The sequence below is a fragment of the Euprymna scolopes genome, chromosome 13, assembly GCF_053919585.1.
Source record: "Euprymna scolopes isolate OS-2025 chromosome 13, ASM5391958v1, whole genome shotgun sequence".
Taxonomy (NCBI): domain Eukaryota; kingdom Metazoa; phylum Mollusca; class Cephalopoda; order Sepiida; family Sepiolidae; genus Euprymna; species Euprymna scolopes.
The window spans coordinates 120,492,409-120,636,587 of NC_136494.1; the positions used below are offsets into that span (position 1 = coordinate 120,492,409).

The window sequence follows — 144,179 nt, forward strand, 5'->3', positions numbered from 1 at the left end:
ATGTAAACAAATTCTTGATCAACCGTCCCCCCTAAGTAATCCAATTTACAAAATTTCCGCTACTTATGATTACTATGCTATAATCCCATTGACTAATGTATACCCATTAACCCTTATCCTCGAATAGCCTCTACACCTTGATAAGTAGTGATTCCCTGGTAAAAAAAAAAAAAGAAAAGCTCATAAGTAGAAGAATTACCCCCCCCCCCGATTTATATCCATGAGGATTATAATGACTGCTCTTTTCACCTCTCTACATAAGAACTATACTGGATTTATACATGGTCTTTACAATGTAAAGTTATTTTTGACAAGCGACACACAAAAGACAATATCTGCCAGTTCCGTTTCTGAATTTTTGAGATGAGGATTAGTTATTCATATTATCTGGATTCTTCGGACTACTGTTCTCATCTTGAGTGTTATTTTCACAACGTTTCAGTCAATATAACCTCCAGATCGTTTGAAAATCTATCCAAATTCCCGAGTTCAACAGAAAAAAACCCAAGTTTGATAAGATACACCGGAAGAAGGTCGGAGGTAAGATCGACTAAAAAAAAAAATGAAAACTGTAGTCTGAAGAATTCAAATAATATGAATATCTGCTAAATGTGTGATTTCTTTGATCCGAATGTCTTCACAAAAAATAGAAATATCCTGAAGAAGTAATGGAAAGGAATTTTTCCAGTTGGATGTTTTTTTTTGTTTTTGTTATGTGATTTTTTGTTTGTTTAAAAAGATGTCACTCCAGTTACTTTACGGATTTGTTCAAAAGACAACCAGAAAACCAAAGACCAAGGAGCCTGAAAGAATAAATGAAAAATTCAAAATCAAGAAAATTGGAACATGTTTTAGAAATAAATAATACATGAATTTATGACGATTTTTAATCATTTCAGACTTAAGAATATTTACTTATAATATTTAATAATAAAAAAATAATCACTGCAGAAAAAAACATGGAAAAGGTCACGTTAACACTTTTATCCATATCAAAAATTCTAGTATAAATTTTGGGAGCTTTAAACCTAAGCTTATATAACAGCTCTGTTCAGTCTTGTCAGGCTATAAATAGCCATTGAAAGGTGTCTGCATGTGAAATTATTGTGGCAAGAGTTGCACAATCTTCAACTACACCTTTCCTGAGTTGGCATGGTTTTAATTCCAGTTGCAAGTACATATAAATTCAGGATGACTGGAAACAATGCTAAAATAAGTGGAGAGCACATTTATATATACACTCCATGCTAGAATTATATGCAAATCGATATTTTTGTTCTAACTGAAATAGTTTTGTATGAAAATTTGTGAAACTTCACACGTTATACGGCAACACTAACGCATGCGCAGATATAAAATTTTAAGCTGATCTGCGCAATAGTGAGCAAACGGCAGCCATTTTGATGATTTGCAGTTTTTTTTCAGCGTGCCAACTTTATATGCAAGATGGAACGTAAAGGTTCTTTAAGTCAAGCTGAGAAGTCTAAAATTGTTCAAAGGCTCCATAAAATTAGAAATTGCCAAAGAATTACACTGTGATCATTGTACAATCAAAAAATATTGTACTAACCCTCAACTTTGCAACAAACGTTTTGATAAAGGGAAAATTCGTAAGAAATCATATCTGTCACGTCGAACAATGAGCAAGATCAAGAGAGAAGTTCGCTGTAACCCACTTGAAACTAGCAAACAAGTTTTTGAAAAAGCTGGCGTTCCTGATGTGCCCAAATCAACTCATTGCCATATCCTGAGGACGATTGCAAAATTTGGAAAGCCAGAGGTCTGCCCTCAACTGAAGGATATCCACAAGAAAAAGAGGATGGAGTGGGCAAGAGATCACATGAAGGTGAATTTTCAAGCTGTTTTGTTCACTGATGAGTGTCTTGATGGATCCGATGGGTGTAGAGGAAGATGGTAACATAATGAGGGTCTATGTCCCCAAAGGATTAGGTGTCAACAAGGAAGTGGTGGTGTGATGTTTTGGTCTGCAATCCTTGACAATGAGTTGGTAGGACCATTCAGAGTCGCAGATGGAGTTAAAATTATCGCCAAATTCTACATTGACTTAAGGAACACTTGGAACCCTGGCGCAAGAAGAATAATTTGGCATTCCGGAAAAAGATGGTATTCGTGCGTGATAATGCACAGTCTCATTCTGCAAGGATAGCCACTGAATATTTGGAGAGAGTTTTTGCTAAACATGGGAAAATAATGCAATGGCCAGCCTGTTCTCCAGATTTAAATCCCATCGAAAATCTGTGGAGCATCTTGAAACAAAATATTTACTCTGGAGGAAGGCAGTACAACTCCAAGGATGACTTCTGAAATGCTATTCTGACTGCTGCTAAAGACATTTCATCAGATGAAATCGAAAGTTTGATATCTTCAATGAACCAAAGGCTTTTGCTCTTGTCAATAAAAATGGCAATTATATAAGATAGTGATTGTACTATGAAACAATATTGAAGTTGTTTGTTCTTTATTATTGTTGTTCTCAATTTACAAATTCCTAGAATAATCAATGTTTCGATGATTTTTTAGCACTTCACTATATTTTAGCATTAGTTTGCATATAAAGTTGGCATGCTGAAAAAAAATGCAAATCACCAAAATGGCTGCCAATTGTTTATTGCTGTGTAGATTAGCTTAAAATTTTAGATATGCGCTTGTGTTAGTGTTGCTATATAACGTGCTTAATTTCACAAATTTTCATTGAAAACTATTGGAGTTAGAACAAAAATATTGATTTGCATATAATTCTGGCATGTGGTGTATATATATATATATGAAAATGTATAAAAGAAAGAATACAAAAAGGGAAAAGGGGAATAGAAAAGGAAGGAGGAGGAGGAGGTATAGCCAATGAGAAGGTGCCACATTAGTTTTAAATGCATATAAGTACGCACATACACACATATAAAAGAAAAATTAAACAGTAAATAAACATAAACTGTCCAATATTTTGAATTCCAACAATATTATTTATTCCAAGAGAGAACAAGAATTCAATATATATATATATATATATATATATATATATATATATATATATAAGGGAGTAGTTACCAACAATGTGTATTTTTTAACATTATTTTATTATTCCGTGTCTCGGTTTTTCATTGAGAATTATGTTTGGATCATTGTAATAATGTTTTTAAGTCATTGAAATCGTTTACGTACGTTTCAGACGGTCTGATGCGTCCTCGTCAGAAATTATTTTCAAATGTGTAAAAATGGCGATTTTCGTAGTTAGTTTGAAGTTTTTCCAAGGGGTGGAGGCTTGTAAGTGTTTATTATACATTGGTATGCTGAATTTCAAATACTAGGCACAGCAATGGATACCAAAATGGCACCGACATATGCCACCCTTACACTCGCTTTCCTAGAAGAGACCCTTTATGAAAGGATAGAGCAAAAGTACGGGCACAATATAAAAACACTCTTCATAAAATCTTGGAAAAGATACCTAGACGACTGCTTTATCCTCTGGAGAACCTCATGGGGGGATATCAAAGAACTCCACACTTTACTACAAAATCTACACCCAAAAATAAACTTCACACTAGAACAAAGCCCCACAGAACTACCTTTCCTAGACATCCTGGTAACAATAAAAAACAACAACATAATCACAGACATCTACCACAAACCCACCGACACTCAACAATACCTCCACTTCAAAAGCCACCATCCTAAAAACTGTCAAAAATCAATACCCTACTCCCTAGCACGTAGAGTCTGCACCATAGTAACAGACAGACACCTCCGTTCAACTAGACTGAATGAACTACAAATAACACTGCGGAAAAGAGGATACCCACTACCACTAATACAGAAAGGTATTGAACTGGCTGAAAAAATTCCAATAGACCAACTAAGAACCTCAAAAGAACACAACAAAGAACAAATTCTAGCATACGTCTCTACACACAACACAAACAACCCAGAACTATTCACACAGATAACAAAAAACCTTATCCTCCTCAATCAGAACGACAAACTAAACAACATACTTAAAACAACAAAAACAATAAAAAGCAAACACCAACCCCAAAACTTAAAACACATCCTAACTTCCTCAAAACTCGTCCCACATACTACAAAAGGAGTTACAAAATGCAACAAACCGCGATGTGGAGTATGTGACATAATAATAGAAGGTAACACATACACATTCAAAAACCCAGCACAAACATTCAAAATAAAAAAGGATCTAAATTGCACCTCCAGAAATGTAGTATATGCACTAAGATGCACAACATGCAACAAATCCTACACAGGCGCCACCAAAAATTTCAGCAATAGAGTGGCCTTACATAAGAGCAACATCAAAATTGCAGATAACAGACACCTCTATGTTTCAAAACACGTACACACATGCAGTGGAAACAGCTTCAAAATAATGCCAATCTTCCAAACAGACAATTATTTTTATTTACTTACACAGGAAAAAAACTTCATCACCAAATTCACTCCTGAACTGAACAGAACCTAATACCATCACACAAAAACATGAAATGCAAGGTACACTCGCATGCACACCCATACACATACACATACACACACCCACACATAAATCAGAACCGACACATTAAAACACACACACGTGCGCGCATACAGCCACACACAGACACAACACCCCTATCTCTAATACAACACACTGAACAATACCAACCCTACTTAACCTCGAAACCAACAACACTAGGAGACACTTAGAACCATAGTATAATATCTGTTCCAACACCTCGCTCCCTCCTCAGTCAGGGGAGGAGAACCCCCTCATGACTGAAACGACTATCTTACCTTCTATCATCCCCGTCCCATACCTACACCCCCCCAATGCCCCCCCCTCTGGGGAACAAAATCTTCCCCACACTAGGAACCGATCCTGGGTCTGGCCATACCCACATGGGGAGACAAATAAATAGAAACATTAAAAAATCCCCTATTTTAAATACACCCCTCTTTCTAAACAAACATAATATAAGACTAAAACGAAAAATCACAATACTAAAATCCAAGAATCCAAAAAATAAATATCAAAATAGAATGAAAGCACCCCTACCCTTACTTCAGAAGAGCCAGTCCCCCCTCCCCACACATACACATTAGTAAGGACCTCGGACCACAGCCGCCTTCCTAAGAAAGCAAATAACCCCAAAATACTATAAAACAATGTACACATTCCCAAACCAATAAAAGCAAACACACATACACACACACATACACACACACATACACACACCCTACCCCACCCTAAAGGAAAAGAAAAACACATTAGCAGAAAGAGATAGTGACTGACTACAGCGAGGTCAAAATCTCCCTGGACAAACCAAATAAAAAAGCAATAAAAAAGCAATAAAAATTCAGCATACCAATGTATAATAAACACTTACAAGCCTCCACCCCTTGGAAAAACTTCAAACTAACTACGAAAATCGCCATTTTTACACATTTGAAAATAATTTCTGACGAGGACGCATCAGACCGTCTGAAACATACGTAAACGATTTCAATGACTTAAAAACATTATTACAATGATCCAAACATAATTCTCAATGAAAAATCAAGACACGGAATAATAAAATAATGTTAAAAAATACACATTGTTGGTGACTACTCCCTTATTTAAATATACATCTTTCTTTCGTTGGAATTTATTAACCTATTTTATATAAATATATTTATATATATATATATATATATATATATATATATATATATATAAGAACAAAGAATCAATAAAACATGTTAAAAACACTTTAACAAGAGTTAAAACATTTTCAAAAAGGGGACACAAACTAAGTGGATTTTCCTTATTTTATATATATATATATATATATATATAGTACAATCACATTGACACATCGATTCTCACAAGATCACTGAAATTAAGCAATGGTGAACCTAGCCAGTACTAAATGGGTGACTATTAGGGAATGCTAGCTGCTGTATGTTCTCTCTGCTAACCTTTATATATATATATATATATATATATATATATATATATATATATATATATATATATATATCATTCAAACACAGTAGTGTTTAAATTTATGGTTAAGTGTTAGTTTTACTCATTTAGAGCTGCTTTAAAGCTTCACCACTCACTCATTTTGAAACGAAATTTCAAACAATTTTCACAATTCATAGGTCACCTTCTCAGCTATATTTTGAAATAAAAATTTTCAATTTTCATTCATTAAAGCAAAAGTTATAATAAATTTACTGGTGTTCAAAAGTCTTCAAAATAAGTAAGGAATGTGAAAGATGGTTTCTTCTGATTGGCTGTTAGTTACCATAGCAACATTTTCAACATCAAAAACTTCATAAATCATAGCGTGAATGTCCATTGCATGCCATCTTATTTGGTTTATATATAGAGAGAGTAAACAAAAGTGATGCTCTTTGCCATACTAGAGCTGATAATATTTTGCTTACGATGTTGCCCATTAATTCTGTTTCTCTCTTTTTTTTGTCTCTTTTTTTCTGTTTATTTACTTAATTACGTCTTTTATTTGATTTTTTTTTTAAATTGAGTCAATTTAAGAAGTTGGTAATAATTTTTTTATGGATTGTTGATAATGTGTATGATATTGAACAAAAAAAGAAAATAATATTTCAAAGCAAAGCCTAGAAAAATCATGGATTACATAGAAAAATGCGATTAGACTTAGAAAAGTAAAAGGACTAGTTGTTAAAACTGGAAAAGAAAAAGACAAGATATTCTAGTAAAAAATAAAATAAATTTATAACTTAAAATATTGCAGCATTACGAATTAAAAAACAATTCAATCTAAATATATATATAAATTCTTAATAGAGAAAAGTGTGAACAAATGAACTGATGAATGATTTGAGGGCAATTTTACCCCTATAATGCCCCCGGAAAATCAGTTCTGGCAAAAAATTTACTTTCACTATGACTAATGTTTGTGTGAAATTTTTAAAGAATGGTTAGTAAGAAAAGTGTGAACGGACAAACGGGAGTGAATTACTAGGTTCAATCCCTCCTTTGTTGGGGGGACCAACTAGTTTATTGTATTTGGTTGTGTTTTCCCCCTTATTTCCCCATAACTTTGAGTTTAATATGATTTTCCTTACAGAGTCGTGATGGTAACGAAAAGATATATTACCACAATCAACACCACATGTATGCACACCATTAAATCTTTGTGCATCAGGACATTGTACTTACAAGCTAGCAACACCATAATCAAGCTCAATAAAGAAATTATAATGAGAATGAAAATACATACCATTCTGGCCCAAGTTGGAAAAAATCCTTTGTATAAAGACATAGCTCCTTCAGCATTCACAGTTTTTACTAAGCAATCTAAAGAAGAAGTGTAGAGGAGACCCCTAAAAAGATATCAAAATAAAAAGGATGAATGTTGTTTCTGAATTTTTAGGTGAGTATTCATTATTCTTATTAGTTGGATTCTTCGGACTACTGTTCTCATCTTGAGTGTTATTTTCATAATGTTTTGAACGATGTAACCTCCAACCTTCTTCAGGTGTATCTTGTTGAACTCAGAAACATTTTGTTCAAACTCAGGAATCTACATGGAACCCTTTATTTAATCATGACCGACAAGATACACCATAAGGATATTGGAGATTACATGAGCCGAAACATTATGAAAATGACACTCAAAATGATAACAGTCGTCTGAAGAATCTAAACATTACAAGAAAAGGTGAGTGTTGCATTATTGTTGGTAGAAATAGAGAAAAGAAAGTTTGCTATTGTCTTATTTTGTTTGGTGATATTGTCTTCTGGACATTAAATATTGTCAATTTCTATTATCATTATCATCATAAAATCTGTTTTGCATGTTGACTTGTGCATTGGCTGGCTTTTAGAAATTGACTTTCAAACCAAACTCACCAGATTTTATCACTTCATTCCATGCCTTTTTCTCTAAAAACTCTTTTCTAGATTAACTAACCTCAGGACTCTGATCCATTCTTGTAATGTGATCAAACTAACCAGGTTTCCTATTCTGCACACATCTACCTATACTGTGTAGATTTAATCTTCCTCTGAGGTCATCAGATCTAAGTCTGCCTTTAACATTCACTCTACACAAGCTTCAACAAAGTAACAAAACTTCTGAACAACCTCAATAGCTTTGCCATCCAAATATCTCGATCTTGTTTTACAACATATTGACCACCCAAATATTATTTTTGTCTTTCACTGAATGATATTGTCTTCTGGACATTTGACAATATTGTTATGTAATTGCTGTGGCCGGTTGTTCAAAATGCTTTTACCTAATCTATATAACTATATAATAGCTTGTCTGAGCTCTAATCTCTGGTCCCCCCCCTCACCAATCTTTCACGATAAACACCCATCTAGCTGAAACCACTATCGTTAATTTTCCCCTAAATTAAAATGTAGATTCCATGAACAGAGCTTCTTTCTTAGAAGTGCACGCCTGTGGAACTCTCTTCCGTTTGCCTATTTCCCACCTGACTACAACTTGGATTTCGTCAAGTCCAACATAAACAAATCCCTGATGAACCGCCCCCTTAAGTAAGACACCTTATCAAATCTCTAATAGTAATGATTACTACGATAATATCCCATTGATTACTGTACACGCAATAACCCTTATCCCCGCGTGGCTTCCGGGCCTTGATAAGTGGTGACCTCCATGTAAAAAAAAAAAATATGTTTGCATGTACTTTTGTCGCTGGCACAAAATATATACACACAATGACAGCGAAGTAAAAATCACAACACAGTTGATCTATAAAAATATTGTTTTTATTTCACTTTGACAATAAGCTTTTCTGTGACAAATTGTTATTCTTTGATGTTTACTGGAAGGTGCGGAGCAGGGGTTAGACAGTTGGCTGGCAGTTAAGACACTAGCTGCAGCCTTCTTTCTCTGATTTCTTGTGTTTGTGACGACTTTATTTATAATCACATTCTTTCTATTAGAATCTAATATTTCATTTGTCTATTGTTTCAACCAGTGACCGATATCTGCTGAAATATTTCTGGGTCAAATTATGCATTCTCTTAAGCAAAAAGTGGAAATACCGAATTCTTAACATTTGAATTCATTTGCGTGTGTGCAAGCCACTGAATGCTTTTCTTCCTGGCATTGCCTGCCGATATCTAACAATATTACCAATATCTAACAATATTACCAATATCTAACAATATTGGCAATATCTAACAATATTGGCAATATCACTGAATGAATTTTCTATCCCCTTTAATACATATCAATGATGTTTGTATATATTTATGTATATATATGTTTGTATATATTTCAAGATGCCAAATATTCATACTTCCCGTTCTTCCAAGGTTGATTCATGATTCTCGTTTTTACAACATCAGCAGGAGTACTCAACGTGGCAGCAACAACTCCAGACAGTACACTAAAATAAGAGAATTAAAAATCGAAAGGAAAAATAGTTATACACATTAAGTAATACTGTAAAGGCTATATTTTTGGAACAAACTGCCAAGTAAGACTAAGAATAGCAATTGCATAAAACATTTTAAGATGGAATTAAATGTATTCAAAAATAATGGTAAAAAAAAGGTATTAATATTAAATATTGAGCAAAAAATTCCACTAGAATGTGTTGGAGGTGGTACCCCCTTCTGATGATGGACTATTCTCATCAATTCCATTTGAGACATTTGATCTCGACCCTCCCCAATCAACTCCAGAACAACAATGGTCCGTTTGAAACAGGAAAATCACCGTTCCCTAATGATCAATCCTACACAAAAGAAATATTAACAGTTTTTATGAAGAAAAAGCTTAGGAAGGAGTTATTGGGGTGGTACACTTACAGATTTCGATGATGGATTATTCCTGATGTTATTTCCGGTAAGCAGGTTCTGCTTTCCAGTGAATCTGGACCCAAGACTCAGAGCGAGAGAGTTGTAACATTACTTGTCCTTCACTCAACTAACATACTTGTCTGTATTTCTGTTAATAGATTATTCATTTCACTGTTTCCGAATTTCCTTGTTATTCCTTTCAACATTTATACCACAATAAGATGTAAGACAGCTAATCAAGAATAGCAGGAATAAAAAGTTTAGTCAGGGTTAACCTGTTTGGCTCAAGGTTAGAATTACTGAGCTGTGGAAATTGCTAGAAAATGATGGGACATCATATGGCTGAGAGAGAGAGGGAGTGAGAGAGGTTATTCAGTTCCTTAGAAGTAAAAGTGTGAACATGTGGTTTTAAAAATACAATGAGAAAATATGATTAAACAGTGATTAACAATCTTTCTCTGTCTCTCTTCCGCCCAATTGGTTAGTTATTTTGTCTTTCAACAGTACTTTTTTAGAGGTGTGAAGAACTTATTTACAAGGGAATTGCCTCAGTTTGGAAAGATCACAAAAATGGCAAGTACAAGAATAAACAGCCAAGAGGTGTAATTATGAACTGTTATGTACAACACAAGGTTGAACTGTAAAATGAAAAGAGAATTTTTGGAAAATAGAAATTTTCAACATAATTTGATCTGTGTATTTATAATGTATAAATGCTGTGAGTGCTTTGAGAATTTAAAAACAATTCAAAGATTGAAATTGAGAAGTGAGTGAAAAATGAAAAGGCCCTAAAAAATGTAATGAAAAACTACAGTATATTTCGGCATATTAGGCGACATTCAGATAAGACAAGGTACAAAATTGGAGCAAATATCGGTTGTGTAAGACGACTGCTAAATCACAAAACCATATTTGTTTAGCCTAGGCTAGAGATTGCAACACCCGGAATTTTATGAAATATTGGTTTTTAAAGATGATTTTTTAACTTTAAGGGTCGTCTTATATGCTGAAATATCCAATATTAGTCCAATATTAGTATTTACAAAATTAAATTTTGTTTGTTTTTAGTTTAAACTCAGGTTGGAGAATTAATATATAAATAATAGAATTTTTTAAATGTAATTCCACTAGGAATAAATGTTATGAATTCCTTGAAAAAGAAAAACTCAATTTACCTTGATAAAAAATGCGTAATTACATTGTCTTCTAATGATGTGTGCTTCATAATCATGTGCTTGGCGGTGTCATATGTGGCCAGATCTACACAAAAATAAATGAAACCATGGTATCATTAGATGAAGTGTTGTATCCATGTAGGTTTTGTGTGTAAACAATTATACATGGCATTAGTCTTTTGAAGAAAAAAAATGAAACAACCCACTGCCTTATATGTTATTTAATCAGAATTCATTATTGAGATGAGTATCATTTATTAATTTTATTTATTGCGGACTATTATCCTTATCTTTTTTGTTTTACAACGTGTCTGCTAACTATTCCTTCAGGATCTGCGGCACAGTGGATAGAGACGTTGAATCTCTATGGTTCCAGGTGAGAATTGTCTGAAGATAATGGTTTCAATCCTATCCAAAGCTGGCCAGAGGCTTATTTGGCCAAAACGTGGTGAGATGACAACAACTATGGATGGCAGTAATTGCTGAAGATGCAGTTAGGAGATCTGGAGTTCCTATCCCGTCACGGTTACCACCTGATGAAGGCTAGAGGAATAGTTGGCCGAAACGTTGTGAAAAAAAAAAGAAAAAAAGATGAGGATAATAATCCGCAACAAATAAAATTAACCCACTGCCTTGTTTATTAGTCTGTATCTAATAGTTTGAATTATTATAAGTATATATATAAGTATATATATTTTAAAATTACAGACACATTAGTAATATATACAATTATAAGAAAGGTCTGAGTAAACAAAATTAAAATTCTCAGCAAATTTTCACTTTTCAAAAAGATTGAAAATCTTGGAATTTATATCTAATTAAAAACAACATATAATATAGGTTTTTACATCTTTAAATGTTTAAGAATTATTGCACTACTTACTAATAATGACTAAACCCTAGATTTAACTATTAGGTTGAGAAAAAAGTTTTTGTGGAATTTTAATTTTGATTTCAAATGATATATTTTTAAATAAGTTTTTTGTTATAATACTATACTGTTTTTGGTAAGCGTGTATTTTGTGGAAATTACCAGCAGCTGCTGATGCAATTATCAGTGTTAAGTTTTGAGCAGTTAGAACAGTTAAATGAGTATAATATTTTTATTGGGATAATTATACCACCTTTAAGCAGTTAGCATAAACTCTTGTCAACAAGCAAAACTCTGAGACATGATATGTTTTACAGGTTCATTGTCCATCAACAAGAGATAAAACGAAGATACTAAAAAATGTGAAGGATAGAAAAACTATGTCATGCAGCTGTTGTGTGTGTGCACAATTTTCTTATTTCAACTCAAGCTAGGCTGAAAAGCTGCTGAAACAGCTTGCAATATCAACAAAGCGTTTGGCCCAGGACCCACTACTGAATGCGGAACACAATGGTGGTTTAAGAAATTCTGTGGCAGTGATGAGAGTCTTGGAGATGATGAGCATAGTGGTTGACCATCGGGTGTTGAAAATAGTCAATTAAGAGCCTAGGTCGAAGCCAATCCATGCACAACTGTTCAAGAACTTGCTTCTGAATTAGATGTAACGTATATAACGATTTCCAACCACTTCAGAAAGATTAGAAAGACAAAAAATTTGATAAATAGGTGCCTCACAACTTCCTTTTTTTACGCAACAAGAATGACCTGTTTCTTGACTGGATTGCAACTTGTAATGAAAAATGGATTCTTTATGACAATCGGCGACACTCAGTTCAGTGGTTAGATGCCGATGAAACTCTACAACACTTCCCAAAGCCAGAGTTGTGCATCAAAAGAAGATCATGCTGACTGGTGGTCTGCAACTGGTCTCATCAATAACAGTTTTTTGAATGCAGGCAATACCATTACAGTGGAAAAGTACTATCAACAAATGGATGAAATGCATCAGAAACTTCGATAACAACCCCCACCATTAGTCAACAGAAAAGACTCAATTCTCCTCCACGACACTGCCCGACTGCACATTGCTAAACTGATCCTGCAGAAGTTGAACGAAGTGGGCTACGAAACTCTGCCTCACCCGCCATACTCTCCAGACCTCTCATTTACCAACTACCACTTTTCCAAGCATCTCAGCAACTTTTTGCATAGGAAATGCTTCAAAAACACCTTCAGCAACTTCATCGCCGCTAGAATGCAAGATTTTTATGTTACTGGCATAAATGCACTTGTTTTGCGTTGGAAAAAGTGTATTGATTCTGATGGTGCTTATTACAATCAAATCTTGGTTTGAGCCGAGATATGTCTATCTGAATTTAAAAGTTAAAAACTGCAAGAACTTTCTTGTCGACCTGATACTTTACTAGAGAGAAGAATGAGAGGTAAGTTAATTTCTAACTTCAGAAGAAAGCTTCTTTTATGTCTCCTCACATTAGTAATTTATTGTATATTACATTGGTCTTTACATCTTTAGACGTTTAAGAATGATTAATTAGCATCATATCGAAGATTCTAGTGTTGGCATTGAATTTAACTTGCAAATCCTATCTAAAAAATAGCACGGTCTGTATTCTACATAGGTATCAGATATTTTATTAAAAAGTAAAAATGAAAGTATTACCTCCCATATTTACTAAGGCTGCTCGTTGTACATTCGGCACCCACCCGCTCCACAATCCTCGGAAACCTCCTTCTACTGCTATTTTCCGGAATGCATGGGAGGTGCTCTTCATTCTACAAGAAAAATGTGATAATCCTTCTTTAACCAAAAAATAAATAATAGATTCTTCAAATATAAAACTTTTTTTTTAATATTATATATCATACAACCCTTAATTCAATAACCCTTATCCCCGAGTGGCTTCCGGGCCTTGATAAGTGGTGACCTCCATGTAAAAAAAAAAAAAACTTTTTTGATACACCTGTTTGAGTGAGTGATTCCAGACTGAATTTTGGAAGGAACAGCCAACAAGACACAATAAAAATTTACCACAAACTTGTGAAGAGTCACACTGACTTCTCAACAGAACACAGAAAAACAACTCAACAAGTTGACCTGCAACACATCAGCTTGTCATCCATAGCAAATGGTTTGAGACCCTCACAATTACTACTTACACACCTACTCCTTGTTCCCCCCTCTCGAATGTACTAAAATACAGAAATTTAAATGTAAATAAACAATCTTGCTGCTCAACTCCAACACCTTCCCTCCTCCTAAATCTTGTATCTACCACAGTAGCCCCTTATGCTTCATGTTTCTGTGGCAATATGCCTTGTTTGAGGTGAATAAAAATTAAAAAAAAAAAAACAAAAGCAAAGAGAAAGGACATTTCATCACTGGACTCTTTATTTCGTTTAATATCAGTCGTTAATACAACAGTTTGTATTCAAATCGATTGCTATTGAGATGAGTGGAGTGATTAGCTCTGCATTTATAGGACTTCTTCAGCAGACTTGGTCTATCAATGATGCATCAGATCAGGGACCATCGTAAAATAACTTGGCTTTACTTGCCTTTCCATTACCATCATTCAGTGAAATGTCTTGAGCCTGCTCTCCTTGACAATCCAGCAGAACACTTCCTGATACTTCCATATTGATTTTGAAAATTGACATTTTATTAATAAACTATCATGTTGTTGAATAAATATTGTGTTGTTTTCTTCATAAAAATGATGAATGAAAAATTCTTTTTCATTCCACAAAAGGCTGACTCATGGCGTTAATGCCAGTAGCAAAATGGAGAAAAAAAAATAAAATAAAATAAAATAAACACTTTTCTTTGAAAAAGATATTTTACACTGAAATTCTCATAAAATACAAATTTTATAACATTATTTGGTTTTCTAAAATTTTCAAATTGATCTTACAAAATAATGTTTTTAAAGATGTGATGGAGTACTGCTGCCATATCTGGACAGAAGCTGCTAAAAACGGCCTATCCTGCCTTGACAGAGTACAAAATAGGCTTCGTAGCCTAATGGCGGATGCCCTTTTCTCTTCCCTGCAATCTCTCTCCCACAGAAGGTACGTTGCAAGCCTGTCGTTTTATTATTTCCATGGGAAGTGCTCGTCTGAGCTCCAATCTCTGGTCCACCCTCGCCAATCTTTCACGAAAAAACCCGTCTAGCTGAAACCACTCTCAGTAATTTTCTCCACTCTTTATCTGTGCCTAAATCAAAACATAAATTCCATGAACAAAGCTTCTTTCTTAGAAGTGCACGACTGTGGAACTCTCTTCCGTTTGCCTGTTTACCACCTGACTACAACTTGGATGTCTTCAAGTTCAACATAAAATTCCAGATGAACCTCCCTCTTAAGTAAGACACTTTATCAGATCTCCATTACTAACGATTACTACGATATTGCCCCATTGATTACTGTACACGCAATAACCCTTATCCCCGAGTGGCCTCCGGGCCTTGATAAGTGGTGATTTCCTTGTAGAAAAAAAAAAAAATGTGATTAAACTTTTTCTATTTAAAATTCATACCAAACAAGCCAACATACAAATTGACTCAAGACTAACAACAATCGTCAATAACACTGGACGCATCCTTCTTTGTCTCCAAGAGGGGCTGACTCGTCAGGGTTAATACCACCAGCAAAGTGAAGAGAAAAAAAGTTTTTTGAAAAAGATAGCTTACACCGAAAGTCTCAGAAAACAAAAAAAAATATTTTAATCATTTTTTTTTTTTGTTTTTACTCACGTTCACCACTAACAGAGTATATCACCACTCGGACATAAGGGGCTACTATTTGGGACCATCCCTAGAAAAGATTAACAAGATGTTGGTTTATGCTACATTTAAACTTCTGCATATAAGTACTGTCAGGGAAACAGGGAATTCCAAAGTCTAGCTGCTCGAAGAAAGAAACTATTAAAGTAGAAAGCTTTCTGGCAGTTAGGAACCTCAACAGTGAAGGGGTGTGATTTTGTTGCAAAGTGGGTTTGTCGGGGATGTGTATGACATGAGGGCACAAGTGCAACAAGTTCATTGGAACACATTTCATTGAAATACTTGTAAAACAGGCACAGAGATGCAACATTGAGGCGATCGGACATTTAATAAAATATTTTATAATATTTATTCCATTAGAAATATTTATCTAAATTGCAAAATAGATTTGTTGCACAATTTTAAACTGATTATGACCTTTTTTAAGTAAAAAGAAAATCTTAGAATGATTTGTAACAAGAAATATACAAAGACAGAAAAAACAAATGGTGAACCTTGGAGGTTTTCCAGCCAGACGACGTTTTCCATCCATTTGCATTTGTACTTTAACGAGGTCTGTCGGACTTGCAAGGAATTGGCTGACCATACCGGAAATCATTCCACAGCAGCTTGCTTTCCTGAGAAAATGCCAAAAATAAAACTATAAGACACAACAAGGAAACAGTTCTGTACTTTGGGGTAATTGCACCAAGTCCGGGGTAATTGCGCCAACTAGCTAAAAGTGCTCTTTTGGCAACCATGCATATAAAGTGCACTTTTTTCTATTGGCGCAATCACCCCGCGATTTGGTGCAATTACCCCGGATTTGGCATAATTATCCCAAAGAATAGTTTATATCATTCACTTAGAAGCAGATCATTTTCATTTTTAAAGTCAACTAGCAGAGAGACCCAACGTTACCCGGGATTGAATGAGGATCAAGAAATGTTTCTCCATCTCATATTTTATTGCCATCAAAATTGATGAAATCGCCCATTTTTTCAATCAAATCTGTTGATTGTTTGCTTTAGTTAGGAACTCACTGCTGTGCACCAAAAGGAAGTTCACATGCCTCCCTACAGTGATTTAGTCCACAATGCATACTAATCTACATTGCACTGTAGAGAACCTACTGTTGATTTTATGGAATAATTTTTTTAAGTTAACTTTTCTCTCACATTTAATTATAAATACAAAAACAATTTTTATAAAAAAATGTTTCTCTAAAACCGCCCCCCCCCAATCATTCTTCCAAATTGTATCCCTTAAAAAAGAAACCTTCTAATTAAAATAGTCAGAAGATGAAAGAGGAAGGGAGGTTAGCAAGAAACCATATACAATTCATTGCATTACTCAGGTCATGAATGCTGGAGTGCATCTATACTTGATATAGGTCATTTCATAAAATTCATATCAGTAGTACAAACATGCAAAAAAAAAAAACCCCCAAAAAACAAAAAAACCATCAGGATTATATTACAACAATTAAAATATATCCTCATTTCATTGAAGTACAGCAGTCTTGGATATCCAATATAACTTTTTTAATGAGAGGTGAGGAGGATTTATACCCCCCCTCCATCTTCATTGAGAAAGGTATTAGAGAAGTTACTGAGCTGATATAAGCTACTCCTTTTCTTTCTTAGTTTTGACTAACCTGGATGCCCGGCGGTGTGTGTTAAGCAAAAAAAAAAAAAAAAAAAGTTGTAGTAGGTAGACAGGCAGGCTCGAACCCGTGATGTGAAGGCGGAAAAGAAAGTGTGTGTAAGGGTGTTGGTTGAGCAAAAAAGAAAATAAAGGAAAATTGCGAGCAGAAAGAAAAAAGTGGTAGTAGGCACGCAGGCTCAAACCCATACCACGAAGGAGGAAAAGAAAGTGAAAAAAAAAAACATGACGCGTTAGCTGTTGCGCCCATCACCAAACTGAAAGTGATGTAGGTTTAATTAAGGCTAGACAATCGAAAAGAGGAGATGATTTTGAAAATATCGGTGAAAAAAGTGACCCCTCCCTGTAGAAAAGTGCCCAGTTGAGGTTGAAGGAATTAATGTTTTTCGCCAATTTTTCGATATTTATCATCCGAAGGGTTGATCTTCAAAATGATACTAATCTCGTGAAAATTCGTCGCCTCTGTCGAAAGTTTTAGGCAGACATACAAACATACACACACACTAACAGACAGGTGAGATTTATATAATAGACTAGCGGGGCTACCCGGCGTTGCTCAGGGCCGTATAAACAATGAGAAAATTGAATTTGGTTTTGTAATATATTTGTTATTCTTATGAGAGAGGACTTTTGTATGTTTATGTATCATTTGCTATTTCGAGCAAAAGAATATTTTACCTACATAAGACGGGTATTACACATATGAAATAATTGTATCTTACCTAGGGTAGGTCATTTACAGCATGTATATGAAAGGACAGGTAATATACAACACATTTATCTCATCAAATCCCAAGCGATGCCAGGTATTTTTATAATATATATTCTCGCCTATTTCATTCAATCCCGGGCAACGCTGGGTGTTTTGCTAGTATATATCTCAATCAATCTTATGAAATCCTGGGTGACGCAAGGTATTCTGCTAGTATATATTTCAATCAATCTAATTCAATCACAGGCAACGCCAAGTATTCTGCTAGTATATATTTGCATCTATCTCATTACACCCCAGGCGACCGTGTATTCTGCTTGCGTACATTTGCATGTATCTCATTAAATCCAGGGTGACTCTGGGTAATCTGTAATTATATATGTAGATGTATCTCGTTAAATCCCATAATTCTTGGATTGTTACAAATTTCAACAATTTAACCCACATTATCGCTCACCTATCTAAAATAATAACTTTGAGACATTGTCTTGGCTGGTTTTTCATTACAAACACATCATCCAAATAACTCACATTTCATCATTTTTTTTATAATTTTTGGATATGTTACTAATTTCAACAACCATGTCACATGATTTAACTTACATTATCGCCCCGACTCTTACTAAAATAAAAACTTTGATACATAGGCTATCACTTTTCATGAGTAAATCCATATTATTGCCCCCTTCTATCACTAACATAATAACTTTTAGACATTGTATGACTGGTTATTTCATTACAAACCAACCAAAGAAGTAACTCACATTATATTATTTTTCATTATTCTTGGATATGTTACTAATTTCGACAATTATTTTTAATGAAGTAACCAAAATAATCGCAACCTCTTACTAAAATGATAATTTCCATACATTGTCTGGTCTGTCTACTTCATTACGAATACACCAATCATATAACTCACATTTCATCATTTTTCATAATTTTTGGATATGTTGCTAATTTCAAACGTCATTTTTTCTGAATTCAATCACATAATCCCCCTCCTCTTACTAAAATAATACCTTTGAAACATTTCTGGGCTGTTTATTTTATTTGAAATACATCAATAAAATACCTCACATTTCATCATTTTTGTATAATTCTTGGATATGTTATGAATTTCGACAATCAAATTTAATGAGTGCGCACATCTAATCCCCCAATTCTTACTAAAATCATAAATTTGCTATATTGACTGGGCTCTGTTTATTTCATTATAAACACACCAATCAAATAACTAAAACTTCATATTTCATAATTCTTGGATATGTTACTAATTTCGACAATAATTTTTCATGAGTTAGTCCACATTATCGCCACCTCCTATCACTAAAATAATAACTTTCAGACATTGTATGGCTGTTTTTTTCATTACAAACACACCTATCAAGTTACTCACATTTGACCATTTTTCATAATTCTTGGATATGTTACTAATTTCGAGAATTATGTTTAATGAAGTAACCCAAATAATCGCCTCCCCTCTTTAACCGACACGATCCCCTTCCTCTTACAAAAATAACAACTTTGATACATCTTCTAGCCTGTCTATTTCATTACGAACACACCAATCAAATAACTCACATTTAATCATTTTTCATAATTCTTGGATATGTTACTAATTTCGACAATCATTGTTTATGATTTAACCCACATAATCGACCCACTCTTACTAAAATACTAACTTTGAGACAATATCTGGTCTGTTTATTTCATTATAAACAGATCAATCAAATAACTTACATTTAATAACTTTTCATAATTCTTGGATATGTTACTAATTTCGACAATTGTTTTTCATGATTTAACCTACATAATCCCCTCTCCTCTTGCTAAAATAATAACTTTAAGACATTGTCTCTGGTTATTTCATGATAAACACACCAATCAAATAACTCACATTTTGTTTTTCATAATTCTTGAATATGTTACTAATTTCAGCAACCATTTTCCATGATTTAACACACATAATCGCCCCTCTCTTACTAAAATAACAACCATGCAACATTGTCTAGAGTGTCTATTTCATTACAAACATACACATCAAATAACTAACGTTTCATCATTTTTCATAATTCTTGGATATGTTACTAATTTCGACAATCACGTTTCATGAGCTAACCCACATAATCCCCTTCCTCTTACTAAAATAATACACTTGAGACATTGTCTGGGCTATAATTTCATTACAAACACACCAATCACATGACTCACATTTCATACTTTTTCACTTTTCTTGGATATGTTACTAATTTCTACAATCATTTTTAATGATGTAACCCACATAATCGCCCCCCTCTTACTAAAATATTAACTTTAAGACTATATCTGGGCTGTTCATTTCATTATAAACACATCAATCCAATAACTTACGTTTAATCACTTTTCATAATTCTTGGATATGTTACTAATTTCGACAATCACGTTTCATGAGCTAACCCACATAATCCCCTTCCTCTTACTAAAATAATACACTTGAGACATTGTCTGGGCTATAATTTCATTACAAACACACCAATCACATAACTCACATTTCATACTTTTTCACTTTTCTTGGATATGTTACTAATTTCTACAATCATTTTTAATGATGTAACCCACATAATCGACCCCCTCTTACTAAAATATTAACTTTAAGACTATATCTGGGCTGTTCATTTCATTATAAACACATCAATCCAATAACTTACGTTTAATCACTTTTCATAATTCTTGGATATGTTACTAATTTCGACAATCGTTTTTTATAATTCAACCCACATAATATCCTTTCCTTTTGCTAAAATAATTACTTTGTGACATTGTCTGGCATGTTATTTCATTACAAACACACCAACAAATGACTCGCATTTCATCATTTTTCATAATTCTTGGATATGTTACTAATTTGGACAATAATTTTTCATGATTTTATGACATAATCGCACCATCTTCCTATATGGGGTATTCTATTAGCACAAATATCCACCTATCTGATCCGATCCCAGGTATTCTCCTAGTAAATATCCAATCCCAGGCAACGTCAGGTATTTTGCTAGTACATATATCCACCTTTCTTATAGAATCCCTGGCAACGCTGGGTATTATGCTAGTACAAATATCCAGCTATGAAGCCATATCCAAGAGCACTCACTGGCAGAATATTACATTGATTGCATATTAATTTAATGTTATTCGACAATGAGGCTACATCCAAGGGAGGTCACTTGTATATTATAACAATGATTGTATATTAATCTTATGGTATTCAAAAATGAAACTACATCCAAGGGAGGCCACTTGCGTAATGTAATGGTAGTCGACAATGAAGTTACATCAAAGGGAGGTAACTCGCATGTTATAACAATGATTGTATATTAATCTAATGAAATTCGATAATGAAGCTACATCAAAGGGAGGTCACTCGCATGTTATAACAATGATTGTATATTAATCCAATGGTATTCGACAATGAAGCTACATCCAAGGGAGGTCACTCGCATATTATAACAATGATTGTATATTATTTTAAAGGTATTCGACAATGAAGCTACATCCAAGGGAGGTAACTTGCATATTATAACAATGATTGTATATCAATCTAATGGTATTCGACAATAAAGCTACATCCAAGGGAGGTCACTCGCATATTATGACAATGATTGTATATTAATCTAATGGAATTGGACGATGAAGCTACATCCAATGGAGGTCACCAACATATTATAGCAAAGAGATGATATATTAATCTAATGGAATTCGACAATGTAGCTACACTCAAGGGAGGTCACTTGCATAGTATAACAATGATTGTATATTATTCTAATGGAATTCGACAATGTACCTACACTCAAGGGAGGTCACTTACATAGTATAATAATGATTGTATATTAATCTAATGGAATTCCACAAGGAAGCTACACTCCAGGGAGGTCACTTGCATATAATAACAATGATTGTATATTAATTTAATGGAATTCGACAATGAAGTTACATCCGAGGGAGGTCACTTGCATATAATAACAATGATTATATATTAATCTAATGGTATTCGACAATCAAGCTACATCCAAGGGAGGTCATTTGCATATTATAACAATGATAGCATATTAATCTAAATGAATTCGACAATGAAGCTACACTCAAGGGAGGTCACTTGCATATTATAACAATGATTGTATATTAATCTAATGGAATTCGACAATGAAGCTACACTCAAGGGAGGTCACTTGCATATTATAATAATGATTGTATATTAATCTAATGGAATCTGATAATGAAGCTACATCCAAGGGAGGTCACTTGCATATTATAACATATATACTGCGCAAGCACCTTCTTAATTTTTCAAATCGGACATATACTGTACAAGCACCTTCAAAAATGTCAAATCGGACCTATAATGCACAAGCACCTTCAAATTTTCACATCGGACCTATACTGCACAAGTACCGTCTAAATTTTTCAAATCTGACCTATACTGCACAAGCACCTTCAAAATTGTCAAATGGAACCTATACTGGACAAGCACCTTCAAAATTGTCAAATCGGCCTATAATGCACAAGCACCTTCAAAATTGTCGAATCGGACCTATACTTCACCTATATCATACAATCCCAGGCGACACTTGGTATTCTGCTCGTACACATCCACCTATGTCATACGATCCCGGGCTGACCTGCTAGTGCATATACACCTACTTTATCCAATCCTGTGCTATGCCGGGTATTTTGCTAGTACAGATATCCACCTATGTAATCCATCCCGGGCAACACTGAGCATTTGGCTAGTATATATATCAACCAATTTTTTCCAATCCCAGGCGTCGCCGAGTGTTCTGCTAGGAAAAAATTCCATTAATTTTATCCAATCCCAGGCAATTCCAGGTAATCAGCTAGTATATATATCGTGCTAGTGTTATGTCATACAAATCTGGGTGAAGCTGGGTATTTTGCTGGTACATATACACCAATTTTATCCAATACGCATCTTTTTTTTTTTTACTTGGTCTTTTGGCTAAGATCAAAGTGTAGTATCTGTTCTTAGAATTAAAGCGGTTTCATCTTAGGAAACATTTAATGTATTTCCACCTACATCGGCTAATTATATCAACCAATTTTTTCCAATCCCAGGTGACGCCGAGTGGTCTGCTAGGAAAAATTCCATGAATTTTATCTAATCCCAGGCTGTGATGTTTGGAATATGACATCTTGTCTTAATTTAATATACGAAAAATATACAATAGGTATCTTTTTTTTTACTTGGTCGTTTGGCTAAGATCAAAGTGTAGTATCTGTTCTTACAATTAAAGTGGTTTCATCTTTCGCCCCCCCCCCCTCTCCCACTAAGAAAATAAGCTGTAGAGAAAAAAAAAAACGTTACTCGAAAATAAGGAAGATTTATGCCTGGGATGTCACCAAATCCATTCATTCTCATTTCGTATTATATTAAAATGTGTAAGTAAACTGATTAACTCATATTATGCCTCCCACCTTCCTGCCTCCCACCTTCCTCCCTGTAAATAGAATCAGGTCATAGTGTAACTAATATAAAAAAGAAAATGGCCGTTTGTTTTTGTTTTGTGAAAACAGAAATTGTACGTCTCATGATAAATATTTTTAAGCGTAATTTTTTTTTTATTTACTTATTTTTGCTTACTGTTTTTGGTTTAAGTCTCGGATTTTACTATTTTTAACCTGCTAATAACTTTGGTAACGTTTTCATAACATATAAGTTCATAGTTTAATTTGTATATTGTTGCCTTTTTTTAACCGATAAAAAACAATATATGCAATGTTTTTATATACAGACTGCCATTACAGCTTGCTGACGTCAAGATTACGTGACATGACTCAGCGGTTTTTGAATACAAGTTGACTCAAAAAAAAAAAGGGCCACGTGTACACTTTATGTGGTAGAGTTGTGGCCCTTTTTTTGGGGGCACTTATAAATCGAATTAAAAATACGTAATGTTCAACGTTAAAATATCACATTCCCCCCCCCCCTGCAGAAAATCGGTAAGCTGCCCCACTTCTAGTGGTCCATTTCGGCCCAAATTTCGATATTTGTCGTCCGGAGGGTGGAGCTTTAATATGATACCAAGTTTGTTAATTTTTGTTAAGTCTATCGAAAGTTTTTAGCAGACACACAAACACACATACATACATTTTCGCTTTTACATATATATAGATTACGTTTTTCTTCTTTCCTTTTTCACTTCTTTTATGGCAGTCTAGCGTAATTTTTTTATATCAAGATGTGATTTAAATGAATGCTAAAAAGCAAATGGCTTGAATAGCTTAACCTCTTTCTTTTTCTGCTTCATTGGGATTCATTCTTTGTCAGGCCGATGTGAACTGATAAACTTCTACAGAAAAAGACCATGAATTAGTCAACAAGTTAGAGTTCTTCTGGGTGACATCTGCAAGATGCCTTAACTCTCAGCATTAAAAACGTCCATCCTAAGCGACTAGAATGTCCCATGCTAAAATTCCTTTAAGCCTACTGCTATATAGCCAATGAACTCAGCCACCCAGAAGATAAACACACATACACATACTATTGAAGTCAGATAAAAAAAAAACACATGTGCAGTACAATGAAGAAGCTCCCTTTTAGAGGAGTTGGGGCTTCTGCATTAATAAACCTTAAACCTTATTTGTGTCTGACTGTGTAGAGAGGTGAGAAATAAATATCTTAATATTGAAAAAAAGTATGATGGCTTCAGTAACTGTTGTTAATCAGGTATGATTCAAACCAAGAGTGACAGTTGTTTATAATATTCAACCAAGTCACAACGAAAGGTCAAATCCAAAAGAACTCGTCATCAAGGCCTACAAAAACTAAACCGCATTCATGTTATGTATGAATGTCTTTCTCTCTTCCTTTCACTCTCTCTTTCAGTGATAAAAAGAGAGAATTAAATTATATTGTTTTAGACTGTCAAAGCATGGATCTTGTACCTGAGAAACCCGTGCCAGTTTGCATCCTCCACGATGAACGTGGGTCTACAATAACTGATTTAAATATGCTCCTCCAGTGTTTTATAAAATAATTATATTTTTATAAAAATGCCTTTGTGTGCTGTCTTGTACAAGCGTTAAATTTCAGCATGCGGTCCCTGCCATTTAATGCTGATGATGGAAATACTGCCTGTAACAACACAAAGAAGACTCAAGAAGAGACCCATACCAGCTACCATACCATAGTTGATGCCATATTGACCCATAGATGTTTCTATCATCCATGTGCTTATCGTGATATTGTTTATTACCCCGGGAGCTGATTGCCAGTCCCAGGATGTTTCTCTACCAAGTAACTCTCCCCGGGTAAACAGTGGCACTACAATGTGACCATAGTGGTTAATTATGATGTGTGAACACATCTTCATTGATGATGAGGGCTCAGGGCAACAAAAATAAAAAAAATCATGAACAAATGTTTGAATTCGAAATTCTCTTACCAAATTGGAAATGTTCCATCGGGATTCTTCAGAAAAAGATTTTCTCTTAAGATCTCATAAACACTCATCCGACATCCAGTGTACACTGTTGAGGCAAAAGAAAGAAAGAAAATTAAGAAAAACTAATATTGGGTCAAATGTAGATATAGCACCCCTATTATGATGGGAGCTGAAATTAATATGCTCAACTGTTTTTTTCTTCTTTTTTTACTAATTTGGCAAAAGTCAAGATTGTCTGCTTCTTTTTGACTTCTGGTTTCTGGTTTTTGCTGTGCATTTAACTGGTTAAATAAAGATAGTCAAGTGGACAAGAAAGTCATTCTTAACATAGAGAAAAGGGGGGGCATTTATGTTATCTTAGAGGAATGCTAATCATTAATCAGAAGGGACCATATCTTACTTGTCACTGTCAATCTATCTGTGGAGCAGAAACTGGAAGTGAAAAAAGCAGACAATTATATCTGTGCAAGTCTAAAACAAAAAAAGAAAAGAAAAAAGATACCGAAATATGATCTACTACCCATCATAGAAGAAACATGTCATTCCAAAAATCATGTAAATTGTTCAAGTACTTTTTTTTAACTAAGAAAATAAAATCAAATTCTATGAGGAAGTGAGAAGGTTATGGCTTGATCTGCCATATTTGATAAATAAATGTGTTACCTCCCCTTTAACAACCTCTCCATAAATAAGAGATCAAAATCAACCTTGTAGCGACTATGATATACTATTAATTACTAAAAAAATTTTTTAAAATGATTTTCTAAATAAGAAACACCTATTTCATCAAGAAAACATGACTTTTTTAGAATATAACATTTGAACGCAAATCATAAAGAGTTTTCTGCATTTGTAATTTGATTGGATTTATACCTAATCATCTTTTATGACATAGCAGTATACTTATGCAAATGAAACTGTCAACCGAAAACCAGAATTATCGCAACATATTTGTGGAAATAAATTCCATTTGTTTACTTCATCATATATAAATAAAAGTGTATAAATAAAAGTGTATAGAGGGTGTGTCTGATGTTTGAGAATATCACTTAGTTTACCAATTCTTTCCTATACATTAACTTACATTTTTTTACAGACTATCAATCATGGTGGATAAAAAACTAACACAGGAAATGAAAAGACATGCTGTTACAGTTGCAATAATGACAAAACATAACCATTTGCAAATTACACAATTCCTTTGTTTTAAAAGTTTGCAAAGAGTTAGAAGATAATTCTCCTGTTTCTAAACATAAAATGCACTAGCAATGCTCTGACAGCATTAAAACACACAAGTTTATTCAACAAGTTCAGAATATCATTGACAACAACCTCCAGAAATCAATGAGGTCAATCGCAAAAAAGATCCTGGTGTCTCTGAAGCTAAAATTCAAACGCCTGTCCATGAGAATCTTCAATACAAGTCCAATGTGATGTAGAAAGGCCAGTTTATGTCAGAGACCACCAAAGAAAATTGTTTAGCGAGATTTAAGAAACTTTTAAACAAATTGAAACATCCTACTGAATAAGACATACTTTATTTTATTTCCAGATGGAAAAAACCTTTACCAACTTGGTCTCCAAGCTCTCCAGACCTTAATCCATTGGATTATTACATATAGGGCATTGTTGAGAGAGAGATGTTACTAGACATCCTCACAACACCAAAGATTCTCTGAAAGCATCCATAGTCAAAGTAATGGACAACATCAACGAGAACCATCTTATACGTGCTTGCCAAAGGCTTAGGTCTTGAATAAAAACTGTCATTGAAGCAGAGGGAGATTTCATTGAATGAAATTATTAAATAAGAATGTCACTTATGTGCCAGTGTTGTTTTATTAAATTACAAATGTGTTAGTAATTGTCTGTATTTTTGAGATGAGGTGTTTTCATTTATTGAGATTGTCGGACTGACTTACTCATCTTGGTTGTTATAGTCACAACGTTTCGGCCGTTTTGCCCTCTGGCCTTCATCAGATGTTTTGTATCAAATGTTTTGTATCGAATGATACTTCTGATGAAGGCCGAAGGACAAAACGGCCAAAACTTTGTGACTATAACAACCAAGATGAGGAAGTCAGTCTGACAATCTTAATAAATATACAGAAGTGTTGTTGCTTGTATTTTTATTATCCTTAAAAATGCAATAAATGTTCTCAAACACTAACGCATCCTGTATATAAAAGTGTAAATATAAAAGTGTAAAAATAAAAGTGTAAATATTGCTTAACTCCTATGATATGTCCACATAAAACAATCATTACTTACCAATATGTCGAATCAAGGCTGGTGTTACACCTTGCCAAAGCTTTGGAATCCCTTCCTCTTTGACTGGAAAAAAAAAATGAAAGATATCTCATGTATAAAATAATTTCGATTTTTACATAAAAATAACCAATACTTAACAATGTTAGCATTGGTTCACTACATCAGAACTACATTTTTAGCACAATCTGAAAATTGCACAAGTCGCAAATGTACTTTCTTATATATCTACATATCTATAAAAGTGAGAATGTGTGTGCATGAGGACATTTCTCAACCTATATACTCAACGAATATTTGATCTCCAGACTTGAAATTTGAAACATGCGGCAAACTTTTTAATCAGTTTTCATCCAGAAAAATGGGCTGCTAAGGAGTAAAATTTGAAAAATTGGTACACAGGGGTCATCGACTTATCTGTTTGCAAATTGTTTCATGAATGCGCATGCATCATAGTGAAACATGACAGCTTCTTTATATTAAGAATAAGATTGTTTGAAAACACTTGTCGTCTCACGCTGGCCTAATGGTTATCATACATAACTCACTATCCTTAGGTTTCGATCTTAGCTTGAGTATTTTTGTTTTTTTACTTTACAAGAAGTGAACTATTTAGAAAAAAAAAACAATACTTGCATGCACATGGCTCAGTTTCTGTATGAATTAAAATATAATATTTATGCATATTTTCGACTGGGCAGCTTGCTAGTATATATTGAAATTGATAAGCTCTTAGAAGCATCATTAAAATTAAAAATTAAAAACTTTGAATAAATAAACTGTTTTGGAAACATGTTAAGATGCAAATATTTTTTTTTTTTAATTTTGGATAACATCGTATCCTTTATATTATTTAATTATTGGAATTCTTTTTGAGACGAGTGATTTGTATATTTTTTATTTATTTATTTGCGGACTATTATCCTCATCTTTGTAGTTGTTGTTTCATGATGTTTCAGCTAACTATTCCCCTGGCCTTCGTCAGGTTTTTAATCGCAACGAGATAGGAATGTTAAATCTTTAACTGTATCTTCATAGTTGTTGTCGTTCCAGCACGTTTTGGTCAACTAATCCTCTGGCTGGCTTTGGGTAGGATTGAAACCGCTATCTTCAGACAAGGTTCACCTGGAACTGTAGAGATTCAATGTCTATCCACTGTGCCAGCATTGTGTGAAGATAGCGGTTTTAATCCTACCCAAAGCCGACCAGAGGATTAATTGGTAAAAAATGTGGTGAGATGACAATAACTATGGAAGGCAGTAATTATTGAAGATACAGTTAAAGATTCAGCATTCCTATCCCGTTACTGTTAACAACCTCATGAAGGCCAGAGGAATAGTTGGCCAAAACAAATGAAAGATGAGGATAATAGCCTGCAAATAAATAAAAAATGAAATAGTTTTTTGGGGGTTTTTTTTCCTCATGAGCAAAATGTCTGTCTTTTTGTTTTTGTATCAAGGTTATGCGAAGTAATGATGCACATGGTTCTGTTGGAACTATCCATGAATCAATATGCAGTAATTCTTCATTTTACGGATCCTGATGAAATAACATTCTTATTTAGCTACCAAGGGCAGCTAGTTATATATTGAAACAAGCAATCCGTTGCTCGATTGTAAGATCCACTTTAATATGATATTTTAATTAAAAAAAAATTGCGACAACAGGGGCAGTGGTGAGGGAGATTGGGGTGTTGCCTGGTCGTTAAAAAAAAAAGAAAAAAAAAACAGACCTGGGTGCCATCAGCCAGAAACAAAATCAAAAACAAAATTTTGTAAGCAGAAAAAAAACCCAACAAAAATGGTGCATGCTAGGCGCGAACTTGCATACTTTAATTTAGTAAGCAAACACATTATCGATGCAATTTGAGCATTTTAAAACGAAAGAACATAACAATCATTTGCACATGCATGGTTTGCAAACTGCATTGAAAGCAAAGTTTTTATGTGACCGCCCTTCAAACAAAATGACATTTCTACACGAAATAATTGACAATGTTTTCCAATTTTTCAATATTATGTGTCTGAGAGATCACTCTTTCTAATAATGCTGCGTTCGTGCTTGTACGATGCGGATGACAAAAGTTTTTAGCGGATATCCAAACACACCGACAACTGAGATTTATAAAACAGATAAAAGTAATAAAAAATTTGGCTATATAGTTGTTGTTGCAGTCTAAAAAATAATGTAATCCACAATCAGTAGACGTTTTCTTGCACACTTCTCTCTCTTCTCCAGTAAGCAAGGGGTACCCAGCGTTGCCCGGGTGTTTGGAGGTGTGTGTGGAAACTGCGGGGGTGGGGGTGGGGTTAAAAAAATGTTTTGGTAGGTAAGTATGAGGATCAAACCCGAACCCTTGAGGCAAAGTTGTAAATTAAAGTGTGAAAAAAAAAACGTGCGACGTTAACAATTGCCCCACCGTGAGATGCTAACGGAAACATGTTTGAATTTATTTAATTACTTGGATTTGGCAGGTGCCCGTTTTAATGAGTTAATGGGGTCAAGTTTGACTGCGGGATAGTATTTCATTTACTGCTGAACGCTTTTTTTTTTTTTTTTTTTTTCCCCCCCAAGATGTTATAGGAAAAAGACTAAGCCACATGCGGCGAGCGACAAATGTTGAATATTTATCTTCCTGAAATCGAGCAAATTAAATAGACAGGCGAGCTTCGTTGTTAACTCTGAGATATTACGATTTATATGTGATATAAAAAGTTTTAAAAAGTTGTTAGGCGAGCGACCGCTTCTCTGAAAAAAGCCTTTTGTAGACATACAGAAAAAGCGAACACACATGCAAACATACATACATTTTCGCTTTATATTTATAGATTGCTGCCTCAAAAATCCTCGCAATATGTTGATTTCCTTTCAACACAAATGCATTCCTCGATCTCCCATTGACATAATTTGGCTTTCTATAACCTTTGCTATCACATGTTACTATCACATGTATGCAAATTACATATACTTCAATGACTTGGCACCTTGAGATTTCATTCATAGACAACTATATTTGTTTCCACAGCAATTTGTATTTTTTTCCGATTTGTTTGTTTTAAAATTAGTCTGCATCTGTTACAACGCTTGGCTTAAACCGATAATTGCCGGTCTCGCCTAATCCATGCTTGACGGGAATTCCTGAGAATCCGGGTCAAATTAAGCAAGAGTACCCAAAACACTACTTTTTCAACCAAGTAGAATATTAAAACAAAAAAATTTCAACTTGTTACAAGCATGCAAAACATATTAATCTTTTTTAATATAAACTAAAACATGAAGTAAAATATAATCTTAAAAAATGAGATACAAATTAAAAAAGCATTTCTTGCAAGGCATGAAAATGGTTAAACAAAATGGTTTTATAAACTTTAAAAACAAAGGTACAAGCTTTAATTTGAAATTTATTAACTTTCAAAGTTTACTTTTATAAATTTTACAAAGTAAAATATAAAACTTTAACTTTGTTGCACTTTTTAAAAAATTATATATCTATATCATTAATTGCTAAATAATAGATAAATTTATTTATGAAAATGCTCAATAAAATGTGCATCAAATAAACCCAAGGGAATTTTTATAAATTAATTTTTTTATATTTTACTTTGTAAAGTTTATAAAGATGTACTTTAAAAATAAAGTTACAATATTTAAATTTGAAATTTATTAATTTTCAAAGTTTATAAAAAAAGACATTTTTTTAACCATTTTCATGCCTTGCAAGAAATGCTTTTCTGACTTGTACATGGATTAAATGGGCATGTCCTAAAAATCTTTTTTTTTTGTTATTTTAACTCATTCCACAACTTGGAAGTAATAACAAATTAAAAGACACCTGCCAATTCCAATAGCAGTTTTGATCATTCCTCTGTATGGCTGTTGGGTTGTAGCTGCTGCTTTGGATGCTGCTTGTTCGCCTTGAATTTGGAGTCGAGTTTTGGTCAAGTCCAAGGGATAGGTAACTGAAAAAAAGCATAAAAAATAAAATTAACCAAGATTGCTTATTACCTCACTCAGATTGTTCGCGAACCCACCCGTGTGCCCGATACACTCGGTCAATATGCAAGCCTCCAAGACCTTTTTCTCTCAACTTCCCCTGAGCTATGTTCATGTTCCGTTCATTCTCCTCTAGGATCCTCTGACCACTCTGTCGTATCAGTTAAGATAAAAACAAAATGTAATAAGTCCCCAGATGTACCCCTCCACCGTACTGTATACCGATACTCTATGGCTGACTGGGATAGCTTCCATACATTCATATCTGATTTACCTCTGCATTCCATGTTTAAAAAGGAAGTGTCCTCTATAGTATCAGATCTGACCGAATGGTTAATTGTAGGCATAGACCAATTCATACCATCTAAAAAATTCCAACAAAAACCTAACAGCCAGCCATGGTTCTCCCCAGAATGTGCTGCTGCCATTGCACACAGAAATCACTTTTTCCATAGCTACCAACGTAATAGATGCACTAGGACTAAAGCTGCTTTCAGGACTGCCAGCAACCACTGTAAAAGAGTAATAAAAAATGCAAGAGAGCTATATGCCCAGTCTGTTAAATCCAAGGTAGCTGATCAGTGGCTTGGTTCCTACCAGTTTTGGCAAATAACAAATAGGATCCTGAACAGAAGTGTGCGCTCCATCCCAACCATTATCAATGGACCAGAGGTCATCTCGTCAGCATCAGACAAGGCCAAACTATTTGCAAAGAACTTTGCAGCTAATTCTACCCTATGCGACGGAGGCTATCAACTCTCCATATTTCCTCCTATAACACAGAACAAGCTAGGTAACATACAAATATCCCTGCATGAGGTCGCCAAGCTAATCAAGAACCTTGATTCCAGTAAAGCAACTGGCCCTGATGGCATCCCAATTATAGTGTTAAAAAAGCTTCAATCAGAACTTGCTCCCATACTTACGAAACTGTTTAAAAGCTGCCTTAAGGAGAAGTGCTTTCCGACTCCCTGGAAGACCTCATCAGTTTTCCCTGTATTTAAGAATTCAGGTGATAAGTCATCTCCCTCTCAGTACAGACCAATAAGTCTCCTGTGTGTTATGAGTAAGTTGCTGGAATCCATATTAAATAGAGAAATAGTCAACCACCTCAGCAGAAATAACCTTCTAAGTGACACACAATATGGTTTCCGCTCTGCAAGATCTACCGCAGATGTGCTGACGGTTATATCTCATAGGATTAGTGAATCTCTTGACAAAGGCTTCCTTTCTAGGGCAATTGCTCTCGACATATCAAAGGCCTTCGACAAGGTATGACATAAGGGTCTACTTCACAAGATTTCCAGCTACGGTATAACTGGAAATGTTTTCTCAATCATTAAATCATTTCTCTCCGATAGGCTCATAAGAGTAGTGGTCGATGGACAAAAATCAGACGCCTGCAGTATTAATGCTGGAGTCCCTCAGGGGTCAGTCCTGGGTCCAACTCGCTTCCTGATCTACATCAATGACCTCCCTAAACACATACTTAAATCATTCGTTGACATCTATGCTGATGACACGACCATCTACGGCAACACGTCAAAGGCTGTAAATGACAAAGTTCTCTCTGATTCTCTCTCCTCTGATCTCGAACGCGTGGTTCAGTGGGGGAAGACGTGGCTGGTTACCTTTAATGCATCTAAAACCAAACTCCTATCCTTACATCATCAACGCTCTGATACCTATCTGGCATCAATTGGGATGGATGGGTTTCGTCTGGGAGAGGCCCCGTGTTTTGACAAGCTTCTGGGTTTGACCTTTACTCCTGATCTGAAATGGAACACATACATCAAGTCTGTTACCAAGGTCGCTGGAAAGATAGTGGGATCCTTCTACCGCTTCAGAAGATATCTCACTACTGATGCAATTCTCTATCTATATAAAAGCCAAGTACATCCAAGGATGGAATACTGCTGCCATATCTGGGCAGGAGCTGCTAAAAATAGCCTATATTGCCTTGACAGAGTACAAAATAGACTTCGTGGCTTAGTGGTGGATGCGCTTTTCTATTCCCTGCAACCTCTCTCCCACAGAAGAGACGTTGCGAGCCTATCCTTGTTTTATCGTTATTTCCATGGCAGGTGCTCGTCTGAGCTCCAATCTCTGGTCCCCCCTTGCCAATCTTTCACGAAAAACACCCGTCTAGCTGAATCCACTGTGAAAAATTTCCCTCACTCTTTATCTGTGCCTAAATCAAAACGTGGATTCCATGAACAAAGCTTCTTTCTTAGAACTGCACGCCTGTGGAACTCTGTTCCGTCTGCCTGCTTCCCACCGGACTACAATTTGGATGTGTTCAAGTCCAACGTTAACAAATTCCTAATGAACCGCCTCCTTAAGTAAACACTTCATCAAATCTCCACACTAACGTAATGTACTTGCAATAACCCTTATCCCTGAGTGGCTTCCGGGCCTTAATAAGTGGTGACCACTGTGTACAAAAATTTTAAAAAAGGATTATAGAGTAGAAACCCGGGATATTGCATTGATCCATTTCGGGGTTGGTGAAATCGCCGTATGGCAGAGCCTAAGCAAAATTTTATACAGTCCATATTAAAAATTAGTAACAATCTAGCATATCTTAAAACTACAGCAAAACTCCGGGATATCACATAAAAAATTAGTAACAAAATACAGTAGAGTATATAATACACATGTATATAATCAAATATATAACCAAATACCATTATAAGTAACAACGTAAGGCGGGGCAAATACCATAACCAGGGCCCGTAAAAACATTGTATTCCACATTGTAACCTGAAAAAAACGTATATGGGGCTACTGTATTCCGGGGTTCTACTGTATTAAAAAGTAGAGAAAGTAACCAACATCTCTGAAATGTCAAAGGGGAGATTGTTGGATTAATGGATACTATCAACGCCTATAGAATTGGAGATGTCATGTGGAAGTTTTTGTTTTATTTCACTTCAATCAAAATTCTCCAGAAACCAAGGGAACCACTTTCTGGATGTTAACACTTGAATCTCTATATGAGATACATAGATATTCGAATATGCCATAAAATTCTCTTTACCTGTCAAACATTGAGTTAGTGATTAAGAATATTAATTTGATTTATTATTAATGGATTCAATAAAGTGATTAAGAATATTAATTTGATTTATTATTAATAGATTCAATAAAGTGATTAAGAATATTAATTTGATTTATTATTAATGGATTCAATAAAGTTATTAAGAATATTAATTCTCATCTGCCCAATTGACCATTATAGTATATCTTTCTTGTGTTTTCTTGGTTTTACCAGATTCCAGGACCAGAATTCACCTGCTCCATGTTACGTATATCCAATTATATCCAATAGATAGTTTACCTCCAAGACGACTACCTTTGTTTGTTTTGAATGTTAAACAAAATTCCATTTTCTTTTTTTTTTACTCCTAAACTCTACCCAAAACTCTATATCCTGGTATGTAATTATACTGTATTCTGTAAGTTAAAATCCTCTCTCCTGAAAACTAACCAATTGCTCTCCTTCCCAAGCTGCCATTAAATCTAATTCATTGCATGTACCTTACGTTGGTTGGTTGTTTTTGTTTTATAGCATATCAACCCTTTTCAGGTTATTTAATGCCAAATTCAGTGAATTTGAAGAAATTTTTTTTAATATATTTGCTTTTTTTCAAGTCGGTTTCTATTTAACCCATAGTTGGCACCCTAATAGGTACTACTACTCCGGGTCAGAGTGAACCTGGGAGCAATGGCAATTAAAGGGTGGCTCCACACTCCCTAAAGCCCGCAAGCTGGGGCCACACCATCGGATATAATTTAAGGTCATATACAGGGCCACATACCTTAGGAGAGGGGTTAGCTCTCAACCCTTAACCTTAGCAGAGTGACGTTTTAGAAATCGATTAAGACTTAACATCTATAGATTTCTACTGCTAAAGCATGCATTCGAGTATATACTTACTCTTTATCTAAGCTATAAAATAGATACTTACTAGCCATAGTCGTGTACTTAGATTTAAAGTGATCAATATTAAATAGCAACTCTTTATATCTCTTTCCCTTTGATAGGAGATTTTATTACAATAATTAATACAAAAAACTGAACCGATACTCTTTGTTATGCAAAATACAAATTTCCGGATTTAAAACGAAAGGTGAAGTTATCTTCCTTCATTAGAAGTCAAATTTGTTCAAGATCAAAGTGTAGTATCTGTTCTTCAGATGCTGCACTTCCATTTCTTGTTCTCTTTCGGTAGAGGATCAGTCCTTCACGACTGAGACAATTTTTTATTTTTGTACCTTTTTCTCCACATTAAAAAACGACCCTGGCGTCTAACTCTGTCCCGTGAGGAGGCATAGTAAATAGGTACAATTTCCATATAATCATATCTACAGAAAACATGGCATATATCTATCTATACTTAATTATGATTAAAGAATACGCCATAGCTTATACTTTATTTTCTAGTCATACCTGTACTGAATTGTACTTCAAATCATAAATATGTCGTTACTTGTATCTATATCGAATATACATCTTATCCTCCTGTCGTCTTAAATATTCAAAGTTTGACCACCAAATTTTATTTTAATTCCTAATATCAATTTAATCATACTTTAACATGTTATCCTATTCCTAAACTAACATATGAACAATATCTTAACCATATATAAACTCTTCTTTCTCAAACCAACCCGTTTCAAATTTAGTTACTTCCACTGCATGAATTTTTACTTATCTCCTCTTCCAGTAACAATGAAATGGAAAGCATAGTAATGTCCTTTTTAATCACTTTGAGGAGTGTAACTTTTCAGTAGATATATAACCTCTACTAACTAACCCATTAACATTAACTACCCATGCGGAGGGTTGCAGAAATACCTGGTTTAGGACCCAGGTGTGGGGCAAACCCTCTCAGTGCTGATGGACCCATAGATTTTCCCAGGTCATCCATCTAGGAGAAGGAAAACTCTGAAGCTAAACCTAGGGGAGGGAGGCCTCTTCAGTCCTGGATGACAACCTTCCTAGAGCTGGTGACTCAAACAAATTACCAGTTTTCAAACCTAAACTGCTTAAGGAGTAGATAGGCTCTGTCTATCGCCTGGCTTTCATACTCCTTTGCTTATTAGCCAGGCACAGAGGTGCTATCACATGGACCCAACAGAAACACCCAGTGGTCGACCTTGTTTCCTGACTAGGGCAATGAACGCTGTTTTTCCCCCCTCCCGCTACATCTCATCCTCCTAAACTGGGCACTGTGGGGTTGTTGAAGTGCCAGTGCAATTGGATTAGGTTAACTTTTGTCTAATGGGTTGATAGTACTGGATTGACAGTTCCTGGCTGCTGTTTCCGACTGATAGTACAGAAGCCCTAACTCTTTGGGAGTGCTTAGAGCAGCTGCTCCATCAACAGGTGTATAATATTCGGGTGATTGTAGTACCATGTTGCACATGGAAAGGGACCCTGAACTTATCTCCGGTGGGCTTTCCCTGAGGCCACAATCTTGTAAATGAAGAGTCGGCTAACGGTCTACTTGTGCTGCATGTCTGGTATTCTTCACAACTACTTGTGCAGCACCTCTCACCCTAACTAAAACTTTTAAATGAAATAAAATGACAGTTAAAGCAATAATTATGATTAAACAAAACAAAACAAAACCAACTCGCTTTCTCTCTTAAGGCTTGCATTTACAAATGTCTTTATGTGCTTCAGACTTAACATGCAACATAACATAAGCTACTTATATTTTCTCTACCGCTCTCCCTCGATCCAGGACTGTACGTTAATACACAAAGTCTCTGATTGCATAAATGCAGCACTCTCCCTCGATACTAGCGCACAAATACATGTATTTGGTGACTTCAGTGTCCACCACAGTAATTGGCTTGAATTCTCTACTCACACAGATGCAGCTGGTAACACAACACATAGCTTCTCCATATCTCATTCCCTATTACAGACGGTTACATTTCCGACATGTTTCCCAGACCAGCAAGATCAACATGCCTCACTTCTAGATTTTTTTCTGACCAGTTCCTGATGATTGTGTAAGAATACCCACAGCCCACTTTGGAATGCTGATCACACTGTGATAATGGTAGAAATCCCCCTAAATTCTCAACCCAAAACTGAAGAGCCATTGCTCAAAACAACGAGGTATTATAAAAAGGCTGACTGGGAAACCATCAGGGATTTCATCAGAGATGCCTCATGGGGAAATATTTTTTCTCTTCCTGCTGAACAGTGCACAAATAGGACCACTAAATGGTTCAAAATGGTAATTGAAGCACGTTCCCACATGGAAATTCCATAGTAAACCCCACTCTCCCCAATGGTTTACTTTTACTTGTGCAGCTGCCATTGCTCAAAGGCAGCATGCATACCACATATTTAACCGACATAAGTCCAGTTCAAACAGATAGAAGTTTATAGAAGCTAGAAGTAATTGTAAGAGACAAATAGCGACAGCTAAGAGAGAATATACTGAAATCACCAGAAATGCATTGAAGCACAGAAATTAGGAAACCATAATTTTTGGAAAATCTACAACAGTGTAGTAAATAATGGGCAATCAAAAATTCCCCCACTATTAAACAATCATGAGGTTGTTTGCACGGCAACTGAGAAGGCTAACATGCTTACCAGTCAGTTTGCCTCAAACTCAACATTGGACCCAGCAAACCACTCCCTTCGTGACTTTCTTGTGCAGACAGATGCCAAACTAGATAATCTGAAAATCACCCCTGCTCAGGTGCATGGTATCATAAAAAACCTAAACACCACAAAAGCATGTAGACCCTGTCAAGACACTTGTAGTCTGTCTAAACTGTACGAACGAACTGACTAAACCAAGATGGCCGACTCCTATTTATATCACCACAAGCAAGGGAGGTAACCATGTAACTGAAGCAAGGGAGGTAACCAATGTCTACATTAACATTGCTGCTGTCCTCAAGTGAATAATTTATTTCTGATTTAACAAGTCCCTTAGAAGCTCAGACGAAGCTCCTGCCTTGGTCAAACAATCAGAGACCTGATCACAACCCTTGATCCATTCTATCTGTATCTCTCCTCTACTCTTCATTTCCTTCAGCCTTGCTACATCTATTCTCAATCGTCGATCGCTTACCAGATTGTTGGAATTCAATGTCTCCACAAGTGATGCATTATCTGTCTTGCAGAGAACGTCTGGCAATTTAGATAACTGAAATACCTCTTGTATCATAACCGCAGTCAAAACACCAGCATCAGCTCCCTCATTCAGAGCAAGAGTCTCTGAGGCCAATGGGCTTTTTGTCACTCTGTCCAATTTCTTTGACGCCCAACACATGGGGGCCATTTTGTCAGTACTTCCTCCAATAAAGACAACAAAACCACCCTGTGAAGATCCATCTTCCAGACTGGCATAAGAGGCATCAGTATAACACAAAATGTGTAAATCTGAGGGCTTTCCCAATTTTGGAAATGTTATAGAACCCTTCTTGGATTTCAATTTTGACAAGGCTTTATTCGCCTCAAATAAGGCTTTTACTTTGGGATGCTTTCCAGTGTTGCTCATTTTACACACATCAAAAGCTATATCAGGGCGTGTTTGAGTTGAAACCCACATCATCTGACCTGCAAGTCTCTTCAACTCATGCTTTTCTTCTTCATTCAGTTCATCATTTTTCCTCAGTATCCTCCCTTTGCTTATTTCTATTGGAGATATGGAAGATACATATAGATCTTGTTCTACAGTGATCCCATTTTCCTGTTGATTAACATTCAGTCCAACATATTTGAATGTTCCACTTTCATGAGATCCCACCTTAAATTTTTCTTTCAATGTTGCAATCACATCCCTTTCAAACTGTGTTTCCACAGAAAACAAAATCATCCACGTGCATAGCAAGAATTCCAGTCAAATTTCCTTTAATATCATGCCACAAAAACAATGCATTATCATAAGCACTTGCTACTCCTTTTAATTCAATCAAAGCCTGAGTAACTCTCTTGTACCATGCCCGTGGAGCATCATTCAATCCATAGATGCATCATCTTTTTAATTTCCACACTTGAGATTTAGGACAAACATCAGATGGTGGCCTCAGGTACACATCTCTCTCTAAAATACCACCTTGCAAAAAGGCTGAGGTAAAATCTATGGTCTGCAGCATCCAATTCTTTATTGATGCGGTTAGCATGACCATTCGCATAGCTTCACGGCTTCATGTTGGGGAGTCCGTTTTCAGATTACTATTTTCTTCATAGCCTCGTGCTACAAGGCGAGCTTTCATTGTTTTCTGATTATCCTTGAATTTTTCAGTAATCACCCATCTTGTGGATATTGTTTTTTGACCTGTGTATGGCACACATTCAAATACTTCATAGGTGTTCATGTTTTTTATTTCTTTATGCTTGGCATCCATTACAGCTTTCGACTGCTCTTGTTCAGCGGTGAGCAGGACTACATTTTCCTGTTCAGTATATTGGGGCACTTCTCTCCAATGATCAATATGATTCCAGTTGATACAAACTTGATCCTCGTTTTCATCCTCAGGTTCTATATTGATCCAATGACTATATTTGCCAGTTGATTTAGGCTGTACTGACATAACCTTTCCTTTCTTCCACTCCCCACTTCCATTTATTTTATAAGTTATGGTCTTATTTCGGCCAGGTTTTTCAGTCTTATCTCTTAAACTGGTAGAACTATCAACAACTTCTTCTCTGTCTATATCTTCACTTTCTACCACTTGATTCTGCAACTCCTCCTCCTCAACTGTAAGGTATTCATTCTTCCCTTCTGTAGTGTTTCCCAGCATTTCAGCTTTTTTTGTTCTTTTTTCGTTGTTTTTATTCACTTTCATCAATTGGCACGGATGCATCCTATAAAATGCTCCGCCATGTCTGATTAAGACAAACTGGCCTTCTCTGCCTAACACTTTTGCTGGACCACGCCATCCTTTAAAACCCTGCCTCCGATAATAGATTTGGTCTCCGGTAGCATAATCTTCATCAGCATAAGTTCTGACATTAGACCTGAGAGCTCTCCTAATTCTCTCACTGGACTCAGCTTCCAAAAAGTTTCTCCTTGCACTATGGAGAGCATTTAAATTTTTTCTCACCATGTCACTTGTAGTAGAGGACTCCATAGCAGGTAACTGGTCTGTCAGAATTGAGGGTGTATTTACATTGAAACCGAATACAAGTTCATTTGGACTGTGTCCAGAGTAATTGAGGAGGGCATTTTTTGCACAAATAGCCCATGCCAAGGCAATTTCAGGTTCACACTTCTCATCGTCAATTGTTTTTTTCATTGCCTCAGCAACTATCAAATTATGACGTTCTACAGTACCGTTGCTGAATGGACTTTCTGCGGCAGTAGTACAGGTCTCTATGTTGAGTTTTTCATTCATCTGTCTATAGTGTTTGTTGTTGAATTCACCCCCATTATCACTCAGAAAACGAACAGGAGATCCGAAATAGGTAATCCACATCATAAAGATGTTTTTGATGATCTCCTCCTTCTTCTTTGTTTTGATCAATGTTGCCGCTGAATACCTGGTAGCGGCATCAATGAGATGTAGTATCCACACCTCATTGTGGATGAACTCTTTCAAATCCATGCAAACTGTGTGATTAAATCTATTGCCAAGAGGCAATCCCACAACCGGTCGCAGTGGAGCTTTTTTAAATCTAAGGCAAATTTGACAGTTTTCACAAACCTCCTCAATCGCCTTTATAAATTCCTTGTCATTGAATTTGACACTTTTTTTAACCAAGGAAACAAGTTTTTCCTTCGAGGCATGAGCAAACTGTCGATGAAGTTTTTCTGCTTTTTTTATTTTTTCTGTGAAAGAACACTGACCAAAATTCTGAACATGTAATACAATGTTCTTAGTACCACTATGATCCAACAACTTATTTGTTAAGGGGAGACAATAGTGCCCTGAAGTTGTGGTCTTTAGTTCAATACATTTATCAAAAATCCAGCACATATCTTTCCGGAAATCTAGCACTATTCCTGCTGTCTTCATTGATTTGTGACTTAATAGAAGAGGCAAGTCGTTTTTCACAATATCTGCTTCGATATAAACTCTTATACCTCCGAGTGTAACCGGAAATTTAGCAACTTTAATTGCTGTGACAGCCACTCCATCACCAAAACAAAAACTCCGGTCTGAGTTCGTATACTTCACTAGTTGCAGGTCACTTTCATTTAAAGTATCTAAATAAACATCAAGCCACACTTCGCCAGCCAGTGTGCGAGTACAAGCAGAATCCAAGACTGCAATTCCAAATGTTTCCTTTACAATATTTGAAATTTTTTCATTTGTACTGTTCAAATAAATATTTTCTTGAATGAACAACGTAATGTGTATTTGTTCTGTCGCTTCCGTAAACCTGGGCGTATTTCTAGGACACTCTCTAATTAGATGGTTCGGAGACTGACATTTGTAACACAACAACACGTTTCCACTTCGGTCACATGGATTAGATTGTCCTCGACGAAAACGCCTTTTGTTGTTACCCGGTTTAGAATAATTATAGTTGACGATTTCGGGCTCTGATTTCACTGCCGGTACATTTTCATCACGATAAATGTCACCAAATACTTTCTTTATGCTTGGCATCCATTACAGCTTTCGACTGCTCTTGTTCAGCGGTGAGCAGGACTACATTTTCCTGTTCAGTATATTGGGGCACTTCTCTCCAATGATCAATATGATTCCAGTTGATACAAACTTGATCCTCGTTTTCATCCTCAGGTTCTATATTGATCCAATGACTATATTTGCCAGTTGATTTAGGCTGTACTGACATAACCTTTCCTTTCTTCCACTCCCCACTTCCATTTATTTTATAAGTTATGGTCTTATTTCGGCCAGGTTTTTCAGTCTTATCTCTTAAACTGGTAGAACTATCAACAACTTCTTCTCTGTCTATATCTTCACTTTCTACCACTTGATTCTGCAACTCCTCCTCCTCAACTGTAAGGTATTCATTCTTCCCTTCTGTAGTGTTTCCCAGCATTTCAGCTTTTTTTGTTCTTTTTTCGTTGTTTTTATTCACTTTCATCAATTGGCACGGATGCATCCTATAAAACTCTGCTACCATTTGTCAAGACACTTGTAGCCTGTCTAAACTGTACGAACGAACTGACTAAACCAAGATGGCCGACTCCTATTTATATCACCACAAGCAAGGGAGGTAACCATGTAACTGAAGCAAGGGAGGTAACCAATGTCTACATTAACAGACCCGATCTCATCCCGGCTGTGCTATTAAAAAATGCTCTGCCGAGGTTGCTCCAGTTCTCTCCAAACTTCACAGCAAATCCCTTAAAGAATCTTCTTTCCTGACTGCTGGAAAACTGCTTCTGTGGTATCAGTTTTCAAGAATTCTAGCAAAAGAACTGACCCATTTAATTATCATCCTAATAGCCTCCTCCCGCTTTTCGCCAAAATATTTGAGTCCATAATTAACCAAGCTCTAGTCCATCACCTTACAGCTACTTATCGACCAACAATATGGATTTAGGCAAACCAATTCCACAGCAGACATCCTAATTGTAATCTCTGAATGTATATACAAGTCACTGGTAGGGTAGAGCAGTAATCCTAGATATATCTAAGGCTTTTGACAGGATATGGCATGATGGTCTCCTCAGGAAAATCAGATCATATGGCATCACTGGAAGAATACTTAACATAATTAAATCCTTCTTAAATAAGAAAAAAATCCAGGTTGTCCTCGACATTTGTACAGCTAAACAATGTGATATAAATGTGGGAGTACCTCAGGGGTCTATCCTTGGACCTTTATTATTCCTGATATTCATAGATGCCTCCCTGATAAAATTGTTTCTGAGATGGGTATATTTGCTGATGTTACCATGCCCATGCCCTATAACAGGCACGAGGGGAAAACAATGAACACATATCTAAAGAAATGGCAGAAACACGAGAAGACCTCCAATCTGTAGTGGAATGAGGACAAAAATGGATGGTCGCATTCAATGTTTCCTTCAATAATTACAAGAAACCTTCTCTATCACCAATAGGAATGGCCAAAGACATGTTACCTGAAAGTACTTCTTTTAACAGCCTAATGTTCACAGGGAACATGAGTTGGAACATTGAGAGCATTGCCAAGGCTGCTGGGAAGAAGGTGGGCTCTCTCTACTGTGCTAGAAAGTTACTTATGCCTGAAAGTTTCCTGTGTCTCTATAAGGTCACCATTCGCCCATGTACAGAGTATTGTCACATTTGGGCTGGTGCATCCACTACTAGTCTCTCACTCCTGGACAGGGTTTAAAAGAGTCGTCAACCTAATAGGTCCTGAACTGTCATCTAAGCTTCAGCCTTAGTCCCATCGACGAGATATTGCATCCCTCTGCCTGTTCTACAAGTATTTTAATGGTGAATGCTCTGATGAACTACAAGCACTTGTACCCCCTAAACGTAAATACCTCTGACAAACCCGACAAGCAGCAAAATCTCACCCCATCACAATTGAGATCCCTAGATGTAAGAGAGCCTTCTACTCCAGTAGTTTCTTCCCCAGAACCGCTAGACTTTGGAATTCCCTTCCGGGTTCCTACTTCCCCAACTGTACTGACATGCAGAAGTTCAAGTGTAATGTGAACCGATATCTTGCTACCCAACTCCCCACATAGTAACCCTGTAGCTTATGTCCCTGATAGTAGCCCTCTGCATAAAAGTGGCAATGTGCCTTGTTTGGCGTGAAAATGTAAAAAAAAAAAAAAAAAAAAAAAAAAATGAATGACGAAACTTGTAAATAACCATAAATATATATATATAAAATAATCGGAAAGGGCAAAGTTCAGATGAAATTTAAAAAAAAAAAAAGAAGTCCAAACTGCTTAAAACAAGTTACAAAATTCGTGAAATTTGGCCTAAAACCGTCGAGTGGTTCTGAAATGGGTGATCGATTTACTATAACGTTGCATTAGAAATTGAGCACCCCCTACAAATATTAAAAAATTGATTTTTTTATTTTTATAATCTGGTAGACTAGCGTCTAATCGGTAATAATCCGATGAAAAAATTGAAAAGAAAGACGAATATATATATATATATATATATATATATATATATATATATATATATATATATATAAAGGGGGGTATGGACCAGGAACCGGTTTTTCTTTTTCTTTCTTTTTGTTTTTTGTAAATTATTTATTACTTTTCGTAATTTTTTCTAGTGTTATTTTGGTATTATTATACAAACACCGTGACAGCGAATTAGTAAAATCTTTTACGTCGTATTCTGTTACGTTTCGGTGTGCTGAACACGAATCTGAAAACTGGGTTAGGGTTAGGGTTAGGGTTAGGGTACATTTTTTTCTACTAATTCGCTGTCACGGTATTTGTATAAATTTACCGTTATTTTTCCTATCACGTGGAGATTTTATTTGTTTTTGTAAATTGTTTGCAAATCATTGATCCCAGATAGAATAAAATAAAGTTTTGAAAGTTTGTAAAAAACAAAACAAAAATGTGCACGTTGCAAAAACAATTCCACGTGACTGATTAAACACTAGAGAGCAATACTCCCACTCAAAAAATAAATAAATAAATAAAAAAATAATTCAAAAAGCAACAATTTACAACATCAATAACAAAATGCAATGCAATAATGTAAGTACATTAGTATTTTTTTTCTGCTTCGGGAACCCCGGTTTCACAAAAGTGTGGTTAACTTTCAGTTGTTATCGTCGGATTTGAGGCATAAAAAACACACCCATTAAAAAAAAGTGAATAAAATTATATTAAAAAAAAAAACAAAAAAAAAAACATTCTACTGACCTGACTCAGCCACAACAGCCGCAGTTGATGACAATAAATATTTAAACAAAAACGTATTTCGTTTCTTGCTAGCGTCGCTGCTGGCTCCATAGTTCGACATGCTAAACACGAGTGATCGTTTTTTGCTGAACAGGGCGAATTGCGATAAGAAATAAACAGAGACAAGTGGGGGGGGGGGGGGCAGAGGGAAATAAGTTTACACGCATGGATTACAAGTAGAGTTTATAACTTTAAGTGAAAATGACACAAAAAAGAAAGCAGCACACACACACACACACACACACACACACACACACGCACACACAAGTAATAATTATATAATATATAAATAATTATTAATTACTTCATGTATCCACAAAAAAATGTTATAAGGAGATATATTTTAGGTACCAATTTTCAGTATTTACTTTAATTGTGTTCAGTACTTGAGTACCTAGGTAGTAAGTTATGGAAATACATGGCAATTAAGCTACATATAATTTTCCGCGTTTCATACACATAGGGAATTGTTTCCTGATTTCCCCTGATTGCACCAGGGGATCAGCACACTCTTCAGCACATCCACGTACACTTTGGTGTTGACTTTCAAAGTGACTTTGAAGATGTGGGGTGGCATGATGTGACCCTCACTTGAAACAACACCAAAAGACCATAACCGTGGCCAGAAACCATCACCCTGGGCACGTCCCTCTAATCTGTGGCAATCCAGCGATGCATTTTGAGAGTGCTAGCAAAAGTCTTGTTGCCATAACATGGATCATAGAGAGAGCATGAGTTGTACAGTGGCGCATCTCTGATCTCACTCGTTGAACATTGTGTCACTTTCAGACATAATAGAAGGCTCCTATCGCTCTTGGGATTTGTACACAACTGGCCAACTAGTAGATGGTCTGCAACAAAAAAAGAAAACCGGTTTTCATCAAACGAAAATGAAATCATGTCGTCCTTTCTAGGGCCACAATTTTATCGTTTCACCTTTTATATATATATATATATATATATATATATATATATATATATATATAGAAATGCTTACAGCACCTGGTATTCCCAAGCGGTCACCCATCTAAGTACTGACCAGGCTCTACGTTGCTTAACTTCGGTGATCGGACGAGAACCGGTGTTTTCAACGTGATATGGCCGTCCGAAAGGATGAAACACTAGTGTCTGTAGGTATTTAATTATTATAGTAAAAAAATAATTATGACAGCCCCTTTAAGAAATTCGTTTCTTATCGTTGAGCACTTTCTGTTGAATTAAAAGTCGGTCAATTTAGCTCTTATGCGTAGATCATCGTATAATGATTTGATCACTGTCTGCCTGACGTAATGAACATTTAAATTAAAATGTTTAAAATTCAACGCTATTTCACACGGTTAATAGTAGCCGAATGGATACGGCCTCCGCTAATCGAGCCAGAGATGTCTCGTGTCGCGGGGTTCGAATCGTTCGACTGGTAGTAATCGTGACACCCTGCACTGAAGAATCCCGAAAGGATGAAACACTAGTGTCTGTAGGTATTTAATTATTATAGTAAAAAAATAATTATATATATATATATATATACTTGTTTATTGTTATATAAACATGCTCACATCCCGCTGCTACAAACAGCCACTTGTTTCAATCAAACAACAGATATCATCAGGCAGCGACTTGACTATTCAAAAGTTCAATGAATAACCTATAATAATATATAACAATAAACAAGTATTATCAGCTCTTTTTATTGAGCACTATCTAACAACCTCGTTGAATTCATTAGTCCATTACTTTTGAATATAAAAAAACCCCGAGTATATATATATATATATATATATATATATATATATACAATTCTAGGTTAATATTGTTCAAAGGTGAAAACATCCAATGAGTTTAACAAGGTTTATTTTACACAAAAGTGCTCATTACCAAATTAGAGAAAGATATACTTATTTTTACATAAAGATTGCTACACAGTCATGAATATGTTTCAGTCAACTAATTGTAAATAACGAGAGACTAGTTGAGTGAAACATTCATGACATGACTATACGTAAAAAATGAATAAAAAGTATAACTAAATATATGTATTATTTGGATTCATCGGACTACTGTTTTCATCTTGGGTGTGATTTTCATAATGTTTTGGCCGATGTAACCACCGACCTTCTTCAGGTGTATCTTGTCGAACTCAAGAATGTTTCTGTTTAGAAAAATACAATTGCGAATTACTTAGGACCTCTATCCCATTATGACTGATGAAACAAGAGCATGCTACCCCTGTGAAATAAATAAAGGGGTCTGTTCAAAATTTCGTCCAAATTCCTGAGTTTGACAAGATATGCCTGAAGAAGATTGGAAGTTACATTGACCGAAACATTGTGACAATGACACTCAAGATGACAACAGTAGTTTAATGAATCCAAATAATGCAAATAACTAATCCTCATATATATATATCTATAAAAGTGAACGTGTGTGTGTGTGTGTCTGTGTGTCTGTGTACATTTCCCTATGCAATAACTGTCAATTTTCAGTCTACAGACTCGAAATTTGATATACAGGGTACTGAGATTTGGGAAAATATTTGTAATCCGTTTTCGGCCAGAAATTTGGCTGTTAAGGGGTCAAAGTTCGACAATTTGACCTTTGAGAACCAAACTCCTCCGCCAATTTTGGGTATAAACAATTGAAATTTTAGATATGGGTTCCTTGGACATGGATCTAACTTAATAACTTGATTTGCACCCAAAACAATAAATGTTAAGGGGTCATAACAGGGGTCAAAATTAAAAAAAAAAAAATTTGACCTCTGCGATCTCTACCAAATTACTCAGACAATTTCTGGTCTAAACATTTGAAATTTTATATAAAGGGTATTCAGAGATAGGGCAAGCTTTTTAATCGGTTTGGGTCGAAAATTTGAGTTATCAATATATAAATGTATGTATGTATGTTTGCATGTCTGCTTAAAACTTTCAGAGGTGACGGACTTTCACAAGATCAGTATCGTTTGAAGCTCGACCCTTCAGACGAAAAATACCTAAAAATTGGCTAAAAACATTAATTTCTTCATCATCAACTGGGCACTTTTCTACAGAGAGGGGTCGCTTTTTTCGCGGATATTTTCAAAAGTCATCCCCTCTTTTCGTCTAGCCTTAATTAAAACCTATGTCACTCCCAGTTTGACGGTGGTCGTAACAGCAAAGACGTCACGTTTTTTTCCCGTTCTTTCACTCCTTCACTGCCTTCCTACTACCACATTTTTTTTTTTTTTTTTGCTCAACATACACCCCCAAACACCCGGGCAACGCCGGGCTGAAATGCTAGTATATATATATATATATATATATATATATATATATATATATATATATATATATATATATATATATATATATATATATCCGGCCAGATAATATCATAGTAAACAGAAATATACTAACTGATCTCTCAAGGAGAGAATGCTTGTATAGTATCATAACAAATGAATACTACTCTCCCGTCATCATAACATCCAGGATATCACGAAACCAGCTATTTGTTGTCTTGCTCATCAAGGTGGTGTGAAACATATCTCTGGTCTGATCTGCGAAGAGACCCGTGACGTTCTGAAAGTTTTCCTTGAAAATGTCATCCGTGACACCATTACCTACATTAAGCATGTCAAGAGGAAGACTAACCGCCATAGATGTCGTCTACACTCTGAAGAGACAATGAAGAACCCTTTACAGATTCAGAGGTTAAACACATGCACACAGCTACATTTTAACTAAACGGCCCTTTTCAGGGCCACCAACATTTTCCCAAAAGTATTTCTCCAAACTACAATTATTATGCATTTTGTTTCTATTTTCATAAATGTGCAAACTAATTTTTTGTTGTTGTTGCTTTTACCAAATAAAACCAAATATTTGGTTTTCTATTATTAGTCCATATAATCAAGTGATGTTCATATTTATTGTTTATTTTCTTTTTATATTTAATTCAGATTAGAAATTTTCAGCATTTTTGATAAAAACCAACAAAACAAAATAAGGCCGAAAAAATGAATAAACATGCACCAAATAAATGTTATCAAAGGCAGGATAAGATACCCATCTACTTAGCTTGATGAGTTCTTTGCGTTTTAACTTTTCTTAAAGCGTTTTGTGTTTTAACTTGAAAACAAAAGGTAGAGTCAAGTATGTTGAGTTAGAACAAAGCAAGTCAAATGTCACTCTACTTCAGTCAAATGTTACCAATCATGCGAAAATGTAATGTTCTACCAGTATTTTGTTTAATTTTCAATTTTTGAGCGATTATTTATTCTTGCCATTAAGAATGATGATAAAATAGTGAATGAAATGTATTTCTGGTTTTGGGATTAAAAAATATTTCTGCATTTATATATTAAACAATGATGCAAAATAATTAACTAAAATAGTCTGGTATGGGCTATGAAGTTGAAAAGGTTTATTGTCAATTGCTCTCAAATGCAACACATAAATAAAATCTGGATGTGTTTCTCGTGTAAATCTAAATAGAATTGAAGAGATTTGCTGTCACTTGGTCTTGTGTTTAAAGCATAGTGCAATTAATTGAAGACTTTAGATACTACTGGATTAAGAGAAATACAAGGCGAATTTTCGGTTTAGTTTGTGAGATTCGTAAATAAATGTTGTTATATAAAACTGCTGCCTACTTTGTCGATGATTAATTTGCTTGAAAAAAAAAAAAAAAAAAAAAGTAACATTTCTTTCTATTTTCTTGGCTGAAACAAATCCACTCTGGTATTTCATCAATATTTCAATCATCATATGCAAAGACGGTGATGAATAAGAGAAACTAGATTATGAAAATCAATATCTTCTCATTAAATATTTAATTTTTTTCAAATCACATTACTTTTCAATTGAGTATGAATTGAACAAGAATAATCTTCTCTCCTGATGAACTATAATGTTCACTTTCCAGTTTTATTATATTAATTCCACAAGAGTTCTTCCCTTTATTCAACAATTTTTTAAAAAATGTAATAGTTTTCATTGTCATTTTTGCTTTGTAATAATAAAGATTTAAATGGGTTGAGAGGGTCCTAATTACCACAATAACAGAAAGCGTATAAAGTGTACATACGGTCTGTTAGAATAACAATAAGAAATGAACTAAACAAAATGCTAACTATAGCATTTTGTTTAGTTCATTTCTTATTGTTATTCTTCTTCATTTTTTAAATAGTGTTTTTGAGGCCTAGTAATATCTGCGCGCGTCTTTTCTAGTCTCACACAAAAACACGCGTTCACATCTCAAGCAATATTACTTGTCATATACATACGCGCGCATGTCCACACACGTACATATATTCACGTTCGCGTATATGCACCCACATTCACATGTATACACACACACACACACGCTAACGTACGCACATGTACTCACATACGCGCACACATGGGCAACGTCATTTCCCCTTTCAAAGGAAATCCACACATACGCAAAAGACCACCGGAAACAACTATAAAAGGAAGAGACAAGCTGTTTTCAACCCTTTTCAGACCAGCTTCCGAGCTGGGCCGTCTATGGACCGACAGCGTGCCTTTTTGGCAGGCACGCGCACGTGCGTGCCTCACGCCACTTGCTACTATGTGGGACAAAAAGCTAACAGACCGTACGTACACTTTATACGCTTTCTCTCTCTCCATGAACTGGATTGCCATTCTCACTCTTTCTCTCTCTCTATCTACAACTTGTGCCGGAGAACACCTCCGTGTAGCTGACTGCTAACATGGCGCAGAGCTTAAACCCTCTATCGTTTTCTTTGTATACATGCTGGACTATCATTCCCATTCCCACTACATTACTCACTTCTCTTCCCACGCACGAACAAACGATAGTGACCCGAGCCTGAGATGAACACACATTTCCTTTTTCCTTCTATACTACCAGTCCCGCAACAAACGATGGTTACACCTACGCGGATATGAACAAGTGTTATATCTAAAACATTCATTCTTCAACAGTAAATAAACGACACGTTTATTCTATCCAGCAATTGAGTTTTTGTTTCCTTCATTCCATTCGTTTCATTATTTTCTTTTGTAACGGAATTAGAATGTATATATATATATATATATATATATATATATATATATATATATATATATATATATATATATATATATATATCCTAGTTCTCTACATATCCCATCCACTATCACTCGACATGTTTTCTTTTCTTTTCATGCTTATTTTTTTTAATGTTTGTACATACATGTTTGATTCTTTGTAAAGAAGTTGTATCTTTGGTTTGTAAACAAAAAAAAAATTATTATGTTTTTGCAAATACAATTTCAAAAAACAACCATTCATGTGGGAATATTTAAAAAGCTTAGGCCCACAGAGTGAATGAGTTATTATGGTGAGTGATAAACTAGCTTAGGGAATGGACAAAGTGGATGACCCCCGCCCCAATCTCCTCCCACTCTCTTTAGACTTCATGTCACATTGTTTTCAAGGACCCCCACCTCATTCTTTATAAAATATTTTTTAATAAAGTGTTGTATAAAAAAGGGGGGGGGCCTTAGCAATAAATAAAATTTAAAAAATATAAAAAAAAGGATTTAAATCAAATGAGAAATGTATATATATTTTTTTAAATATATGTATAACCTTTTGTCAGTTCAAATATGTAAAGTAATGATTTTGCGAATTGAAATAAAAAATCAAAAAGATATGGTGACAACACGACGGCAAATATTCTTCCATATAAAAGAATTGACTAATTTTGCCTTTGATCGCTGTTGCTGCCGTTTATTAAAATTAGATAATTCTAGAAGATCCCCCAGAATAAAGAGACGAATCTGCATAAAAGTGTAATATACGTTAATCAATCCTTCACGACTGAGGTAATTTTTATTTTGTCCTAACGCCGAATGCTCCTTTTTAGCGTGTTGAATTGTAGACCACATTAAATGAAATGCTGTTTCACGACATTCACTCGTGTGGAATCTAGAAAAATGTTGATGAATTGAAATATTTCACACACAAAAAAAAAAATAAATAAAAATAAAATAAAATAAAAATACAAAAATTCAGCACACAATCAAAGCAACGGGATTATATTTGTGGCCTTGTCTTCCTAGCAGTTACAATTTATGCATCTACATTTTATTGCCCGGTTTATGCTTCGTAAATAAAAGCGTTTTTTATTTTCTGCATCAAAATAATTTGTTTGGATTACGATGCACACGACGACGTCATTCTTGTTAAAAAGGGGATTAATTCAACGAGATTTAATTATCAAATTAATGATTAGACAAATATGTTTTTCGAAAATTGTATAATACTAAGTATTATACAATTTTAAAAAAAACATTTGTCTAAATTTTTTGTGCAAACAAGCTCTATAACAGGCACGAGGAGAAAATGAAGGAGATGCAGAAACACTAGAGGGAGACCTCACATCTGTAGTGGAATGAGGACAAAAATGGATGGTAACATTCAATGCTGCCAAGCCTACGCTTGTTTCTTTCAATAATCACAAGACACATTCTCAACCACTAATAGTTATGGCTAAAGATACATTACCTGAAAGTACTTCTTTTAAATGCCTCGGCTTAACGTTCACAAAGAACATGAGTTGGAACAGATACATTGAAAGCATTGCCAAGGCTGCTGTGAAGAAGGTGGGCTTTCTACTGTGCTAGAAAGTTACTTACACCGGAAATCATCCTGTACCTCTACAAAATCACCATTCGACCATGTATGGAGTATTGATGTCACATTTGGGCTGGCGAATCTGCTACTAGTCTCTCACTCCTGGACAGGGTTCAAAAGAGAGTCGCCAACCTGAAAGATCCTGAATTGTCACCTAGGCTTCAACCTCTGTCCCATCAACGAAATGTTGCATCTCTCTGCTAGTTCTACAAGTATTTTTATAGTGGATGCTCTGACGAACTACAAACCCTTGTACCCCCTCGATGTAAATACCCCTCGACAAACCCGATACACAGCAAAATCCCACCCCTACACAGTAGAGATTCCTAGATGTAAGAAAGCCTTCTACTCTAGTAGTTTATTCCCCAGAACTGCTAGACTTTGGAACTTCCTTCCGAGTTTCTGTTTTCTCAAATGTAATGATATGCAGAAGTTCAAGTGTAATGTGAATAGGCATCTTGCTGCTCAACTCCCTACATAGTACCCCTGCAAATTATGTCCCCATTAGTAGCTCCCTACATCAAAGTGGCATTGTGCCTTGTTTGGGGTAAAAAAAAAAAAAAAGAAAAAGAATTCTCAATCTATCGTTACATTTTGCTACAAAAACATATAAAGACATATGGAAATGTAGTTATTTTGTCATCTTAAAAAAATATTTGTGGTGCTTAATAGGAACAGCGAACATTTGTTAACTACTGCTAACAAAACAAGATACGGATGAAAAAGATGAATGTTACCAAAGGCAAGATAAGTTATTCTTCTAACTACATGAATGGGTTTCTTTATTTTCTTGTATTATTGTTATTATTTATTGTGTGTGTGTGTGTGTGTGTGTGTGTGTGTGTGTGTGTGTAACCTATTTTAAAGCATTTTTTTCGTTCAAAAGAAACCCCATGTCCACTCTGTTGAAAAAAACAAAACAAAAAAACAAAAAAAAAAACAAACAAACATCGTGACTGTCTTAAGCTTTGCATGGGGCCCCTGATAATCGCCCGCAAATCGAAAATTAAACAAATAAACACATCTGATGCATGTCACCAATCGAGTGGAAATGGGTACTTCACGTTTTTTTTTGTTTTTTTTTTAATGACTGCTTCCTGAAAGTGCATGCACAAAAGGTGTTCATTGATTTATTTAATCACGCAAACTTTTTGAAGTACTATTTGAAGCAAAAAAAAGAAGCATTATTTGAATATGTTTGAAAATAAATGTATCAAAAAGTAAATATTTACTGGAGAAAATATAATAAAAATATAATAAAAATATAATAAAAACAAGCATGAAATAAAAGTATGAATCAAATTTAGTCGAAGTTATAAAAATAAATAAATTCATCATCTCCTCCATAAGGGCAACTATGCTCAGAGAGTAGGTGCCGGTGCTCCCGTCTATTTGGCTGCTGTCATGGAATATTTGGCAACAAGAAATTCAAAATCATTCCCGTCACTTGCAACTAGCTATCTGTAATGACGAAGAACTGAACAAATTCTTGTCTGGAGTGACCATTACCCAAGGCGGTGTCCTTCCCAACATCCAAGCTGTCCTTCTCCCCAAGAATACACAGAAAGCATCCAAGTAAATTCCGAAGCAACAGCAAAGGTCCTTTTCAGGGCCGTACACATTTTCCTGAAATGTGTTTTTTGCATAAACTTGCTTAACAATGCTATTGTTATATAAGAGTGTTATAATTATAAAGATGATGACTGTTCTTTTGTTGTTCTTGTTATAAGAAGAGTAAGAGTCTTAGTAAGAGATTAGAGTCTTAATAGTGTTGTTGGAAGAGATGCTAGTTATTATATATATTCATTGTGAGTGTTCATATTGTTGAGATGTTCATATTGTAAGAGATGGGATGGAAACATTAACAAGTATATATAAAGGGAGAGAGAGAGAGAGAGAGAGAGTATATATAAATACACTTTGAGAGGCGATTCGATATCTAGATAGATAGACCGAGAGATTGGTATTTATGCTTTTGACAGTTCTGTATGAAACGGGAGTGTTTATATAACATAGTTTGACACATATACTTTCTAACACATATTTTTTAGATGATGGTTTTATCAAATGGTTCTTATACATAAATGGACAATACCTTTTCTCGCTGCAATGAAGAACACAGAAGAGGCAGTTATGAAAAACATCATGATCATTTAGTAATTGTCTGTATTTTTGAGATGAGTTGTTTTCATTGATTGAGATTGTCGGACTGACTTCCTCATCTTGGTTGTTTTTTGTCACAACGTTTCGGCCGTTTTGCCCTCCGGCCTTCGTCAGGTGAACGGTTTGTTAGGAGTCTCGAACCCAACCCTTTATTATTATTATTACGGGGGTACCGTGTTCGGACTCCAGCTAGGCTTTGGGACATAGTTGCTGATTCTCTGTTTTTCAATGTTACTTTTCACTGCCTTCGTTCAGGATTGAACTCAGCACCTTTGGGTAACTGTAAACTTTGATACAACGTCTAGGACCACTCGGCCATATGTCACTAGGACAATTCTTAGTTGGTTTTTTGTTAATGTTAAACCTATGTTGTTATTCAAGGTTTTCTCTCTCTATCAGAGGTGTCCAAATTGCATTCAGCTCTATGCTTGGTTTGCTCAGTAGGTTGTCATGATCATTTATTTCTTCCATATGACCGGTCAATGGCTTTGGATCCAGGAATTCAAAGTTTCTTCTTTACATCTTCTTCTTTTAAAACCCTCTCGCTTCCAGACGGTGCCAAGGTTCGGTCTGAACCTCTCTGCGTCCCTGGTCGGACTCTTGTCTGACTCTCCGACTCTCTCTAACTAACTCTAACTTCGAACTCTTTCCTATATTGAGAAATCACATGTATGTCTGGCCAACGTGACTATAATTCACGTGCCATCAACATGCGCGATTTGCACGTTTTTGAAACCATTTCTGATGACCAGGAAATTTCCCATTTTCCCTTGTTTTTTTACAAAGGAATTTAACCTACTTATCTAATTCATATAACCCGTACTTTATTATTTATTCTACTTAACAATAGTTTCCAGCCAAAATTATATTGATTATTTATTTTATCAGAATCAACAATTCACTGGACATTCCATTTAAAACCTATTGTTCTTTAAAACTTATCTCCAGGGTTCGATTCCCGTTTTCTCTGATTTTATTTTCATTTACTAATTCTCTTTATTTTTACTTACATGAAAAAGGGGACAAGCATCTTTCATGTAACACGATTACTTTTATATCTAGCTTTTGTGATCATCTATCGACTACTTGATTATAGAATCAATTCTTATCTGTCGTGAACGATTTCTACCGGCAGCTGTGCCCCAATTTTGTTAAAAAGTATTATCTTATTATCAACGATGATTATTATCATTAATAATAACAATAATAACAACAGCAACAGATATTATTGTTATTGATCATTATCAATAATAATAGCAGCAACAACAATGATGTTAAAACCGAAAACGATTAAATCACCAAAATGGTGGGGAGGAGAAAATGCAAAATTATTGCTTGAAAAAAAAAAAACAAAAAAAAACAAAAAAACAAAAAAAAAAACCCAAAAAACATTGCTTTCTTTTAGGATTAATAAAGTATTATTGCAAAGGCGGTAACTCTTCATAATAGGGTTCCAATTGTTAAGAAAATATTAAAATACAAGAAATAGAAATAAGAAATGCATTCTGGTGGATGAAGCACTACTATCTGCGTTTTCTGTTTCAGTAAATATTCGATTAATAAAATTAATTAATTTAATAACTTAGTAATTGTCAATATGATAAAACTAATTTATTGTGTGTACATGAGATGATGACACAAAGTTCCCCCCTCCCCTGTGTTCTAATATCTGCCATCGCATCCTATTGTTTCTAATCATTTAGTTTGTAGAGTAGATCAAGCGACAGCAAGTCTTCCCAGTGTCCCACATTATGTTCTTTTTACTGATTTAGTTTATACTTTAGATCAAGTGATAGCAAGTCCCTTCTTCGCTGTCGTCCAAGTCGACATATTTAGATGAATGGAAATCGTTTGTTCGAACATGTTTTCCTCACATATACACACCCACTTGTACACACGCACATACGAACACACACACACGCATATACACATCCTCATACACACACACACATGTATGCACACATACGCGCCCAAGTATGCACACATGCGAAACGTCACTTCCCCTGAAAGGAATTCTAGACATGCGCAGTCAGAACACTCACCCCGATATAAAAGTCCACAACACTATTCAACTTCCTCTTTCTTCCCTTTTGCCTGGTTTCGTCAACCAGACAAGTTTGGCGTCCATAGCTCTTGGTTTGAAGACTTTTTCACATGGACGACTGCTATCATGAATACACGGTTTTGCTGAGGCAAACACTCCCTTTCTATTTTCCTTTCTACGTGCGGGACGGCCATTTCTCGTCCTCGACTTCATTCCTTTCTTTTCCACGCATGTAGTCGTCAACGCCTGAATGAACACGTGTTACACCTAAACCATTTAATTTTGATAGAAAATAAACGACATGTTTATTTTATCCAGCAATTGAGTTTTTGTTTCCTTCATTCCATTCGTTTCATTATTTTTTTTTGTAGCAAGTTAGGGTATTTATATCCTGGTCTGCAACACATTTATGGTGTGTTCGCAAGTCATCATATAAAGATTTTTGTTTTATTTCTTAAAATAGGATCTTATAATTTTGAATTAAAAAAATAAAATTTATGTTAAAATAACTTAACGCCTCATGAAAATTGTAACAGGACTGAACAATCTATTTTGTATATAATAGCTAATGATTTGGATCAAAATTCAGCGAAAAACAAAACGACATGTCAGCATTGTGATAGAAAAGCATATGTCGTCCTACCACGAATCTAAAGTTTGCGTGGAAATACGAAAAACAATAATAAAAATAACAAACAGAAAAGATGCGTACGAGGTTAGTGTGCGCCAGTATTGAATTATGATCGCATATCGGTCAAGGGAGATAACTCAGCATGACAGTGTTATTTTGAGTTGTCGTCTGCCTCTTCGATTTTTTGTTAACGTTTTTCAGTTTTGTTTTGAGTTTTGTTCTGTACGCTTGAGAATAAAGTCTCTCTGTCTCTTCAAACGGTTTCGTATGATACACCTTTATTTACTGGCAATCGCTAATTTGAAGGAGTAAAAAAAAAAAGATTTTTTTTTCTCTGAATAAGGGTATATTACCCACCAACTAATTGGGCGACCGCCTGAAGGGATTATCGTGACGAGACCGGACTATCAAAGTGCCTCTTCCCCATATATCAGTTGTTCAAGAATATCTCACTCAGTATGTCTGCACGTGCCCCTAAACAGTGGTGCCTGGGAAATAATGAAACTATCTCTTCCTTTGAGGCATGGAGAAATAACCTTGTATATTGTATGTTTCTTGATAGAGACTATGTCCCATCCTTAAGATGAACTGGAAAAAAAAGTCACGCGTTCATTCACACAGGGGCTTCACAAATGATGGTATGGAAATACCTGATGTCAACAGACTCAGCGCTATCCAAAAAAATAATATTGTGGAGATGATGTTGGGACAAGTGGCAAATTACTGCCCAGGATATCATGGAGTGCCATCATTAAGAACTCAATGTCATTAACAAATGTTTGGCAAACCATAAAACAACATTATGGCTTCCAGACTAGTGGCTCTCACTTCCTGGACTTTGATTCCATAAGATTTGAACCGGATGAACGTCCAGAAGGGTTATTAGAAACTTGCAGCCTTCATTGACGACTCCTTACTTCACTATACTGCGAGGAAGTCTCAACCATAAAAGACTTGTTCACTGTGTAGTCAGGCTAAGAGATCCAACACAAACCATTTTTTGAGTGAATGTATCTACCTTCCTGAATCAGACCGTAGATATATAACCAAAGCTCACTAGATCCGTCACATCTTCGACGATGAGGAGCACGATTGTCTAAAGACCTTAAGCAATTTACATATAGACGATGAAAACATGACAACCTCACAGTGAGTGAAAACTGAACAATCCCTCTACATCGAGGTGTTCTCAAATCATCATCTGGTACAGATTATTGTGGACAGTGGTGCCACCGGAAATATAATTCGACACTCAACAGCTAAGCGCCTGGACGCTAAAATTACAAAAACTTCCCAGTCTGCCAAACAGGTCAAATGTGAAACACGCTTCAAATTTAATCTATGTTAAAAAAAATATGCAAGATAACTATTTTTACCAGTGATTATGGTGTTCAATTGATTACGAGGAGGTTTATTTTTACTCCGATGGATTTACGCATGGTTTCCTCAGTAGTACAGACATTACAGATGACGATTTTTATTTTGTGAGCGGTGTGACACAAGCATTGCAGAATGAAATAAGTTATAAATAAATCAAATACTAGGTTGAAATTGATCCAAATATTTTCAAAAAAAATTACATCTTGTAAATCAGTGAATATAGTTTTAGAGTTAACCCGCAAAAACACAAATCGTTGTGAGATTTAATATGCTGACAAATATTTGTTTATTTCACAGAGTAATAGACTGACCACCAGGTAATGAGATCTTATAGATTTCAATAAAAATTAACTTCCTTTTCTTAAAAAAAATCATTTATTTTTTTATTTTTTACTTTGCAGCATGTTAAATAAAATTGAATAAATCATGAAAATAAATTCGTGATGACGACGATGACGACTAAAAATATTTACAAAGTCTGTTTTTCGAGTCGTTTTTGTTAAATTTAATCTACACTTTGAATATCAATTTGTTCTTGATAAGTTTTTAAATGCAAATTCAAGTCAACAACAGACAACGGATCACGAAAAATGGTGGGTGATTAATGCTTTTAAAAATACAACCTCATTATCAGCAAATTGTGCTTTACTTTTAAAGAGAAACAAAACTATTTTGGGTTTTCATATAAAGTAAATTAGTGAACTATGGCTCTCGTCTTGGGGAGGCTCCATGTTTTGACAAGCTTCTGGGTTTGACCTTTATTTCTGATCTGAAATGGAACACGTACATCAAGTCTGTTGCCAAGGTCGCTGGGAAGATGGTGGGATCCTTCTACCGCTCCAGAAGATATCTCACTACTGATGCAATTCTCCATCTGTATAAAAGCCAAGTACGTCCAAGGATGGAGTACTACTGCCACATCTGGGCAGGAGCTGCTAAAAACAGCCTATCCTGCCTTGACAGAGTACAAAATAGACTTCATGGCTTAGTGGGGGATGCTCTTTTCTCTTCCCTGCAACCTCTCTCCCACAGAAGAGATGTTGCGAGCTGGTCTTTGTTTTATCATTATTTTCATGACAAGTGCTCGTCTGAGCTCCAATCTCTGATCTCCCCCTCACCAATCTTTCACGATAAACACCCATCTAGCCAAAACCACTATCAATAATTTCCCCCACACTTTATCTGTGCCTAAATCAAAGCGTAGATTCCATGAACAAAGCTTCTTTCTTAGAAGTACATGCCCGTGGAACTCTCTTCAAGTCCAACATAAACAAATTCCTGATGAACCGCCCCCTTAAGTAAGACACTTTATCAAATCTCCAATACTAACAATTACTACAATACTATCCCATTGATTACTGTACACGCAATAACCCTTATCCCCGAGTGGTGTGTAATAATAAAGAGTTACTTGCCCTTGGTTAATATCAGGGGGAGTCTAAATAAAGTATTTGATGTGAACGGACGCATTCTGGTTCTTTCCTTCCTCCTCTTAAATGTAGTAGCAGCGGTCACCACGTGGTGACATAGAAATTACAGGGACCCGACGAAACATGGTGTCGGATTGGGATAAATTTTTTTCTTTGGGTAAGGAAACCTTATAACGAGAAAAAAAAAAAAAGGATTAACGTCAACTATTTCAAAAAGAAATATGTTTAGACTTCAGCCCCCAGAGCGTTTTGACTTTAAGCAACCGAACCAGTGGAGGATATGGCGAGAGCGATATCAACGTTTTCGGAGTGCGACAAAATTATATGAAGAGTCGCCCGATACACAAATTAGCATGCTTGTGTATTATATGGGACCAGACGCCGAACAGATATATAAGTCGTTCTCTTTCAAGAAAAAGGAAGACGAAAAGAGTTTCGACGTGATACTGAACAAATTTGAAGGCCACTTCATGCCGAAAAAAAATATTATGCACGAGCGCGCAAAATTATTGGAATTATTGAAAAAAGATACGGTTTGGGCTTGGAATGAACCTCAAGAAAAGTCATTTCAAAGCGTTAAAGAACTATTGACACAGGCACCGATATTGATTTATTATAATCCAAAAAAGCCCATCACGATTAGTGCGGATGCGAGCAGCTATGGACTTGGCGCTGCCATTTTCCAAGAAGAAAATAAAATATTGAGAGTCATAGCTTATGCCTCTCGTATGCTGACACAAACAGAACAAAACTATGCTCAAATTGAAAAAGAATGTTTAGCGAGCGTATGGGCCTGTGAGAAATTTGACAGATACATCGCGGGACTAGATCAGTTTTGTCTTCTAACGGATCATAAACCTTTGGTACCGTTGATAAATACTCAGGATCTGAATAACACTCCTTTGAGATGTCAAAGACTGTTGATGAGACTTAGGAGATACAATCCTATAGCAGAGTATTTTCCTAGGAAACTTTTGCTGGTATCAGATGCACTGTCTAGAAGTCCAACCGAAAAAGCAGAAAGCACCATGGAGAAAGATGTAGAAATGTATATAGACACGATCATAAAGACCAGATCAGCTACTGATAGAAAATTAAAAGAAATTAGGAATGCTACATCTAAGGATTCAAAACTACAGGAGATTATCTATTTAACATCAAATGGTTGGTCGAGCAAGGAGGATAGATTAAACAAGGGAGTTAAACCTTACTTTAACTTTAGGAATGATCTATCAGTTCATCAGGAAATTTTATTTTATCAAGATCGAATAGTGGTTCCACAAAATCTCAGAGCAGAAATATTACAAGCAATACATACAGGACATCTGGGGTTAAACAAATGCAGAGAACGAGCCAAAATGTCAGTATGGTGGCCGAGAATATCACAAGAAATAGAAGATCTCATTAGACGATGTGATTTTTGCAATAGTCATCGTGCTGCAAATCCCAATGAAACATTGAAACCAACTACTTTGCCAGATAGGCCGTGGCAGAAATTGGGGACAGACATCCTAAAATTGGAGGGAGAATATTACTTAGTTGTAACAGACTATTTCTCCCGTTACTTGGAAATCACAAGATTAAATCCACTAACCAGCAAAACGATAATTGGGAAATTACGAGAAATATTTGCTCGATGGGGAATACCTGAGGAGATCGTAAGTGATAATGGAGGACAGTTCACAAGCACATATTTCAAAGAATTTGCAAGACAATATGGATTCACACACACCACAGTGAGTCTGCATTTCCCTCAGGCGAATGGAGCTGTCGAAAGCGCAGTGAAAACTGCGAAAAGAATATTACGACAGCCAGACATATTTCTCGCATTAATGGCTTACCGTAGTACACCAATAACTGCTACGGGAGTTAGCCCAGCAGAACTCTTGATGGGTAGAAAAATTAAAACAACTTTACCCAGTCATCTAAATAAATTAAAACCCAAATGGCCAAATTTACGAAAAGTAAAACAGAGAGATGGGTTTTACAAAACAAAAAATAAAATAAATTACGATAAAAGACATGGAAGTAAAGACTTGAAACCACTAAGAGTGGGAGACAGAATCCGAGAGAAAATGGATGAAGAGAAAATGTGGAGGAATACTGGTATAGTCACAGCAACAAATAAGAAAAATAGGATATATACAGTAAAGTTGAACTCTGGAGAAAGTCTAAAAAGGAACAGAAAACATTTACTACCTATTTTGGAAAACGTAGACAACTCCTCCAGAAGAAGCGAAGTTAAGCAAAAACAGGAGACAACTATATCAAGCAGAGGACGATTATCAAAAAAAACCGAACTACTTGAAAGACTTTGTTTACAAAGATAATAAATGTTACCGTTTGTAAATAAAGGTTAAAACTGTTTGTAAATAAAAAAAGGAAAAAAAAAAAAAGGATCTCGACAAACGGAGATGTGTAATAATAAAGAGTTACTTGCCCTTGGTTAATATCAGGGGGAGTCTAAATAAAGTATTTGATGTGAACGGACGCGTTCTGGTTCTTTCCTTCCTCCTCTTAAATGTAGGAGCAGCGGTTACCACGTGGTGACATAGAAATTACAGGGACCCGACGAAACAAGTGGCTTCCAGACCTCGATAAATAGTGACCTCCATGTAAAAAAAAAAAAAAGTACTTTTGACGATGTCGGAAACTGCTAACAGTCTCATCCAACGAAAACATGGGTAAAAAAATATAATGAATGCTGAAAAAAAAAAAAAGGGAGCCATTCTATTCATAAAATGTAAACAAAGTTTAATGAACCATCTTAGATGCAAATGAATGCATAAAATATGAAATGAAACCAAAAAAAAAAAAAAAAATGGTTGCATTGCAAATCAAACTATAAATGGAACGACAGGACATAGGACACTTATACATCGTACTTAAATATTTCTATGTTTATATATAACGGATCTTTGTGTTTTTCGAAAAAGTAATAGACGTCATCGTAGTATTTGAATATGTCTGGCCAAGGAAAGGAAGGAAAAGGTTTGGGAAAAGGAGACTATCGTAGCATCGCCGTCAACCTGGACAACGACAGCGAGGTCTACTCAAACAGAATAAAGGCGCACAACAGCGTGTGTTTGCTCCCGAAACATTAAACCCAGTTGTGCACGCGGCTGTATAAAGAACGTTCCATGCACACATTTGCTTTCCTACACCGACACAAATAACTTTGTACTCTTAGCGGAATGCACAGGGACACAAAGTCATGATTTGCCGATCTGCACACCAGATGAAAGGACTACGTTACACCTCATGCGTAGAGATACAGCAATAATTCCAAATCTTCCGGTTATTTAAGTTTTTGCGCACCTAAATTAAACAGTCTCCGTCCACGGACGTTAAACTCATACGCACTTGTTATTTAATTCTCGACGTGGAAATGGACCTTTTACCCTACCCTATTATTCTTATTTTTTGCTGAAGTAAGCGATGGAATTTTATGTTTTTAGTTATGTTCAATCGAGAATTTTAACATATTCTACTTTATGATTTTACGGTACGAGTGATAAAATATCGTTTTTGAAATGAATTTAATTGTGTAATTAGTAATGTAATATTTTTTGGCTTTTTTTATTGATGAAAAAAGCGTTAATATGTTTTACATTATTCTAAAATTGAACTGCAATAAATTGATGATCATTGCGTTATAACCTTTTTCAAAATCGCATGTCAACTATTTACAACGATTTGAGTAAATCAATCTTGATTAAGTAGATGCCGACGAGAAGGAGAAGAGGAAGTAACTAATAATAATAATAATAATAATAATAATAATAATAATAATAATAATAAAAAAAAAAACTCACACAGAAGACAACATATACCCTTTTGTTTGATTATACTTCAGTCTAAGTAGACATCTAAAGGCCCACTACCTGGGCCTGACACTTGATCTCTATATGAGATACATAGATATTCAAATGTTGCATTAATGTTCTGTTTTATCTTTCAAACATTAATTTATTAAATAAGTTAGAGATATTAACTTTACTCATTTATTGACCGGTTAACTATGTAATATTATGTTTTTTTTTCTGTTTGGTCTCTTGATCTTACTGGATTCCAGGTCAAGAATTTATCTAGTCTGGCGTTATTACTATAGGCAACAGAAGGTACAACAATCCTTGTATAAGTCAGTGTATGGTAGCCATACCAATTGGATTTTCTTTGGGCTTTGAATACTTTGTTATTTTGAATATTTAGTCAGGGTTTGCTTGTAGGGGGAATCTCATGCCGAGTTGTTCTGGCAAACCCCTTTTACAGAGAGAGCTTAAACACTCGAGGCATTCAAGATCTCTCGAGTATCTAGTAGGTATTCAAGTTCTTTCCAGTGAGTTGTAGGAATTCAAGTTCTCTCTATATCCAAGGAAGGCTGAAGACACTGTAGCTTGAAATGTGGTGCTGAAAAGGGCAAAAATGAAGACAATTACAATTTATTAATATTAAATAGTGTGTTGCGGACCAGGATATAAATACCCTAAACTCGCTACAAAAAAAAATAATGAAACGAATTGAATGAAGGAAACAAAGAACTCAAATGCTGGAATAAAATAAACATGTTGTTTATTTTATGTTGAGAAATGAAAGTCTTGGGTGTACACGTGTTCATTCAGCCGTTGACGACTACGCGCGTGGAAGGAAAGGGGAATGCAATAGAGAAACGCGAAGTGGCAAGCTGGCCTGTAGAAAGAGAGGGTTAAGCTCAGTAGAGCGTCGCGCACATATCTGTTTTGATGGACCAAAGCCGAAGGGGAGATAGAGTGAGAAAGCCAATCCAGTTCGTGGAGAGAGAAAGTGTATAAAGTGTACGTGCGCTTATCCCACATTAAGTGACGTTAGAGTGCGTGGTCGGTTTGTCGACTCAACAGGTCGAACGCTGGTCCGGACGAAAAAAGGGAAGTTGACAGGTTTTGTTGACTTTTATACTAGGGTCAGTGTTCTGACTGCGCATGTCTGGCTTTCACTTTAAAGGAAGTGACGTCACAGCTCGGGTGTGTGTATGCGCATGAATGTGAGTGTGTGTATGAGGCTGTGTATATGCGTGCGTGTGTGTGCGTACGTGCATGCGTACATGTGGGTGTGTATATGTGAAGAAAAGCATGTTCGAACAAGTGAAAGTGTGTTGTCTACTCTCGGTAATTCAGTAAATTTTTACTTGGTTTCAACCTTAACATTTTCCTTTAAAATGACAACTTGCATTGGTTTTCGGGTATGCTGAAAACGAATATCGTATTTAAATTTTCCGTAAATAAGTAGTTTTCCGGATATTAAGTAATATAAATCTGTATGATATATGTGGTGACCATGGTTGTACATGCACACGCCAAAAATATGCCATATTCATTTTCAACATATCAGAAAACCTTTAATAGTCGTCATTTTAAAAGAAAATGTTCATTTTAAAAGAAAATGTTCAGGTGGAAGCCAAGTAAAACTATACTGGTCATCATTCAATTGTAGTCTTCATTTGAGCACCTGGCATTTATTATTATTATTATTATTATTATTATTATTATTATTATTATTATTATTATTATTATTATTATTAAAGTACTTGAAGTATCAATGCAGGGAGATAACTCTAATATTTAATTTATAAGATTATCTCCCTTATGTTGCTCATAAACAGATTTTCATTTACGTTAGCAGCGACAAAACTAAAATTACTCAGTATTTTATAAAAATTTGAAATGACTTGATTTTCTTTATAATTGATTGGAAGGTCGCCGTAATAAAGTAGATACTGATATGGTCTGACAATCTTGCGTGTCAAGTTTGAATCCTGTCGGTTACATGGCATCATTTCCATTTTGCTGCGTACTCTATATTCCAAATGTTAAGTCTGTAGATATAAAATTCGTTGAATATATAGGTTGAGAAGTGTCCTTATACACGTATACATTCTCACTTTTATAGATATGTAGATATAAACGAGAATCGTTCAAAAAAAAAAAAAAATAAAATCTCATTTTTTAACTCGAAAAGTAGAAGAGCTACAAAAACGGGAGTGGTACCATTAAAACCAGAGACCTGTGCGGGTGCGCCAGCATTTTTTTTTTTTTTTTTTACATAGTAATCAATATTCTCAATGCACTTTTGTCAGGAATTCAATGACACTTTCTTAGAGTCTCACACCGCCAATATCTGCAATAGAGAGATGAATTTCAGGTCATGAATGCATACGTTTAGTTAAAACAATGCAATCTCCTCTGATCCATTCGGACGGAATAAAATATAGGAGGCATTACTTTTGAAACGTCCCTCGTATATATATTATTGAAATGATGGAAATAAATAAAATTGGATAATTTAGAGGTATGTTAACTAAAAAAAAAAAAAATAGATTTAATCCATGAATTTTCAAAAAAAAAAAGAAGAAAACAAAAACAACAACAAAAAAAAAAAAACAAAAAAAAACAAAAAACAAAACAACTGACAAACAGCTCTTTACATCAGAAACCGAAAACCAATAAAATTACTGACGAACTAATGTGAATATTTTTTTACAAAAACCTTTTTCAATGTGTGTTTAAAGAAAAACAAAAAAAAAAATTCATGGAAAATTTCAAAATTGGACAGAAAGACAACGCAGACATTGAAATGAATAAATAAATAAATAAATAAATAAAAATAAATAAAAACAATTTGAAAATGGTATTATGTAGTAAATTAATTGATTCCAATAAAACTGTAAGCCAAAAGTTGTTAAAAGGGTATTATATGAGTGGAGACATCATACCACGACTAAAGCTTCCTAAGCATGCAGGTTCAAATTTGGAGTGCTTTGTTCCACATATAGATTAAAAACGATAATAAAAATGAAAATTTACAAAGGTCGTTCCAAAACTGAAGCCCACTACTTTTTCACTCAAAAACTATAAAGTTGAATTTATTTTTCTACATTGTCAGTAGCATTCTTAATGCACTTTTGTCTTAGTGCTTTTGTTAAGAGAGTAAACCATAGCATCCTGAGTTATCCCCCTTTGGTCTGAGGACTCTCCATTTAAGGAGTCATGTTTCTTTCTTTCCGGTGTTACTCTTCTTAAAATTAAGACGTTGATATTCCATCTCCACATGTGGACTTTCCTTCTTTTGCCGATGTCGACCGCCACATTTAACATGTCTCATTTAACAGCTTTTTTTGATGGCTTAAAAGTCGTAAAAGTCTGGAACATGCTTTGTCACTCACATCTTTGTCGCCACTCTGGAATCGACGGACCCATCACCTAATTGTGCTGACATCAACCACATCATCTTCGTCAACATTCAACACGTGCCCGTGAATGTTGATTAGTTTAAATTTTTTCTACATCTGTGCTTCTGACGCACGTCCATGATAGGGGTTTCTTTCTTAGAGTCTCATACCCTCAATATCTGCAATAAGAGGTGAAGCTTTCCAATTAATAATGCGTAAGTTCAGTCATCATAATGTAATTTGCAATCCCTTCTTATCGGATGAAATAAAAAAAATAGCAGGCATTACTTTTGGAACGTCCCCCGGGAGTACCATAACTCACTTCCCTTATTTTGTCTTCAGTCCACACATTCTATAAGCGATGTTTCTGACAAAGACGCAAGAATTGCTTTTTGGGTAGAAATCTATTCTAACATTTATTGTTGCCAAGTTTACATGACGAGTGCCACTCCCTCAGACACTTAAAGTCCATGAGCCGAAAAATGACTTCCATCGCCACAGGACCATTTTTGTAAACAAATGCCTGAGGGAGTATCTATACACAGATGATGTTACAGAGTTTTAGCTTTGTACGACAGCTAAGTCTCTCTCTCGGTTCAAATTGTTGAGATCCAGCAACAAGCAAGAGCAAGATAGCCAGCAACAAGTTAAACTGCACATCAGCTTAATGCGGGTACTGGTCTCCTGCTTTATGGTTTTTTAAATCGGAGATTTGCTTCTCCTAGAAAGGTTGCCTTCACCACGGCTTACGGGAGCCCTCTCCGCTAGGTGTATAAGAATTTTTGTAGGAATTTTTGACACCCCTAACACGAAACTGCGAATAAAATATAAAAAAACTCGTAATTTCTCCTTTAAAAGTGGGTTGTTTATTTTCTTTATGGATTATACTTCCAAAATAAACTAATAAAGTTGTTTTAAAAGTAATAGAAATATTTTTTTTTTATTTTTTAAAAAACTAATGGAATTAATTGAATTTTACGAGTTCAGTATTTTTCTATTTTAAAACTTTAAAAATCTATCAAAATTTTTCTATTGATTCGATTTTTACGATATTTTCGAGGTCAATGTGAAATTTTATGCTCTTTCCAATAAACTGAATATAATATTTTAGACAAAAGTTTTTTTTTAATTCACGCCCCCCATTTTCAAGTGTCTATTAAAAAGTAAATAATTAATTTACTTACCAAAGTGTTATATATCACAAATTGAAGATAAATGATCAATAAATAATATATTCAAATTTAAAACAAAAACAAAAAAAGTTATGTTTTTTAGAAATTTACCTGTAAAGTCCGAAGTTTAAAACCTTTAAAAAAAAACAAAAAAAACACGTTGTTTGTTTTTGTATTTTTTTTAATGAAACATTGGTCCTTGCTCCTTTAATTGAAAAATAAATTAGGGCTTGAATTACATTTTTCGAGGAGTTATATGCCTGGAAAGACGAGGTGGAATTATTTAATATTTTTTACGAAATTTCTGACACACCTACCTCTCCACCCCAACACACGCACACATATACACAAACACGCACGGTGCTAGTTTTTTTTTTATTTTTTATTTTTAATTTTTTATTACATTTTCACTCCAAACAAGGCATATTGCCACTTTGGTGTAGGGGGCTACTATTAGGGGCAGCAACTACTGGGGCACTATGTTGGGATTTGGGCAGCAAGATGTCGGTTCACGTTACACTTGAACTTCTGCATGTCAGTACAGTTGGGGAAGCAGGGACCTGGAATGGAATTCCAGAGTCTAGCGGTTCTGGGGAAGAAACTACTGGAATAGAAAGATCTTTTACATCTAGGAATCTCTACAGTGTGGGGGTGGGATTTAGCTGCCTGTCGGGTTTGTTGAGGGTGTCTACGTCGTGGGGGCACAAGTGTCTGCAGTTCGTCAGAGCATTCACCATTAAAATACTTGTAGAACAGGCAGAGGGATGCAACGTTTCGTTGATGGGACAGAGGCTGAAGCTTAGATGCCAGTTCAGAGCCTATCAGATTGATAACTCTCTTTTGAATCTTTTCTAGGAGCGAGAGACTAGTAGCAGATGCACCAGCCCAAATGTGACAACAATACTCCATACATGGGCGAATGGTGGCCTTATAGAGGTACAGGATACTTTCAGGTGTCAGTAGTTTTCTAGCACGGTAGAGAGAGCCTACCTTTTTCGCAGCGACCCTGGCAATGTTTTCAATATAATTGTTCCAACTCATGTTTCCTGTGAACGTTAGGCCAAGGAGTTTGAAAGATGTTCTCTCAGACAGGGAGTCACTGGCCATTGCTATTGGTGGTAGAGAAAGTTTCTTGTAATTATTGAAGGAAACCAGTTTAGTCTTGGCAGCATTGAATGTGACCATCCATTTATTTCCCCATTCCACTCCAGATTGGAGGTCATTCTCTAGTGTTTTTGCCATTTCTTTAGTTATGTGTTCGTTTGTTTTCCTGTCATGCCTGTTATAGAGCGTGGTGTCATCAGCATATATACCCATCTCAGAGGCAGTTTTGTCGGGAGGTCATTAATAAATATTAGGAACAATAGAGGTCCAAGGATAGACCCCTGAGGCACTCCCGCATTTATATCACACTGTTTAGATGTACGACCGTCGAGGACAACCTGGATTTTTCTCTTATCTAAGAAGGATTTAATTATGTTAAATATTCTACCAGTGATACCGTATGATCTAATTTTCCTGAGGAGACCCTCATGCCATACCCTGTCAAAGGCCTTAGATATATCTAGAGCTACCGCTCTGCCCTCCCCCGCTTTGTCCAGTGAATGGTATATACGTTCAGAGATTACAGTGAGGATGTCAGCTGTGAAACAGACTTGTCTAAATCCATATTGTTTGTCAGTCAGAAGTTTAGCATCTGTAAGGTGCCGGACTAGAGCATGGTTAATTATGGTCTCAAATATTTTGGCAAAAAGTGGGAGGAGGCTAATGGGGCGATAATTTGATGGGTCAGTTCTTTCACCAAAATTCTTGAATACTGGTACCACCGAAGCAGTTTTCCAACAGCCCGGAAAGCATGATTCATTAAGGCATTTGTTGTAGAGTTTGGAGAGAACTGGAGCTACTTCAGCTGAGCACTTTTTTAATAGCACAGCTGGAATGAGATCAGTTTTTTTATGATAGCGTGTACCTAAGCAGGGGTGATTTTTAGATCGTCTAGCGTGGCATCTGTCCGCAAAGGAAAGTCAGGCAGAGGGTTGTTGGAAGGGTCCAGTGTGGAGTTTGAAGCAAACCGGCTGGCAAGCATATTAGCCTTGTCGGTTGCTGAGTAAACAACCTCGTGATTGTTGGTTAGTGGGAGAATTGTTGGCCGTTGACCCCGAAAAAGGGTTCATTCGCCCTTTGGAAGGTCTTGTTTTTAATCCTTCAGGGAGACTAGCCAGCCTCCTCATGAAACAAGTTTGGTGGGGGAACCAGTTTAGTCGCCGGTGACCCGACCATGAGGCAGGTAGTACTGGGTTACATGGTACCAGTAGCATATGACATGACCTGACACTAAAAGTTTACACACACACACACACACACACACACACACACACACACACACACACACACACACACACACACACACACACAAGGGGATAACAGTAATAATACAAAATGTAGTCTTTATGCAACTATTAAGAGAAAATCAACGAACTAACGATATTTTCATGAGATGAAAATATTTACAAAAGCTGCAGCAACTTTTGGCACTTCTGCATGACAGTGACATATTAGCAACAGAGGCGAGTTATCGACCCCTATTCTTTAAAAGAGAAATGACATCTAGCGGCCATTATGTAAACCTCAAATATAAACAAGTGTTTACGATAACGCAAAAATACATAACGAAATAACACAAATATTAAAATGGAAACATTTATTGAATAAAAAAAATGGATCAAAATAAAATTTTAGTTTGTCAATGTAGCAAAATAGATTTTTAAAAACATGAAACATTTACAGATGTTTGATAATTTTTTTTTTTCAGAAATATGGTATAAAAATGTAACAAAATATAATTTTAGTTTGCACGCACTTTTAGAAAAAGAAAGTTATCGACCCTTGTTCTTTGGTTGACAAGTGACATCTGTCGGCAGTTCTTGAAATTAAAATACACACATTCGCCTTATGTCATTGTCATGCAAAAGTGCCCTTTTTAAATTAAAAAGTAATTATTAATGTTATCAACTTTGTTCACAATTGCTCTATGACTATCGTTGCATTTTCATTGTTACAGTAAAAAAAAAAAAAAAGTCACCGCATCTTTAAATTTCATCTTTTATATTTTTTTAAGGTTAAAAGACTATTTTTTAAAAACCTTACCATAACATTTACTTTTTAATTAAAAAAAAGTGGTACTTGTACAGTTCAATCAAGACATTCAAAAATGAAAATATCGAAAAAAGGTTATATTGTACGCATCTGTTTTGGACTGAAGATCTCCGAAAATAAATTTAATTTAATTTAATCGAGTAGTTTTTATTTTACAGCAGAAAAACACGTTTTTATGAGAGCGCGTTGAAGTTAGCCATTATGGAATTTGCTGAACACGCCACGGGGAGATAACTCCAGTTAAAGCGCCGACACTCCCTCCCCGTCTTTATTACTAGCATTTCTTCCTAAAAACCGAAGCTTTTTCTCGGTATCATAAATTTTTTCGCTGTAAAATAAAAACTACTTGATAAAATTAAGTGAAATTTTTTTTCGGAGAACTTCGTTCCATAACGAATACGTACAATATAACATTTTTTTCGATATTTTCATTTGTTAATGTCTTGATTAAACTGTACAAGTACCAAAAAAGCTACCGCAGCAGCGCAGCAGCACCCAGCAGCGCAGCAGCACTCAGCAGCGCGCACGCAGAGCGCAGGCAGCTCAGCTTTTAAAAAAATGTTTTCATCTAATGCAAATATCGTTTGTTCGTTGGTTTTAGCATCGTAAATTATGATATGAAAGCAGAAACGATTCTCTTAATAATCGCGTAAAAACCGTGTTTTGTATTATTAATGTTATGAACTTTGTTACATTAAGAAAATGTCGCAGCTTTTCTTTTGTTAATGTTTTGATTTAATAAAAAAAATATCGCATCCTAAACCGAACGAATATCTTAGTAAACGAGAGTTGTCTCCCTCTTCAGAGTGATACACTATAAAACAGCTCCGATATATGACCGTGAAAATGAAGAGTGTAGGAGTAATATATGAGAAGAAATATGAAAAACTATGAAATAAAATGTTTAGAACATTTAACTATACTACAATTAAAAAGAAAAATAAATGGATAAAACAGGCGGAAAAAAAATAATTGTATGGAAAGGCTGCGTTCGAAAATGTTTATGTCAAATCAATATTGCTTAGTGTTAGGACAAGAGAATATGTAAAAGGGGAACTAACTCCTTTTACAAAAAAAAAGGCAGAGTTATTTCCCCTACTCCGTCATGGACGTTCTTGCATATTTGCGTGAAAACACACACGCACGCACGCACGCACGCACGCACAGAGAGAGAGAGAGAGAGAGAGAGAGAGAGAGAGAGAGAGAGAGAGAGAGAGAGAGAGAGAGGGACAGAGAGACAGAGAGAGGCAGAGAAAGAGACAGAGATATGCGGAAAGCGCCATTTTAATAGCAGCGGCAGACTGGGTGACAAGACCAGACCATTAGGTGTTATCAGAATTTTTTGGGAATTTTTGACACCCCTAACACAAAACTGCGAATAAAATATAAAAAACTCGTAATTTCTCTTTTAAAGGTGGGTTGTTTATGTTCTTTATGGAATATACTTCCAAAATAAACTATTAAAGCTGTTTTTTAAACAACTTCAAATAATAGAAATATTATTTTTTATTTTAAAAAATCCAGTATTTACAAAGTGCGTGCGCGCGTTCATGCAGCCATTTTTTTTTTAATGTCATGAAATCTGTTGAATTTTACCAGTTAAATTTTTTACAATTTTTAAAATTTAAAAATCGATCAAAATTTTTCTATCGGTTCAATTCTTAAGATATTTTCAGATTCAATGTGAAATTATATGCTCTTTCCAATAAACCGATCATAATATTCTAGGCAAGTGTTTTTTTAAAATTCACCCCTGCCCCATTTTAAAATGTCTATTAAAATGAAAATAATTAATTTTCTCACCTCAAATTTATATATCACAAATTGGAGATAAAAGATCAATAAATATAATAAGCTAATTTAAAACAACAAAAAAAAAAGAACAGTTATTTGCAAATTTACCCGTAAAGTCCAAAGTTTAAAACCCTTTTTTTTTAAACCGCGTTGATTTTTTTTTTAAGTGAAACCTTGTAATCTTGTTCAGAAAATTTCGTAGAATTACGACACTTTTTTCTATTTCATGCAATTTTTTTTTTAGATATTAAAAAAAAAAAATTACTCCATAAAGAAATAAAATATATTAAATCAAAAACGCATGTATTTCTTTAAGAGAATAAAAATACATTTAAAAAATCGGTAGCGTGTTTTTTTTTAACGGCAAAAACTGATAAGTGAAATGGGATAATTTTTCAAATATGGTGGCCCATGTTTAATAACTTTTGTTTATAGCACGCAATAGAAAGAGACATTAATTCTGGTGCTTAAAGCCACCGAAGATGTAAACTCTAAGAAAAGCAGACATTTGTCTCCCTTTATTTAAACTGTGAAAACATCTGATGTTGCTTTTTTTTAATCCTTGCTTAAAAAAGTATTTTATTTAAAAAGGACATGGAATATAAAATATAAATACGGATAAATTCTTAACAATGAAGAATAAAGTCACACCAGCCAAGGGAGATAATAAAATTTTAGCAAATCATTAAAAAAAAAAAAAAACAAACAAAAAAAAAACAAACAAAAAAAACCCAGGCTTATCATAATCTGGAGATATAACTGAGTGGTAGAGCATTCGACTACAGATCAAATGATCCCCTGACTGAATTTTTTCTTATTAATTTCTTATTTACGATAAAAGATATGATACCATTTAAAATCGCTGCAATCATTTCTTCATTTGCAAATTTTAAAACTAAACATTAATCAGAAGTGACTTTTCCAGGGGAGTCATTGTGAAGCCCAAATATCAACTGACATGATATATTGTAAACAAACACAGACAGAATTTGATGAACGACTGTAAAATGTTTTTGACTTCTAATGGGGGTATGAGACGAATGGATTCGCCAATCATTTTTATAACCAACGGCTGTGCTAAACAACCAATGAAAACGTCCCAAAATTATTATAAAAATTGTTGAATTTTGGATTCAATCAGTTCGCCGTTTACTACGTCACGGACTGCATTTAATTCTTGGCCGCCATCTTGATTACTGATCTGAACTACGCCACCATCTTTGTTCAACACAATGTCTCAGAACTTAAGAGGTTAACTACGCCACGGACCGCATTTGATTCTTGGTCGCCATCTTGTTTACTGATCTGAACTACGCCGCCATCTTTGTTCAACACAATGTCTCAGAACTTAACAACGACATTATCATTATTATTTTTTATTATTTTAGCGAATTAGTCGACCAGGCAACATTCCTCATATATAATATCAATAGAGGATTGATTCTATAATTAATACATACGCAATCTGCATAAATATCATGTTTAAGCGTATTGTACGACCGGGCAACGCCAGGCTGCCAGCTAGTAAATTATATATAAAATAGTCAATTTGAATAGTAATGAATCAACCGACAATAGTGTATATCTATATTCTTTGGTCATATTTTGTGACGGGATATGAATGCTGAGTTTCTTAACTTTATTCTCAGTAATTACTGCCTTCCATAGTTGTCGTCTCACTACATTTTGGCCAAGTAAGCCTCTGGCCAACTTTGGGTAGGATTCAAACAGCTATCTTCAGACAATGTTCACCTGGAACTGTAGAGATTCAATGTCGCTATCCCCTGCGCCACGGGCTCCAAAGGGCGATCACAGTTGTTTTTTTTTTTTACCTTATAACGTTTATTTGTTATCTGATCTTCTATTGTCGGGTCTGTACTGAATGGTATATTATTGAAATAATTGGGATTCTTATTGATATGATATGGCTGGCTAAAACATAGTGAGATGACAAGAACTATGGAAGGCAGTAATTGCTGAGGATGCAATTAGGAGATTCAGCATTCGTATCTCATTGTGGTTAACTATCTGGCGAAGGCAAAAGAAATAGTTGGCTGAAACGTCGTGAAACAACTAAAAGATAAGGATAATAGTCCACTAATAAATAGATGAATTCTATGCGCATATTATTCCCTTTATAACACGTGTTTGCGTTAATTAACATTTTCATGATGGAAAGTGACTTTTATATTTTTACCTATTGTATAAAAATGTTTTGTTAAAAAATTTCTTTTTTTTTAAATTTTTTATTTACAAAATTCTGTTTATGTTTCAGGCAGTACTTGCTAACTGGTGACCCTTCTATTCTTTAATTTATTTCTATTTTTAATCTGCTTGCATATATATATATATATATATATATATATATATATATATATATATATATATATAATTTTTTTCCTTCACTGAGACACATCCTTAATACCCTTGAGTTGCTGATGAAGTTAAAACTAATCTTTTTGCTGAATTTTATTTAGCTGTTTCATTTTATGGCATATCAACCCTTTTCAGGTTATATAATGCTGAATCCGGATTGGTAAAAGTTCTTTTTTGAATCAATTTTATCTTTCGATGTTTATTGTAAACATGTTTAATAATTTTTTAAAAGTTAGACTAAATGTAACAGGGAATCAAACTCAATTGAATGTCCAGCATGTTTGAGATTCATTATCTTTACTTCCTTTCACTCGAAAATAAAAGTAAATAAGTTTACACGATTCTCTAGATTAAGCCCTATATGTAATACTGATTGTGAAAAGAAAATAGAACAAAACATTTATTATAAACTTACCGGTTAGGTGGGAAATGACGGTGATCTAGTGGTTAACAACACAGACTGATGACCTGGTTGTTCCAAGTTCGAATCCAAATCGTACCACAAAATCATTTCACTTACAATGTTGGCAACTTCTCATAATCCCCAATGTTTTGTTTTTTTTAAAATTTTATCTAATTCTGATTTTAAGTTAAGTTTAATGATGATAGTTTGTTTTAAGTCACCATTAACAGTCCTAATTTGTAGCAGCTGAAACTCGCTACAATCACAGGCTAATTCTTGTGGCCCGAGATTTGAAATCTATTTTCTCTCTGGCTTGTCCAATCACAAGCCAGCTGTCAGTCACGTGAACGAGTACATAAAAGGCGAAATTGGAAGCTCTTAACTTTCTCTCTGCTCTGCTCAGCAGCACATATCACCGGCCGGCTTTGCCCCCCCCTCTTCCAGGCTGAACATGAGTACTACAAGCTAACATAGTGACCTTTCAAACCCCCATTTTTTTCCACATGTGGTACCCAAGCGAACATTCTTTATCATGCTAAAGAACACACACACACACATACACACACGTGAACACATTGAATACCTTTCCCTTTCTTTCTCCTTTAACCAGTCTCCTTTGTCCCAACGACCACTGGCTACAAACACGTGTAAACGGAACTGTTCTCTCCTCAACAAGCCGGCAATATATTAAAGCTATCTTTACACAAGAACACTTTCACCGACTAACCTGTTTCTCTTCTACTAACAAAGATGACAAATAAAGAAATCCAAACTTTCACAAAAAACACTCGTCCAGTTTAAACCACTATCAATAATTTCCCCAACACTTTATCCATGCCTACACCTAAACGTGGTTTCCATGAATAAAGCTTCTTTCTTAGTTCCACAGGCGTGCAGTTCTCTCTTCTGTTTGCCTGCTTTCCAGCTGACTACAATATGGCCGTCTTCAAGCCCAACATAAACAAATTCTTGCTGAGTAATCCAATTTACTAAATTTCTACTACTAACGATTACTACGATATTGTCCCATTGACTCTCGTACACTCATTAACCTTATTCTCGAGTGGCCTTCAGGCCTTGATAAATGGGAACTCCTTTGTAAAAAAAACAAAAAAAAAAACACCGATTCCGATTCTAAAATCGCTTAAAAAGGTAAAATTCCATTTTTTAGACGGGGGCGGGGGTAGCAGACAGTCCTCATTTACTTATGAACTGGAACAAATACATTGAGGATATTGCGAAGGCTGTTACAAAGAAGATGGGTTCCCTCTATCATGCTAGAAGATATTCGCCCATGCATGAAGTATTGTCGCCATATTTCGGCTGGTGCATCTACCACTAGCCTCTCCCTCTTGGATAGGGTCCCCCAAAAAGTCTTCAATCTAATAGGGCCCATTTTGTCAACTAAACTCCAACCCCTGTCCCATCGCTGCAATTTGCATCTCTGTGCCTGTTTTACAAGTATTTTAATGGAATACTCGTTGCATTTGTGATCCCCTCGACGTACCTATACCGACAAACCTGTTTGTTGAGATCCCTAAAGGCCAGAAATCTCTTCACTCTACTAGTTTCTTCCCTCAAACAGCGAGACTTTAGAATTCCCTTCCTGCTACCCTGACTGTACTGATATGAAGAAGTTTAAATGTAACATAAACCAACATCTTGTCAATCTTAGCTAAGCATAATCCAAGTAATAGTTCCCTTACGTCCAAGTGGCGATATGTCTTAGAAATGAACGTGAGTCAAAAAAATAAAAAAAAAAGAAAGAAAATGCAGATATCTTTTTGAGGGGGGGGGGATTTGACAATCTACTTAATGTTTTCTGTTTACGTTTTGCATACAAGATTTTGATAAATTCATTGTGGGATTTTTATTTACAGGATAGAACGATAAAATTGTCCCCCTAAAGAAAACACTACAGCTTTATTTTCAAACTTTTATTGAAAAATCAATTCAGGTAACTTGAGTAGCAGAGCTGACATCTATTCAATGTAGCCGCCTTCAGCCTCACGCACCACCTCGATGCAGGTTCGGAACTGGGAGCATGCCTTTTCCGCAAGCACCTGCGGGAGCTTGGTGAGTACTCAGCTAATGGTGGCGATCAGGCTGGCTTTGGTGTTGTGGGAGTGTATATAAGTTATACGTGTTTCTGTAATCGATGCTCATGTATCGTCTAGTGGTTAGAATTATAAGGGCAGTTACTTTTCTTTGTATATGGGTTTTTTGTACTTGTCAATCTGTTACGTGTATATTTAATAGTCTTTCTACATGTATATGAGTATTTTCACATTCACGACAATAATAAACAGGACAATAAAATAGACAGTCTTTAACAATGACGGATAACATCCTTGTCTGCTTAATACCCGACAGGTCAACTACCTTATTCATTGTCTTCCTCTCCTCTGGCGGCAGGCACCTGAAATGAAGGCATCTTCCGAATGGAAGACCCAAAATGCTGAGTTAATTCCAGATTTTTATTTCCAAATTTCCAAATGTTCCACATCTCGGAGTTTGCAGCTCTTAATCTTCTCCCCTATATTTTCTTCAGTTTAGTCTGTAGATGCTTCCATCAGACCACAGAGACAACTCTTGTCCGCAAACTAAGCCAATGGCTAGTTAACTCACAACTCATCTCTTCGATTTTCTTTTACAGACTAACTCCTAATTCTGATTTCTCCTGGCTTACATGTCTATTACATCAGTCAGAGTGGACGATCCTGTTTGTCACGCAAGCCACATCATTGTTTACTAAACCAAATTCCAAACTAGCTTTGTTTATGCTTTTCCTCTATTCATAACATTTTTCCTTGAGCCAAAATTCCAGTTAAATATTTAACAGAAATATTTTAACTAATATTTTTTGCGACATTTTTCTGAGTATCTTTTTGATCTAAATAATTTAACAATTTATCATTTCCAGATCTTTGTTTCCAACTTACATCGTTGTTTACTAAAACAAATTCCAAACTATGCTTGAGCCAAAATCTTCCAGTTAAGTTAACAAATTAAGTTAACAAATTCCAGTTAAATATTTTAATTAATATTCTTTTCTTTTAAAACATTTTTCTGGGTATCTTTTTAACCTAAATAACTTAAAAATTAATCATAATAATCGTTCTGACCCTTAGCACTGCCCACCACAACACAACAGATACTACGCTGTGATCATAGCTAAAGGGCCACAACATAACATATCATCAATATAAAAATTGGCCTTTAAATCTCACTATCAGTGTGACACATAGTTAAACTTCAAATACACAAAAGATAAAGAAGAATATGCAAAAAAAACACCGAAAAGAAAATGTGCATACGTGTACATTGAGAGATTTATTATGCATGTTCGAGTGTATGCAAAAATAAATATAAAAGCTGTGAGTTGTGCACGCACACGCGCGCTGCATTCGTGCACTGGCGTTTTTTTTTTTTTAATTCATTAATCAGTTTTATTTACCGGTAAAATTTTGAAGGCCGAGAGCATCTAAGTACGCACAAACCTTCTAACACGTTCACATTGTTCATTTAGCATGGATTGCATGTTAATGAGTACGTTAATTGTGTAAGTGCGTTTATTGTCGAATGTGCGAATGTGCTTGGATAAACTATTTTTACAAAGGGACTGAGTAATCTATCTACACTATATAAAAGTCACTGTGTGTATGTGTATGTGTATGTGTATGTGTGTGTGTGTGTGTTCCTTCCTCATAGGTTCTGAAACGGCTGGGCCTGTCTTTTGCCAAATTTCACACAAAGCTTATTTATATACCTGACAGTATTCTTAGATGTGTTTTGTACAGAAATTTATCTGGTAAGTATCGAAAATCGAACAAAATAGTTTTTCTCTCTTATAGATAAAAAAGAAACTTTTATAGGGGAATATTTTACGTTACACCAGCAAAGGGACATAACATTTCAGCAAATCATTTCTTTAAAAAAACAAAAAAGAAAAAAAAAACAAAACAAATTTATTATAACCTGGAGATATAGCTTAGTGGTAGAACATTCGACTACAGATCGAATGATCCTCAAGTGCACCTCACAATTTTATTTTAATTTTTCTTATTAATGAGTTCAATTTACGATAAAGAGGTATCATTTAAAATCACCGCTAATCATTTGTTTACATATTTTAAAACTAAACAAATCAGAAGTAACTTTTCCATGGCATTCATCATCAAGCCCAAATATCAGTTGGCATGATATTGTAAACAAATACAGATGGAATTTGATGAACGACATTTTCATTGACTTTATTTTTTTTCTTTCCAAATTAGTCGACCGAGCAAATTATTTCTCATAATATATAAAAATCTAGATTAATAAGATTGATTCTATAATAATACGTATGCAATCTACATAAATTAAAATATGTTTAGGCATATTATACGACCGAGCAACGCCGGGCTGCCATCTAGTTTGATATTATATTAAACAAGTGTGCTGGACTGAAGTCTGCACCAAACCAGAGAGGACCTATTCCTGCTGAGATGAACTTGGAACGAGTAATTTCGGTGGTGCTCTGGAGGTCATCCGAGATTTATTTTAACACTAGCAGGCCGCCCGGCGTTGCCCATTCGTAGAATACGCATGAATATTATATTTTAATTCATACAGAAACGAGTATCAGGGTTTTTTCTAAACAGTTCATTTATTGTGAGTAAAAAAAATACTTGAGCTGAGATTGAAACCAAAACTTAAAGACAGGGAGTCAAGTACGATAACCATTAGGTCAGCTTGACACGATGTTTAAAAATTGTTTTCAAACCTACTTATTCCTAGCATAAGATATCTGTCATGTGAAGCATTCACGCATGCACAGTCATGAAACAGTTGACAAACGTAAAAATCCCATGACTCAAATACAAATTAGCAGCCGTTTTTCTGGATGAAAACTGATTAAAAAGATCTCTACATGTCTTAATACCCTATATACCAAATTTCAAGTCTGTAAATCAAAATTAGTTGAGTATATAGGTTAAGTGTCCTCACATACACATATTCTCACTTTTATAGATGAATCACATAAAAAGTTAAAATTTAAATTTCGTCAAAGTAGCATGTTTTTCGGGTCCTGCTAGTAATTTATAATCCTTGCTAAGGCAAGAGTCACCATCGCGCATGACTAATTTTTACTATGCTTGTTTGTCCTTTTTATGTTCTGTAAGTATGTTTGTAAGTTCTACCGGTTGCTAACATGAATAAACAAAAACAAAATAAAACCACCGATAATTTCATACAGACCAATAAGTCATGAGTAAGCTGCTGGAATCTGTGTTAAATAGAGAAGTAGTCAACCATCTCAGCAAAAATAACCTTCTTAGTGACACGCAACATGGTTTCCATTCTGCTAGATCTACAGCAGACGTGCTTACAGTTATATCTCATAGGATTAGTGAATCTCTTGACGGAGGCTTCCTCTCTAGGGCAATTGCTCTTGACACATCAAAGACCTTTTGATAGGGTATGACATAAAGGTCTACTTCAAAGATCTCCAGCTATGGTATAGCTTGAAATGTCTTCTCAATTATGAAATCATTTCTCTGATAGGTTCATAAGAGTAGTGGTTGATGGGCAGAAATCAGAAGCTCTCAGTATTAATGTTAGAGCCCTCAGAAGTCCATCCTGGGCTCAACTCTCTTCTTGATCTATATTAATGATCTTCCAAATCACATCCTTACATCATTCGTAGACATTCATGCTGATGACACTACTATTTATGGTAGCACGTTTAAGACCATAAACGACCAAGTTTTCTCCGATTCTCTCCTCTGATCTTGAGCATGTGGTACAATGGGGAAAGAAGTGGCTGGTTACTTTTAATGCATCTAAAACCAAACTTCTATCTTTACATCAACGTTCTGATGCCCATCTGTCATTAATTGAAACGAATGGCTCTTGTCTTGGGGAGGCTTCATGTTTTGACAAGCTTCTAGGCTTGACCTTTACTCCTGATCTGAAATGGAACATGTATATCAAATCCATTGCCAAGGTCGCTGGAAAAATGGTGGGATCCCTCTGCCGTTCCAGTAGATATCCCACTCCTGATGCAATTCTCTACCTTTATAAAAGCCAGGTACGGCCAACGATAGAGTACTGTTGCCATATCTGGGCAGAAGCTGCTAGAAGCAGCTTATCATACCTTGACAGAGTTCGTGGGGAATGTCATTTTCTCTTTCCTGCAACCTCTTTCCCACAGAAGAGACGTTGCGAGCCCGTCTCTGCTTTATCGTTATTTTCATGGCAAGTGCTAATCTGAACTTCAATTTATCGTCCCCCCTTGCCAAACTTTCACGAAAAACACTCGTCTTGTCAAAACCACTATCAATAATTTCCCACACTCTTTATATGTGCCTAAACCTAAATGTAGATTCCATGAACAAAACTTTTTTCTTAGAACGGCACGCCTGTGGAACTCTTCCGATTGCCTGCTTTCCAGCTGACTACAATCTGATTGTCTTCAAGTCCAACATAAACAAGTTCTTGATGAACCGTCCCCCTAAGTAATCAAATTTACAAAATTTCCACTACTTATGTTTACTACGCTATAATCACAATGACTATATATACCCATTAACCCTTATCCCCGAGTGGCTTTCGGGCCTTGATAAGTGGTGATTCCTGTGTTAAAAAAAAATACCCGATTAAAAGTTAGGAAACCGTTTGATTAGATTCTGTCCCAGTAATATAACTTCCGGCGAGAGTTTCAATTTCCCAAGTCTATTTATTAGATTGTTAGGTGAACGTACAGATAGTTAACAAAGAATCCCCCTCTGCAAGTAGTTGCAGATTATTTAGAAAGCCATTCTTAACTTAAAGGCTCGATAATGGCTTAAAAATAAAACAAAACACCGAGAGAAACTCACCTAATAAATGTTACCATAACATTTATTGGTTGAATTTCTACTAGTAATTTGTTTTATTTTTAAGTCGTTATCAAAACTTCAAAGCTATAACACTTTCGTGTCGATCATTTTTTTCTTGTTCTCACGTAACGCTGAACTCTTATAATTTGTAAATCAATGTTGCTGATTTTCTGTAGTATAAAATTATTTTAAGTAAAATCTTTTGGGTGCAAGAACATTAAAAGCAGTGGCCGCCAGCGGTTAAATTATTGAACGAAGTTTCCATTCTAAAGACTTAATTCAATTTATTTTATTAAGGTAAATATGGCAACGGTAAAATTTTATTAAGGCTTTTTTCCAGATTATTGTATAAAAATATTTATTATAAAACAATTATTGAATAAAACATTACAATTTTTCTTTTCGGTGCTTCTACAGAATTTGAAACTAACCAAACCGACGTTTTCAAACTTAAGCTAAGGGACTTACCCATATTTGAAATTAAGGGAATGAGAGCTTAGCTCGCATTTCTTGAACGGTCCTAATTTATTCACTTTTGCCATCTTCACTGGTGTCATTTTTACAGATGCCATTTCTACCGTACCATTTTTTCCAATCCCATTTTTACAGAGTACCGCTTTGCCCTTCATCTAAATTTGTTATTATCTCCACCAAAGTGATTAATTTTTTTCGGTAAAGTTTGTGTGTATACAGCCTATTGTCTACATCGTTTGATCAATCGTCAACAAAGTTGGTTAAATATTGGTCATCTAACTTTCTAGGATATCTAGGTCAAAGTTCAAAGTTCAAAGTTAAAAAAAAAAAAATGAAAGACAAATTTTTGGTGATAAGTTCATGTTCATCGTAGAGACTATTGACGCAGTGAACTGGTCGCATTTGGATGTGCCCGATCGTTTGGGTTTACGAATCTCAGTGCGAATAAAATGGCTACATCCAGCCACGCTGCTGCGAAGACAACGAAACAGCTGTCCGCTGATAACGATATTTTCTCCTTGTCTCCCGCTTTTCTATATAACATTATTCTATCACTAACACAACTAGGAAAAAATACGTAATATCGAGGTACCCGTCCATGACCCCCCCCCCTCATCCGATAATTTTTGAAATAGGAACACACATGTTTTTATTTCATGAAAATTTAAATGGCTTATGTATAAAGCCTTTATGGTAGCAGTTATGACAAGGTGTGTTCAAACATTATCTCTAACATAGCCCGTCTGTTCCAATGACCGCGCCGACCGAAATGGCAATTCTGTTTTGTGGCGGCTGTCATTAAGTCTCTCGTGGCTTGGGTGAGAGATTGTTTCGTCGAACTTGTCTTAAGTCTGGCACAATTATTCGCGATCCTAACTTTTTCACACATACATTGCGTCTGACGCTGAGTCAGAGTGCCACCTCTGTTTTCACCTTTGTACTCCTTACTATCATCATTGCCCCTCAACCCGTTTGTCTGGTGGCAAATAACCGTTTTCTCGAGTTGAACTGAGGTGAAATAAATCAAATTTCAACTTTTTCTCCATGAAAATAAATAACAGAGACTTTAATTCTCCGCTGAATCAAATACAACCAAAAGAATTCCACGTGTAAATTGATTGTGTTTAAGTTCGATTCAGCTTGAAATCAAAGTCTCTGCTATTTATTTTCATGGAGAAAAAGTTTAAATTAAATTTACTTCACCTCAGTTCGACTCGAGAAAACGGTTATTTACCGCCAGACGGTGTATATAAGATTGTTCCAAAATGAAAAAAAAAAAAAAAAAAAAAAATGGTCGGCGTAGCAAAAATATAAACCACGATGTAAGCGCACCGCGACAGGCAATTCTCGTGAATCGTCTCTCTCCATACGTGGAGATTTCAGGCCGGTATTGGCTGGCGCCTCCATACCGCCTTGGTCGGTTAAATTTCCACACATATTTTCAGTTGACCAGCGTGCTGCGAAATCTCTAGAGTGCCCATTACTCTGGGAACAGTTTACTAGTACACTACACGAAGTGTCTGCCTCCATTTTGGCATCTATGACCAGGATGGGCAAACTAACTCATCTGTTTCTTTTTCATATAATCTGTACTGACCAAAGAGTTAGGTCACAAAACCAAAACCACTACTACCATCCTCTTCAGCACTATATTGAACCTTCCTCTTCCCTACAGTGTAAAAGACAATTCTCACTCCTTAACCCTTCCTTACACCTAGTCACCCTGCTTACTGACTCCTCCCCTACCACCCTGCTGCTACCATCCAAGTAGAGCACGCTGGTGCCTTTTCAACGAGAACGAGGCAGAGTTCACTGAGTCGACGTCCAGTACACACGTGTTTTGACGACTGCTATACTCATGTCATCTTACCATGTTCGCAGTGTTAACAGAAAATAAAATAATCCTTCAAATTAGTATTTGTGTTGTCTTATTTAAACAAGATAACAGCAAATATTACAAATCCATCGCTGCGTGCATTGGTTGTTTTTCTTATTTGGATATTTAACTTTTGGTTGCACAATATATTTTTAAACCTATTTTCCGTTTTAATATCTTTCTCTAGACCCTTTTCTGGTAACGGTCTGTGAACTGCACGTGATATACTTATTTTAGGCTGTTCCCTGACTAGTTTCTCCACATATGGGAAACTGGTGTGACTGGCGTTTTCAATTTTATCTATTTCTAATATTGACTTAATATTCTTTCTTTTTCTCTTCTGTTTGTCTGAACTAACATTAAATTCGTCTACCTTATTTCCGTATTTACCTTACGCTCAGTCTTACACTCGTGGGATTCCTCAACTGTTTTGATCGTCTTCATCTATCATGAAATTATAAAAAGTTAGTCCGCTACCATCCCGACTACATCAAATTCTCGTGTCTGGTTTTATGTTCAGTTCGTGTTTTCCTACCATAACTAAGTCGTCTTTTGCTAGCTTGCATAGTCCGTCAACTGTTGGAGATTTTATAAAACTGCTTTTGTCCTAAAATCTTTTATTTGGTACTTGTACAGTTTAGTCAAGACATAAAAAATTAAAAAATGAAAAAAAGTTTAAATTGTACGTGGAATGAAGTTCTCAAAAAAAAAAAAATCACTTAATTTCATCAAGTAGTTTTTGTTTTACAGCGAAAAAACACTTTGTTATGATACCGAGCAAAAAGTTCGATTTTTAGAAAGAAAAGATAGTTATTAAAGATGGGGAAGGAGTGTCGGCGCTTTAACTGGAGTTATCTCCCGTGTCGTTTCTAAAATTCAAATAAACATTTAAAACAAATCCAAGATGTTTGCCTCCAACGCGCTCTCATAAAAACATGTTTTGCCGTTGTAAAAAAAAAAAACAAAAAACAAAAAAACAACAAAAAAAAACCCTACTCAATCAAATTAAGTGAAATTTTTTTTTCGAAGATCTTCATGTCAAAACGGATACGTACAATAAAATTTTTTTTCGATATTTTCATTTTTTAATGTCTTGATTAAACTGTACAAGTACGTTTTATTTGAACTTTTAAGGTATTCGGCTTCTATGGGAATTAATTGTGCCTGCCGATCGCTATAATATCGTCTTTGATTAATTTGTGTAAGCCCTCGTATGTGGGCGCCTTAAGAAATTCTACCTTAGACAATTTCTCATCCCTTAATTTTACAAATTCTGCCTGTGTTCGTCTGTTCCGTGTGTCGTTTACAAAGAATAATTTATGACTCGGCGGAGCCCTCAGTTAGGATTTAACTCACAACTTGTTTCAAATCCCGGACGAGGACACCTTTTTGTCATGTATCCTCCTTCCTCCTCCGTTCGGGGATATGGAAGGCGCATGCGTGACGGGGGGGGGGGGGGGGAGAAACAGGAAAGGGAATATGAAAACAAAGGAAAAAAAAAGGGAAGGATGGATTCTTTTAAAAGGGTTTCTTTCATGAAATATTCCTTTTATACGGACAATTTTTACGAGAAAGAAAAAAAAATTAAACCGTATTTTCTTTCGTTTAGTAAAATATTTTGCATTTTAAACGTGTTCTAAGACCAGTTTTATCCGTTTATTCGATGTTTTTAAATTCTTAATGATTCCAAGAGCTTTAATATCAATTCATTATAATACACACACACATATATATATATATATATATATATATATATATATATATATATATATATATATATATATACACACACACACCAAGTACGTATTCAAGAGCAAGCTCATGAATTAAACGAGGTTATTAAGGGTGTTCAATTAAAGAGCAAGATATATTTTTATTAATATAAACAAATTTACAAGGTCGCGACACTGGACATGATAATGTTTCGGACAGATGGATGGGTAAAGCCACAAGTCCTCGTTAGGTGACTTAAAAAAATGTTGGTCTGTCACAGAAAAAAAAAAAATGAGGACCGTTTTTCTTTTCTGTGGAAGACAAATATTTAAGTCACCTAATGAGGACTTGTGGTTTTAACCAAACATCTGTCCGAAACTTTAGCATGTCCAGTTTCGCGACCTTGTAAATTTGTCTACATAAATCTATATTCCTATAATTGTTTTTTGTATATTTATTTTAGAAAATAAAACATATATGGGCCGTGGAATTGCATTGATTAGCAAAAGATCTAGCTAATTTGCATATTCTTTTAAATATTCATTTTATTAAATTCCCTATTAGTTTTTTTGTTCGTTTATCTTATGGAATGCTCTTTAGATAACTATTGCGTGCAATTATATCCATGCAGATACTCTACACGATTTATACTTGTGTAATATTTGCGTAAAAATGTTATAAACAAACTTATATATATATATATATATATATATATATATATATATATATATATATATATATATATATTAGTTTTACAGAAGTTCAGAAAAACATTGGTACCGTCGGTTTCAAGCCCAAACACAACGGGAAACCGTTAATGGTAACACGTAAATAATGTTCGGCTCTTGTCAGCCATCTTATTTTCTGCCCTGGCCCCTGGGGCATATTTTGTCAGGTCCGCATATGTTTGTTTATATAATGATGGATGTTTTTATTTATTAGACTATATCTAGTTCCTGTATAATTTATTTTAATCCGGTATGAATTTTCTTCTTTTTTAATTTTTTAATTTTTTTATTTAATGCGTTTTAGTAATAATTTTTTTTTTCTCCGGTCTGCCTTTCGTTGTTTAGGTTGGGTAAGGGGGATAATTAATTTATCTTATTTAACCTCTCTACTTTTTTTTCGGTTGAGGGGAGACAACCTGTGTTTTAGTGGTCTAAGAGGGGTAACTAATCTATCTTATTTATCCTTTTAACTTTTTGTATTAAATATTATAATAGATGAAGGTGGGTGTGTCATTTAATTCTAAATTCTTTTATATATCTGTGTACTGTGTTATAGGCAGTCTTATTCTTCTTCATATATACTAATATTTGTGCTTAATGTATTTTGACAAGAGTCTAAATGTCCGTTACCCTTTTCTGCTTTATGCGTTAAGTTGGCTGCATCTAGAATACTCTTGGAGAACTCCTTTAGGTGGGGTCCTCGTTTATTGTTCTGTCTTCCCAGTTTATTAGTAGCGCTTGTCTCCTATGCAGGCATCCTTTGAGTGTCTCACTGCGTACGTTCAAACAGGTCTTTTGAGGGTCATTAATAGCCTTTATGATGTGGTATTTCTCCGCGTCACAAAGTGGGCATCGTTTTGAGGATGGTGAGTATGCTGGTTTTCTTTCAATGATCCTCCATTTTATGCTGAATTGCGTTCCTTTATCTTTAAGCTGCCATACTCGGGCAGGTAAAGCTGTCTTTATCCTCGTCTTTGCCCTGAAGGAACTATTGTGCGTGTAGAATCTCTGCTTGAACGTCCCTTTCGTCATCCCTATGTATGTCTCTGGTTTATCACTTGTCTCATGCGTGAGTATCGCTTCGTATACGAGGGATTTCGCTTTGCATTTTCCCTCTAAGGGGCAGTCTTCCCTGTATCTGCAAGAGCAACCCTCAGTTTCATTTTCATTGCATTCCTTTGTGATGATCTTTTTAATCGATGGAGCGGTGGAGTAGCTGACGTTAATCGTGTTTCTATTGAACAGTTTGTGCAGTCTATGTTGTGGAGGGAAGTTTCTGTCTAGCAGTTTCAGGAATAGGTGCCCTACTCGTGTTTTTGTGTTGAGGGAAAACGGAAACGAGAACCAAATGATGTTCCGGGGCAGAAAACAAGATGGCTGACGAGAGCCGAACATTATTTACGTGTTACCATTAACGGTTTCCCGTTGTGTTTGGGCTTGAAACCGACGGTACCAATGTTTTTCTGATCTTCTGTAAAACTGATAAATAAATATTCAGCTCTTATATCGAAAAAGTTTTTCGTTGTAATCGAGCACTTTGTCGGAACTCTTTCCCCAAACTACAGTAAGCAAATATATATATATATATATATATATATATATATATATATATAATAAATTCCACAGCCAAACAACGTCGCAGCCCACAAGAGCTATGACAGTCAAAGAACCGGAAGTCCAAGACTCGAGTTTCGCCCTCATTTGGGCTTATCAGCTAGACACATCCGAACTCAGGATTCGAAACCCGAGCCTCTTGCATGCAAGGCAAGCACTCTACCAACTGAGCAAACGCCCTGCACACAAGAATTTCTATTAACCAACACAGATCAAGCAAGCCGCGCCGAAATCCGACTGTGAAATGAACCTGCTTCGTCTCAACAAGGGACGCGGTCATCCAACCAGCTAATAACCCCAAGCTGATGTCTCACAAGTAGGAGTTTTAACTCGAAAGGACGATGCCATCCAGCAATGCTAACCAAGCGAGAAATATTGTTAAGCTTAAACATGGAAAAGTAAAGGACAAGATATTTTAGTAAAAAATATAAATTTATAACTTAATATATGGCAGCATTAAGAATTGATTATATGTTATAAATTGAATTTAAAATATTCTTAATGCTGCCATATATTAAGTTATAAATTTATTATATTTTACAAAAAAATCTTGTCCTTTACTTTTCCATGTTTAAGCTTAACCATATTACTTTTAATGTTCGCATTTTACTGTTGTAATCCATGATTTTTCCAGACTTCCAATAAATTCACTTGTTCTTTGTTTAATTTCAGTTATCCCCCCCCTCATAAACACATGTAATAATGTACGGCACTCGTCTGATTTCAATAAATGTTTGAAATTTACTCGATAAAGGAGTGAGCGGTGACGCTTTAAAGCAGTTCTAAATGACTAAAACTGCCACTTAACCACATATTCAAACACTACCGTGTTCGAATGGTATACAGTGCCACGCAAAAGTGTTGGATACATTACACTTTTCTTCATAACTTTAATTAGGGTTCAAGATTCTACATAAAATTTGGTCAGTATATTCCTATTACTATTCTAACAAATATTTGGGGTAGTAATTACAAAATTAAAGTTTAGAAAGTTTATATTAAACGAAAAATATAAATCAACTAACGCAAAAGTATTGGATACATTGATTTAATATTTGGTTGCATAGCCTTTATTGCGTTCAACAGCTTCCAATCGCTTTCTATAGTTGCACACATGTTTTTTGCAAAGATATACAGGTATTTTGCGCCATTCTTATTTGCAGAACTGATGAATATTTTGTGGATTCCTCTTGTGAACATTGATCTTCAATATTTTCCACAAATTTTCAATTGGGTTGAGGGTTGGAGACTGACTGAGCCAAATAAGAACGTCAATTCCGTTATTTTTAAGCCATTCTTTGGTTAGTTTGGCAGTATGCTTGGGATCATTGTCCTGCTGAAACACGCAATTGCTATTATGTCTCAACAAATCAGCCGATTTCTGGAGGCTTTTCTCCAAAATCTTCCTGTACATAAGTCCATTCATTCTACCATTGATGATTTCTAGTTCACCAGTACCTTGGATGAAAAACACCGCCATACTATAATCGAACCACCGTCTTTACCGTAGGAATGATATTCTTTGTTATAGGCGGTACCATTTTTACGCCATGTGTTGCTGTGTTTCTTCTAAAGATTTCGATTTTCGTTTCGTCTGACCAGATTACTTTGTTCCAAAATTCTTGAGGTTGTTCCTTATATGTTTCAACATAATTCAAACGTGATCTGACATGTTTAAGCTTCAATAATGAAACTTTTCTTGGGGACCTTGATACAAAACCTGCACGATTTAGAAATCTACTGATTGTATCCTTGCTCACATTAATCCCAGCTTCTCTGAGGTCCGTTTGAATTTCACCACGAGTAAGAAAAGTTTTTTTGTACCTCTCTGCTTACCCCCATGTGGTGTAAATGAAGAAAAAAGAAGCAAGAACGACCGACCGCGTTTTTGTGTGGCTTACCTCGTGTTCATAATGAAGAAGAAAGAAACAAAAATGGCTGCCCTGTTTCTTTATATGCCTACAGGGTGACCACGAGGTATGCAAATGAGATGCTCCTGATTGGAGATAAAAGAGGAGTGATTTGGGGAAGGAAAGCATTCTGAAGTTAAATTGCGAGCAGAGAAGTTGTATTTGTAGAAGAGAAAAGTCGGATTCGGGGAGAGAAAAGCTAAAGTTGCAGAAGTTCGTTTTGGAGTGGAGAGAAGACGCGTCAAGTGGTAACCAGAAAGTGAAAGTTCGGACAGCAGTGTCACGCAATCGACAAGCTATTTCGGCACATCAAGCAAATTAACATGGCTGAGTGGAGACTGAGCACTCAGATGTTGAGACCCTTTACTGGGGAGGGTGACCTGATTAAGTGGCTAGAGAAATTAAAAATGGTGGCGAAGCTGCAAGAGATAGAAGATGTGGTCACCCTGCTGCCGCTATACTTAGAGGGGGAAGCCCTCACGATTTACCAGCAGATGCGAGATGAAGACAAGGAAGACCTTGCCTTAGTGGAGCAAAGGCTAAAATTGGCCTTCGCGGAGGGCCCATTTGAAGCACTTGGCAAGCTGTCAAGTTTGAGGTGGACCGGCGAATCCGTTGACGTCTTTGCGACAGAGATCAGGAGACTGGCAGGGTTGGCTGGTTACGTGGGGAGATGACGGTAAAGCTGTACCTAGTGAACGGCTTCCCAGAGGAAATCTCTGCGAACATGCAGAGAATCACGGGGATCCATTCTATGGAAGTGGACGATCTCTTGGTCCACGCCAGAGTCCTAGTGAAAAATGTTAAAAGCCCAATCGTGGCTGCAGCTGTGAGTGGAAATATGTGCATGAGGCCTCACTTGAATGAGAGGCAGCCGGCGAGGCGACAGGAGGGGAGACCTGCCATCAAGTGTTTCCGGTGCCAGGGTCCTCATCTGATAAAGGACTGCAAAGAGCCGAGACCGGGGATCACGTGCTACCGATGTGGACAAGTGGGGCATATTAGCCGCTATAGTGTTGCTGCACGGGACCAGGGAAACGAGTGAAGGGGAGCTATTGCGCCAGTGGTTACCCCTTCTGTGTGGAAATGGCGCATGATGGAACATTGCCTCGGTTACCGGTGGTAGTCAATGGGAAGAGAGCCATAGCCCTTGTCGACACAGGCTGCACTACAACGCTGTTAGCGAGGAATGTCGCGAGGTCATGGAACGGAACCAGGATTATTAGGACCGTGGATGGCAGGGATATGAAATGCCTAGGAGAGACGACAGCGGAAGTAATGGTGCAAGGGGTGCCCATTAGACTGCAAGCCCTAGTGTTGAATCATCTGGTCGGTGGTGTCGACGTGATTATAGGTATGAGTGAAATTAACCGACTGGGGGGGCGCTACGTTAAGAGGGGGTCAAGTGACGTTTGGACGTCTCGGCGCAGTGGGGATGGCAGGAGTGGAAGGTGATAGAACCGTTAGAACCCCAAAACCGGAGGTTTGCTGCATTGAGGACAAAGATTTCCTGGCGAAGTTTGATGGCGTGAGGTGGACGGTGGAATGGAAATGGATCTCCGGACCCCCAGAACTACAGAATAAGATGGGCTGCTACGAAAACACCCTGCGAGGAGAAATAAGAAAAGGATTCGAGGAAGAAGTGGAGAGGTGGATAAAAGAAGGAATTCTGAAACCGTGGACAGGGGAAGAAAAAGGAGTGTTGCCACTACTGGCGGTTGTTCAGCCTACCAAAAACAAGATTAGTCCCGTGCTGGATTTTAGGGAATTGAACAGACACGTAGCCTGCCACACTGGAACGGGGATCGACGTATGTGAGGAGGTCATGAGGAAATGGAGAAGAATGGGGCGGGCCACTAAGATTGTCGATCTGAAATCGGCATATCTGCAGATCCATGTAGATGAAAAACTCTGGCAGTACCAACTGGTCCGGTACAAGGGGCGGGTGTATTGTCTGACGAGGTTAGGCTTTGGGCTGAGTTCAGCCCCCAAAATTATGACTGCCGTGCTGAAGACAGTGCTGAGCAAAGACTGTACAGTGGAGGAGGCCACTAGCTCGTACATTGACGACATCCTGGTGGAGGAGGCAGAGGTGACAGCAGAGAAAGTAAGAAGCCATGTCGAGAAGTATGGGTTAACCGCAAAACCGGCGGAGGCCCTAGATGGAGGAGCGGTGCTGGGGTTGAAACTAAGGCGAGATGGAAAAGAAAGCCTTGTCTTCGAACGAGGGAATGCAGTACCCGAAGTCGGATCTGAGCTGACGAGGCGAGAACTCTTCTCAGTCTGCGGGAGGCTGGTCGGGCACTATCCTATCGCTGGCTGGCTCAGGATAGCATGCAGCTTTATTAAACGACAAACAGGCACTGATGGCTGGGAGGGCCGTGTGACGAAGGAGGTCATGAACATGCTGCAAGAAGTCATTGCGAGAGTGAGGAATGAGGACCCAGTGAAAGGGAAATGGTATGTCAGCGACGAAGACGCGGGTGTGGTTTGGTGCGATGCCAGTAACCTGGCGTTGGGCGTCGTACTAGAGATAGGAGGTGTAACTGTGGAGGATGCGGCGTGGCTAAGAAAAAACAACGACTTCTCCCATATCAACGTAGCAGAACTAGATGCCGCTATAAAAGGAATCAATCTGGCCCTGAAATGGGGATTGAAAATAATTGAAGTCAAAACCGATTCGGCAACGGTAGCGTCGTGGATTCGGTCGGCAGTAACTGGCGATAAGAGAATTAAGACCAGGGGTGCTGCGGAAATGCTGATCAAGCGCAGACTCGGAGCGCTCACCGACCTGATAGCGGAATTCCAGTTAAGAGTATCTGTTGTGTTGGTCCCGTCAGAAAAAAACAAGGCGGATTCGATGACACGCGTGAAGAAGGCCTGGCTGCAGGAGGGAAAGGAGGTCTCCTCGGTATGCTGTGCAGGGGAAGAAGTCAAAGAGTCACACGAAATGCACCACTTTGGTCGAGAACGAACGTTATTCCTAGCCAGAGAGGTTTACCCGGAGACCACCGAGGAGGAGGTTAGGGAGGTGGTGGAGAACTGTCGAGAATGCCAATCAATTGACCCTGGACCGTCCAGACACGAAGCAGGAGAGCTACACGTTGCGGAGGACTGGAAGCGATTGGCCATTGATGTGACACACTATCGCTACAAATTGTATCTGTCGATGGTCGACTGTGGACCGGGAAGGTTTGCCATCTGGAGAGAGATCAGGGCAGAAGCTGCATGGGCGATCGGAGGGGTCATCGAGGAGATATTTTTGGAGAGAGAGCCGGTTGAGGAACTCTTAATGGACAATGGCCCTGCTTTCCGATCAGAAGCCTTTAAAAGGGTGTGCGATAAGTGGGGAGTAAGGCAATTTTTCAGAGCAGCGTATCGGCCGAGTGGCAACGGAATAGTGGAGAGGAATCATCGCACCATTAAAGCCGCTGCGGAAAAAAGCAACGTATCACCCATAGAGGCGGTGTTTTGGTATAACATCTCGCCGAAGACCAAACAAGATGAGACAACTGTGCCTCATAGGGCCGTTTTCACATATAAGTGGCGGCATCCGTGCAACAAAACAGCAGGAATTGAGAGTGAAGAAGCCACAATCAAAGTAGGTGAAGAGGTGTGGGTGAAACCCCCCAATGCACAGTGTACCACTCGTTGGAAAAGAGGGGTCGTAACAGGATTGCAGTCGAAGAACAATGTGATGGTGAATGGCGTTCCCCGGCATATCTTAGACCTGCGTCGTGTGACATTGCCAGTATGCAGTGAGGGCAGTGAAGAAGAAGAAATCGAGGGCCACCGAGAAGCAAATGATGCTGCTCGACCTGACTTAGGCCCGCGTTGTAGTGAACCTGAAAACGTTAACCCCCGAGAAGTTGTCCCCCAGAGGCCTCGACGTGAGAGGAGGCGGCCTGCTTGGATGGAGGATTACGAAGTATCCTATTGATCTCGAAGATCAGGGAGGCGTGTGGTGTAAATGAAGAAAAAAGAAGCAAGAACGACCGACCGCGTTTTTGTGTGGCTTACCTCGTGTTCATAATGAAGAAGAAAGAAACAAAAATGGCTGCCCTGTTTCTTTATATGCCTACAGGGTGACCACGAGTTATGCAAATGAGATGCTCCTGATTGGAGATAAAAGAGGAGTGATTTGGGGAAGGAAGGCATTCTGAAGTTAGATTGCGAGCAGAGAAGTTGTATTTGTGGAAGAGAAAAGTCGGATTCGGGGAGAGAAAAGCTAAAGTTGCAGAAGTTCGTTTTGGAGTGGAGAGAAGACGCGTCAAGTGGTAACCAGAAAGTGAAAGTTCGGACAGCAGTGATTTTTTTCCTTTAATTTCCTTGGTCGACCACATCTTGGAAGATTTGCAACAGCTTCACCAGGGTTTTAAAACTTTTTAATAACGTTTCCAACTGTACTAAGTGGTAGATTAAGTTCCCTTGATATTATTCGACACCCTTTTCCTTTGTGCTTATCAATGATTTATTGACGAATGTCTATTGGCAACTCTTCAGTTTTATGCATTTTTATAAATGAACTAGTTGACTTTGAAGGAGTGAGCCAAAACTGGAAGAATTTTATAAAATTATTTTAATATAAAGCTGTCTGGTCAGCAACACGCTAAGCAAAAGTCATTTAAATTTATTTCAGAAAAATAATTTTTTTAAAGTGTATCCAATACTTTTGCGTTTGTTAATTCATATTTTTCCTTAAATATAAACTTTCTAAACTTTGATTTTATAATTACTACTCCAAATATAATTTAGTAATAGGAATATACTGACCGAATTTTTGGTAAAATCTTGAACCCTAATTAAAGTTATGAAGAAAAATGTAATGCATGGCACTATATATATGTTTGTATGTGTGAACGGTCTGTCCGGTTTGAAAAATTCTGTGCATGCGTAATTATATGAAAACAAAGCCATAAAGGCTTTTTTAATCGACTATTTTTTTCGCATTTAAAATATGCAAATAAAAACAACTAAATCTCTTTTGCTTTCTTTTCATCGACATTTTAAGATTTTTATTTTTATTTTTCATTGCATGTTGGAATCAATCAGTTGAAAGGAAAACGAATCGTTATCAAACATTAGGTAAAATGCTTCATACTTGTTTTTTGGTCTAAGTTTTCGCTTTGATATAAAGTACTGTTAACGACACCTGAATATCTTATAAAAAACGAATGTATTCTTGACTCTCATTTCAATATCGCTCCTATTTTTGGTCTGATGAAGTGATATTATGTGACCAATAATGTTTGTATAATAAACAGACTCTGTCTTCCATTGAGCACTCTTAAAAATCACGCGGTTTCATTGGGTTTACATCTAGTAAACCAATCTATAAAACAATTATACATATATCTCTATAATTATAAAACTTCGATCAGCTTGCTTGGACTTTTAACTGTCCATCCAGTTTCAAAAATTCTGCGCATGCGTAATTACATAAAAACAAAGCTATGAACGCTTTTTTATCGACATTTTTTCGCGTTTAAAATATGCAAAGAAAAACAAAATAAAATCTCTTTGCTTTTTTTATCAGCATATTACGAATTTTATTTGTATTTTCATTGAAAGCTGGAATCGTTATCAAACATTATGTAAAAATACTTCAGAGAATCAACTATCGATTTGCTTTTTAAAACTTGATTTTTTGCAGGTATTTAACTTTTACCTAATGTTATAAACCTTCATTGCGAGTTGAAATCGTTTTCAAACATTTTTTATTTAAAAGGAACAAACATTTGAATCTAATCCGAGATTCCTCAGGAAATTTCACAAGTTTTTGGTCAATTCTTTTAATAATGAAAAACTTACATTTTTTTTAACAGTTTAAAACTTTCAATTCATTTTTTCATGCTGCAATTTGAATGCTAAAACAAATGCAAAACATTTAACATTGCAAAAAAAAAAAAAGTCGTTGACTTGTGATAAGTGCTTTCGTTAAGAGTCGCACTTTGTTTACAAAGTCATTCGACGGAAGTGACGTCAGACAAATTTTAAGGTTCGGGCGACCAACTGTATTAATATAATCTTTTAAGCATATATAAAAATAGAAGTCTTGGTAAATTTTTACTAGGTTTCCACCTTAACGTTTTCCTGTAAAATGACTTCAAGGTTGTCGGCTATGCTGAAAACAACTATTGCATTTAAATTTTCCGCAAATGAGTAATTTCCAGATATTAAACAATGTAATTCTGTATGTTTAAAGTGGTGGCCATCGTAGTACTCGCAAGTGCGCATATTTTTGTTATAGTATACTCACTATTCAATAGCTAGCCTTAACATATACTGATCCAACGGGTCACAAGCAGTCTAGTGTATATATATATATATATATATATATATATATATATATATATATATATATATATATATATATGTATATATATATATATAGTGTAAAATTTGTTTGAAAATTCAAAGACTCACGTTTTCTTTTTATAACCAACGTTTATTTCCTGGATTTTTTCCATTACACCTGTTTTTCATTAGTGGGTAGGCAATTTTACGATTTATGTGTCCATAAAAGTATCCTGTCCCCACCAGCTTTTTCAGATGCTTATTCATTAGATTTTTACAACAAAAGGTATATTTTTAACATGCTGAACATAGTATTCAGGTAAAAAGATTTCCAAAGCCACGCCTCCTCACTTCCTCCATCTTTTGGTGTTATGTGAAGATAGTTTTCCGTTTTTACCCGTAGTTTCGTATTTTTATTTTTTATTTATTTTTTATTTATTAATTATTTATTTATTTTTAATTTTCCCTTTTTTTCATTTGTTTTTTCCAATTATCATATAATTTTAGATAATTTTATTTCTACATTTATGCGTGCTTATTTTAATATTCCTGTTTTGCTTGGTGTTTGAATTCGTATTATTACTCGATCCTTTTGTTTAAAGGGGGATCACTCTCATGAAATCATTTTTTATATCTAGGATTAACCCCCTTGCATCTTTCCTTATACGTTTTGTTTTTACTTTTTTTTCCTAATCTGCTCTAGTGCGTGAAATTAAATATCTGTTTCTGTGCAAACATCCGTGGATTACAGCTAGTCGTTTGTTTAATAATTTACACCCCCCACACACGCACACACACATGATACAAACAAGGACGTAAGAATTACGTTCTAATAATTGGTCATTCACACATTGCTATTCGTACAGAATACGTTGAAATGTCACGTTGAAATACTAGCTTTATTATTTAGAAAGCCATTCTTAACAAGACGACGGCGTTTTGTACATTCACCTAACTATTTAATAAACAAAAATACCATAAAAATTGTATTTAACTTGATCATATCTAAAGAAAATAGCACGGTCAGTATTCTGCATAAGTAGCCAAACATTAATTCCGAAACCGAAGCGAATATCCCAATGTCTGAAAATCTAAGAATCCTACCAGATCTGATACTTCGATTTATGATTTATAGTTACTTAACTATCATTCAATTTCATTACAAAAACAAAAACAAAAACAAAACAAAACAAAAACAAACAAACAAACTGCGAATTCTGTGTAATTCAAATATCTTGTTCTATAATTGCGATGAATCGAGAGCGAGAGATAAATCGCGACCATTTTATATTGGATTCGTTTACCTCTTTACCATGGAATGTCATTCGTAAACGATACAAATTATTGTAGACAGCAGTCAATTATACAATTCGAACACTTATTCAAACTTTTGAGACGAAACACAAGTAAAGTAAGAGTTGCCCACGCAATGAAGTAAATGATATTGATCAGCCATCTTTAAGCATTTAACAGTTTGCCTCGACTAAAGATGATAATTGTATAAATTCACATTCTGCTTAACACGAAATAGCATTTTGCAACATCTTTGTATTAATAGGCGTAAAAACCATGTCTATATTTTCATGTATACCAACTTTATCCACGTTAAAAAAGATTACGTTTGGCCGGTTCAGTAGCAACTATAACTGCAGATACATCCAAAGAGTGGAGGATTGGAGATAAAACTAATTCATACATATGGCAAAGGATGAAAAAGAGGATGTTATATCAGTTGAGAGAAAGAGGGTAAAGAAGTTGAAATTAAAAGAAAGATTACAAATATTCATGTGTTAGTAACATTAATTTTCCTTATTAAATTCAAGTTGCTTTCGAATTTTGAGATGAGGATTGCTAACTCGCATTACTGGATTATTCCAACTACTGTTACCATCTTCCGGACCACTAATGAAGACAGACACGGATATCGGTTCAAACAGCACGAAGACAGAATATACAGAAAGCAACAGTCGTAGTACTTAACGCCAAGATGGCGTACTACAATCAACACAAACATACCACCACGAGCGTCAGTACTTCCCGGTCTATTTATACAGTTCGGAATAGTTCATATCTTGTGTAGGGGACTAGGATATATAAATACCCCAATCCCGTTACAAAAGAATAATGAAATGAATGAGGAATTGAAGGAAACAAAGACTCAATTAAGGGATAAGATAAACGTCGTTTATTTGCTGTTGAAAGAAATGAACGTTTTAGTTATAACATGTCCGCGCGTATGTAACCAATGTTCATTGCAGGACTGGTGTTGTAGCAAGAAAAGGAAATGTGTTTTCATCTCAAATTCGGGTCACTATTGTTTGTTCGCGCGTGGGAAGAGAAATAAATGTTGTAGGAAAATTGAGAATAGTAGTCCAGCGTGTGTATGCATTGATAAGGAATTAACTTTTGTAGGGTAGTATAATTAAACAAAGCGTACTTATCTTTTCAGACGACGGGGGGTGGTAAGTGGACGGCCGGTCGTGCTACTTCGGTGATATGTGTCCAGGCTTTTAACTTGAGAGCGGCGACTACATTTATCAACAACTAGCAGCGCGGCGTCTTCGCCTCCTGTGTTTTTCTTCTTCTTTTTCTTCTTTGGTTTGTGTGAAATAGGCATTGTTAGAATTGAAGGCATCTCGGCCCATAACGTGAGAGCGGAGTTGGCTTCAGTTCACTGATGCCTTATTTCTTCTTCTTCTTCTTCTTCTTCTTCTTCTTCTCTTTAGGTCGGGTGGAAGAATGTCCGTGCGTTCACTGACGCAGCTGGGCGAATCTCTTTTTTCTTTTCTTTTTCTTCTTCATTTCTTTAGGTCGGGTGGAAGAATGTCCGTGCGTTCACTGACGCAGCTGGGCGAATCTCTCTTTTCTTTTCTTTCTGGTCCCTTCCTTTTATAGTCGTAAACCGGCTCCCAGCGGTTGTGATATTTTAGGCGTTTATTTTCGGCGGGGAGCTCTGCCATTGGTTGATAATTCTTTTATGGTTTCTTATTTTTCTTTTTCCAAACGGAAGCGATGCGTGGAGCCATGTGCAAACGACGATTTTTTATTTTGTCTCTTATGCTGGAGACGTTAGCATCCGGTTGGCATGTTCCCACACTTGTACATAGGTGTTGCGAGTTGCATTTCAGTGAAAAGAGAAAAGGAACTGGAACGAAGATTTGAAGGAGGACACGAACACATGTGTGACGGGTATAAAGAGAAGTATATTTTTTGGGACAGGAAGAGGAAAGGGGATTATGGGATTACAACGTAAAAGGGAGATAATCATAAAAGGGTCTATGTTAAGAGTTATCATACTTATTTTCAACACCCCCACTTGCTCTCAGTATATTATTTATTTATTATTTCTCTTTACAAAAACAAAAATATGTGAGAGCAGATTAGTGTCAGTTTAGGGTCCGAATAAAATTTTTTCAAACTTGTCCAGCTTCATTTGGGTTGGAGGTTTTGTCATGATGTCGGCGATTATGTCTGCTGTGGGATAGTAAATTAATTGCATTTTGTTATTATTCAGAGCTTCTCTGATAAAATTGTACTTAATGTCGATGTGTTTACATCTCTGCCCATGAATGGAGTCCTTAGAAAGCGCTATGACGTTTTGACCGTCTCCGAATATTTTGATGGCGACGGGTTCTCGGTGTGTAGTCTACTCCCTTAGTTTGGTTGCACCCTTTTGCGACGAACCTGCCCTTGTATTTAGGGGACTCGTCGGCGTTTTCTTTGATTTCATACACCCATCTACTGCTTACTGTCGTTCTGCCTTTGGGTAAGGATGTTAGATGGTATACATTGTTTTCCTTTAGTGAGTCAATTTCTTCCTGCATCGCTTAGATCCAGTAATGTGTCGCTAGGGAAGTCACAGCTTCTCTCTAAGTGCGGGGTATGCGGCCTTGTAGCAGTAGTCAGTGTCGATTAATGCGTGGCCGCTCCCATCCGGGACTACTGTCACAGTCTTCTAGGTAGTTGGGCATTTTGTGCTCGCGCGTCGGGTATCTATGCGTACAGCTAGTTACTACTATAGACTCGGTTTGTTTGTCGGTATTGGATCGTTCAGGGTTTTCCCTCGATTTAAAATTTTTTTTATTAAGTTTCTTGCGGGAAAATTTGCGTCATCATCGCTGGATGAGTGGGTTTATGTTTGAGTGTGTTGATCGTTGGCGTTGTTGGTGAATTTTATCAGTCTGTGTTTACACACTTTCCCGTTTTCTGGGTAGTAGATAAGATATGTCGGACTGTTTCTATCGTGTCCGACGAACATTCCCCTCTGGCACCTTGGGTCTAGCTTTCTTTTTATGTTGGAGTAGGCACAACAAGGCGAACCGAAAATGTGCATCCTTGATAAGTCCGATTTTCTCCCGGTCATCTTGTAGTAGGGCGTCTGTTTTAGACGGTTATTGAAGCATCTGTTCCATATAACTGCCGATGTCATAACTGTATAGCTCCACGGTGTTTTCGGTAAGCCGTTTTCTATGATAAGGCATCTTGCCACTTCGAATAGAGTTCACCAGTTTATTTAGGCGGAGTAGCTTTCCGAAGTCGTTTGACTTGAACTCCGAACCATTATCAGATCTCAGTATTTTTCCGTATTGGGAAATATCTGCGAGGAATTTTTCGGTGGCAGGTGTGGCGTCACTTTTGTTTTTAATAAAATGTACAAATACGGCGCCAGAAAAGTCATCAGTGAATGAGATGGCGTATTTGTTCCCGTTTAAATCCGCTGGTTCTGTGGGGCCGGTTAGGTCTGAATGTACTAAATGCAGAATAGTTGTCGCTCTTTTGTCGGGAGATTTATTTCTTTTCTGGTGGAATTTTCCTTGGATGCAGACGTTGCAGTTTTTGTTGTTTGCAGTCTTATTTTTTATTTTCATTCCTTCGACCACATCTGGTAGTTTTGTTATGTCGTCGTAATTGCAATAGCCGAGTATTTTATGCCACGAGGGATATCGTGGCATTGATGGCAACCGTCTTCTGCATTTCTTTCTTCCATAGTTTTTAGGTAGTATAGTCTGTTGTGCACGTTTATTTTGAATTCTGTTCCGTTTTTATGTTTTAGTATATCCCCATCTTCTTCGAAAATAACTGTCGCTCCGTTCTGGGTCGCAGTTTTCACAGAAAATATATCCTGTGGTTATGAAGGTATAAGTAGTGCCGCTTTTAAGGTAGTCGCAATGGAGTTTCCGTTAGTGTCTAAAAGGCAGACTTCAGCGTCTCTTCTTTTTAAGGTTAAGCCACTGGTTTTACTTCTGTCTTCCAACTCCATGTAGTGGTTCTCATAAAGGAATGTTGGGTCGAAATTCTTAAATTTGCTTGCGTCTGTTATAATGTGCGAAGTGGACTCTGTGTCGACTAGTAGGTTCGTATGTGGTATTAAGTTCCGGGTATATTAGTAGTCCTCCGTTTCGAATGTGAAAGAGTTTTCTTCGGTGTCGGCTGCCTTTTTCATTGTATCTTTTCGCTTACAACGGCAGAACTCCCTTTTATGGGTGCTACTTTTACAGTAACTACACCAATGTTTTCGCTGTTTGTGTTTGTTGTTGGGACATTCTTTCGATAAATGTTCTTTTCTGCCGCATGTGAAGCAGAATATTTCACGTTCGTCATGGTGGTGATGGCTCTCCATCGTATTATCTGAAAATATTGCAACAGACGATGTCAATTTCATCACTTCGTTACTGGTCGACTGCATTTTATGTTTCAGTGTTTCGTCAAAACCATGGAGTTTTGTTTTAAATTCCAGAAATGTTATTTCTTTGTTGCTGCGTGTCATATAAATCGAAAAAGGGTCGTAGCAGCTTGGTAATCCTTTGGATATCATGGCGATACTTAGGGCATCGTCAACTGTTTACCCGGCATTTCTCAGAGCTGTTAAAATTATCTCATTTCTTATCACGTATTCTGTGACGCTTTCGTCTCCTTTCTTTTTGAGAGACGTGAGTTGGGTGTACAAGGAGATTACCCTTGGTTTTCCTTTGCTTGCATAGTGTTCGCGTAATATTTTGAGAGCTTCTCTCCCATTATCTGTGGCTTCTCTCATTATTAAGGATAAACTTTTGTCGCCCAGAAACTGTACAAGTTCAGCATAAGCATCTTCATTTCTCTCAGTGTCGCTTCCGTCTCTATTAAGGTGTATACCTAAAATGGCGTCTTTTAGGCCAAGCGTGCGTAAATGACATAAAAATTTTGTCTCCCAAATTTCGTATTAGGTTTTATCTCTGTCAAATAAAAGTCCGTTCCATCGGCTTCCATTATTCTTCTGGCACCTAACCTGTTCCGAGTTGCATTTCAATGAAAAGAGAAAAGGAACTGGAACGAAGATTTGAAGGAGGACACGAACACGCGTGTGACAGGTATAAAGAGAAGTATATTTTTTGGGGACCGAAAGAGGAAAAGGGATTATGGGATTACAACGTAAAAGGCAGATAATCATAAAAGGGTCTATGATAAGAGTTATCGTACTTACTTTCAACAATACGTGAGTTACCACAACAGTTACTGACATAGTTAACAGGCCAGGAGTAATAACCCTAAGTATGATAGAATTGTTTCCCTTTCTCATCTGCTTGTGACCCTGTGACTTTATATATATATATATATATATATATATATATATATATATATATATATATATATATATATATATATATATTTACGTCTGGTTGTGTTTGTAGGCTCAAGAATAAAATGTCTTCGTATCGTTTGAGCTTCGTGTGACGCAATTCATTGGCGTATATAAAAGAATAATATTTAAACTTATTTTCTTGAATTAATTTTGTCTCGCATTAATGGTTTTCAAAGCGTAACACAACAATCTTTGAATATATCAACTTTTAAATGTATAAACATGTATGCTTATATGTACGAGTTTTCCCTCTTACTCGTGTTTTTCCCCTTTTTCTTATTCCGAGGTACTCCTCCTCCCTCCACCACTCGTTTCATTACATGGTTTGTCCGTGTTTATATTACGTCACACACTTTTGTCATGCCGGAGATTTTCTTAAGATCTTGCCAATCGCTTTGTCTTGTTTCTTGCATAAAAAAAAGCGTTTTTTTTTTTGTAGACAATATTTTCTCGTTTTGCCTATTGATGAAGGTTTAAAAAGAAAAAAAATATTGGATTGGCCCTTAAAGCTGTTTACGAGTATTAATTTTTTTTTTTTTACAAAGGGGGGTTACCAGGTCCCGAGGCCACTCGAGGATAAGAGTTAATGCGTATTGTAATCATTGGGACAGTAGCGTAGTAATCGTTTGTGGTGGAAATTTGTTATAAGCAGATTATTTACGAGGACGGTTCAATAGGAACTTGTTTACGTTGGACTTGAGAATATTGTAGTCAGCTGGAAAGCACACCAGCGGAACATTTCCACAGGCGGGAAGTTCTAGGAAAGGGGCTTTGTTGATGGAATCGACGTTTAGGTTTAGGCACCGATAGAGAGTGGGAGAATTTGATAGGGATTTTGGCCAGACGAGTGTTTTTTTGTGGAAGATTGGCGAGGAGGGATCATAGATTGGAGCACATGGAACATTTACCATGAAAATAGCGACAGAGCAGAGACAGGCTCGCAACCTCTCTTCTGCGTGAGAGGTTAGAGAGAAGAGAAACTACTTCTACTAGATTACAGAAACTACTTCTACTAGATTACAAAGTCGGTTTTGAACTTTGGAGATTTTTTTAGACATTTATTTTTTATTTTCCTTTCTATTGAGTTTACTTCACTGCTGCTGATCTTGGTCATGTGACTCATTTGTGTTGATCTGCGTATTCCCACGTTTTGTGATAAAATTCAAACTGAAGTTGGCATTTCAGAATGGACATTTGAAATGTGTTTACATGATATCTTCGTCTAAACAGGGCGTTAAAATGTTGAAGTGTACTCGTTTAAGTTACCTGACGAAGTTTCTAATGTTGAAGTGATTGCGTCCAAATTACCTGACGAATTCGGATCTCACTGAGAAAAATCTATGAAATCTGTCGGAAAAATAACACGTGGGAAATATTATCATTAGGAAAGATTGAATTGGAATGTGTCTAACACTAACTAGAGATCTTCTAAGGCCTGAAGAAAATGGATGTTTCAAGCTGCAGTTTTTCTAAGTCAAAAGAAAATATTTCTATTCGGACCCGATTCAAAGAAGGAACGAGGAAAAAAATTTTTATTAACGGACTTCTTACTTTTCAGAAAACGTTATTATACGAAGAATTATGTTTATATTTTTTACATGTTATTCCTTCAGGAAAATGAGGAAATAAATTCCTCGCTATAAAAGAACACTCTCGAAACATTTCAGATAATGTATCTTTGTCTGCAGATATTTCAACGAATCTATTCGAGGACTTTTATATATAAAAAAAGACATTACAAAATGTAAGCTTAAATTACAAACAAAAGGAACAAACTCTTTTCGACTTCGCTAAAAGCCCTTTTCTTTGGGTCCAGAACATGTATAGTATAACATAATAGTTCCAAATATAAATTTTTCTCACTTGGTCACTTTTTATTTTATTTATTTTTATTTCAAAAGGTATCCATTACAATATGGTTTCGTATTGCGACTAACATGTCTGCAAAATTATGTGATTGCTGCATATTTAGTCACGTACTCATCAGATGTTTACCTTAAAAACTTATAAAAATACCATCTTAGACAACTTACGTAGTTCATGTAACGGGCACATTCTGCCGTTCCTTCCCAGTTACAAAGATTATGGTCACACTGAATTATTTAAATGTTAATTTTTGTATTTTTGGATTATTCTTATATTTTCATTTCATTTAAAGTTTTTATCAGTTTAAAAAAAAATTTATTTTACCATCCTTCGAACCCTAATTTTAAGTTATTAATTATTATAATTATAGTTTATTTCCAGTTATAGTATTCTTAGTAAGTGATTTGCCTTACATATGAAACTTCATGTTTTTTCTTGTTTGCATTCTTCGAAGGTTTAGTTGATAGTTAAGAACCCCGATTACGTATAATAGATTATGGACAAGGAAAAACAAGAATATTAATTTTGACATCACAATGGAGTCACCGTATTCTGCACAAGTAACAGACCTGGTAGGTCTGTATATTTTGAATGAACTAAACAAAAATTCCAGGATGTAACGGGGCTTATATCGAGATGACGCACTATTTTTGGTAAATTCAAACAATTGAATATTAGAGAAAACTGAGATAAATGGATCAGTTTTTACTGAAATCAATCTGAAAATAACTATAGATATAAGTCACAAAATTGTAAGCTTCTTAGACGTAACATTTAACATCGACAGTTGCACATTTGAACCTTACCATAAACCTAACCAGACTTTATTCCATTTAGATTATAAATCCAATCATCCTAAATCCATGAAAAAGGAAATCATACCAAGCATTTCAAGAATTTCTAAACTATCAAAAAATGAAAAACCATTTAATAAAAAATAAGTACTATAACCAATCATTAGCTAATCAGGATATAACGGACAAATTAATTATATTAAAAGGTATGAATAAAAAGAAGGTAACGATGTTAAAAAAACAATATGGCGATGAACGAATCTAGAAAAGGAAATATTGAAATTAGAACTAAAGAAAATAAGATAAGCAATACAAAACCAGCATTTAATTCAAAAAGAAAGATAGTAAAGAAAAACAGACTGAAGAACCAAACCCCTTTTAATCCACCTTTTAGCAAACATTATATATATAAAAAAATAACCTTCCGAAATAATTTTACCAAAGTATTGACAAAAATCCCCCCCCCTTGGGAAACAAATATTGGAAAATTATTAACATATTTAATGTAGAAAATAATTTTACTAACTTAAAACTATAATAAGCTCTAATAATGCAAAATAAAATAAAATCAGTGACCACAGAATTTACGAAATATAGGGATCTAAGAGTAGAAAAAATTGTAACGTTAGAAATCCTGATGAATGCCCACTTCATGAAAATTGTTTAACCTGATATTGTATATAAATGTAAAGTTATTACAGGGAATAATACTGAAACATATCTAGGATTTACAGCGTGATTGTTTAAAAGATAGATGGTGCAGCTCACGTTAACTATGGAAAACGAAAACAAGACTATCAAAGATGAAAACGATAATGAATAAAGCATTAACAGTAATGGGATCGATAGGAATAATGAAAATAAATATTAAAAATTAACTGGTTTAGGTGATTGGTTAAGGGAACTTCGAAAAATAAAACTGAATATAAATTAAAATATAGTTGGGAGGTTAAATATGAACCGCGTAAAGCAAAAAGATGTAACATTTGTATTCTTGAAGCTTACCACGTATTAACATCGAAAGATGATTTACTAAAAAAGCGCCAGAGTAGAAAGTCTTTTTACAAATGTCCCTGTAGCGAAAACCATAGATATAATTATAAACAACATCTACAATCACCCGTCACTCCCTCCACTTAAAATTAATAAAAATATATAAAAAAAAATATTATTAATCAGCACCACGGAAATACCTTTTTATGATCCTAATGGCAACATATATAATCAATAGATGGCGTCGCAATGGGATCAGTCCTCGGACCTACCCTGAGTGAATTTTATATGGCAGACTTAGAAAATAAAATATTTAAAAATAATATAAATCCCCCTATGTATGTACGTTATGTTGACGACATACTCCTCTTAGCTGATAATGACGAACAGATATATAAACTTCAAGATCTTAAAAAAAAACTGTCCTTAAGTTTACAATAGAATTAAATGATAACAAACAAATTCACTTTCTGGACGTCCTTATAGACTCATCTAACAATACTTTCGACACAGCTGTATACAAAAAAAACAACTAGTACAAAATCCAGCCTCTTGAACTTTAAGAGTGAGTGCCCTCAGCGTTATAAAATTGCCATAATCAAAAATCTTTTAAACCGTGCTAAGATGATTTCTTCTACGAAAAAAGCACTACTAATAGAAATTAAAAATATCAAACAGGTTCTTATAAACAATTACTTTCCGAATTATATTGTTGATCAACAAATTAAACTATTGTTACAGTCCCCTAAAAACCTTAACAGCAATACTAGTCAATCTTCTAACACTAACCCTATAGACATCTATATCTATAAAAGCGAAAATGTATGTATGTATGTATGTTTGTGTGTCTGCTAAAAACTTTTGACCGACAGAACAAAAATTCACTTGGTATCATATTAAAGCCCCACCCTCCGGACAAAAAATATCGAAAAATCAGCCCAAAAGGACCATCAGAAGTGCGTCAACTGATCGATTTTCTGCAGGGGGGGGGCCCAAAAAGTGACATTTTAATGTCAAACATTACATATTTTTAAATCGATTTATAACTGCCCCCAAAAATACGGGCGCCAACTCTTCTACATTAAGTATACACGGGGCCGTTTATTTTGGGTCAACTTGTATTTAAAACCCGCTGAGTCATGTCACGTGATCTTGACGTCAGCAAGCTCTAATGGCAGTCTGAATTTAAAAAAACATGTTATCGGTAAAAATAAATTAACCCTTACACAAGCTAAACTATGAACTTCTACGCTATGGCAACGTTACCAAAGTTATTAGCACATTCAAAATAGTTAGATACGATAGTTAAACGAAAAATAACAAGCCAAAAATGTGAAGTAAAAAAAAAATACGCTTACAAAAAATATTAACGATCGAAGTTTTTACAAAAGTTTTACAGCCAGACGCCATTTTCCAGTCTTTAGAATAAGGAAGACGAAGTGTGTGTGTGTGTGTGTGTGTGTGTGAGTGAGTGAGTGAGTGAGAGAGAGACATACACAAACGGAAACAGAGAGAGAGACACACACAGATAGAGAGATATGTCTAGACAGGAAACGAAATACTGCTACGTCATCTCGTAACGCTCCCGCGATGACCTCATTTAGTGGCTATCTGTCAATCAAACCTCTTTCACTCGCTTTATAACCCTTATTTTAACACTATAATCAATTCCTCTTACTCTTGGCCTACACAGTTAAGTGGTTGGAGTTAGTTTCACCTCCGCGTTCCGGGTTCAATCCAGCCTCACGACCAAAACTATTTTTTTTCTTTTACATCTTTAGACACGTGGGCAACGTTTCTTTATTTTTCTTTAGTTTACTTCCCCCCTATACACATAGCGGGTTTTTTTCGCTGTTTTTTTTTTTAGATTCGGTTTTTCCGATTTTTTTAACATCGTTTCAGGGTTATTACTTATCCCCCCATACACACACCTCCAAACACTCGGGCAACACCGGGTACCCCCCGCTAGTCTATATATATAAAAGGCAAAATGTGTGTGACCATTTCGTGTATGTCTGGCAAAGGCTTTTTTCGCACACGGTCCTGGGTTCGTTACTATCGCTTACAACTGTTTATATAGGTCTTATATAATAATATCTAGGAATTAGGAAAGCGCGTATCGTATAGATTTATTTACGTCGATTTTGGCTTCTCGCGTGTTGATTGGGCTTTTTAGTATAAATAAAGTGAAACTAAAATCAAACGACGTCTTCTCATCATTGCACCGGGAAAAACGTCCAGAAGCAATCAGCTTTGATCAATCTTGTATATAAGACAGTTGCTATTCAATGTGGACAATTGGGAGCTGCTTTTCCCTCCCCAACATCTTTTGGGGGAAAAACAGTCAAATTTGGGTAAACAAACGCAAACGCTGCGTGACTTCTATTTGACCTTCTTAATTAGGTCAAATGGAAGCAGCAGAGTTAACTTTTATTGCGCACGCCTGTTTTTATAGTTAAATAAATAAATTAAAACCTGCTTGACGTTATCTGTCGCCGTGGCTCAATGGTTAACGTAGCACGGTTTTTTTCAAACATTAATTTCCAACTCAAGGTACGGGTTCGATCCTCATATACTCACCTACCAAAACATTTTTTTTTATTATTTACCCCCCCCCGAGTTTTGATTTACCTCAGGACACCCGGGCATCGCCGGGTAACCCCCGCTAGTATTTTATAAAAACCAAATGACACCAAATTTTAGAGTGGAAGAAAAAATAATTAAAAGCATCATACATAGATATACAGCACCTCTAGAGAACAATTCTAAGATTAGATTTATTATACACTATAAGAAGTATCGAACCCAGAACCTCATCGTTAAAAATAACTCCTCGCCGGCGACAAAAATGTTGGAGCAAACCAATATTGTGTACAAATTTCAATGCCCCTTAGGAGAGTGTAACTCCGAAAATAAAAACGCATATATTGGACATACAAAAACAACATTGTCCCGTCGATTAACGATGCATTTGAACAGTACTAGCTCAATATATCAGCATTTAACAAATCAACATAGCTGTCCCTCCTCTAATCTTAGAAAGGTCCTCGTGGACGACACAAGGATTTTGCAACGAGAAAGTAATTGTAAAAAATTAAAAATACTTGAAGCACTATATATAAAAACCCAGCACCCATCTATAAATAGCATTAATTTTGAAAGTAGCAATAATGTGCTGAAATGTTTAGCATAACCAGTATACGACTGGTTTTACTAACATTGCCTTTTATCATCCTAATTTTTAATCGAGTTTTTTATCACTCGTAAATGTATATTTTAATCGACTTTTCATTGACTCTTTTTATCATTCGTAACTATATATTTCACTTCTATTTTTAATATTTTATCTCCACCTGATGATGATTCAAGAAAGAATCGTAACCGCTCGTGAACCATGGAACATTTGTAAATACCTTCCATCTTGAAGTTAAAAAAAATCTTACGAAAGATCGAAAAAATGAAAAAAAGAATCATTAAGCAAGGTATCTGTTGTTTTTAATAATGTTTGCCTGAATGAAGGAATGCTGCCTAAATACACTAATATATATATATATACATACACTTACACTATACTTACACTATACATATACACTAATATATATATATATATATATATATATATATATATACACACACACACACTTTTATTTAGAATGATATAGATTTTATATGAAAGTTTGTGCTTTTAGAGAATTTTAATTCTTAAGATATCGCTTAATGTGACTTCGAATAAAAAAGATGTTCCGATAAAAATAATTTTGTAAAAAATTAAAAATCTTAAATCGAGAAAAAAAAAAATGAAATATTTTCTTTTGTTGCAATTTTTAAAATGTTCAAATTTTGATAAAAGACTTCACTCTTGCTCCGGATTTAATTTAGTAAAATTAAAGTTGTCATCTGCTATCAGTTTGATCCGAAGAATGTTTCAACTGATGCTGGGAAATTGGATTAATATTTTAATGGCTCGCTTTATTAGGGATGCTGCAAGCCTCTTTGCTGGAAGCGATTTTTAGAAGTGAAATTATTTTACGTTTCACACACGCATTTCGATGAATTTGTCGATTTACTTAACGATTTCAATCGCTTTTTTTTCAGCATTTAAATTTAGCTTTTATCCTCCTTTTTTGCTTTCTTTTACTATTTTTTCTTTTTACTATTTTGCTTAAAATTTTCCTTTTCCTTTAATTATTTTGCTATTTCTTTTGCTATTTAAAAGAGAAGGATTTTCTTCGGATTTGTTTACTTTCATAAAAGTAACCCAAAGGAATAATAAAGAATTAACAGTGTCTATTTCGATTTAGTTTTACCAAAGAAAAACTTCGAGTTTTTTCTAATTTTTATTTATTTTATTAATAATAGCACAAACTGTATTCAGCTTTGGAACAAAACAGGCACTGAACGACAGTTACTAAGGCAGCAAGTTCTCACCAGTGCCCGCAGGTAATCACATCAAAAGCAATAATCGATTAAAAACAGTAGCGAACACCATTGCTATGAAGTGACAGTAGTCAACTTTAAAAGAGCATGGATGATGCTGCCCGCCAATATATGGCAGTGTCTCACAATGGAAGACAGGCGATTAGTTGATCAGTGCCCATCCCTGTCAATAAGTGACAGCAACCACTTTAAATCACTGCCAATAACCGTCATAATCGCCAGCGACCAATAGTGCTATACTATGGATAACAGTGCACGAATATTGAAGGCAGGTCATTTCATTTCAGAGGTGTTTGATGGGGCTCGATACTGTCATGATCGATAGTGACCGACAATGACTAAACGCAAGAAATCGCCTAAAAACGAGTTTAATCGAGTCTGATATTGGTCATGGCCAACAGTGAACGGCGGGAACTCACAATGATAGTTGGAAAGGCAGTCAGTGCCCACCAGTAAATGCAAGCAACAGCCTCAAAACCTCACTAATCCCCAGTAACCATCAGTGCCCGCCACAGGCATCCAGTAGATGTGTCTAACAATGCCCGAAAGTTGAAGAGGACGATTTCAGTTCGGAGCAGTCCAGTGAAGGCCGACATTGATCATGGCCGCCAGTGACTGCCAGTTGCTTAGGTAGCTAATATCCACCAGTACCCATCGTAAGTAATCCCAGTGATGACAGTGACAGCCAGTGACTTCCACTAGCTGCCATTGCCAGACAATGCTCGACAGTGGAATCTAGAGGATTCAAATTTTGGCCACGGCCGCTAGTGACTGTTATTTTCCAGGGTTGATATCATAGTTTAATTTGTTTTCGGGGGACGGGGTACCGATTCTGTTCTGGCTTTGTGCCATACTTTCAATGAGCAACGTCAGTACAGGGGGCCTGCTAGTATAAACACAAATACGAATAAATCAGCATAGTTCGACTTTTTGATCAGTCTCGTTTTATTGTTGACATTAGGTTATCTTATCTTATTTTTTAGAATACGATACTGACTAGAGGGAGCTGATGAAAGTTGCCAACATCTATATATTCGAAGGAATTCGAATCGGACACAAACAGATCATTAGTTCGTGTCATTAATCATTTTACTGCCTCCACATTTATTGGTATAATTTGTCAACCCTGATATCTTTCTTGTAATAAATGTGTTTAACATGCAGAAAATATTTTATATTTTTTCCTCTATAGAAATAATTATCAGTTACAATTTAAAGCTACATAAATAAAACAGATGGATATGTTTATGTTTAATCGATAAACCCTTAAACTGATCACATAAAACTGAAATTAACATAGTAATCGTACAACAAGGATGGTTTATAATGAGTAAAGTAAGGTTGAATAACACATACAGAGATGTCGCCATGTTGAAATGCAAAATGTTCATTGCAGACTGCAGGAAAATGGGCCGGTAAACAGAAAAAGAAAGAATAAAAGACACAAAGAGTTCAGATAGAATTCATCACAACTTTCTCAACCTCCAGCACGCGTCTGCCCTCACCTCTGCCAACAAGCATTTTATTAAAGAACTGACTTCATTCCATTTGCATATGTATGCAGTGAGCGGTGTGATCTCATGCGATTCCACGAGACTACCTTATAAAGCCACGGCCACCATCTTTAATCTCTCTCTTAGATCTCACCTGAAGGTAAGTCGTGTAGCCACATAATGAACGTACACGTGAGCACTTTCTTCTTTGATTATTACATTCAGCTCTACACCGACGTGTTTTTATTAGTTTTACGCATGCGCAAATTTAATCATATAGCTATAAGTCGTTTTAAGCCTTCCTTATCTGTCAAGTTTGCTCAAACGATAGAGAACGCACCTGGAGCGCCAAATGTTTCGATTCAAGCTGATGGTACCCAAGTATGTTTTTTAAAAACGAAATTAGTGCTATACGAGGTGCCTTTAATAAGTTTCCAAACTTTTTCGTATGAGCACTTTTAGTCATAGTACACACAAAACTCTATTCCCCTTCAAATTAATCTCCTCTGGCTGCAATGCACTTGTATCGTTCCAGAAACCCCTGAAGATCCCATTGTGCGAGTGTGTCAATGACCCACGTCTCAATTGTCTCATAACGACAGCCTCTAAGGTTTTCCTTGAGCTTAAGGAATAACCAAAAGTCACAGGGCGCAAGTCTTAACTATAAGGATTCCCCACTGTCTGTTTTACAAGTATTTTAATAGTAAATACTCCAACGAACTACAAACCTTTATATTCCATCGACGTAAATATCCTCGACAAACAGCAAAATCCCACCCCTACAGAGTAGAGATCTCTAGATACCATAAAGCCTTCTACTTTAATAGTTTATTCTCTCGGACTTCTAGACTTTGGAATTCCCTTCCGGGTTCCCGCTTACCTGACTGTACTGACATGCAGAAGTTCAAGTGTAATGTAAACATACATCTTGCTGCTCAACTTCCTGCATAGCCTCCTTGCAAATTATGTCTTAGATAGTAGCCCCTACATCAAAGTGGCACTCTGCCTTGTTTGGGATGAAGATGCAATAAATGAATAAATAAATAAATAAATAAATTAAAAAAAAAAAAAAAAAAAAAAAAAATAATAATAATAATAAAAATACATTATCTTCCCCGTTTAAAAATATGTAAAAAATATTTATCTCAAATTACAAGTAAAAAATTAAAACGTTTCACCTATATATTAATACAGTAGTACCGTAGGTAGGTAGGTAGGTAGGTAGGTACGATCGGGAAATTCCATTTGTTAAGAGTAGAAGCTGGCAACATACTACGAGCATTAAATTAGTATATAGATACGCTAATTTAATGTTCGTAGTATCTTATCACCTTCCAGCCTTTAATATATAGGACACCCCGATCATCGAAGACGCAATATAAAACAAAAAATAGTGTCTCTTTTGAGCCGTACGTGAAACTAAAATATACCTACTTGGTTTTCTGGCTTGGATCCCCAGGTAGTTCTGTTCTGTCTAAAGATTGTATAATGATATTGTGGGGTTTCCGTTCTCGCCGGGCGTTCATAGAATGGAAACCTGTCACAGACTCCTATAAGGGTATTGGAGATAAACCGTAATAACCAGATATAGTCGGACACCACATTAACCTAATTATTAAATATTTTACAGTTTTAACAAAAGAGCTACAATAATATCGCGGTGTCTCCATTCATGCTGAACGTCCAGCAACAATATATTGAATACGACAGGTGGCGCTGTGGAATTTCCACAGGTTCCACTAGTCTTAAGAAATGTGAAAATAAAGTAAATATTGTTAAGAATATTTTTAATGGGTGGGTCACCGAATAAATAAGAACAGGTTCGTTTATTCGGGTGTGTTATCTTCGTCGTTGCATATAAACATGCCATTAAGCATGACCATCACAAAAGCACGTCTCGATATTTACGTCATCAACGTGTTTCATGCAAGAAAACAACTGACACGATTCACGGGGTCTAAGCACCACGCCTACTTTTCATAAAAAAAAAAAAACGAAAACAGAAATAAAAATTAGAAACAGAAGAAAAAAGTAACACTAGTGTACACCTGTATAAAAATATGAGTCGCCAGTGTTCGCACTAATTTATCTAGATAGATATCTATAAAAGTGAAAATTGTGTGTGAGGACACTTCAACCTGTATACTTAACGAATTTTTTATCTACAGACTTGAAATTTGGTATATAGGGTATTCAGACATGTGGAAAACTTTAGTCCGTTTTGATCTGGAAAAAAGGGCTGCTAAGGGGTCAAACTTGAAAAATTGGTACTTATAAGTCATCGGAGTTTTATCTGATTTTCAACTGTTTCATGAGGTTTGAAAACACTTTTAAGTCATGTCAAGCTGATCTAATGGTTATCGTACTTTACTCACTGTCTTTAGGTTTTGGTTTCGATCTCAGCTGGAATATTTTATATACTTAAAAGAAGTGAACCACTTAAAAAAAAACATAATACTCGCATGAACATGTCTCAATTTCTTTCCGATCTTTTTTACTTCATTTTTTTAAAAGAAATTTAACGTTACGTTTAATACCAGACAACACCTGGTACATCTAGTAAATCTTTAAAAGTGAGAATATGTGTGAGGACACTTCTCAACCTATATACTCAACGAATCTACAGACTTGAAATTTGGTATATACGGTAAGCAGACATGTGGAAAACTTAAATCCGTTTTCATCCGGGAGGAAAAAAATCAACTGCTAAGAGGTCAAGATTGAAAAGTTGGTACGTGTATGTGTGTGTGTGTGTGGGGGGGTCATCGGATTTTAGTTTTTCAACTGTTTCACGCGTGAATTGTTTACATTACAAATTCCTTGCTTTAAGGATAAGTAGGCTTGAAAACACATTTTCAAGACCGTATCAAGCTAGCCTGATGGTTACTGTACTTGAGTCACTGGTTTTGATTTCGATTTCAGCTCGAGTATTTTTTTTTTACTTACAAGTGAACTGTTCATAAAAAACAATATTCGCATGTACATATCTCAATTTCTGTATGAATTAAAATATAATTCATCTGCGTATTTTACGACCGGGTAATGCCGGGCGGCCTGCTAATCTATATATGTATAAAAGTGAGAATATGTGTGTGTGTGAGGACACTTCTCAACCTATTTACTCAACGGATTTTTTGTCTACAGACTTTAAATTTGGTATATAGGATAATCAGACATTAAGAGGTCAAAACTGGAAAATTGGTACATGGGGGGGGTCGTCGTATTTTTATCTGTTTGCTGTTTCACAAATGTGCATGCATGAATGGTTCCCATGACAGATTAATTATATTAAAAATAAGTACGTTTGAAAATACTTGTTAAACATAGTGTCCACTGGCCTTATGATTATCGAATTTGACTTACACACTTTAGGTTTTGGTTTCGATCTCAGCTTGAGTATTTTTTTTCACTTACAAGAAGTGAATTGTTTAGAAAAAAAGCATAATACTTGCATGCACAGGTCTCAGTTTCTATATTTATGCGTATTTCACGACCAGGCAGCGCCGGACGGTCTGCTAGTATTTATATAAAAAAATCAAAGACTTGCGTTATTAACTTAAAATTTCATATATAAATTATTTCACACTAGGGGGAGGGGTACCCGGCCTTGCCCGGGTTTTTAGAGACGTGTGTGGTTGGGGGGGGGGGATGAAAACAAAGCGAAGTAATAACCCTGTTTAAATATTATAAAAACAAACAATGTTGTGAAAAAAAAATGAACATAATGCAATACGAACGGTCCGGCGAAAAAAACAAACAAACAAACAAACAAAAAAAAACAAACAAACAAACAAAACTAAAAACCAAAAAAAAAAAAAACGTGATGAATTAACTAAAAAGTGAATTAGGTCAAATATCAATTCCGCAGTGAAGTTTGTTTTGGTTTATCGTTGCGTTGTAAATAGTAAAGAATGAATTGTTTGTTTAAAAGTAAATGTTTAGTTGGAAGCACTAATAAATAAAGGTCATAGTTAGATTTCACGGTTAGAGTAATTAAAACCGGAAGTAAAAAGAAGCAAGAAAACAATAACAACAACAATAATAATAATAATAATAATAATAATAATAATAATAATAATAATAATAATAATAGCGTTTTTGTTTTTTTTAGTCCTATTTTATTATGGGGAAAAAAAACAGAAACCATAAATCATTAAAAAAGATTAAAAAAAAAACAACAAAAAACGACATAAATAACCTTGTACGATTTCAAACCGGTGTTTCCTCGTACTGTTCCTTGTGAACGCATCCGCTGCGGTTTAAATGAGGAGCAAGGAAAGGAGGAATCTAATAGAGAGAAAAGATGTTGCAACTTCCATTGAATCTAACCGATTTTGGTAGTTGACTCTCACTGGAAAAAATATAGGAATGTACCATTGTGGAGGAACTGTAGAGCTAATAGGCCTATAGCACACCTCAGATAATGTGCTACAGTTTGTATGCATTACATTTGCATGTAATGTCATGATTTTTTAATCCTATTAAGGTCAAAGTAAGAGGGGGAAAATGAGTTCATTTTATTTATATAGAAAAGATAGGATAGAAGATAGGATAGAAGATAGGATTGAAGATAGGATAGAAGATAGGATTGAAGATAGGATTGAAGATAGGATTGAAGATAGGATTGAAGATAGGATTGAAGATAGGATTGAAGAAGATATAGAGAAGAGAAGAGAAGAGATGACCTAAAAAACAACTTATTTAGAGTGAAAGATTTTTACTTCAAATTCATTTCAAGCGGTTAGGGTTGTCTAACTTTGCTTTCTCGATTTATTTTTTATTTTTTACTGATTAAAATTTGTTGCGTTTAACTTTTATGTGACGGGACTGAATGGTATTTATATAAATACAAGAGACGTTCCAAAAGTATTGACTCCTACTTTTTATTCTGCACAGATGAGTTAGAGGGGGTTGCAAGTTGTATTGCTATGATGACTGAACTCGTGCATTCATGACCTGAAAATTTTATCACTGTTGCAGATATTGACGGTGTGAGATTCTAAGAAAGCAATTCCTATCACAGACGTGCGTCAAAAGTAGAGATGTGTCACTGAAGTTTTGGCAAAACAAAAAAACAAAAAAAACATTGAGAATAGTAGTGACTATGTAGAAAAATAAATTCGAGCGTAATAATAGGTCGCTCGTTTTAATGATACAACTCCCGTCTTTGTAGCTATTCAACAAAACGCACTCCGGACGCTCATGCACAGACATCGTTCAGCACTGGCAACATTGCATTGAGAATGGCGGTGACTATGCAGAAAATTATGGAGTACAAAAGGTCGCTTGTTTTAATGGTAACACTCCTGTCTTCAACCTTTTTAGTTTAAAATACTTTACTTTTTGGAACAACCCTCGTACATATAAATACACATTGATATTTATTATAGAGTGGAGGATGAACAACCTGTCTGCTTATAATAAGATAGGCACCAACAGTGTTTAGTCTCCGTGGGGTTCCATTTTCATGTGGGATGCCATGAAGCACACATAATCTTAACTATGTTCTTGGTGTGGGAAAAGCACTAGACACTTGCCAGATGAAAACGATTTCGTATTACGTCGTAGTGTGTGTGTGTGTGTGTGTGTGTGTGTACGTTACTGCTACGCTACAAGTAGGTTTTGTTGCAGACTTTACGCTTAAATTTATAACAAATAGTCACGTATCGTTTATGTATGTAATCGAATTTTGAGGTTAAAACTGAGATGTATATAACGTTGTGTAACAGAGCACGTATAGGTACGAATGAAAATAGCAGCAGCAGCCGATGGCTAGCTGGCTAGCAAAATATTAGCATCAGAGGCAGTTGTTAAAGCACTATGCAAATTAGCAAGTGTGCGTGAGCTTGCGTCACAAGAAAAAGGAGAAAAAATACAGCATGTAGTCGAGAAAAAAAAATGCGTGCCAGGGATGATGGACTTATAAATGCTAGAGCGAGAAAGCGCTGGCGCCGGCGTCAGTTAATGGGAAGACAGAGACCTAAAAAGCACGCGTGCCCGAAAAGACTTTGGAAATATAATGAAATGTGTTGTTTTTAAGGAAGCACGAATAAATGCATTTCATTTGCACCAAACAAAAATGCAGAGTCAGATTTCTTTCCTATTTCTTTGTTCTTGCGTCGGTACCAACGTTGAAGTTGGACGAAGGCATTTTCCACAAATGCGCAGGCATGATTGTTTCGAAACAAAATCACGGAAAATAGAAAGAGGAAACTTGTCGAGTAAAAATGACAAAAAAAGTTTTCAAAACACACATAGGTTCGTATGTGTGTGTGTGTGTGTGTGTGTGTGTGTGTGTGTGTGTCTGTGTGTACAACTCTGCTACATGCCAACCAATGGACGATAATGACCAAACCTGACATGATGGTCGTCCATCTATGGAGGGTGTACACCATTTTGCAAGGTTAAGGTCATAGCACACACACACACACACACACACACACACACACACACACACACACACACATATATATATACACACTCCTACAACCCACACCACTGGACCGATCATGACCAAACCTGACATGATGGTTCCCCACCTAGGGATGGTTCAAGGTCAAATATTACACACGATTTTTTAAGATAAAGGTCAAGGCCATAGCATATATAATATATATTCTACAGCCCACATCACTGAACCGATCATGACCAAACCTGACATGATGGTTTCTGACCTAGGGATGGTTCAAGGTCAAATATGGTCGGGATCTTGCTAGTGTATATATAATAAAGCTCAACGTCTGTGTTTATACCAATAGGCTCCTATATTGTTTATTACTATACTAAGTTGACCATATACAATAGAGAACAGGTATCAAGCATCTGCAATGTGTACGTATGATAAAGTCACTCCCATCAACGGGGGTGGGAATCCAGGGAGTGAGGTCACTTATAAGGGGGGACCCTTTGTACGCTAATACCGTTTCATATAGCGCTACCAAATTTGCAGTATAACCCATCATGGAGAGGACGAGGTTTTGAGTTACACCGCTCACTCCACCAACGATGGTCGGGTCCCAATAATTAATAACTGGAAACTGCATGCTTACACCGTTTTATTTACACCTGTAGAGTTACCAAATATAGCAGGATAATTTACTATGGGTTTTTGATGAGTTACACCGCTCACCCTCACAAATGGGTGTGGGGCCCCAAAGGTGTCACTTATAATTAGGGACCTTATGCACGCTCACAGCATTTGATGTAGAGCTACAGAACTTGCCATGATGATCATGGAAAGGTGGAGGTTTTTACGGGTTACATCGTTCATTCCCACCAACGAAAGTGGGGTCCATGGAGGATCACTTATAATGGAGGACCTTAATTAGGGTTTAGACGTTTGTGTCAATAAAGATTACAACTTCATGTTCGTTTGAGGCGAGTGCATATCTACTAATTACACCCAAGATGATCCTAGCAAAGCCGCATCTGTGTGTGTCTCTGTACATTTATAGGACGAAAGAGAATAGAAGATACATAATGTATGTAGAAAATAAATATTATTTAAAATTTTTTTTATTTACATTATGACGTTGTATTCATGTTTTATTCTTGGAAAGAATTCCTGCTTGACAAAAGTAAATCTCATTAAAGACTTACTTGAAAACTAAATGTATTTTAGTTCCTTTTGAAGAAGTCTAGAATAATTTAAAAAATTGGGATTTATACTTTTCAATATGTCCATATAACACAGGTTATAAAAAGTGGCAGAAGATCTAAGATTCAAATAGCTCAGATATTGATGAAATTTGAATCCAAACTATCTCTGATTGGCTCTTGAATGTAAAAATATAGATTTATTCACCCTATTACAATGCCTCACCAAAAATTTAAGTTTAGAGTACCTAAGCAATATCAGCGTAGGAAAAAGAGAAAGAGACTGACGAACAGCGGACCTAGAGAAGGAGAGAAGATACTGGAAGACATACAGCTTTACGAACATCACAAAGTTAAGAACAAGCAGAAAGATGAAGATTAAATTCTTAATGACTGCAGCGACAAGACAGTCTAAAACTCAATAACAAGCTGAAACAAAACGATTATTAAATGCTCAATGGACTGCAGCAATTCTGAACGAGGTCAACACTAGGAGATTAAACAGTTTAGCGCATCAAGAATTTAAACTACGCTTTTTTTGTTTTTTTTTACACAGTGGTCACCACTTATCAAGGCCCGGAAGCCACTCAGGGATAAGGATTATTGCAAGTACATTACGTTAGTGTGGAGATTTGATGAAGTGTTTACTTAAGGGGCCGGTTCATTAAGAATTTGTTAACGTTGGACTTGAAGACATCCAAGTTGTAGTCAGGTGGGAAGCAGGCAGACTGAACAGAGTTCCACAGGCGTGCAGTTCTAAGAAAGAAGCTTTGTTCATGGAATCCACGTTTTGATTTAGGCACAGATAAAGAGTGGGGGAAATTTTTTACAGTGGATTCAGCTAGACGGGTGTTTTTCGTAAAATATTGGCGAGGGGGGACCAGAGATTGGAGTTCAGACGAGCACCTGCCATGGAAATAACGATAAAACAAGGATAGGCTCGCAACGTCTCTTCTGTGGGAGAAAGGTTGCAGGGTAGAGAAAAGGGCATCCCCCACTAAGCCACGAAGTCTATTTTGTACTCTGCCAAGGCAGGATAGGCTGTTTTTAGTAGCTCCTGCACAGATATGGCAGCATTATTTCATCCTTAGACGTACTTGGCTTTTATATAGATAGAGAATTGAATCAGTAGTGAGATATCTTCTGGAGCGGTAGAAGGATCCCACCATCTTTCCAGCAACCTTGGCAACAGATTTGATGTACATGTTCCATTTCAGATCAGGAGTAAAGGTCAAACCCAGAAGCTTGTCAAAACACTGGGCCTCTCCCAGACGAGAGCCATCCATCCCAATTTATGCCAGATGGGGATCAGAGCGTTGATGATGTAAGGATAGGAGTTTGGTTTTAGATGCATTAAAGGAAACCAGCCACGTCTTCCCCCACTGAACCACATGCTCGAGATCAGAGGAGAGAGAATCGGAGAGAACTTTGTCATTTACAGCCTTTGATGTTGCCATAGATGATCGTGTCATCAGCATAGATGTCAACGAATGATTTAAGTATGTGTTTAGGGAGGTCATTGATGTAGATCAGGAAGAGAGTTGGGCCAAGGATTGACCCCTGAGGGACTCCAGCATTAATACTGCAGGCTTCTGATTTTAGTCCATCGACCACTACTCTAATGAGCCTATCGGAGAGAAATGATTTAATGATTGAGAAAACATTTCCAGTTATACCGTAGCTGGAAATCTTGTGAAGTAGACCCTTATGCCATACCTTATCGAAGGCTTTTGATATGTCAAGAGCAATTGCCCTAGAAAGGAAGCCTTTGTCAAGAGATTCACTAATCCTGTGAGATATAACCGTCAGCATATCTGCGGTAGATCTTGCAGAGCGGAAACCATATTGTGTGTCACTAAGAAGGTTGTTCCTGCTGAGGTGGTTTACTATTTCTCTATTTAATATGGATTCCAGCAACTTACTCATAACACACAGGACACTTATTGGTCTGTACTGAGAGGGAGATGACTTATCATTATTCTTAAATACAGGGCAAACTGATGAGGTCTTCCAGGGAGTCGGAAAACACTTCTCCTTAAGGCAGATTTTTAGTACTGAAAATTGGAAAATGGCTGCAGTCATTTATAACCCTAATTATGCATATAATTTGCAAGATATTGTTATTATAGGGTCCATATCATTACTATGTGATTATAATGATGCCAAGAAATGGACTCATAAACCCTTAGGTATGTGTTGTAATAATGGAAAGATCCAATGACCACTGCTTGCTGAGTCACCACAACTATTAAGAGATCTCTTTTCGGACTCAAATTCAAAATTTCACTTTTTGCAAAGCATACAGAGTTACAATAATGCATTCATGATGACATTCTTTGATGCAAATATAATAAACGAAACAATGTTTATGCCTACATTCAAAATTCAAGATCAAATTCATCATAGAATTGGAAGTTTATTACCATTGCAAGAGGAGAATTTCTAATACTTACAAATATCATTGGAGAGCAAGAAGATTTATTCATTACACGTTGCAGAATCTCTGAATTGCGATTAAACTCCGTTATTTTATACCTGATGTTTTCCTTCAATTCTTGTAGCGTTTGGGGTCTGTTAAAATAGACTCTTTCTTTTAGATATCCACACAAGAAAAGGTTGGGGCTAGTCAAGTCTGAGGAACGTGGTGGCAATTTGACATTGCCATATGGAGAGATGATGTCACCAAATTGTGTCTTTCACAACTTACGTACGTTGGTTAAAGCTATACTTATTCATAATTAATTTCCAAAATATCTGTATAATATCTGAAACAAAGAAAAAATAATCATTAATGGAAAAATGACAAAGATTTTCAACCCTTCAGTGATTTTTTGGACACCCTGAATTTCATATTTCCCGTGAATGTAAAACTGAGGAATTTGAAAAAAGAATTCTCAGGTAAGGTGTTGTCATGGATATCAGTGATTAGAGATTGTAATTATTAAAGAGAGCAACTTAGTCTTACCAGCATTAAATATAACCATCTATTTACGGCCTCATTCCACCACGGTCTGGATGTAATTTTTTAAGAATTCTGCCATTGTCCTAGATTTGTGTACATCCTTTCATCCCTTGTGCATGTTATAGTGTTGTATCATCAGCAAATATACCCATCTCGAACACAACATTATCAGGGAGGTCGTTAATGAATATCAGGAATGATAATAGTGATTCAAGGATCGACCGCTAAGGCACTCCCGCATTAATGTTATGCTGTTTGGATGTGCATCCGTCAATGACAACCTGGATGGTCCTATTGTATAAGAAGAATCTAATTATATTTAGTATTCATCCAGTTATATCGTATGATTTAATTTTTATTAGCAGCCTTTCGTGCCAGACTTTATCAAAGGTTTTGGATATATCGAGGTCTACAAGCTTCGCCCATTATATCCACCGTATGATAAATGTTCAGAGATGACTGTTAAAATATCTGTAGTAGAACGACATTGCCTAAATCTATCCTGTTTGTCAGAATGAAGATTAGTTTTTGCCAGGTGGTTGACTAGTGCTTGATCAATTAAGGTCTAAGATTTTAACGAAGAGGGGAAGGCGACTGGTAGATATATAACTGAGAGGGTCGGTCCTTTCACCAGAATTCTTGTACACTGGTACAACGGAGGCCACCTTCCAGCTAATAGAGAAGCAAGATTCAGCAAGGCATTTGTTGTAGAGTTTGGAAAGTACGGGGGCTAGCTCAGCTGATCATTTCTTCATTAGCATAGCAGGGATGAGATCAGGCCCACACGTCTTAAAAAGGTGTCTAAGTTTTATACTCATCCTAGAATAGGTACAATTAATTTTGCACCAGTTTTATGCCTGCTTACGAATATTAAAATCAAGATTTTATTTACTGAATTTATATCTACAATTTTTAATCTAATAAACGTCCAAAATTCAATTCTTAAGGGCTATTAATAAATTGAAATTCAGTAATCAAGATATATTTAAATTTATATTCTTGAATCTATTCTAGAAAATAGATAAAATTTAAAGCTTTAGAGGTATTAAAAAGAAATTGAAATTCAGTAAATATTATTGATTATATAGTTCTATATTTGCATTATTGAAGGACAAGAATAGTAAAGTTGTTCACAATAAGCTTATAGATCCAGATGCATGTGTACGTGCGTGTCGTTGGGTATTTGTGCTATTCGCAGTATGTGTTCTCTAACAGATCCACTTCATATATTTGTTACAATAATTTACTTATTCAAATTAAATTCTTTCAACGAGAATTTGACGAACAATTTCTTTTGTCACCGTACAAATCATAAGAAATTTGTAATGTTTTAATTGACAAATGAACGTTAAATAAATTCTCTGGTGAAAATAAAATTAAATTTGTTTCATTTTTGTTATTTATTTTTTATTTTTGAACCTGTAGAGAATGTTTAATTATTTTAAAGAAAGAATTCCTTTAATCAAATGACGGAGGTGATTGCAATTAAATAATGCGAAAACGACCGCCATTGTACAACGACAGGTAAGATCGAAATTCATTTGTCGTTTGTAAGTATTGATTTCTGCGATTTCCGATGTACAATTTGAAAAGCTGATTCAAGTGACAAAATCGATTTTATAAAAAGCAAATAATTTTAAGTTCTGAATTTAGATGAGGGCTGATTGTTTTTATGATTATATTGATCGGACTATTGTTCTCATCTTGAGGGTTATTTCTGCAACCTTCCAGTCGGTGTGGCCTGCACCCGTTTTCAAACATGTTGGTTGTTGTTTGGAAAAGAAAAGAGAAAAGTTACTGGCTCCATAGATATTTTCGTATTCTTTTTAGCCGTAAAACATAACTCAAAGAATACGAAAATATCTACGGAGTCAGTAACTTTTCCAAACAACCAACATGCCTGAGGACGGTTGAAGGCCACTCCGACCGAAGCATTGCACAAATAACACTCGAGTTGAGAACAACAGTCAAATCAATACAAGCAATATAAACACGTAATTTAATTTTAATTAGACGGCTATCAAAGGGCATCTTGGGAGTCATTCAATATGTAGAGTAGATAAGAGCATATCATCCTTTGTTGTATGAAGAATTTGTAGTTAAGTGTTGCATGATTAGCGCCCGCAGTTATACTGTACCAAATTTAATAGGGACTTCTTTATCCAAAGATATTCGGTACCAGTTAATTGGGATTTATAAAAATATACATCCAGTAAGGATAAATGGAGAGTGATCCATACTTTTTGAATTCCGGAAATACATATTAATTTTTAATAGCTATTGTGAAAATTATACAAAATCTCTCCTTCCTACAACTAAATTAAACTAAATAAGCACGCATGCGTACTTGTTACACCTGGCAGCTGTGTTCCAAAATTAAAAAGGATCGGTTAGTTAGCTTAGGAGTGAACTATACGTAAAAATATAAAACGCATTCACATGCGTTTATATATATATATATATATATATATATATATATATATATATATATATATATATGAACAAACAGTTAATAAAATATGTTAAAAAACACTTTGAAAGGAGTTAAAACATATTTAATCATAAAAGGAAACACTAGATAAATGGATAGTCCTTAATCCGCGGAGTTTCGAATAAGTACTTTCCTTCTCGTCAGAGGGTAGGAATTAGCAAAATGCGGGATTGGATTTTGTATGCAGAAGTATTTGATGAAACCAGACTATCCATTCGTGTGTAATCACCTTTTTCTTCACCATATTCCCTCTGCTTCACTTTTTTTTTGTTTTCAAGTAAGATTTTTGACTTGTTGTTTCATCAAATACTTTTGCATGCAAAATTCGATCCCGCATTTTGCTAATTCCTACCCTCTGATGAGAAGGAAAATATTTCCTCGAAACTTTTGTTTTCAAGTAAGATCTTTACCATATTCCCTCTGCTTCACTTTTTTTTCTTTTCAAGTAAGATCTTTGACTTACTTGTTGTTTCATCAAATACTTCTGCATGCAAAATCCAATCCCGCATTTTGCTAATTCCTACCCTCTGATGAGAAGGAAAGTATTTCCTCGAAACTCCGCGGATTAAGGACTATCCATTTATCTAGTGTTTCCTTTTCAGATTAAATATGTTTTTAACTCATTTCAAAGTGTTTTTTAACATATTTTATAAACTGTTTGCTCATATTATAAGCTCTATTTCCTATTTGGTTTTATCAAGCTTTTTTATCTGGCTGAGATAATTTTATAAATATTAATTCTTTAATATTTATAATTTACTTTAATTTTACCATCTTGGATCATTTTGGTAAATTCAATTGTAATTTTCATTGCATATATATATATATATATATATATATATATATATATATATATATATATATATATATATATATAAATAAGGTTAAGAAAGTTTTTGCGAAATTTTTAATTTTGATTTCAAATCATGTATTTTCAAACGAGTTTTTGTTATACCTTTACTTTATATATCATTTTAAAGAGCGTTTTTCGCTCTAATGGTTTAAATTATAATCGTTTTAAAACGTCTTTTCAGAACGGTGAATACAAGATGGAAAAAAACAAATTCGCACAATTTCCTTGTTCTAATTCAAGCTAGGCAGAAAAGCTGCTGAAACAGCTCGCAATATCAACGAAGCGTTTGGCACAGAAACCACTACTGAACGCATACCACAATTGTGGATTAAGAAAGTCTTGGAGGTAATGAGCATAGTGATTGACCATTGGATATTAGGCGATCAATTAAGAGCTTTAATCGAAGCCAATCCATGCACAACTATTCGAGAACTTGCCGAATTAGGCGTAATATATACGACGAGATTGGAAACGAACTTGATAAATGGGTGCTTCAACAACCAAAAGAAACGCCGTTATGAAGGGTCATCTTTCCCTTCTTTTTGCGCAACAAGAACGACCAGTTCCCCGGGTTGTGACTTGCGATGAAAAATGCATTCAGGTCGGTGGTTAGATGCTGACGAAGCTTCGACACTTCTCGAAGCGAGAGTTGCACCAAAAGAAGGTCATGCTGACTGTTTGGTCGTCTGCGACCGGTCGCATCCATTACAGTTTTTGAATGCAGACGAAATTATTACGCTGAAGAAGTACTGTCAGCAAATGGATGAAATGCATAAACTTCGACAACATTAGTCTACAGAAAAAAAAACAATTCTCTACGACAATGTCCGATCGCACGTTGCTAAACCGACCCTGCAGAAGTTGAACGAATTGGGCTACGAACTCTGCCGCATCCGCTATACTCTCTGGGCCTTTCACCTACTGACTACTACCTTTTCAAGCATCTCGAAAATTTTCTGTATGAAAAATGCTTGAAAAACCCAAGCGATATCAAAACTGCTTTTAGCGACTTCATCGCCACCAGAACGCAAGATTTACGTTACTGGTATAAACACTTGTTTTGCGTTGGCAAAAGGGTGTAGATTCTGATGGTGCTTATGTCGATTAGTCAATTTGTTTGAGGCGAGATGTGTTAATCCGAATTTAAAAGTTATAAACAAGAACTTTCTTGTCAACCATATATATATATATATATATATATATATATATATATATATATATGTATATATATATAACTACTTCATTTATTCGCATAAATTTAATATATGAAAGTATAGATTTATGCGTAAACTTTAAGTATTTACTTCAAAAGTGCTCAATACGTAGGTAGAGCTAGTTAGTAAGTTATAAAATATATATGGCGATTAAGCTACACTGAATATTCTGCGTTTCATCCAACTATAGGATTCGCATAAGCCTGACGAATCCTATAGTTGGATGAAACGCAGAATATTCAGTGTAGCTTAATCGCCATATATATTTTATAAATTACTATGTATATACATATATATATATATATATATATATATATATATATATATATATATATATATAAGCGTGTGTGTGTAAAATCAACATCAAGTAAACATTGTATTTACACGCCAAAAGCCCATGTAAACTTCAAGAGAATATAAATATTGATATAGTAATCCCAACCAAGTGAAAATATGCATATATGATTAGTTTTCATATAATGCAGTTTCGATTTATGCTAATCAGCAAATCCATAGCTTTGTTATAATTATTTGCTAAAATCTTTCTCCTAACAAAAAAAAACAAAACAAAATAAAACATTCTTTGAAACTCCACATTAAGGAATTTTTATATCTTTTAAGTATTCTGTTGAACAATAAATTCTTGTAAAATATAATTTACAGTTTTTAATTGTGTTCTTACACACACACACACACACACACACACACACACACACACACACACACACACACACGGTTATGAGGGTTTTACGAAGCATATAAAACGATGTTTTTTTATTATATTTCAAGCAGCCCCCCTCTCTCTTGATCACAAAAATGCAACTAAATAAAAATGAAAAGTATTAGAAAGAAATTGGAAATTTGTTTATTGGGCTGCGTTCATTCCTGTCCAAAAAACAAATTTATATTTTTTTCCGTCTTTAATTTTTTTCGCTACATCTTGTGATCAAGAGCGGAAGACCGATTGAAATATAAAAATTAAATAATAATAAAAAACATTGGTTTTATGCTTCATAAACCCTCATAACCTTGAAATTATTCTAGAAGCATATGTGGCTATCTTAACACGCACATAAATATAAATAAACATAAATATAAATATCATACACATTAACAAACATGAAGATTTATATACATTTTTGTAATTGTATAAAATAAAACCATATCAGCATGCAACATAAGCAAGCAACCCTATCTAAAGCTCAAACAAAACAGGCGTTAATATGTCTATACCATACGAAAGCTCACATGTGCATATCAAGACAGATGACCAAGCATACAATGAATAAAAATACGTGCATACGCTACCCAATATATAACCTTACTTATCTTGGGAGAACAGGATATTTCCATTAGATATTGGTTAGAAATGGAGTGATACTCTATTGTCCGATTACTTAAGTTTAACAGCTCGTATTTTACTGTCACGCCCTATCATATTTTCCAATGCCTTGCACATCATACAGAAGGTCTAGATTTAGTTATAGATTTGATTAATACAATATCTACTTTTATTCTATTTTCCCATTTATTTTTGGTAAATATTCCGATCTTAATGGATTTGCATTTTTTTTTATTCATTGGTTTATAAACTCGCCGTTTCTGCCTGTTTCGGAATGGTTGAATTTAATTTAGTATATTGCAACAACATTTAGGGCGTTGAAACAGTTTATTGTTACAACATTTAGTTTTTTCGAACAAAATTTTGTGTATTGAAACAGTTATTTTAGTTTGTTCAAGCAACATATTCAGTTTATTGCAACAGCATTTAATTTATTGTTACAACAATTATTTAGTATATTAAAACATTTAATTAATCCTTCATTTAAAATTTAAAATTCCATTAGAGTCTAGGAATAAATTTAAATTAAAGACAAAGGGATATTTATATTTTGTTTAGGTGAAAAATCAGAGACATTTATCATGACATAGCTTTGTACATTACTAATAAAGCACATAAATTAATAAAATAAGAGTCGTTTACACGTAAGCATGTTTAGAAGTAGAAATTGATTAAAATTGCTTTATGTTAAAAAATAGACATGTTCATATCTACCGATAAGGATTTTCCCTTCTGTACTGTTCTCAAACAGCTCAGAGTTCAACACAAAGATTAAATATATGTTAAAATTAGGTTCTTGAAATAAATAAATAAAATGTATTATGCGCACGTCATAGTAAGAAACGTTGCATTATATTTTAAAGGTTTAATAACTAGTTTTGATTGAGAGAAATTGTTCAGGGCACAAAATTGCGACAATATAATCAAGTATGTAACTTGTGGGAAATCTATCATTCGTTAAGTTTTCTTTGCAACTAAAAATATTTTGTTAATTAAAGCCTTAAATTTGGAAGTGATACTTTAAAACTAACACATTTTGTACGAATACAACGAATTCGGAGCGGAATTCCAGAGTTTTAAGATTTAATATAAACCATGAGAATGTTTTCCAATTTAGGAGAAAACTCTAGTTTTTATGGGTTGGATAGAAATATTACGGATTGTTTTGTAGAGATATGCTAATCAATGAGAGTAGAATGTTTTGAAAAGCAGGATTTGCAATTAATCCTTATTTTAACTTTCGTGGGTAGAAAATGGTAGAAAGCAAAGTAATGCAATCGTTATTTTTATACAAAATTAATCCCTTAGTAGCGGCAAACGTTATTTTATACATAATTATTTGTAAGGCTCTGCTCAGTTAATACGTTTATACTGTCTTATATTAATCTTACAAAAGAATTATAATAGAACTGTTGTAGTAGCGGTGCAACTAAAGCGAATATTTCAGTTTGAAAAAAAAATGGAATAGCTTTTAAAACGAATTCTTTTTAAGTCGTCATGAGTTGATTTTGTGAACAATTTAGGAGGTGCTGGTGTATTTGGCGACGGCTTTGGTTTCTGAGGGCAACAGGTTTGTCCATGGCAACTTTCTTAGCAACTTCAAGTTCAGGAACAATTTTAAATCGCTATCACAAGAATTCACAATATTTAATTTAAAGATTGCCAAGTTAAATATGCATCTGTTAAGAAAGGTTCCATTATAATAATTAACTTTGGATACTTCGTAGTCAATGGCTCTTAGTTGATTTTTATATAACGAAGAAGTAAAGGTTCATTTATAATATATTTTCTCTAGGATATTAAGGGACATGGTTATTTTTCTTTTATAGGTAGCTCTATTACACTTAAAAGAGAGGAATTTCTTTCGTATTTAGCCAGTAATTTCCTCGCCCTCTGGTTCTCCCATGGTGAAGTCTTCCTTAATAGTCATTTATGAAAAGATCTGTGATATCCTGGAGATGAATTAATATCTTCGGATAAGAATCCTTTAATATCCTTGAAAACGTTTTTCCATTGTGTTTTTTTAAAATTTTATCGAAAAATCCATTATTGGATTTAAGTTGTTTTTATATTTTATTTTTTAAGGCGAGAGGGCTCGTTTTTTTTTGTCGTTTCTCGCTATTTAGCAGTTCAAACCAATTTATCGATGCCATTTTTTTTTGTTGGTTTGTTTCAAATTTTTTTTTGCTGTAAAATAACGTGTGCATGTTCTTTGTCTTGAACAGTTTTGGAAAATGGGTTAGAAAATTGTCTTTCTAACACTTTTCCTTAGAAAAATCTTTTTAACACTTTTTTTCATAGAAAAGAACAATCTTTTGTAGCAGAACAACCTTCCGTTTTTTGGACGAAAGCAATTAAAAACCAACAATTTATTGCATTCAAAAACAAATTATATTCAATTATTACAAATACAATAAAAGGTAATACCTATGTCAGTTTCAAGATTGGCGGTTTCCAAAACGGTTTTCCTGGAGATGTTCTTTTTTGGTAAAGAAAATTAGGTAATCGAGGCGAGAAAAAGTGTTTCCATTGCTTTCAGTAAAACATTTCGACCTCCTCTTGTCCATTTATGTAATTTTTTTTTAATCTGTTCGTCGAAGGTTCTTTTTTTTTTTAGTATTTATATATCACCTCTCCTCAAGTAATAGTGGGTAATTTGCATAAAGTCACTTAAGCAAATTGCATAAAAGGTCTTGTTAAGAATATTTCCAACAAATTTTATTCCATTTTACAATTGGTGATTTTTAGCAAGTAAATTCCAGAACTATTTAGATAGTGATGTATCATTTTTTGTTGTATTTTTCATTGTTAAAAGAATATTGATGGCTGTAAAATTTGTTTTGAAATGCGACACATATAAAAAATGTGATGCAAGTTTTCTTTGTTGCAAGATTACTATACAAGTCGAGACGTTTCCTTTACAATTTAAATTTTTATTATTTTCTTCATTTGTTTTATTTATCTTATCTCTAGTTATAGTTTAATTATCGTTGTAAGTATGGATTTGTATATTTTATTTTTGTATTGTATTATAATTTTTTCTAAATTATCACAACATATAATTTTTGAATATTCTTTGTAAACTATTGCATGACGGGATGCGATTTGATCAGGTATGAGAGTTTTGGACTTAGTTTGGTTTTCACCATTTAGTTTAATGTGAGTGTAAATTATTTGTTTTGGTCGATTTATTTGCAGTTATTTCTGATTTCTTATATTTAATATTAATTCTTTTATATTCACTATTTTTTAAATCATTAGACATTTGTTTATTAGAAAAATTATCGCTAATTTGACTTTCGATGTATTTTGTGGACGATTTTGAAGTGGATTTAAATATATAGGTTTAGCATTTTCATACATGTATGGTTTATATTACCCTTTATCTCGATTAAGTGTGACGTCTAGGAAATTGACCTGTTTAATATTTCTAGTTATTTGTACCTTTAGACCTATTGATTCTATCATTACATATAATGTATATAAGGGTGAGTTTGTGACTGTTCGAATCTCTTGACTAGCAGTAATTATCACTGCATACACAGATGATTGCGAAAGCATGAAACAGTAGTATCCGTAGATGAATTGTTAATATTTATTTGACAATGTTATAATTATAAACATTTTAAGTAATTAAAGTTGAGCACTGTCTGGGGAATTGAGAAAAGGCGGTCAACTAACGATATGCAAGATTTCTACTTCCGGTCGTAAAATGCTCTCTGACTATTTACTACATTATGGCCATATTTGGCATTTATAAGTGTTTAATTTCCCTTAATTCTCATGTATATTGCCGGTGGACTAAAGGTTACGTGCTAGTCAAGTGTTCATTTGTAACTGGGTTCGAATCTCCTGACCAGCTGTAATTATCACTTCCTACACTGATGATTGCGAAAAAAAAATATTAGCGTCTGTAAGTATAAAAATAATTGTTAATATTTATTTGAAAACGTTAGAGAGAAAATGGGAGAATGATAGTGATCTATGTAGAGTGGTTTCGTCGTATCACAACTTTTTGTTTTGGTTAGAGATGGTGAATGAGTATTTGTAGTATTAATCTATGTCTACTCTATTCACTTGTTTCTCTGTTTTTTCAAACAGACAATAATCTATCTTTGTGGAATGGCCGAGGAATTCAGTTGGAAATTCCCAAAAGGTGTGCGAATACGACAAAATTCAATTAATGAATTCAGTTGTCGACATGTTATGAATACCAAAAACATGAAACAGATAAGAGACAGAAACGTGTAAACAAGATCGCAATAAATAAATTTTGTTTTACAATGAAATACTGCGTGAAAGAATTTTAAGCTTTCGTTTTGCGCATATGACATACTACATTCCCACAATTCGTGCGTTGCATAACACCGAAATACAATGGCCAATGTACACGATTGCTTTAACCCGTCAAGCAGCAAAATCTCACCTCTTCATTGTTAAGCTCCATAAATTCCAGAAAATCCTCTTTTATAATAGCCCAGACTGCTATCCTTTGGAATTACCTCCCTATTTCCTGCTTCCCTGACTATACTAATATGCAGAAGTTTAAATATATTGTGAACAGACATCTCGCTGTTCAACTCCCCACATAGTACCATGTTGACATGATCCCAAGTGACAATATACCTTTGTAACATAGCGCAGACAGCTATATGCAAATGCATGCAAAATGACATTACCGGTAGAGAAAAATAAAACCTTTTAAAAGATCACGTTAGAGACGTGGAGCACATTCGAGATCATGTTAAAGGCGTGGGTGCGGTTCGAGAAAACGTTTGAGATCACATGGGTGACGTTACGGCTGCAGCAATGAGGAAATAAATGTCGTTGTGACAAAGAAAAAGCGAGTTGAAGCTTTTTAAAAATTTTTTGTCTGCTTTACGAATGAAAACTACAACGTGTTGGCTTCCGGACAACGTTACATCTTGTTTCGTGTGAAAAAGAACAAAACACATAATAAACTATTTTATCATAACTGGAGAGAAATTATTACATGATAAAAGGGCTGGCCCCATTTTCATGTAAGTAAAAAAAAATAGGGAATTAGTTAAATGTAAATATGAAATAGGATAGTCAAGGATTCGAACTTGCGAAGCTAGATTTAAGTTAAAATAAATACAGAATGTTATTGCAATTGTTTAGCTTACATATCTGTATATGGAAAAGGAATGTAATAATGAAATTTGTTTCTGTGAAAATTAAAATAAGGAATTTAATCGTCAATTGAAATTGTAAACATATTTTGTAAAGAAGTTATTTGAAAAATAGGTTACTGAACTCGGGGTCATGTCAAGTTTGGCAACGTGACACATGTCATTCAACGTGCTTTATGAGCACATGTTTAATCATGCGATGACATGACGAGTTCTCAATATAGGAAAGAGTTCGAAGTTTGTTAGGGGGAGTTAGATCAGTCAGATCAGAGTAGCAGAGAGGTTCAGACCGATTCTCGGCACCCTCTGGAAGCGAGGGGGTTTAGAGATAACCATGTAACAACTTTGAATCCCTGAAATACAAAATCATGTCCGACCGGTCGAAGAAGAAATAAACGTATCATCATGTGGTTTTGTATCTGCGTCTCCGTGTTGTTATTCAACAGAAAAGGTATTGTCCATTTATATTATAAGAATTTTGTGAAAATCATCATCTCAAAACTAGGTAAAAAAAATATATGTATCAATATTTATAGAAACACTCCCGTTCATATAGAACTCTCTCTCTCTTTATATATACCTGTTTATGTCTCCAATATGCTATCTCTTACAACATGAACATCTTAAGACATATGAACACTCAATACATGAACACTCCTAAGACTCTAATCTCTCACTAAGACTCTCTTAAGACTGTCTCTAGATATCACAGTAAGACGTCCTAAAACGAACAATAACAAAAATACTGAATATACGTCATCAATTTAATAACACCAGTATATAACATATACGAACATTTGGTGCTGTATTTGGTACTTCTAATAATAACACCCACTGCGTAACAAAATAATGTTCTTACTTTTCTTGGCTGTATCAGCATGTACATTTAACATAGTGCATATGAGCACGTAAGAAAATATCATCAGCAGCAAAGGATGGCTGGCTTGAGAAGAGATTAGCAGCAGCCAAAAAAACCTACACATATGCAAATTAGGAAGTGTGCGCGAGAGGAAAAAAAAAGAAAAAATGCACCATTTGGTCGCAGAAGCAAAGTGCACGTCGAAAAAAATAGATGTGTAAAGTCCCGGACGAGAATGGGCCAGCTGTGGCCGACATGCGGTCGGAGGAAGGAGAAACGCTATTTAAGCTAAATGAACAAAAACATGTGGCAGCGAGAGACTTTTTAAGTGGCGTCCAGACGGGAGAGTAACGGTAATACAGGCTTTTGTTAAAAAATAAAACAATGCCGACTCGGATTTTTATTTGTTTCCTTTGTTTGTTTGAAACGCCGACATTACATACATAACCGCAAGATATCTAATAGAATTTGAACTGCGCTTGACCAATTTCGCATTAGAATATTTTTCAGCAATGAAAACCCACGAAGGGAGAAGATTTAAGTGTTTCATGTATCGATAAAACATGAGCAACACATAATTATGATGCAGCAATCGATTAAGCGAGCTAATCACAGTGGGTTCCATTGGTTCACTTTAATCTTCTCGGATCAAATAATATTAACACCTTTTTTTTTTAACCATTGAAGACTTTTGCGATAGAAATATGCCCGTTTACTTTCATTGGCGCCATTCATATTATGGCCAATTTCTGTGGACATTACGACGGACATTAGCTGTGTAATCACATTAGTTATTTTCATACTGCTAAGACATCAAAGAATCAACTCCCGTTACGAAGACTTAATTGAACGTTTAAACTGTGTTCTTTTCTTTAATGTTACAAATTTGCCTTTCTGTTTCATTTCACCATTAGATATTTTGTAAAATGTTAAGAAAACTAAATAATTTAAAATTCAGACACTTTTTTTATGGAAATCGCCCCAGTCAAGGCAAGAAGCCACTTGATATAAAGGCAAACAAGAATGAAAGAGGATTATCGCAAACACATATATTTATTAGCCTCAGTTTTTAAAAGACCAGTTTTCAAAGATAGAAGGAAGACAGTCACCAGGAAGAGTATCCCACAGGCCTGCATTTCGTGGAAAGAAGCTACTGGAATAGGAACCTGCATTAAAATTTCAATATAAAACCATTTGTCAAAATTTAAACATGTAAAACACCTGTCTGCCAAACGGTATTGAGTACATTTTAATGTGTGTTGAGTCATTGAATTAGACTGATGACTATTAGACTCAATATTCATTTGAACATAGAAGGAAAAGTAAGTATAAAATTTACTATTACCTTATTTCATCTAACTTATAGATTTGAATCACTTGCAGTTTGTAAATTCGAGAGACCAATCGTAGTCAGAAGAGAGACACTGAAGCCAAACATGACTAAAAATTTATGAAGAGGAAAGCAAAGTCATCAACTTACGTGGAATGAGAGTTAAAATAACAAAATCAACATCGGAAGATCGGGAAACTCCAACAGCGCGTATTGCAGATTACAGTAACCTCTTGGACCGGTTAAATATCGATATATATAAACTCTGGGTACTAATATTAAGAAAGAATGGACTAATAATAATAATAATAATAATATTAGGAACCCATGATCTGCAATACGTAGATCAAAAGATCCTAAAGGAGGTAAAAAGGAGAACGAATTTAGCCATGGATCGACTACAAAAAGGCGTACGACAGGATCTTGCAAGCCTGGATAATAGAATGCTAAAAAATGTATAAAATATCAAGTAGGATCATCAGCGTGATAGAAAATGCAACGAGAACAGGGAAACTGGAATCGACAACAGATGGACAACACGTAACAGAAATTAACATACAACGAGGCATCTTCCAAGGAGATTCACTATCACCATTGCTGTTCATCATAGTCATGAAGCCCCTGAGCCATATACTGAGAAAATGCCAAGCTAGATATAAGTTCTCTAATGCAGAGGATAAAATGAACCACCTAATATACATGGTCGACCTGAAACTTTTTGCAAGGACCGAAAAGGAACTAGAGACACTAATAAACAATACAAGAATCTTCAGCCAGGATATCCAAATCGAGTTTGGTATGGAGAAGTGCGCACTACTAATTATAAGAAAGGGAAAACTGGAGACGACGGAAGGCATGCTACTGCCCAACCAAACGGGGATGAGGATGTTAGGGGAACAAGACGCCTATAAATACTTGGGAGTTCTGGAAGCAGACACCATCAAAGCCACAGAAATGAAAGAGAGAATTGGAAAAGAATACTTCAGTAGAACAAGCAAACTTCTAAAAAAAAATTATGCAACAGAAACCTTATAAAAGTTATAAATACATGGGTAGTATGACTAGTAAGATACTCAGGACCGTTTATAGGATTGACCAACGAAGAACTGAGACAGCTCGATCAGAAGACCAGAAAACTCATGACCATGCACAACGCACTACACCCAAAGGACAATGTTGACCGACTCTATATGAAAAGAAACGAAGGCGGAAGAGGACTAATTTGTATAAAAGGCTGTGTGCTTGACACACACACACACACACACACACACACACACACACACACACACACACACACACACACACACACACACACAAAGAATTTAAAAAATACATAACGCAAAACACGGAAAGGATAATCATCATAGCGAGAAACACTGAGAAAATCGACAAAACAGAAAACAGAGATAAAGGATCAGACGAAAAAAGAAAAATGTGAAGAAAAACATCTACACAAAAGATTCCTAAGGATGACAAAAGATGAGAGCAACGAACACACTTGGACATGGATGCGAAAAGGACACTTAAGCCGAGAAACTGAATCCCTAATAACATCAGCACAATATAACATAATAAGTACGAACCACATCAAAGCAAATCATGACAAAACACAAGAAAATAGCAAATGCAGACTCTGTGGACAAAAAGACGAAACGATAAACCATATAGTAAGTGAATGCAGCAAGCTAGCCCAAAAGGAATACAAGAACAGACACGACCAAGTGGGAAGAACAGTACACTGGGAATTATGTAAACAACTACATCTCGAACACACAGACAAATGGTACAAATATAAGCTGGCAACAATACTTGAAAACGAGAATCACAAAATCGTATGGGACATGAACATACAAACAGATAAACTCATCCAAGAAAGAAAAGTCTTGTCAAATCGTAGATTTTGCTGTTCCTGTTGATCATAAGGTGAATATCAAAGTAAAGGAAAAACTGAGCAAATACACTGAGCTAGCCAGAGAGCTAAAAAGGGATATGGATGATTAAGCAAATCAGGATAATACCTATAATAGTAGGAGCACTAGGAACAATTCCGAAAAGCTTTGAAAAAAGAATGGGAGAAATTGGAATCACAGGAATGGCTGGAAAGATACAACAAATAGCAATAATGAAAACAGCTGAAATATTAAGAAAAACCCTTGAATGCGGAGACTAATACACATGAGTCACAAACTGTTGCAGAGACAAAGCATGAAGAAGCGTTACATGGAACGAAGAACATTAAAGCTAAATATCTATTAGTTCTCTATTCTCCCTCCCATCCCTCCCATTGCCCCATCACCGCCCACCAAAAAAGCGATACCAAATAGCCGAGAAGGGTCAAGGAAGATGGAAAGACCAAGGAGAGAGCACTGACTAGACCTCTGCTGGACAAGTGCGAAGAGGCCTGGGACCACGGGGATGTTTATTGCCACTTAAATTCCAGTGGAGACCAATGGCCGCTGTCAACGAGAAACCAATGGTAAGCGGTTGTTGTGATAACGGAAATTCATTTGCAAATGTTATCGAAAGAGGTGAAGACTACTGGAAATCTAGGGAGACTTGTTGTCACTTAGCTTCCAGGGAACACCTCTGTTTTTTTTTTCAAGGAGAGATTTTTAATGATCTATGTGAAAGCTCCTTGTGAGCCAATAATAATAATAATAATAATAATAATAATAATAATAATAATAATAATAATAATAATAATAATAATAATAATAATAGGTGTAAGTGTATAACGCCCACGTTTTCTCATTCCCTCCTAAAAATGCTCCACAATCGATATTGTAGGTTGAAAATCAGGCAATTGTGTGATTTTTTATCATAGAAATACGAATATGTAGGTCAGCACTTCAAAAATCTAGAGTGATTTCTTTCATTGAAATATATTTATTTACAGAAATAATTATTAATAGTGAAAATAAATTTAGTTTTTATGAATATAAAATATCTATCCATAAAAGTGAGAATGTGTGTGAGGACACTTTTTAACCTATATACTCGACGAATTTTTAATCTACAGTCTTGAAATTTGGTATACATGGTATTCAAACATGTGGGAAACTTTAAAATCAGTTTTGATCCAGAAAAAAAAGGCTGCTGAGGGGTCAATTTTTTTAAAAAATCAATTTTCACCCCAAACAAGGCACAGTGCCACTTTGAAGGAGAGGGAGGAGGGCTACTAGAGGGGACATAAGTTGCAGGGGCATTATGAAGGGAAATGAGTAGCAAGATGTTTATTCAAATTACACTTGAACTTCTGCATATCAGTACAAGTGGGAAAGCAGAATCCCGGAAGCGAGTTCCAAAGTTTAGCAGTTCTGGGGAAGAAACTATTGTACTCCAATAGTAAAAGGCTTTCTTACACCTAGGGATCTCTACTGTAAAGAGGAGGGACTTAGTTGCTTGTTGGGTTTATCGGGGGTAGTCACGCCGAAGAGGTATAGATGCTTGTAGTTCGTCAGAGCATTCACCATTAAAGTACTTTAGAACAGACAGAGGGATGCAACATTTCATCGATGGGACAGAGGCTGAAGCCTAGATGATAGTTTTGGCAACTCTCTTTTGAACCCTGTCCAGGAGTGAGACAAGCAGCCCAAATGTGACAAAAATACTCTATACATGGACAAATGGTGGCCTTGTAGTACAGGATACTTTGAGGCGTAAGTAGTTTTCTAGCATGGTAGAGAGAGCCCACCTCCTTCGCAACAGCCCTGGATATGCTTTCAATGTATCTGTTCCAACTCATATTCCCTGTGAATGTTAATCAGAGGAATTTGAAAGAATACTTTCAGGTAATGTGCTCTTGGCCAATGCTATTGGTGGTAGAGAAGGTTTCTTGTAATTATTGAAGAAAATAAGCTTAGTCTTGGCAGCATTGAATGTGACTATCTATTTTTGTCCCTATTCCATCACAGATAGGAGGTCTTCTAGCGTTTCTGCCATTTCCTTAGATATGTGTTCATTTGTTTTCCACTCGTGCCTTTTATAGCGCGTGGTGTCATCAGCAAATATACATATCTCAGGGACAATTGTATCAGAGAGGTCATTTATGAATATCAGGAATAATAAAGGTCCAAGGATAGACCCATAAGGTACTCCCACATTTATATCATATTGTTTATGTACGATCGTCGAGGACAACCTGGATTTTTCTCTTAAGAAGGATTTAATTATGTTAATTATTCATCCAGTGATGATCTTATTTTCCTGAGAAGACCATTGTGACATACCCTGTCAAAAGCCTTAGATATATCTACTGCAAAAAACAAAACTCAATTAGCAAAATGTAAAGATATTGCATTTTTTTTATTATTCCTATTTCCCCCTAAACAAGGCACCGTGCCACTTGAATGTAGGGGGGCACTATTTGGGAATAATTAACAGGGACACTATGTAGGGAGTTGAGCAGCAAGATGTCTGCTCACATTACCCTTGAACTTCTGCATGTCTGTACAGTCAGTGAAGCAGAAACCCGGGAGGGAATTCCAAAGTCTAGCAGTCCAAGGAAAGAAACTATTAGAGTAAAAGGATTTCCAGCATCTAGAGATTTATACTGTGGAGGGGTGTGAATTTGCTACTTGTCGGGCTAGTTGCGGGTATTTACGTTGAGGCGGCACAAGGGCCTGGAATTCGTCAGAGCACCTTCCATTAAAATAAAATAGGGATACAACATTTCATTGATGGGACATTTGCATTTCTCTTTTCAACCCTTTCTTAGGGCAGATGACTCTAGAAAGATTTACAAACATGATATGTATTACCAACTAACATTTAGGTTACAAAATTCTATGAAAAGAATACAAGTAACGACTACGTCCTTGCCAATTAGTCTGGCAGTCTCGGTCATTTTTTATGGAATGACCTTGCATCTGTCAGGATGAAGTGTGGTTCTGAGTACTAATAGGAGGTCCGCCCTCCCAGGTCATTGTCTTCCGTCTTTCAGGTGGAGTAAGTTTATTTATAATCGCCGGAGGCATCCCTACTAGGGAATGCTGATGAGGTTACTCAAGCAATTTTTAAAAGGTAAGAGTGATCCTCCTTTAAAAGCGTTGGATTGACTCTCCCCATATTCTGACCTTGTGTCACACCTCCCTGTGTTTGGAAAGAAGTAAATACCTATTATGAATAAGAATTCGAAAATAAAAACAATGAAACTATATTTATATTAGAGAAGAAACTGTATAGCCAAATGTCAACCATTTCTGTCGCTGCAATAACTTCACAAATAAACCGTTTTTCAAATTATTAGTTCCTACAAAAACCAATAGATAAATAATAAGCAAATAAATTCTCAACAACATACAAAAAAAAAATTAACTTCAGAAAAAGAAGATTGCACCTCAGTCACCGGAAAAAACAAGAATATTACACAATATACGGTCGTTTTAACGACATAAAAACAATTAAATGCCACATGGTGATGTCATAAGTTCGTCAAAAATTATTGTAAGGTTTACACACATTTCTAACTTCATGGATATACAGGGTGAGTCACGGGAAACGGATGTTTTCAAAGAAAAGCAATTTAAAATCAGTAACTGACTAAAACAAAATTTAAAGTAAAAAATAAACAAATAACAACAAACTAAACGGCATCTTAAGCAGATTTAAAGATTACCTTCCTCACTTACTCAAGGAAAACAAGGAGCATCCTAAAAGCATCCGTTTCCTGTAACTCACCCTATATATATTATATAATTATAAAACTCAAATGACCTTGTAACGATGTATGTAACC

At 35.6% G+C, this 144,179-nt stretch overlaps 1 protein-coding gene and 1 non-coding gene across 2 annotated transcripts; both read right to left on the minus strand.

The window, feature by feature from the left end:
• Positions 1 to 588: 588 nt before the first annotated feature.
• LOC145292173 (mitochondrial uncoupling protein 4-like) lies at positions 589 to 45,683 on the minus strand. Its single transcript, XM_080138435.1, has 10 exons — positions 45,528 to 45,683; positions 31,575 to 31,697; positions 27,742 to 27,804; positions 25,471 to 25,555; positions 16,167 to 16,289; positions 13,551 to 13,663; positions 10,999 to 11,083; positions 9,319 to 9,408; positions 7,263 to 7,365; positions 589 to 803 (listed from the first exon to the last, which is right to left on the minus strand). Exons 1-10 carry the CDS (start codon positions 45,625 to 45,627, stop codon positions 732 to 734), a joined length of 957 nt encoding a protein of 318 aa, XP_079994561.1. The 5' UTR covers positions 45,628 to 45,683; the 3' UTR covers positions 589 to 731.
• Positions 45,684 to 46,556: 873 nt separating this feature from the next.
• Positions 46,557 to 46,675, minus strand: LOC145292396 (5S ribosomal RNA). The gene has a single exon (XR_013869589.1). It is a non-coding gene; the product is annotated as a 5S ribosomal RNA (ribosomal RNA).
• Positions 46,676 to 144,179: the final 97,504 nt, after the last annotated feature.

Bases quoted from the DNA above. Each gene is read 5' to 3' on its own strand.
- LOC145292173 (XM_080138435.1), bottom strand. From the start codon at position 45,627: ATGTCGAACTATGGAGCCAGCAGCGACGCTAGCAAGAAACGAAATACG. The intron at 31,698-45,527 runs GTCAGTAGAATG...GCTTTTTTTCAG, and splicing joins GGCTGTTGTGGCTGAGTCAG to TTACCTATCCCTTGGACTTG. The intron at 16,290-25,470 runs GTAAGAGAATTT...GCATTTTCTCAG, and splicing joins GATGGAACATTTCCAATTTG to GAAAGCAAGCTGCTGTGGAA.